At 38.8% G+C, this 144,179-nt stretch overlaps 1 protein-coding gene across 3 annotated transcripts; it reads left to right on the top strand.

The window, feature by feature from the left end:
* The first annotated feature begins 46,464 nt into the window (after positions 1–46,464).
* Positions 46,465–127,877, top strand: MSR1 (macrophage scavenger receptor 1). Of its 3 annotated transcripts, none has more exons than XM_088832616.1 (10): positions 46,465–46,584; positions 56,306–56,412; positions 57,636–57,749; positions 63,739–64,148; positions 70,158–70,344; positions 76,167–76,247; positions 78,957–79,046; positions 85,827–85,880; positions 113,323–113,511; positions 126,866–127,877. In XM_088832616.1, the coding sequence occupies exons 2-10, from the start codon at positions 56,310–56,312 to the stop codon at positions 126,997–126,999; spliced, it is 1,362 nt and encodes a 453-aa protein (XP_088688742.1). In that variant the 5' UTR covers positions 46,465–46,584; positions 56,306–56,309; the 3' UTR covers positions 127,000–127,877. The 3 variants fall into 3 exon arrangements, with proteins under 3 accessions (XP_088688742.1, XP_088688743.1, XP_088688741.1); XM_088832617.1 differs by having other exon boundaries at positions 46,561–46,584; positions 56,309–56,412; XM_088832615.1 differs by lacking the exon at positions 46,465–46,584 and adding an exon at positions 53,221–53,239.
* The last annotated feature ends 16,302 nt before the right edge of the window (positions 127,878–144,179 follow it).

Raw genomic sequence — 144,179 nt, 5'->3', positions numbered from 1 at the left:
CAGATCGTCTGCATCCATTCGGTGTGGGTGCTTATGCAAGCTGACGCTGCATCTTGCCCTGTAGCCTGCTGGGCCCATTTCTGGCCCTGTTTCTTTCGCCCATCCTGTCGAAAGCAATTTCATTTTACCTGTAATACAGCAGCTGTTTGTGTACCCTTTTGTCATCCATCCGCCACACATTAACACAGGTTTTATATTTCAAAGGAATAAAAAAGTGACTTTACTGCTAATAGAAAGGCTGTATTCCAGGAATTCATTTGTAGACAATCTACCTGAAATTTACAAATTGTCAGAACCTTGCTTAAAGCTTACAAAATACTCCCTGTTATCCTAAATTTTTGCTATCAGCATCCACATCATAAACATATAATGGAGCAGTTACTTTTTTGGACAACACTGAACAAAGGGATTTACCAGAATCATCTCATGCAATTTTCTTCCTCATAAAAATAACATAAACGTTGAGAGAGAAATAAAGAGAAAAATCATCAGTAGAACATATAAGTAACTCTCTCCTAGAGTCATAAAAATTAGTGAACATGGGGGACAAAGTTCTGCAGACTACTCGGTCACCTTTTAGAGTTATTAGAAATACCAATGAAATGCCTAATGAAACCAAATATTTCAGTTTTTTGTACCTCAGTTTTCTCTTCTCTAAAATGCATGTAATAGTAATTCTAGACTATCTTACCTGTCTCCTGAAAAACCTGTATGCAGGTCAAGAAGCAACATTTAGAACCCTTTATGTAACAACTGATTGTTTCAGGATTGAGAAAGGAGTACAGCAGGGCTGTCTGCAGTCACCCTGTTTGTTTAATCCATATGCTGAACACATCTTGAGAAATGCCGGGCTGGATAAATTACAAGCTGGAATAAGTGTAAGGTGGGAGAAATATTAATGACCTTAGATGTGCAGATGATACCGCTCGAATGGCAGAAAGCAAAGAGGAACTAAAGGGCCTCTTGATGAGGGTGAAGGAGGAGAATGAAAGAGCTGGCTTAAAACTATTTAATAAAACTAAGATCATGGCATCTTGTACCATTACTTCATGACAAATTGAGGGAGAAAACGTGTAAGTAGTGACAGATTTCATTTTCTTGGGCTCTAAGATCATTGCGGATGGTGGTTGCAGCCATGAAATCAGAAGACAATTGCTTCTTGGCAGGAAGGCTATAACAAACCTAGACAGTGTGTTGAACAGCAGAGACATTGCTTTGCCAACAAAGGTCTATATAGTCAAGGCTATGGTCTTCCCAGTGGTCATGGGCTGTTGTGAGCGCTGGACTGTGAAGAAGACAGAGTGCTGAAGGATGGATGCCTTTGAACTGTGATGTTGGAACTGCTCAGAGTCCCTTGACAGCAAGGAGATCAAACCAGTCAATCTTAAGGGAAATCAACCCTGAATACTCATTGGAAGGACTGATGCTGATGCTGAAACTCCAGTATTTTGGTCATCTGATGTAAACAGATGACTCATTGGAAAAGTCCCTGATGCTGAGAAAGATTGAGGGCAGAGGGAGAATAGGGCTGTCAGAGGATGAGATGGCTGGATAGTATCACCAATTCAATGGACATGAACTTGGGCAAACTTCAAGAGATGGTGAGGGACAGAGAGGCCTAGCGTGCTGCAGTCCATGGGGTTGCAGAGTTGGACACAACTGGGCAACTGAACAACAAAACCAATAACATGTTGAAATATTCTAAGCTTACATTATTATAATTTATTTTGTTGGAAACAAAGAATGAACCAGATGTGAATGAAGCTGAATAGAGAATTGCTTTAAGAAATATCAGAATATAGTAGAGCTTTTGAGTTTGCTTACAAATCCCGGCTCTGCTGATGGTATCAAACATTTTGGTAACTCTTAAAGAATAAGAAAAAGAATAAAAATGTGAATATTTATGTGGGAAAAAGAAACAATAACACAAAGAGAAAGAGAAAGAGAAATTATCAAACATAGAAAACATTTTTAATGAGTAAGATGAATGCTGTATAGTGAACAAAAAGCCATTCTAACAATTTACTGTGACATATACATTTTCTTTATAGCAATAAAAATAGTGTTAGGTATTCATTTCTATGGAATCATTTCTATTCAAATTAATGTAAAAGTATTCTTTAAAGAACTCACTGTAATATTCCTTACTAAGCACCATTTATTTTCAAACTACTTATATATTATTAATCTTCATGATTTGGAAAAATCATTATTGGAGATAACAAGGATGCTGCCATACATAGATTGATGCATAATCTTTTAAGTTTTCTTTTTTGTGTATGTTTTACCCAGTAGATTTGGGTTTCAGATTTTGAAATGAAATTAGTTTAAACAAGATGATTAAGAGAAATTTCAGTAATTTTGGAAAACCTCAATCATTTTCTCTTCAATATTGCCTCTTTTGTCTGAAGTTCCAGTAAAGGAGATATTAGACATTTGAATTCCCAATGTCTATTGACATAGTCTCCTTTCCCCCACCCTATACTGAATTTTTTTTCCTTCCTTCAGATCAGTATTTCTGTTCAGCGATTCCATGTTCAGCCATTTCTTATCTTGTGTTTAACCCGTCTATTGAATCTTCATTTTTCAATCTCAAAAATTACAGTTTTCTGGAAGTTAAAATTGCATTTCTGGAAGTTCTATTTGACTTTTTTCCTATGTTCCTGTTCTTTCTTGGTAATCTAATTGCTGCCTCATATGCTACCTTGGGGTTCCCTGGTGGCTGAGATGGTAAAGAATCCGCCTGCAATGTGGGAGACCTGGGTTCGATCCCTGGTTTGGGAAAATCCCCTGGAAGAGGGCTTGGCAACCCACTCCAGTATTCTTGCCTGAAGAATCCCCATGTACAGAGGAGCCTGGTGGGCTACAGTCCATGGGGTTGCAAAGAGTTGAACACCTCTGAGTGACTAAGCACATGCTAACTTACATTTCTTTAGTCATTTTATACGTGGTTATTCTACTTGGCAGTTGTGTGTTCTCTGACACTTTCATCCTCAGAATTCCTTTGCGGGACTGGTCAATTGTTTACTGTTTATGCTGGTGCTCCCTTTTAGTGCCTTTCCCACTGTGTTCTTGCTGATACCTGTGTGAAGTCATATCTCCATCTCCATCTGCATGACCAACAAGTAGTTATATTGGAAATGTTTTCTGCCAGAACATTTTGCATCTGCTTTTGCTAGAAGTTGATATACTTCATTCAAATTGAAATATTTGAAGGAGGAAAGTGGCAGCACTTTCTCCTTCTTTGAGTGCCTCAGCACAGTCTGGGCACCCAGGTACAGTTCCCAGGCCTAGCTGCTGGGCCAGGGCTCCATGTTTGGGTTAGAACATTGTCAGGAGCATTCACTGTCAAACGAGGTTGGTTCTCTAGCTTCCTGTCGCTGACCACTACCAAATCCAGTTTACACTCATGGTTTGTTTCCTGTTTTATTTTTCTTTAGAAAAGGTGAAGGATGGGAAACTGGCATGCTGCAATCCATGGGATCGCAAAGAGTCAGGCGTGACTTAGAGACTGAACAACGACAGAGAAGGTTCATGTAAGTTTCACTGCGAATTATCTGTTTCTAACAATGAGGGTCAGTTGAGGATTTTCTGATTTTCATTTGTTGGACAGCAGGATCCTTGCATATTACCTACTCATTGGTTAAGATCCTTAAGTGAACCAATGGACACTGCGCCCTCCATGAATGACTGCATTGGCAAGGAGTGTCCTTCTGCAGGACCGGCTTCTTCATGCCTTTCTTGCCTTCTTCTCTCTTTCTCCCTGTCCCGTCCATCCATGTTTTTCGTGACCAGGACTCTGTAAGTGATAAAATCAGTGTGGAATAGTAGCAACCTACTCTTGTAATAATCATAATAAAGCAGCAGTTCTATTTGGCCCTATTCCACTGGCTCACCTTTCCTTGTAATTAACTTTTCAAGAGGGCTATGGCATAAATTCGATGTGCTGACATTGGCATAATATTACAATATCATCTTGTACTTCACACAAGCCAAGTTACCTACCCTAGAATGCATAGGCTATTTATGTTTGGAGTAGAGAAACACCTGAACTTTCCTTTGAATTATGCTCTGTTTCAGTCCAGAGAGAAGGAACAGCATAGATAAGGCAAAGATTAAGGAATGTTTCTAGATTTCTCACATACCCGTTTGGGAAATTGAACTTAAATTTAATAAGAATGTCATATTGATTTTATGTTCAATCATATACATACTGATTTTATTTTTCTATTTTTTTCATTTATTTTTGGCCTTATGACAGTAAAAACAGCCAATAAAATGAAAAAGCAGCCTCACTGAAGATTGCCTAAGAGAAAAGCAATTATTTATAGGCCTCTGTAGAGATTTTCAGAATCCTCCTTCCTCTTTTTAATTTTTCAAAAATTCTAAAGACATTCATTTTGCAACATGCATCGCATCTTGATAAAAATAAATAGTTTAATAAAAAGATACATAATATATTTCTCTGAGGAATGGTAACAAATGGGATATAAGTTCAATCTAAGTATAAAATAAATAATGAAATGCCTCTCAGAACATGAAGAAAATAAAAAAGAGTATGTATTTTAGTAGTGATTCATAATACAGTGTTGAGTTAGCAAAAAAGTAGAGAGCTAGCATTGAATAAATGTGTTCTTTGAAAACAAAATCCATGATACAGAAAGAACATATCCTATGTCTTTTCTCAAATAGTCTTCCTGTATCTAAATTCTACAGGTGCATCTTTTTAGACATATCCATATTCCCACTGGAAATCAGTCCTGAATATTCATTAGAAGGACTGATGGTAAAGCTGAAACTCCAATACTTTGGCCACCTGATGGGAAGAACTGACTCATTTGAAAAGACCCTGATGCTGGGAAAGATTGAAGGCAGGAGGAGAAGGGGATGACAGAGGATGAGATGGTTGGATGGCTTCACCGACTCAATGGACATGAGTTTGAGTAAGCTCCGGGAGTTGGTGATGGATAGGGAGGCCTGGAGTGCTGCAGTCCATGGGGTTGCAAAGAGTCCGACATGACTGAGTGACTGAACTCAACTGATATCCCCACTGGACATTTGTCATCATTAGTAACAGGATTTCATATTAATGTCTATAAGACTGAAAGGTACAACCGGGCAAATGTTGTTCAGTCACTAAGTCATGTCCCAATTCTTTGCACCATCATGGACTGCAGCACATCAGGCTTCCCTGTCTTTCACTTTCTCCCAGAGTTTCCTCGACCTCATGTCTACTGAGTCAGTGATGCCAACCAACCATCTCACCCTCTGTATCCCCTTTCTCCTCCTGCCCTCAGTCTTTCCCAGCATCAGGATCTTTTCCAGTGAGCTGCCTCAGGTGGCTAAAGTACTGGAGCTTCAGCTTCAGCATCAGTCCTTCCAGTGAATATTCAGGGTTGATTTCCTTTAAGGATGGACTGGTTTGCTCTCCTTGCAGTTCAAGGGACATATAGCTTAATTTCTTTCCCTGGAAAATTTTGTGCTTTCCATCAAGTTTGAATGTCTTCTTCTGTGTAATACAATGTACTGTGACATTCCAGAGGAATGGTAAATCCCATGGGGAGACTGAAACAAATATGGTGCTGCTAAAATCAGCAATACTATAGTCCATTTTTATCCGTTTATCTCCGAGGAGTTTACAGCTTGCAGATGTACATATACATTTTATCCTATGGGTAGAATTTAATGCTATTGAAATGGATTCTATAAAGTTAGAAAATTAAAAAAAGCAGGGACTTGAGAAACTTGAAATTGAGATATTAGATAAAGGATGAACTGGCAAAGGAGTTCAGTAAAAGGGGGCTGAGATTGTTGATGAAACCATGGACAACGTAGAATCACAGAAGTCAGTGATCATGTTAAAAGTGGTAAACTGTGTGAAATATTCTAAATTACAAGTCTAATAATGATTGGAACTTTTGGATAGGATTGGTGGTAGGTAGGCCATTGGTGACACTGACAAGAAGTGCTTTGCTGAACTTTGAGAACAAAATCAGACTGAAGTGGGCTGCAGAGTGAGTTGTAGGTAAGAAGGTAGACGGTGTGCGTGTGCCTTCAACTCTTTTGAGTAGAGTCTCAATTGAAGCAGAAAGCAGGAGCATGACAATAAAGAATGCAGAGTTAAGAAGAGCTTCTAATTTCATTACAACAGTCAACAAACATGACTTAAGTGATTCTGTGGTCCAGGTCCTCTTCCAAGTAATGGGACCACAACACTGCCCAAGACTAAGAACACCTGTCTTCTCACGGAACTAACATCCCAGTGGTAGAAGATAGAAAATATTCTCGATAATTAAGTATAATGTATGATATATTACCTGGTGATAAACACTAATGAGAAAAATAAAGTGAAAAATCAGAGAAGGGCTATATAAAATGACGGGTGAAATTGGAGACAGGTCTCACTGAGAAACAGGGCTTTTGAGTAAAGACCTGAAGGGAACGAGAGAGCTACCTTGTGACTTTTCAAGAAGAGCATCTCAGTGCGAAGGAAATTCAAGTACAAAGTCTCGGAAGTGAGAACGAGTCTGAAGCAAAAGCTGCTGTAGCCAAATGAGGAAGAATAAAACTAGAGAAAATCAGACAGATGCACGGAACACATACATTCTAGCATCCCAGGGAGTCACTGTGGAGAATGTGTGTCTTACTCTGAGACAGGCAGACACTGGGGAAAGGACAGGCCCAGACTCATGTTTTTACAGGTTCCCAGTGACTGTGGTGCTGTGAACACTCTCTGGAGCCTAGGCAGAAGTCAGAAGATCGGTCGGGAGCCTATTTCAATAACTGAAGAGAGAATATGGTGCCAAGATCAGCGTGGCACCTGCTGGGTTCGTCCTGACTTGTGATCAAATTCCGTGTTTCTTTTTAAGGAAGAGCAGGTAGGATTTGCTGATGGAGCAGATGAGGCTTTAGCTGGAAAAAGGAGGAGTGGAAGGTGGGCAGAAGTTTTAAACATCAGCAAGGAAAAGAATTGATTGCTATTAGATGAGATGTGGATGATAGCTGAAAGTGGCAGAAGTTCTGGAAGAGAACAGGGAAAGAATGTCCCCTAGACGTGCATGTGGGGACACCAGTTAGGCTGATACAGGACATGCAGACCTGAAGCCCAGGGGAGACATAGAGTTGCAGGTGTGAATGGAGGAGTTATCAAGTTATAGATGTGAAGCAGTGAGATTGGATGAAATCTCTTAGGGGGTCACCGTACATCGGAAAGGAAAGAGGTCAGTTACTGAGACTGGGGTTACAGATTTAGAGGTTAACATGAGAAGGAAATAGGAAAGGAGTCAATAGGAATAACCAAAAAAGTAAGAAGAGACCTAGGTGATAAGATACCCTGTGAAGGAGGTATGTCAAAAGAGCCAGAAGGTCAACCTTTCCAAATGTTGCCGCATTAGGTAAGATAGAGACCCTGAAAAGTTCAATCAGTGTTAAGTGCAGCAGAAAAAAGTCATCATGGCAAGGAGATGAAGAGAGCCTGAGAAGTCAAGTCTGGGAAGACCTCTTCTAGAGCGACTGTCAGAGAGTCCTCATGTGGAGTGAAACCTGAGTGAGGAAAGGAACCAGACCTGCAGAGATGCAGGAGAAATGCAACTTGGACAGAGGGTGTGAAGAAAGGTGGCCAGAATTAGCTTGGCAAACTCAAGGAATGGTAAAAAGACATATGGCTAGAGCAGTCTTAGTGGCAACAGCCAGCGTATGGGAGACACCACCAGAATGGATTGTATGGGTATTATTGACCTGATTTATAATTAGGAATATGTCTCCCCTGCAGCGAGAGGCCACTGAAGACTTTTAAGTAGGGAAATAACATGCGCAGCAGAGACTTTAAGGGCAAAAAATGAAGGGAAAGAGTTCTATAGTTACATTTTTAGAAAGGAGCATTGGTTAGTGACAACAAACCCTGGTTTGTAAGGAATTTTCCTGGTTTATCCACGTTGACCCAGAAAAAGTACTGATATTTTCCACATTGGATAGTAAATTTTCTGGTCTTTCTAGTATCAGTTCATATAGTAGCAAAATTTTCTAAAATATTTGCTAAAACATTGCGACATGAAGTATTTTCTTTTCCTTATATTTTGCAAATGATAGAGAATAATTCTGATGAGAATGACCAAGGCATCACTCCACCCAAATAGCACACGATGCTTCGTATTGGACTCCTTTCTCATTTCCACTCCAGGATTTGATGAATTATATTATTTCACATTAGGCTGAGAATTATGATCCAGTTCTAAACCTGCTTCAAGAAATTATCCAAATGGATTGTAAATCATCTTTTTATTATCCCCCCAGTTGCTGCTGAATTGTTTAGATAGGAAAGAGGTTATCAAGCTCTTTTATTAACTTGGACAAAAGTGGAAAAGCAATAAAACGCCCAGAAAATTGCCACACAGGGGCAATAAAGTTGTGATAAAAGTGACTAGGATTTTGTTATTCATATTTGCTGTTTGGCATCCAGTGCTTAGAAACAGAGAAGGGGGCCTTATTTTATGGTCAATAAATTATTCAAAACCTTTGGGTTGTAAAGTTAAAGCAGTGAAATACTAAGTATTCTTTCTGGTCTGTTCTTTCCCACTTTCCTTCATTACTATGTAGCTAGGCTTTATTTAAAATGGAATCTGAGAAGGAAAAGCAAAGCAGGAGGCAGCTTACTTCCTCCAGAACAATGAAAGGCAACAAAACTGTAGCATTAAAATCTAAAGTATTTAAAAACCTCAGAAATCCAATCCAACTGAAGTTTTCTAGGAACCAAGCCACACGCTCTCTCTTGGCAGTTTTAGATATTTTGCTACTGCAGTCAATGCGACATAACTTTGCTTCTGAGTTTTTAATATTTTATTTTTATTGTTGCAAAGGGTCTAAAGTATAAACCTCATTGATGTAGGGTCTAAAACACAAGTTATGAGGAAATAAACTGTGAACATAATTGTAAACAAAAGGAAAACAATGTAAATATCCCAGTTTACACATTCAGCAACTAACTCTTGGGTTTCCTTGGAAATGTTTTATTCCCACTTTTGATCCATAGGCACCACCATTTGGCTCCTTCCCGGTAGGTTTTGTGGTACCTTTAGCATTAAGAAAATGACTGATGATTCACAGTTCTTTTTGGAGATGTCAGTGTGAAGTAGAAATTACTTTCCTGAAACTTTTTTATTTCAATCAGGTCGTTGCCCTCATTAAACAAACAGACAAACAAGCAAGCAAACAATCTCAATAATACACAGTTATCCACAATGTAAAACCTCTCAGTACACTGTGTATGGTACACATGTTATTTCACTGACCAATCATTGTCTTTAGCTTCTACCACAAGCCCCACAGTCAACTCCCAGTTCAGAGTCAGGCATTGTGCACACTTCATACTTCTGCTCATTTTCTTTCTCTTCTGATGCTTTGTTTTTAAGACCGTGTTAAGTGCCTTCCTTTCTTTGAACCTTTCTGTGACCCTCTGGGAAGAAGAATCTCTCTCCCTGCCATTTCCCGTTGCACCCAGTTTCAGGGTGGTGGCGCTAAACTGTTTTGAGCACTGTTCCTGGGTGGGTGGCTTCAGCCTTGTGACAGTATTAATCCTCAGGGCCTCACTGCGTGGAGTAGATGTTGTTTCTGCCTCCCTGCGCTTAAAACCACTGAGACTCAGAAAGACAGACAGGGAGCACTCGTGAAGTGAAACAGCCATTGGGAGGGACACCCATCATTCACTGCCCGTTTTGAATGGTCCCACACCCATGCCATTCCCTACCTTATAGGGATCGCATGATAGTAGTCCTACCCTATCATCTTTGATTATGGTTATTTTTCCAGTCACTTCGGTAGGCTCACTTGATGTTTGTGAGTGTAAAGAAGGAGGCTCATGTATTTATTCTGTAATGTTTAAAGTTCTAATACTGCCAACGTCCAGCCTCAGTTTCACCCCAGGGCCTGGCAGCCAGCTCAGCTGGAGTAGCCCTCATCTCCTGCAGCCTAAAGCTGAAGAGCTGAGTTCCACCTCCCCTGCCCTCCTCCAGCTTGTGACCTCTAAGCCTCTGAGGAGGGCTGGCCAAAGGTGAGCCTGGCCCAGGACCCGAGCTGCCTGAACCACCATGGGGACCTGAGTGATGGGTGGCTTTCTCTCCCTAAGACTTCCCTTCTTAAACCAGTTTTCCAGCAGTTCTAAATGCCTCCATTTGGGCAGAGGGGAAGGTAGGTGCATGGTCATCTGCAGAACTGGTCTGCTTAGATGCTGTGCTGGGTGATTTGGAGAGACTAGCCACGGAAAGCACAGCCACGCCATCCCCGGGCCATGAGCCCCGCAGTGTTCCCTCTTTTTCTCATGGCTGTATCCTCTTGCCTGGGGGACGCACTTCTGCCTCTGCAGTTTCCCTTGGTTCACTGTGCTGCTGAACTTCCACATCACTTGTTCATAAGACCAAATCAAGGGAAAAAATAAAATCCATGGGTTTCAAGGTTTGAGGAAGATGTGACTGGGCCTGAGCGTGGCACTGTCCTCAGCTGGACACTAGTTGTAAGGACTGGGCTTTAGTCGTCTTTTTATAGTCCTCGGAAAAATTAGGAGATGCGTGATTGCTTGCTAAATGAATTTTAATGAGATAAAATATGTTTTCTATTGGATTATCATTAATGAAGAAGCTGTATTATCCTTGGGGACCCATAACATAGCAGATGTATAATTTCAGAGAAGCGTACTAGTCAATTAAAAATTCACATGCTGCTATTTCTGATTCATAGGCTCTGGAAATTCACGGTGTATTGGGGTCAGTTTCTGCCTGATTTTTCTATTTCTTTCCTTTTGTGTATTTTACCAATTAGTGTTCACGGATGCTGCTCAAACCACGATTCCATATCTCCATAGATATTAGTCCTCGTGCAAGCCAGAGACATATGTAAGACTGCTGTGCCTTTAAAAACTGTTTGTTTTTAAACATACAGTTCCATGGACTTGTCACTCTTTCCCTTGTAACCTGGAAATTCATTCATTTCTTCTGAGCACTTGTGAGTTAGCCAGTGAGGGCACAGTAGTGCACAGGTTTTTGAGCTGATCTCCACCATTACATTTTCCCCATTTACAATCCATTCTTCTCAGAGCAGCCAAAATGGGGTTTTAAAAATGTAAATCAGAAAATGCCATTTCTATAGTTAAACCCTCAAGTAGGTTTCGAATGCACTAGTCCAGGCTCTGGGCCAACATTTGCCAGGGTCCTTCCTGATCTCTGGTCCTTTTAAGGCTCTGCTACGTAGGTTACCATTTGATCACCACTCTCCAGACACCCAGTAGAGTAGTGTATTTCTACTCTAATTCACCACGTCTGTGCCTACCACAGGGCCTTTTCATGTGAGGCTCTCCATGTCAGCCGTAAAGTCATCTCCTCAGAGACACAATAATGGATCCACCTTTCAAAAGTTTCTCTCTGCCCACGCCTTGGTACCTTCAGTATCTGGTGGCATGGCCTATATTCTGCACAGCAACTATTGATGTGTGACAGTATCTTACTTATTTACAGATAATTTTATGTGAGTGCCTAGAAGTTTCTTCTACACCTACCTTATTTCTAATTCCAGGGACTCCGTAGCCATGAAACCTTGGAATCTGCCATTGCACTTGCTTAATAAATCAATGCTGGGTTATTGTCTTCACATGGAAATGATGTGAAGGATCCTTCTACACTGACATCATTTCAGAAAATGACATTTTATTTTATGACTAAAATGTTAATCATAACATGATTAAATGTTGCATGATATCAGTTCTTTTTTCAGCTAAGTAACTTGCAATCTTTTTTCCCCCTTGTACTTCCTTTTGTTTGCTGTCTTTGTCTTGAGATGTTAAATGCTTCTTTAGTTATTTATTGAGGAGATTACATGTATATGTTTTAAAAATTATTTTAGGTATAACTAAATGTATGTTTGAAATATCATTACTTTAGAAAATGCAAAACAGCCTGCTGGAGATCTTTAGTATACATTTAGTGTTATCTGTTATGGCTTATTAAGAATATATTTCCTGAGGGAAGGTGGCAGGAATACTCAAAGACACATTACGTGCCTAGATTATAAAAGCAAAAATAATTTTACTGGTTTCCTCAGGAGGATGTTGCATTTTGAACTGAGTTGCCCTTGGTTATGTACTTTTTTTCTTTATATTGTCTTTAATTTATAGAACATTATTTTTTCTTCCTCCAAATTCTTTAAATATTTGTAAAGAATTACTCATGAGTAACCCATATCTTCCAATCTAAACATGTTTCTGAATTTCTTTTTGAATACTGGCCTTCATATTTTAGAGAAATACATCAAAAGTAAAATATTTTAAAAGCATTGAAATACTTTGTAACTTTATCTTTAAAAACTGTGTCTGTGAACTGATGAAAAAAATTTCTAAACAATAAGCAATGTATCATTTCAACCCTCCAGGTAAATTTTCATATGGGCTGTGATATTAGTTGGCTAAGGTTGCGGCACAAGATACCACAAATGAGGTGGTTTAAACAAGAGACTGGTTGTCTCACGGTGCTGGAAGGGACAAGCCCCAAATCAAGACAGTGCAGTGTTGGTTCCCCCTGAGGACTGTGAGGGAAGGGTCAGTTGCAAATCTTTGGCTTGTAAATAGCTGTCCCTTACTCCTATCTTGCTACATTATCTTCCCTGTACCTATTTTCAATTCCAAATTTCCCCTTTTACTAAAGATACCAGCTCAGACGGTAAAGAAGCAGCCTGCAATGCCAGAGACCCAGGTTCAGTCCCTGGGTCAGGAAGTTCTCCTGGAGAAGGAAATGGCAACCCTCTCCAGTATTCTTGCCTAGACAGTTTCATGGACAGAGGAGCCTGGTGGGCTACAGTCCATGGGGTCACAAAGAGTCGGACATGGCTGAGTGACTAACACAGACACCAGTCATACTGGACTGGAGCCTGCCTGAAGAACCTTGTGTTAACTTGATTAACTCTGTAAATACATATCTCCAAGTAAGGTCACATTCTAAGTTACTGGGCATTAGGACTTACATGTGAATTTGGGGCTAAACAAACTGTGGCTGAATTCCGCACAGAAGACTCCTGTGGCCTTTGAACAATCCTTCCAAAGGCAAATGTCGATCTTCCATGGGAATGATGGTGGTCTGTTTTTCTGTGCACTTTCAGAGAACTGCTATATAATTTATGCTTAACATTGGCTGGGGATAACTTGGTGGAAATAAACTCTGCTTCTGAAATGCTTGGGTCAAGTCATTTTTATTTTTCATGACTGTGGCCATTTCCACTATTCCTAAAACATCAAAATCCTTCAGTGACAACTTAGATATGGATCAGCTCAACAGTTTTTTGGCAATTAAAAGGAAAAAAAAAAGATGTGATTTTAGAAAATACTTTAGGAATGAGAATGTTGCTATATATTTTGCGGAGAAGGCAATGTCCAGCCACTCCAGTACTGTTGCCTAGAAAATCCCATGGACAGAGGAGCCTGGTAGCCTGCAGTCCATGGGGTCGCTAAGAGTCAGATGACTGAGCGACTTCACTTTCACTTTTTACTCTCATGCATTGGAGAAGGAAATGGCAACCCATTCCAGTGTTCTTGCTTGGAGAATCCCAGGGATGGGGGAGCCTGGTGGGCTGCCGTCTCTGGGGTCACACAGAGTCAGACACGACTGAAGTGACTTAGCAGTAGCAGTAGCAGTAAGTCAACCCATATCATTAGCCTGTTACAAAGTTCTATTTTTTAACATCAACTGACTTTCTTTATATTTCTCACATGATTAAGCTATTGGGTTCACCAAAAGTTTCGTGTGAGTTTTTCCATTAGATGTTACAGAAAATCCTGAGTGAACGTTTTGGCCAACGCAAAATTTTAAAAATATCTCAAATTGATTTATACTTTATGTCTTATATAGATTCAGTGTGAAAATAGAAACAAAATTCCTGCTAACACACTGACTTCCTCTATTCGTTCTGCACAAAAATAACCTTTGTTGAAATAAGAAGCAATTGGACATGAAGGGTTCAGTTAGTGAGAAGCTGTCCTCTTCATTCCCCAGGTCGTCCCACTCCATCGCCCTCTCTCTGATCCTGTGTTATCTTGTCGGTTTTAATGTAGCATCTTTCCTACTTACACGAACTATGAAAATCCATTTGCTAACTAAATCTTGCAAAATTCCATTATCAGTGACATAGTACATGTGTGAAGATTTGGCCTCAGAATCCTTTAAAAATCAGTTCACAGGGATATTTTTTGTTTGATTTTGTTGGGTTTTTTGGCTGCTATGCACGATATGCAGGGTCTTAGTTCCCTGCATGGTCAGTGCATGCTCAGTCCCTTTAGTCGTTCAACTTTTTGCAACCGCATGGCGTGTAACCTGCCAGGCAAGAAGACTGGAGTGGGTTGTCATTTCCTCCTCCAGGAAATCGAACCTACGACTTCCGGACCCAGAAATCAAATCTACTTCTCTGTATCTCCTGCATTGCAGGTGGATTCTTTACCACTGAGCCACCAGGGAAGCCCTTGCTGCTGCTGCTAAGTCACTTCAGTTGTGTCCGACTCTGTGCGACCCCATAGACGGCAGCCCACCAGGCTCCCCCGTCCCTGGGATTCTCCAGGCAAGAACACTGGAGTGGGTTGCCATTGCCTTCTCCAGGGAAGTCCTTGACCCCTTAAACTCTTGTCCCCTGCAGTGGAAGTTTGGAGATTTAACCACTGGATTGTCAGGGAAGTGGTGGGTTTTGTTTGGTTTTGTTTTTCAATCAAAAATTGAAAAGTTAAATTTATTAGAAGGTAGAGTCAAGAGCAATTGCTGTTGACCAAAAGTCATTTGACTTGTCTTTTCAGGTTTTAACTCTTTCACAGAAGGACTTATTGAAAACGATTTGATTTAACTTAATTCAGTTAAGTTCAGTCGCTCAGTCATGTCCGGCTCTTTGTGACCCCATGAATCGCAGCACGCCAGGCCTCCCTGTCCATCACCAACTCCCAGAGTTCACCCAAACTCATGTGCATTGAGCCAGTGATGCCAAACTTGATTAGCATTGTATTATTTTATGTATTGTAGATTACATATGTTAGTTTATATATAAAATTTTTTTCTATAGATTTCATCCTCCTTTAACATTTTACAATCAATTTACACTTTAAGGGCATTATTTTGGTCTCCATTCTCTGTCAGGGAAGCCTGGCATGCTATAGTCCATGGGGTTGCAGAGTTGGACACGAATGAGCAACCGAACAACAACAATTTTCTAAGAACCTTCTATGCTTTTTTTTTCTGAATTTAAGATTTATATTTCCATACTCTAATACAAGTGACTTAAATTTTATTTCAAAATGAAAGGGATGATATTAATGATGAAAGTTCATCCTACAAATAAAAGGTTCACCCTACAAATACATTAGTTCAGTTCAGTTCAGTCGCTCAGTCCTGTCCAACTCTTTGCTACCCCATTGACTGCAGCATGCCAGGCCTTCCTGTCCATCACCAACTCCCAGAGTTTACTCAAAGTCATGTCCATTGAGTTGTGATGCCATCCAATGATCTCATCCTGTCATCCCCTTCTCCTCCCGCCTTGAATCTCTCCCAGCATCAGGGTCTTTTCTAATGAGTCAGTTCTTTGCATCAGATGGTGAAGTTTCAGCTTCAGCATCAGTCCTTCCAATGAATATTCAGGACTGATTTCCTTTAGGATGGAGTAGCTGGATCTCCTTGCAGTCCAAGGGACTCTCAAGAATCTTCTCCAACACAACAGTTCAAAAATATGTTCTTCAGCACTCAGCTTTCTTTATAGTTCAACTCTCACATCCATACATGACTACTGGGAAAACCATAGCTTTGACTAGATGGACCTTTGTTGGTAAAGTAATGTCTCTGCTTTTTAATATGCTATCTAGGTTGATTATAACTTTTCTTCCAAGGAGCAAGCCTCTTTTAATTTCATGGCTGCAGTCACAATCTGAAGTGATTTTGGAGACCCAAAAAATAAAATCTGCCACTGTTTCCACTGTTTCTCCATCCGTAAGTGATGGGACTGGATACCATGGTCTTAGTTTTCTGAATGTTGAGTTTTAAGCCAACATTTTCACTCTCCTCTTTCACATTCATCAAGAGGCTCTTTAGTTCCTCTTCACTGTCTGCCATAAGGGTGGTGTCATATGCATATCTGAGGTTATTGATATTTCTCTTGGCTGTCTTGATTTCATCTTCATCCAGCCCAGTGTTTCCCATGATGTACTCTGCATATAAGTTAAATAAGTAGGGTGACAATATACAGCCTTGATGTACTCCTTTTCCTATTTGGAATCAGTCTGTTGTTCCATGTCCAGTTCTAACTGTTGCTTCCTGACCTGCATACAGATTTCTCAAGAGGCAGATGAGGTGGTCTGGTATTCCCATCTCTTTCAGAATTTTCCACATTTTATTGTGATCCACACAATCAAAGGCTTTGGCATAGTCAATAAAGCAGAAATAGATGTTTTTCTGGAACTCTCTTGCCTTTTAGATGATCCAACAGATGTTGGCAATTTGATCTCTGGTTCCTCTGCCTTTTCTAAATCCAGCTTAAACATCTGGAAATTCACTGTTCGTGTACTGTTGAAGCCTGGCTTGGAGGATTTTGAGCATTACTTTGCTAGTGTGTGAGATGAGTGCAACTGTGTGCTAGTTTGAACATTCTTTGGCATTGCCTTTCTTTGGGATTGGAATGAAAACTAACCTTTTCCAGTCCTGTGGCCACTGCTGAGTTTTCCAAATTTGCTGGCATATGGAGGGCAGCACTTTCACAGCATCATCTTTTAGGATTTGAAATAGCTTAACCTGAATTCCATCACCTCCACTAGCTTTGTTCATAGTGATGCTTCCTAAGGCCCAACTTGACTTCACATTCCAGAATGTCTGTCTCTAGGTGAATGATCACACCATCGTGATTATCTGGGTTGTGAAGATCTTTTTTGTACAGTTCTTCTGTGTATTCTTGCCACCTCTTCATAATATCTTCTGCTTCTATTATGTCCATACCATATCTGTCCTTTATTGAGCCCATCTTTGCATGAAATGTTCCCTTGGTATCTCCAATTTTCCTGAAGAGATCTCTAGTCTTTCCCATTGTATTGTTTTCCTCTATTTCTTTGAATTGATCGCTGAGGAAGGCTTTCTTATCTCTCCTTGCTATTCTTTGGAACTCTGTATTCAGATGGGTATATCTTTCCTTTTCTCCTTTGCCTTTTGCTTCTCTTCTATTCACAGCCATCTGTGAGGCCTCCTCAGGCAACCATTTTGCCTTTTTGCGTTTCTTTTTCTTGGGTATGGTCTTGATCCCTGCCTCCTGTACAATGTCAGGAACCTCCTTCCATTGTTTTTCAGGAACTCTGTCTAACAGATCTTATCCCTTGAATCTATTTCTCACTTCCACTGTCTAATCATAAGGGATTTGAATCAGGTCATACCTGAATGATCTAGTGGTTTTCCCTACGTTCTTCAATTTAAGTCTGAATTTGGCAATAAGGAGTACATGATCTGAGCCACAGTCAGCTCCAGGTCTTGTTTTAGCTGAGTGTATAGAACTTCTCCATCTTTGGCTGCAAAAGTATAATCAATCTGATTTTGGTGTTGACCATCTGGTGATGTCCATGTGTTAAGTCTTCTCTTGTGTTGTTCAAAGAGGGTGTTTGCTATGACCAGTGCGTTCTCTTGGCAAAACTGTATTAGCCTTTGCCCCGCTTCATTGTGTACTCCAAGGCCTAATTTGCCTGTTACTCCAAGTATTTCTTCTTCAACTCAGAGGCAAATACTGTAAATATTTGGATGAACATAATTTCAGATATTATCTACTTATCCAAATCTCTCTCTAGCTATTCATCTAGAAAATAATAATCTCTAAGAATACACTTTAACAATCAGGCTTTTTTCCCTAGTAAAATGCCGTGAAAAAGTTTGGATGTCAATAAATATAGAAACATACATATAGATATCTATATAGATATATATCTTTTATTTTAGTAATTGCTACATATTTATATAGGTACATATATGTAGGCATGTGTACTCGAGGCATATGTCATAATATTAACAATTGAATAATTTAGTTTTTTATATGTCACTCATGAAATGTATAATAAAAATGCAATAAAATATATGATAAAATGTAAGTAAGAGTACTAACATATTTCTATGCCCCACACACACTTTAAAAATAGATTATTTATAATTGCCAAAGCTTGGAAGCAACCAAGTATCCTTCAATACATAAGTGAAAAAACAACTGTGGTACATTCATGCAATGGAATATTATTTCAATGATAAAAATAAATGAGTTCTTAGGTCTCAAGAAAATGCAGAGGAACTTTAAAGGCATATTGCTAAGCAAATGACGCCAATCTGAAAAGGCTTTGTTTTGTGTGATTCTAACTGTATGACATTCTGGAAAAGGCAAAACTAAGGAGACAGTAAAAAGAGCAATGTTTGCCAGAAGTTGTGGGAAGGAGGAGGGATGAATAGGTGGAACAGAGGGGATTTTTAGGGCATTGAAACTATTGTGTTCATGCAGTGTGTGACACTGTAATGATGGCTACATATCTGTGTCCATTGTTAAAACTTCCAGAATGTGAGACACAAAAGACTGAACCTTAATGTAAACTGTGAACTTTGATCCAACCAGTCCATTCTAAAGGAGATCAACCCTGGGTGTTCATTGGAAGGACTGATGCTAAAGCTGGAACTCCAATACTTTGGCCACCTCATGCGACGAGTTGACTCACTGGAAAAGACTCTGATGCTGGGAGGAATTGGGGGCGGGAGGAGAAGGGGATGACAGAGAATGAGATGGCTGGATGGCATCACCGACTCGATGGACATGAGTTTGAGTGAACTCCGGGAGTTGGTGATGGACAGGGAGGCCTGGCATGCTGTGATTCATGGGGTTGCAAAGAGTCGGACACGACTGAGCGACTGAATTGAACTGAACTTTAGTTAATAATAATGTATCGATATTGGCTAGTCAGTTCTAACAAATATACCACACTAATGTAAGATGTTAATAATCGGAAAAATCTGGGGGAGAGGTGAAGGGTCGGGACTCATAGGAAATCTCAGTACTTCCTGCTTAGTATTTATGAACGAAGACGCTGTTCTAAATGATAAATCTATGAATGAAAAAAAGTCAAGTGTATCACCCCTATTTCTGAAACTCTCTGATCCGCTAGATTGCAGGTTGAAATTTACCCATTCATGAGTCTGGATTTTGAGTTAATAATTCATCTGTTTTCCTTCATGTTTTTTCCAGTATCCTCCAAAATAAAATATTTATTTTTTCCAGTTTTAAAATTTTCATAAATGTAACCTGATTATATATATTCATCTAGATTTAGTATTTTTTCCTCAGCATGTTCCTGAAATTCATTTATGCTAATTAGCTCTTATTTATTCAATTTCTTTTCTTATAGTAAACATTTGAATCAATAGATCTAATTTGGTTGTTCATCCTACTGTAGTGGATATTTGGATCTTTATTTGAATATTTTGTTTGTTATTTTCTGCTACAATACACAATGCTGTTATTGATACCTGTAATGCCAGCTTCTTCCTTGTCTGTATGTTGTCAAGTTTTGCATGATTACAAGCAAGTTAGGGTTAGAATATTTGGAAATGGAAATGGTTCTTTGAAACAATATATTTCATTGAAGGGTACAAGTAATTAGCATTTTTGTTCTTTGCTTTTTCTGTTTTATAAATGGCACAAAAGTTATAGAAATGTGATAATTAACAGTTTATAATTATAAAGATGTGAACATGAGTCAGAAGTGGCGCGTGTATGAGGTGGTTATCCTACACTGGATTGGGGAAGTTCTCTGCTTATCTTTGGAGACACTTAGAATTCTGGCACTGCTTCCTAGACAAAATTAGGATGAGATGCTCTGATTAGTGATTGATGATGTGCTGTGTAAAGTTCAAATCTGTCCTTCAGACACTAGGGGCAAGCCTTTTTGCATTATTTCAGGATATATGGAATGATGCCTTAGACCTGATTTTACCAGTTTCACAGCCTGGCTTGGCTATGTGACCAGTGCGTCAGAAAAGATCTCTTGGGAAACTTGCCTCACTGCAGCTGAGATTCCCAAGGCTTGTCTCGGAAGAGGAACCACCTCCTGGGTTCCCAAGACAGGTCTCTGGGGGCTGCACCTGAAAATCCCTCTGATCCAGCACTGCCTGTGCTCACGTTCTCCTCTCCTCTATCTCTGTGCCTTTATTAAGAGCTGCATGACTCTGTGTGCACTGAGAAGTCCATGTTTGTTCCCAAGTAGTGTCAATGACACATTTCAATTTTATCTCTAGGAAATCTGTGTTTTTACTACAGACAAATCTATCAGTGCTTTTCTGGTTTCCGATTTGGCTAATATTAATAATAACTAACACTGAATACTTATTATTTGTCAGACACTGTTCTAGATACTTCTAAAAGTATTAATTCATTACTCCTCAAAATAAACTTGCATGCAGGTTTTAAAAAAATGGTTTATTATTTCCAGTTTTCACAAAAGGAAGCTGAAGTGATGAAATCCAAGGAATTGATTTTTCCAGGTCATTTTTATTAGTTAAGATATGAACCACTGCAGTCAGGTCTGAAAGTCTATGTAGTGTCCTTCCATTCTCTGCCGCCTGATATACTTTCAGGTTAGAAAGCTGTTTCTCAACCCAGATTATAAAACTATTGGTATATATAGTTTTTGTCCTGTCCTCATTTCTTCCATACTCAGTTATTTGTAGTTTCTTAAAGATTTTATATTTTCTACCATCACCTTAGTTTGTTTAAGTCTATCTCTCTATTCAGAAAACCTTTCTCTGTTCCACAATCCCCTTTCATTTAATTCCCCTTGTTAGGACTCTCCCTTCCCCACAGCAGTCTGAGCTCAGTGTTTCTATGAAATGTTCCAGTGCCAAACTCTACACTCTTGTGCTATAAGGATTCTTCATGCTAGGATTTTCATCTTTGTTTCCTAACATGCATTTGTTTTCCTGGTGTGTATTTTAACCTCAAAATGGAAGCTTTGACATCAGAATTATTCCTTAATGTTTGCATCTTCAGGGTTCAACAGAATTTCTGAGACACAGTAGTTGTTGAAGGAATATGTGTTAACTAAATAAATATGCCAAAGCTTATATTTTTGTTTAAAATAATTCTGCCTTTTGACAAGTTTTTGCTGTCTGCCTTTATCATTTGGTCGTTTACTTTCTCTGCCTTCAAATCAAATACCACTAGTTTACTTAGGTTTTTCTTTATGGGAATATCAAGCACTGAACCGTCAACACTTGCTTTACTTTTTCGTGAAACAAATGGAGTATGCAATAATATATAAAACTAATTATGCTAGGAACCTCCCAGGCAATCCAGTGGTTAAGACTTCACCTTCCAATGCAGGTTGCTTGGGTGCGATTCCTGGTTGAGGAGCTAAAAGCCCAGATGCCTTGTGGCCAAAAAACCAAACCATGAAAGAGAAGCAGTGTTGTGACAAATTCAATAAAAACTTTAAAAATTATCCTAAAACATGAGGTAAAATATAGCAGAATTTAAATTGATGTTTAATATGTATTAAAGCTATAACTTTTTGAATCTACTTTGGAGGGAAAGCTGAGTTTCCTGTTCTTTTCTGTACTCTCAAATGTATCTTTTTTAGCTCATTCCGAGAATATGCACTATGAATTTCCTAAAGAATATTGTCAATTTTCTCTTCTTTAAGAAAGGTGAAATGAGAATTTCAGTGAATTTAATTAGGTTCATTTATTTAGTATGCTTGAGTTAGAATGCTAGGTCTTGAATTAATGAGTTGAAGACAACTTTGGACTAGTTTTAATCCATCAGAAAGCCAAAGCAATTTTAATCTGGTTTAAGAGTCAATAAAGCAGCAGTGAGATTTTAGACCCGGCATCTTATATAACGTCCTTATGGTAGATGGTCCATTAAACATGGAGCAGTACCAGTTTGGGTAGGACTGCAGTTCTTAGCTTACAACATTTCATTTTGTCTGGATATGACCCAGTCCTACTCTACTTCTAATGGAAGCCACAAATTGGCCAAGAGAGCACAACCAAGTCATATCCATGAGGAGCCATTAGCAGCACATTTATTGCCATTCTTATTGGGTCAATAGGAGGAAATACTTAGATTATAACAGCTTCCTGCTGTACTCCTGGTGGGAGAGTAGTGCCATCTCTTATTCTTTGTACTCACAGGAGACCCCTCTGCTTTTTATTTCTACTTATTTATTTTTTAATCTTGATATTTTTCTTATTAAGTATTTAACTCCTATAGGAACCATTCTTAGCCATTGGTAACTTCACTTGAAAAACATTTTTCACTTCTTATAATCCCTTTATTCTCTTTTCCTAAGACTCAGTGTCTGTCCTGACATTGATGAGACTTCCCTGGAGGTACACATCTGAGTTTTTCTAGCTGTGTCGGGATGCCTGTTATCTCTTTTGGGATGGAGACAGTCACATCCTTAAATATCCCTGTTCATGGTCTCTAGCAGCAATGGAACTGTTTCCCTCAATAAATACAGGATCCCATGACACAGCTTAACTAGCACCTGCAAAACTTCTATGTTTGAATTGGGTTTCTTTCCTCCTATGATCCCATGTGCTTTCGTCGTTATTCCCTTCTTCTGAAATATTTCTAAAGTTTGGAACTCTGCTGGTTTCACTTTACACTCTTTTCCTCCCATCTGTCAGTGAATCACTATTCCAAGAGCACTTCCTCTCCCTGCCAGAGGTCCAGGTCTTTGACTCTTGGTCTCTCTCTGCAACTCAGCCACCCGAGTTGTCTCCTGGCACCGTGATCAAAACAATGTGGTTACACTCATATCCAGAGCTAACGAAATTCTCCTTGTAAGCTGCTTCCCATTATTCCTCCGCTTTCTGCGCTCCTCTGGCCTCATACAGCAGTCGCATGACTTTCTGGAGTGGCTCAGGATGCTCCCTGGACTCACGCACTTCTGGATAGAGGAATTGTAAGAAGTCTTCTTCTCTGGTCGGGTGCCCCTCAAGGGGTATCTCAAAGTGTGGGTCTAGGGGAAATGCCGTTACTTAGGAAAGGGTTTTACTGAGTTTCACACCAGCTGAGAGTTGAATTTAATTGTTCAAATATGTTTCTCTGTGACTTTACCAGCCTTTGGCCTCATGTATAAGCCGAGAGCTTCATTCTTCATTGCATTTTGGATCTAAGATGTGAATACCAGGGAAGCTTCTCTAAAATCCCCACAGCAATTCAGAATGTAATGACTTGTAGTAAGGTTCCTGAGCCACCAGTCCCTGTTTGTTACAAATTCCACAACTTTTAAAGATTCTTCCACTTTGGGTTACACCATCTGTGTTTCGCTCTGCACTTCAGCCAGACAACTAGCCGAGGCACAGGGCGGCTCATCGTGTATCCTGTCTCTCATCCTTCGCTGTCTTGTGTGCCATCCTAGGTCTATTATCTGAAAATTGTTTTCGTTTTTATCTAGTTTTACAGTTATCTGGGGCAAGAGGAGAAATGTAGTCCCTGTTACTCCATCATGACTGGAAGCAGAAGTTCTGTTTGTTTTCCATCTTAGTAAAAGAAGAAACAAGAGAAACTTAACATTTACATCTGTATTTAATATTCATATTGAAACTAGCAGTTTCATTTAGTTCTTCTGTCACATGCTGCATCAGGAGTTATCTGAGATAAAACTGTTTCTTATTGCAAGGGAGTTGGTAGGGGCTTATTTCCTTTGCAGAGTATTGAAATTAATGTTTATAATTAAGCATATGGGGAGTTGCTGTTATCTAGTTTTAATGACAATGCATGGCCAAGTATCTAAAATATTCACCAAGACAAATTGTATGTTGAAGATTTTTAAGGACAAAAGAATAATAAGAAAATCGTTTTGTTGTCATGTCTACACTAAATATGAACTCTTTATCAGCTCCATTATGAGGCTGAAACCTTGATGACCTAACCTAAAATGATAAGTTACCAAAAAAGAAATTAAATTAATGAGTGTTCTGAAGTATAAAATCGCACTTATTATTGTGAAAAAATAAATTGGATTGTGAATGGATTCCATGTTTGCGATATTAGCTAATAATACAGTGAAAACTTCTTGATTAGCTAGATATTTAAAAGACTACAACAGAAAGACCAATGAAACAGAACAAGAGCCCAGTAGCAAAGCCGTTATACATAGAGGGTCATTTGATCTGTGACATAGATTGTAATATGATACTGTTGGGAAAAGAATATCTTTTAAATAAATGCTACTAGGTTAATTAGATATCTGCATGGAAATGGCCAAATCAGATCAGTTCAGTTAAGTCACTCAGTCATGTCCAATTCTCTGTGACCCCATGGACTGCAGCACGCCAGGCTTCCTTTTCCATTACCAACTCCTGAAGCTTGCTCAAACTCATGTCCATTGAGTCGGTGATGCCATCCAACTATCTCATCCTCTGTAGTTCCCCTTCTCCTCCTGCCTTCAATCTTTCCCAGCATCAGGGTCTTTTCCAGTGAGTCAGTTCTTTGCATCAGGTGGCCAAATCAGATCTCTATTACACAAAACACAACAATCAGTTCCAGCTGTATTATGGAGCTAATATTGAAATAAATGGGCTTCCCTGGTGGCTCAGAGGTTAAAGCATCTGCCTCCAATGAGGGAGACCTGGGTTCGATCCCTGGGTTGGGAAGATCCCCTGGAGAAGGAAACGGTAACCCACTCCAGTATTCTTGCCTGGAGAATCCCATGGACAGAGAAGCCTGGTAGGCTACAGTCCACGGGGTCGCAAAGAGTCGGACACGACTGAGAGACGGAACGGAACGGATTGAAATAAATAATAAAGCTTTTAGGAGAAAGCAGAAGAGAATACCTTGAAGACCTCGATAAAGGCAAAGAGATTTCTTCAAAAAACTACAAAGAAGAGTTAAAAGAAAGAAAAGCTAACTACTATCCTCAAAGAAGATATTTTCTATATATGTTTGACAAAGTACTTATATAAAACACAGAAAATTTCCTATAGGTCAAAAAGTATCAACCCAGTAGAAAAATGGACCAAAACCTCAAACAGCATTTCATAAATGAGGATATCCAAAAGCTGATAAACATATAAAATGATGCTCAAATTGATTAGTCATCAGAGAAAGGCAAACTAAAGTCACATATATAACAGAGTGGCTAATACGAAAAAGGAAGAAAATACCAAATTTAATAAGAAAGGAAAGCATCTGAAAACTAATTTCTTGATAGCATGGGTATAAATTGGTATAAATACTTTGAAAAAATTGCTCATCATTATCTATTAAATCTGAATATTTGCATACTCTGTTATCTATAAATTTCACTTTTGTATTCATGAAAAAGTATTAATGTTAAAAGATATTTTTATATAGCGGGAACATACTGAAATACACATATAATAATCTTTATAGCAATATTGTTTATATTGACCCTAAATCAAAGTCTAAAAGTAAATTTAAAGAAAAATGTACAATTCAAATGATTCATAAAGAACTTATTTAATAGAAATGCTAAAGATAAGTTAAATTACGCCACAAATGTACAATCTGTTAGCTTCAACAAGAAAGCCAATAAAAATATCTGTAGTAAGAAATTCATAAAAATTAAACTATTAATTTTGAATTCTAGCATTCTTTTGAAAGTCTTTGATGCATTTTATTTTCTTGCTTTCTTCAAGTCAAGAGCTGAATAAACATTTATAAAACTTATCCCAATAAATGAACAAAACAGTAACTGTTTACATCGAAGCTATTTCAATAGTAAGAAAGGAAATAGAGAATTGTTTCTTACCCAAATTATTGGGCCATTCTAGATATGGCAGAGTAAAACCCAACCCCAAGTTCAATTTAAGTTCTAAAGGCCTCAGGATGAATCTGTACAAATGTAGACTATGAATAGAGTACATATTTGTATCTACCATTTAGAAATTTCAAGCATATGTATACTTTTTGTTCTATTTCCTACTGAGTTATGAAAATAATGTATTTAAGGACCGCATTTCATCCACTTACTGAGTCTCCAACTTTTTAATGTATTCAACTGTGGTGCAGTCTGTGAAATGGATATAGGTATATGTTCTTAGTAAGAAGTGCATAGATTGGAAATGGAAAGCTATTGATATTATTGAATTTGGTGTTCAAATAGCCAAGGGAATCTTTCCAAATTCTTGGAATCTTTCCAAGAATTAGAGATTGATCATGAATACAAAAGTTATTTTCTTTGCTTATCCATTTCTTGTATATACGAAGCCATAAAGACTTGGTGTGAGCATTAATATATACTTGCTTCGTAGTAAGGTAAGTAAAAACAATTGTCTTGGGAATAAAATCTCGGTGTAGATAAGACATAGGTTTTGTGTGATTTAGAATAAAATTTTTATGTTTTTTATTTTTTCTTTTCTATTATGGTTTATTACAGGATGTTGAATATAGTTCCCTGTGCTATACAGTATTGCCTTGTTATTTATGCATTCTGCATGTAATAGTTTGCATCTGCTAGTCTCAATCCAGCCCTCTAACTTGGCAGCCACATGTCTATTCTCTGTGGTGAAAGTGAAAGAGAGTGTTGATCAGTCGACACTTTGCGACCCCATGAACTATAGCCCACCAGGATCCTCTGTCCATGGAATTCTCCAGGTTAGAATACTGGAGTGGGTAGCTTTCCCTTTACCAGGGCATCTTCCTATCCCAGGGGTTGCACATTGCAGGCAGCTTCTTTACCGTCTGAGCTTCCTTTACCCTGTATTCTCTATGTTCGTGAATGTTTTTCTGTTTTGTAGATAAGTTCATTTGTGTCAGTTCAGATTCCACATATAAGTCATATCACATATTTGTCTTCCTGACTTACTTCACCTAGTATGATAATCTTTAAGTGCAAAGTAAATTTTTATTTTTAACTTTTAAATTGTCACATTCAAATTCAGTTGTGGTGCTTTCAAAATACTGATCCATGAAAAGCTACAAATAAGTCAAGTGTTTTACTTCCATCCCAAATTCTTATATAGACTTGGCCTCATTGTTTATTTTGAGATTCAAGATCCATCCTGGTACGTACACATATATATTTATATAAGGCTCTATGTGAGTATGCATAAACACTTTAATATGGTGACTAATTATTCATAAAGTTAAAACTTTTTTAAACTTTTCATGTAGTAATTCTTATTCATGATGTAATTCTCATTCTTCATCAAGGTGGAAACTTTCTTATTTATACCTTGCAGTTGCCATGTAAGAATTCTAAATTTAATATTATAGTTTAGTTTGTACCAATATTTCAAGATACAGTTTCTTAATTGGTACAATATATTGCTGTCACATTTCTAGACTGACACTTAGTCCCACACCGTTATGACCAATTACAATAAAACCCATTGAACCTCATCTTGCAATCTTCCATAAAGAAGGGGGATAATGAGGGAAGAAGACACCCTGTCCTCTGGTTCTTTGAGATTTTCTTTCCATCTAGATTATCATTTGGTGGAAGAAGAATTAGCTTGTTGCTACCTGAGTGACCACCTAATATTGAGTTCAGTTATTTTTTGATCCATTCTTTCAAACATTTATCATTAACATTTACTGTGGATTGTGCATAAAAAAGGTGAAAGATTAGAAAGATACGGGGAGGATAGCTGATGGTCTGCTGTGCACCTAGAGACAGAGGACTTCCCTAGCTCAGCAGGAGAGGAGCCAGTTGACACAGGCCAGATAAAAGTACACAGAGGATTTGAAGCAGTTGGAGAGGATGGCATGGTAGGTGTTGTCTTCTGAGGAACAATTTCTTCTTGATAGATGGCTTGTGATTGTTCTTATTCAGTCTTTAATTTACTTCAGGCAGAGGATTAAAATGTGCACATACAGGGAACAATTTAATGGCATTTACTTCCTTTTAGTTGTCCTCTTCCACTTCCCATGTTCAAGAAACATCTGATACAAACACTCATGTGCAAGCAGTTTTTTGTTTGCATTTGTTTTAGTTTTAATTTTTGACTGATCCTGGGAAGAGACCTAGAAAGATGAAAAAAATGGAAGGAGTTAAGATAGCACAAGGATCTTTTATCAGGTTGGCCAATAATATAGGTGACTTGTGCTCAAGTCCAGACCTGAAGAGACTTAATTAAACATGACTCAGAGTAGCCTACCTGAAAATAGGAAGAAAAGCATTATCCTCCAGTTTCTGCCCCATTGGTCAAGGATAACCCTGCTTCTTCAAACGACAACCTGATATCAGAGTGACATTGTCAGCAAAAACTCTGGGATAGAAAACAAGAGGTATGTGGTAAAAGCTTTGGGCACACCTGTGGCATGCCCAGTGTGTGGGTGAAGCCCACCATGAACTGTATGCTTCAGTAGCAACCAGAGCAAAAACTGGAGCTCAGACTGTGCACTGGCACACAAGAGGTGTCTAATAACTTAGATGCTGCACAATAAAGCATTATCCTTAACAGTGCACCTCTCTTGTGAAGAGAAGCCTGCTAGACTATTGTTTGAGCTTAATATGATTTTGTCAATGTGTACATTGCGGTGGAGGAAGCAATGGGGAGGGAACAAGCCCTGTTTCTACCTCATGGCTTTCCAAAAATGTGCCTTGTTATTTTCCAGAATGATTTTGAGACTAATTTAAATTTCCAAACTGGGGTTTAGAATGTTGAATAAATAAGAAAGTGGCACGTGCCTTTGTTTTTCTAGAAATGTAGACATAATGCTGCATGCTAATGTTTAGAAATTATAATAAATTTCAAAACAAATGTTAAGCCAGTTATAATTTTAAAAAGCCTCATATCTAGTCTATCAGAATTTATTTTCAAATTTTAATAAGGGTATAAGGAATGTGCAGTGAACCAGAGACTCAGATTACAGAAATGCTAAGAAGAGCATTTACAGTTCTGTGACATAAAAGCAGGCTAGGGACAAAGCAGTCTCTGAATCTAGGGAATTAAATCTTGACTTGTCTTTTAATCTTTGTGCACACAACCACAAAATGCAGGGCAAATGCTATCCTGGTACCATGGGAAACTGTCAATATTGATATTGCTTATAGATAAACGGAACTTACAATGTGAAAACAGACTAAGCAAACCAACTTAACTGTGTCAAAGAATTCCAATTAAATCATTTTTGAGAACTACTCTATTTGAATATTCACCATGCCTTTGATTAAATGTGTCATTAAATGTATATCAGTTTAATTTAATTATAAGTTATTTGATTTTTAAAATGATGTGTTTGTATTTAGTTTCGTGATCACCCTCTTTCAGATCACAACTTATAAAATGGCATTAGCTAACTTATAAGCCAGGCTTCAACAGTATGTGAACCAAGAACTTCAGATGTTCAAGCTGGATTTAGAAAAGGCAGAGGAACCAGAGATCAAATTGTCAACATCCATTGGATCATAGAAAAAGCAAAGGAATTCCAGAAAAACATCTACTTGTGCTCATAGACTATGCTAAAACCTTTGACTGTGTGGATCACAGCAGACAGTGGAAATTTTAAAGAGACGGGAATCCCAGACCACCTTACCTGCCTCCTGAGAAATCTGTATGCAGGTCAAGACCCAACAGTTAGAACTGATGTGGAACAACAGACTGGTTCCAAATTGGGAAGGGGTACATCAAGGTTGTATATTGTCACCCTGATTATTTAACTTACATGCACAGTACATCATGTGAAATGCTGGGCTGAATGAAGCACAAGCTGGAATCAAGATTGCAGGAAGAAATATCAACAACCTCAGATATACAGATGACACCACCCTTATGGCAGAAAGCAAAGAGGAAGTAAAGAGCCTCTTGATGAAAGTGAAAGAGGAGAGTGAAAAAGATGGCTTAAAACTTAACATTCAAAAACCAAAGATCATGGCATCCAATCCCATCTCTTCATGGCAAATAGATGGGGAAACAATGGAAACTGTGAGAGACTTTATTTACTTGAGCTCCAAAATCATTGCAGATGGTGACTGCAGCCATGAAATTAAAAGACGCTTGCTCCTTGGAAGAAAAATTATGACCAACCCAGACAGTCTCAACTATTAAAAAGCAACGACATTGCTTTGCTGACAAAGGTCTGTCTAGTCAAAGCTATGTTTTTTCCAGTAGTCATGTAAGTATATGAGAGTTGGACCATAAAGAAAGCTGAGTGCTGAAGAATTCATGCTTTTGAACTGTCATGTTGGAGAAGATTCTTGAGAGTCCCTTGAACTGCAAGGAGATCAAACCAGTTCATCCTAAAGGAAATTGGTCCTGAGTATTCATTGGAACAACTGATGCTGAAGCTCCAATACTTTGGCCACCTGATGCAAAGAGCTGGCTCATTTGTAAAGACTCTGATGCTGGGAAAGATTGAAGGGAGGAGGAGAAGGGGACGACAGAGGACAAGATGGTTGGATGGCATCACCGACTCAATGGACCTGAGTTTGAGCAAGCTTCAGGAGATGGTGAAGGACAGGAAAGCCTGACATACTGCAGTCCATGGGGTCGCAAAGAGTCGGAGACGACTGAGCGACTGAACAACTTAAAACAGATCCTCAGTAAACATATTTTTGAAATATTGATGGCGTCAAAGAAGTTGACATCTTCAAAAAATTACAGCAAGTATACATTTTATGGGTCCAAAAATTAAATACAATGACATCATAGCAAGAATTATTGTAATAATACTGATCATCATTGATATTATAGCAGTACCAATGAATACTTAAGATTATTTGCTTTGTGAAAGCACAGCTATAAATGTAATCAATTTTCACAACAAATGTAAGAGATAAATTTTTCTTTCATCCATTTTTCTAGGTGAGGAAGACTGAGGTTAACTTGCCCACAGTCACGTAGGTAGTAAGAGGAGATCCAGAATTAGAAGCTAGGAAGTGTTGCTCCAGAATCTGTGATTTTTTTCCCCATAATGTTAAAATGCTAGACTTTATAAGCCAATCAACCATTATGTAATACATACCGAGAATCTTTCCAGTCACTTTAAGGTTTAAATCTTTCATTTAAATTGCTGAATTATCAAGGGCAAAAATAATTCTGTCAGGAGAGAAGAAATAAAAGAACAGAAAATGTAACATTCCATATTGTTTACAACAAAATATATCTCAGTTGAATTTACTGGGTGAAAAAGCATGCCAATATTAAAAATGAGTTAGAGATACAAAATTTTGTGAATCAGTTAATATTTTCTTAGAGATTACTCTTTTAAACATAAGTATTATAATATTAAGAAGATTTGATGTTGGCTTCACATTTTCCAATTTTAACATTTTAATTTACTATAAGCAATATGCTTACAGGGGACATACCACATGTGAAACACTATTATGTTACAAATATGAACTTACTCAGTTCTAAAGGATCTTTTTGAAAATCAGCTTACTGATGAAAAACTGAGATAAAATGACTTGCCTCATGTCATGGTTAACAAGTTTAGAGGCAGGATTCAAAATCTTGGAAGGCTTTCTTCGTGTCCATACTTTATTGCCCATATTCTTTAAATAAGGATCTTGTATATAATGACAAATAAATCATAAAAAATAAAATATTGAGTTCCTGTTTCTAGGAACAATGAAAATTCTATCATGTCTTTCTTAAATAAATAGTGCCATGCTTCTTTACTGAATAGCATTTTATAGCATTTATATTCTATCTTTGAAGGCCTCATTTTACTCATTTTTTTGTTTTTTTCCTATGTTGTATGAATACAGCAAGTTATTGGGATGCAAAGAGCTTATTTTGAGACATAAATAAAATAATTCCAGTAACCAGTTTTCTAGCAATTCTCCTTAATCTGCCTCAGCTAATAAATATTTTAAAATGTAAGAAATACAATTCTTTTGGTATAGGTTTTGGAGATAGGCTGGAATATTTGCTATGCCAGTATGTACCACAGTAAAAACAAAATGAAATGAACGAGTAAACAAACAGAATCTCTTCAATATGATGTGAAAACAGCCAGGGAAGACTGTTACCTTTGGTTAAATCAGTGCAGTGTGAAGTCTGTGTAAATTTGTTGTAAGCATTATGACAGATGGGAAAAAACTCATTTAAATTTCAAAAACTCTTGCCTTGCAAAGGAATTTTCTTAGGATAATTTGTATTCATATCTAAATAGCAGGTGCCTCAAGACTAAGCATTGCAGTTGCCATTTATATTGCAGGTTACGGGAGCTCCTTTTCTTCATTTTTCTGAATCATCCTCTTCTTCGAACTATTATTCAGAAGATGGTGTTGCTTTTTGTCCTTTGTGGGGTTTCTTCGCTTTGGCTAATGATAAAAAGTTGCCAATTCCTTTCATACTTATTATCACGTTCATTTTTCTTGTGTGTGCTTAGTCACTCAGTCATGTCTGTATCTCTGCCACTCCATGGACTACAGCCCGCCAGGCTCCTCTGTCAATGGGGATTCTCCAGGCGAGAACGCTGGAGTGGGTTGCCATGCCCTCCTCCAGGGGATCTTCCCAACCCAGAGACTGAACCCAGGTCTCCCGTATTACAGGTGGATTCTCTACTGACGTGGGTGCTTTTTGGATGATGTACTGTCCTGTAGAGAGCTGCGAACTCTGTCATATCTGTTCAGGTAGTTGAGCCATATAAACAATGTTCTAGATCAATCCTGGGTGTTCATTGGAAGGACTGATGCTGAAGCTTAAACTCCAATACTTTGGCCACCTCATGCGTTGAGTTGACTCACTGGAAAAGAGTCTAATGCTAGGAGGAATTGGGGGTGGGAGGAGACAGGGACGACAGAGAATGAGATGGCTGGATGGCATCACCGACTCGATGGACATGAGTTTGAGTGAACTCCGGGAGTTGGTGATGGACAGCGAGGCCTGGCGTGCTGTGATTCATGGGGTCGCAAAGAGTCAGACATGACTGAGCGACTGAACTGAACAATGTTCTAACGATTGTTTTCATTGTAGATGTGGTAAATTAGATCAGATGTAATGAGAGAGACCCGAATTCAGTCCCGAATTCAGGAAGATCCCCTGGAGGAGGAAATGGCAACCCACTCCAGTATTCTTGCCTGGAGAATTCCATGGACACAAGAGGCTGGCGGGCTACAGTCCATAGGGTCGCAAAGAGTTAGACACGACTGGGAGACAAATACACATGGTAAATTAAAGAGTTTACCTTTAAGTCACCAAGGATTGAGTACATATTTTTAAATAGATCATTACTACAGATCACAAAGCCTGTCTTCTATTCGTGTTACATATCCCTACTACAAATTTGAATGATAAATAGACACTAAGGGAGTGGGAGAAGGAAATGGCAACCCACTCCAGTGTTTTTGCCTGGATAATCCCAGGGATGGGGGAGCCTGGTGGGCTGCCGTCTCTGGGTTCACACAGAGTCGGACACGACTGAAGCGACTTAGCAGCAGCAGCAGGGGAGTGTGAGCAGCAAGGGATAACCACGTAAAGAAGCAAGAGGGCAGTCATGTGCAAGTCAAGAAGAGAGGCCTCAGGGAAAGCCAGACTTGCTAACACCCTGAGCTGGGGCTTCAGCTTCCAGAACTGTAAAACTAAATTTCTGTTGTTTGAGCCTCCCAGTCCATTCAGTGTGGTGTTTTAATATGGCACCTCTAATCACTGGAACTGTTAGTGATTAACAGTTAGAACTGGACATGGAACAACAGTCTGGTGCAAATAGGAAAAGGAGTACGTCAAGGTTGTATATTGTCACCCTGCTTATTTAACTTATATGCAGAGTATATCATGAGGAACGCTGGGCTGGAAGAAGCACAAGCTGGAGTCAAGATTGCCGGGAGAAATATCAATAACCTCAGATATGCAGATGACACCACCCTTATGGCAGAAAATGAAGAGGAGCTAAAAAGCCTCTTGATGAAAGTGAAAAGGAGAGTGAAAAGGTTGGCTTGAAGCTCAACATTCAGAAAACTAAGATCATGGCATCTGGTCCCATCACTTAATGGGAAATAGATGCGGAAACAGTGGAAACAGTGTCAGACTTTATTTTGGGGGGCTCCAAAATCACTGCGGATGCTGATTGCAGCCAGGAAATTAAAAGACGCTTACTCCTTGGAAGGAAAGTTATGACCAACCTAGATAGCATATTAAAAAGCAGAGACATTACTTTGCCAACCAAGGTCCATCTAGTCAAGGCTATGGTTTTTCCCATGGTCATGTATGGATGTGAGAGTTGGACTGTGAAGAAAGCTGATTGTCGAAGAATTGGTGCTTTTGAACTGTGGTGCTGGAGAAGACTCTTGAGAGTCCCTTGGACTGCAAGGAGATCCAACCAGTCCATTCTAGAGGAGATCAATCCTGGGTATTCATCAAAAGGACTGATTCTAAAGCTGAAACTCCATACTTTGGCCACCTCATGCAACGAGTTGACTCATTGGAAAAGACTCTGATGCTAGGAGTGATTGGGCGTGGGAGGAGACGGGGACGACAGAGAATGAGATAGCTGGATGGCATCGCTGCCTCGATGGACATGAGTTTGAGTGCACTCCAGGGTTTGGTGATGGACAGGGAGGCCTGGCGTGCTGTAATTCATGGGGTCGCAAAGAGTTGGACACGACTTGAGCGACTGAATGTAACAGAATCACTGGAAAAGACTCTGATGCTGGGAGGGATTGGGGACAGGAGGAGAAGGGGATGACAGAGAATGAGATGGCTGGATGGCATCACTGACTCGATGGATATGAGTTTGAGTGCACTCCAGGGGTTGGTGATGGACAGGGAGGCTTGGCGTGCTGTGATTCAAGGGGTCTCAAAGAGTCGGACACGACTGAGCAACTGAAGTGAACAAACAGAGAGCCCTGAGTTAGTTTTCTACTGCTGCACTAACATATTAACACAAATTCAGTGGCTTTAAAAGAATGTCTTTTTTTTTTTTACAGTTCTCTAGGTTACACAGATCTTGCTGTTCTAACTATAAGTTGTCAATCAGCTGCCTTACTTCCTCAACATTTTAAGGGGAAAATCTATGTTCTTGCCTTTCACAGCCTCTAGAAGGCACTCACAAGCTTTAGCCTATGGCCTTTTTCCCTTCATCAAAACCGAAAACTGTATCTCTTTGGCCTTTCTTCCATCATTGCTTCCTCTGACCTTCTGCCTTCCTCCTCTACTTTTATGGATCCTGGTTATTACCTTGGATCCACTCAGATAAATCCAGAATAATCTCCTTATTTTGTCAGCTGATGAGCAACCTTAAATCCACTTGCAGACTTAATTCTCCTTTGCCTTGAAACATAACATTCTTCTGGGAATTAGGATGTGGATAGCTTTCTGGGGGAGAGGATTTTCTGCTGACCATAGTCTTATCACCAGGCCTTGTTTAGTAAGTAGTTTTGCTTCTTTTTACTATCACTGTTCTGGAAATGGTATGGTATTGAAATCTCCACAGTAGTGAGGGTTAGGTTTCTGCCTAGCAGACCCAGATATTTTCTGCTTAATAGGTCAAATAGCTCTTTAAGAGGCTACTCAACATTCCCAAGTCATAAGTATTTATTTCATTTCTAGACATTTAGCATGAAGAACTAACTCTCTTTCCTTTCACAAATATCCTGCTGGGCTGCCCATTTGTCACACCTCATCAGAAGCCTTCCCTGGTAGATCAGATGGTAAAGCATCTGCCTACAATGTGGAAGACTCAGGTTTGATCCCTGGGTTGGGAAAATGCTCTGGAGAAGGAAAAGGCAACCCACTCCAGTACTCTTGCCTGGAAAATCCCATGGATGGAGGAGCGTGGTAGGCTACAGTCCTTGGGGTCACAAAGAGTCAGACACGACTGAGCGACTTCACATCAGAAGCCAGAGATCAAGAGAGTTATGTGTTTCATTACTCTCAGACCAAAAAGCCAGTGGTGGGAAAGTAGAAGGGTAGAGAAAGTGGAGAGTGGATCTGGAGTAGTAAATAAGAAAAAGCTAAGCTCACTAACTCTCACCATCAAATCTATCATCAACTCCCGCTAAATTTGCTTTTTAATATCTCTCCCCACTCAGTGGTAAAGGGGAGCCTTTACCACTGACATCCTCCAAGCCAGATGGTTTCATCAGTTTTCCCTGACACCACTGTAATCATCTCCTAACCAGTCTGCTTGTGCTCAGCCACACTTCCCACCTCCATATGGCAGTCAACTTTTAAAATCGAGATGTGTCTCATTCATCCCACTTCCAAATCATTGTCTTTCTGCTGCTCTGAAGATAAACTCCTCAATCCGTGGCTCCCTACCTAACACTCGGCTTTAGCTGAAACCTTGCTTCCCACATCTGGAATTTTGTACCCCAGCCACGTTGTCCTCACTCTGGTCGTTGATGTTCTCGTGTTCCTGTCTTTTTTCAGGCATTTGGATGCATTGTTATCTCCACCCCAGCTCCCTTTTCAGCAATTCAATTTCCATTCCCTCTTTGGATGGTACGTGTTCCTTTCTGAGCTGTCAGACTGTGTAGGCGTCCACTATTGCTTTTTGCCTCTCTACACTCTTTACTGTCTTTTCTATGTCCCACAGGAGGTGCCAGGAGCTACATTGCTCAGAATCACCTTTCCCGTGTGATTCTTGGTGAGAGCTGGCTAAGGAGTAGTGCTTTCAAGAGAGTTGGAAGTCAAAAAAGAGGGCTCTTTATTCTCTGAAAGTGAATGCAGGGAGATCAAACAGCAAAGACAGAGCTCGGCTTTGATGCCTCTTGGAAACTATCAGTAGCTTCTGAAGACATTATGGGAGAGAATGAAGATGTATGCTGCTGCTGCTAAGTCACTTCAGTCGTGTCCAACTCTGTGCGACCCCATAGACGGCAGTCCACCAGGCTCCCCCATCCCTGGGACTCTCCAGGCAAGAACACTGGAGTGGGTTGCCATTTCCTTCTCCAATGCATGAAAGTGAAAAGTGAAAGTGAAGTCGCTTAGTCATGTCTGACCCTTAGCGACCCCATGGACTGCAGCCTACCAGGCTCCTCCGTCCATGGGATTTTCCAGGCAAGAGTACTGGAGTGGGTTGCCATTGCCTTCTCCAATGAAGATGTATAGATGAGTAATTATGTGTGTCATGGAAGCTAAGGGTCCAAGTGGAAAGAGCATCATAGAATATAGGTTCTAGAGCATACTCTGTCACTGACCAAGTGACCCTAGATAAATATTTGAAGAGTTTTTATTCTCTCATTTTCAAAGAGGTTTTTTTTTTTTTTTTTTTTTTTTTTTTTTTAGCCATGAGTAGGAAAAACTATGGCACATGTGAAGTTGCTATAAGGTGAGTGATACTCAGTTTACCTCAGTTCCCTTAGCTGTGGTGGAAAGGTCCATTCTGGTTTTGAGCCCCTAGGCTGACATCTCGTAATGATTCCAGGAGATTTCTGGATAAGAGTTTATTTAATGAGGTAATTCCCTAGTGGTCCAGTAGTTATGACTCTATGGTGTCACTGCTTAGGGTCTAGGTTTGATACCTGGTCAGGAACTGAATTCCTGCTTAATAAAGTTTGTTCAGGCTTAAATAAATTCACATTTTTACCACTTTAAGGCTTATTTAAACTAGATGAGTCTGTCACTCTAGTTTTGAAACCAAGCTTCCCTAAATTCAGGGCATGCATGTTTTAAAAATATCACTTAAAAATGAGCTCACATTCATTTTTTTCTTAACTGGCATTTTGTGTCTCCTTAATAAGACATGAGTCATGAGGAAGGGGTGATTTGTTAATACTGCTTGAGGTTAACTGGTCACTAGAATTTTGTGCATACTCTACCCGCCCCCAACCTCCCTAACTATCCTAGGAATCCATGACTTTTAGGGCCTGGCACATACTTTGTTGATTTTTAGCATGTCTTTTGTTGAAAACTGGAGTTGGTCAAGACAGGGTTAGGAACTGAGGTAAACAGGCATATTGGTATGAAATTTTATGATTACCTGGCTAGGAGTTGGGCTGTGTTTAATACTTGCTGGAGCTGAGCTGTCAGAAGCTAAAATTTCTTCTAGTGTCCTTGTTTTTGTCTCCTCTAGTTTAGGGATTTCCCTACAAACTTCCCTGAAAAAAAGAACTTTTCAGGGTCGGTCAGCTGTGAAAGTAACAAAGTAAAAGTGTTAGTCGCTCAGTCGTGTCCGACTCTGTGAGACTCCATGTACTGTAGCCCACCAAGCTCCTCTGTCCGCGGGATTTCCCAGGCAAGAATACTGGACTGCGTTGTCATTCCCTTCTCCAGGGGATCTTCCGACCCCTGGAAGCCACCAGGGAAGCCCTTTGCCATGGAGAGGAAGCCTTTATTATGGAGAATGCTCTGGGGGCATTCTAAAATGGTTTCTTTCCCCTCCCTCTGCCACAGGCACCAGGTGCTTTTTCTTGGCTCTTCCCTGTGAGAGCCTGGTGGGGTTCCTGAGGATAAAGCCCCCTAAGACTGAAGCCCCAGGAGTTTCACTCTCACACTGGCCCTCCCTCAGCTCTCCAGTCATTTGTTCAAATTACCATTTACAGGTTCTTGCTAATTTCTGATTCTAACAGCTTCTGCCCCAGGTAAGCTAAACCCAGCTGTGAGTTCTTTGGGTTCCCTCTCTAAAGTTTGTCCTGAGACCTCAAGGCTCGGCTGTCTCCGGGAAACATTGATTTTTAGTTTGTTCGGTTGTTTTTATTATTGTAGGGACATCTGAGCTCTTTAGATATCTGCCCTTTCTTTTAAAAACTGTATGGTTTTTAAAACAGTATGGTAAAAGTGCATTGTTTCTCCAAGTATTTTAGTCCCTTTATCTCACTGAGTGTCGATATTTTAATTATATGTTAAAACATAGAAACATAAATTTAGACCTAAATTCCATAGGTCTATCGATGGACATGAGTTTGAGTGAACTCCGGGAGTTGGTGATGGACGGGGAAGCCTGGTGTGCTGTGATTCATGGGGTCGCAAAGAGTCGGTCACGACTGAGCGACTGAACTGAACTGAACTGATAGTTCTTAACCAATTTTTGGTTACAAATATATTTTATAGATATAATGCATTTGTAAATTACATTAAACCCTACAAAAATACTAAAACTTTAATCAGCTGTATCACTTTAGGATCATGTGATTGAACCAGAACAGTTTTGATAGGCTTCACAGAAGAAAGATACAGTTAGTTCTGATGCTGTACTTGTCTGTTTATGTATTTGAACTTCAATAGTACTTCTGCAGAAAAGTTCTGTTCAGTATAGAGTTGTATAAAATGATACAGTTGCCATAAAAATTCTTCCTTTTTCCTTTTTATGATCATCAAACAAAAGCTTTGCTAGGATGTAATTTTTCAATATTGATTTTGATGAGGTTCTTTTGATAATTCTTTAAGGCATTATATTCACATGGAGAGATGTGTCCAATATACTGTTATTAAAACTTTTAATTATTAAAAGAATATATAGATAGTAAACATTACTATCTAATTATTGTTTTGAGTCAAGAATAGGAAAAATGTTATCTTTGTGCAAATTTATCACATAAATATATGGTATCATGTACCTTATAACTAATGACCTGTTACAGTTTTAGACATTCAAATGTATCACTTTATGAATATAAAATATGTCTTCCTTTGAATTCAGCTTGCATTCCTCTAACACAACGAATTCTATGAGACTCAAGTAAGTTCTTTCAACCCATTTATTTAATTTTTAAACTTTATTTGAACATTAGGCATAATGTTAGAATAGTCTTTGTGCTAAACACATATATCATAAGCAACAAAAATGAAGTCAAAGAATCCCATGGCCGTAACTGATGAGAAGGCAGCTATTCTGATGATCTGGGATTTGTCCATGTTTGTAGTTTGTTTTCAAAATAACATTTGTCATAAAGGTGACTGATAATACATAAACTGATCTAAGACTGAGAAAAATGTATATTTTTGCTGAGTTTTGAAATCAGGTTAATTGGGTGTGACTACCAGCTCTGATGACTCATATCTCTATGATCTTGACAAGTTTACTCAATGTCTAAGCCTCAATTTCTTAATCAGGAAAATGACCTGACAAAATGGCTGTGAATTCAAATGACTCAGTGGATGTAAAGATCCATTCCCTCTCCTCTTTTCTTTCAGTGACCCATTAGTTTGACCTAAACATTTTCTCCATGTTCCCCGGTAAGGTATCTTACAAATATTAAGCCCTAATAGATAATATCATGGAATATAATATATTATATGATATCCTGTACACACTTGCAGAGATTTTTTTGTTTTAAATGAATGACTAGATTGACTGAAGAATATAGAAATATCAAATAGAAAAGTGGTTACTATTGTTAAAGTAAAGATGTATACCAAACAATATTAGTAGAGACATCCTAGAAATATAGCCCGCTTCAAAAGAAATGAATCTTATTAGGAAGAATTTTAGAAAGTTGGTGTCTTAGATTGTTTTTTACTGAGTCTGACTTCTCTGATCACATAGTACTGACAGGGGTATCCAAATTTAGCAAGAGACTAAGGAATTCTTAAACTATAGACTTTTTTAAAGACCTCAAAAGGACCATAGTCTATAATAAGATGTATATAGAAGCAGTCCCTTCATGGGTCACAGCCTTGTGGCTAAGGGGCTTACTCAAAGAATCTATGAGCCATGCAACACAGGGCTGGACACTCACAGGCAAGTCTGGCTTTGTCTCTTGTGGGGCCACTTCTCCTTTCTTCTTGGTCCTGGTGTGGACAGGGGTTTGTTTGTTTCAAGTAGGGACAGGCCAACAAGATCACCTTTCACCCATCAGAGACACTCTGTCCCGACCCCTTGTGTAGGAGTCTCATCTCACACTCTAGCACTCATCTCACAAGCTAGCAAAATAATGCTCAAAATTCTCCAAGTTAGGCTTCAGCAGTACGTGAACTGAGAACTTCCAGGTGTTCAAGCTGGATTTAGGAAAGATGGAGGAACCAGATTTCAAATTGCCAACACCCATGGGATCATAGAAAAAGCAAGAGAATTCCAAAAAAACATTGGCATTATTGACTGTGCTAAAACCTTTGACTGTGTGGCTCACAACAGAGTGGAAAATTCTTGAAGAATTCTGTGTGGAAAATTCTTGAAGAGATGGGAATACCAGATCACCTTACCTACCTCCTGAGAAATCTGTATGCAGGTCAAGAAGCAATAGTCAGAACCGGACATGGAACAATGGACTAGTTCAAAATTGGGAAAGAAGTATATCAAGGCTGTATATTGTCACCTTACTTATTTAACTTAAGTGTAGAGTACATCATGCAAAATGCTGGATTGGATGAAGCACAAGCTGGAATCAAGAAAAATTATCAATAACCTCAGATATGCAGATGGCACCACCTTTATGGCAGAAAGTGAAGAGGAAATAATGAGCTTCTTGATAAAAGTGAAAGAGGAGAGTGAAAAAGCTGGCTTAAAACTCAACATTCAAAAAACAAAGTTCATGGCATCTGGTCCTATCACTTCATGGCAAATAGATGGAGAAACAAAGGCAACAGTGACAGAATTTATTTTCTTGGGCTCCAAAATCACTACAGATGGTGACTGCAGCCATGAAATTAAAAGACACTTGCTCCTTGAAGAAAAGCTATGACCAACCTAGACAGCATATTAAAAAGCAGAGACATTACTTTGCCAACAAAAGTCTGTCTAGTCAAGGCTATGGTTTTTCCAATAGTCACGTATGGATGTGATAATCGGACCATAAAGAAACCTGAGCGCCAAAGAATTGATGTTTTTGAACTGTGGTGTTGGAGAAGACTCTTGAGAGTCCCTTGGATTGCAAGATCAAACCAGTTGATCCTAAAGGAAATCAGTCCTGAATATTCATTGGAAGGACTGATGCTGAAGCTAAAGCTCCAGTACTTTGGCCACCTGATGTGAAGAAATGACTCATTGGAAAAGACCAAGATGCTGGGAAAGATTGAGGGCAGGAGGAAAACAGGAAGACAAGAGAGAGATGGTTGGATGGCATCACCAACTCAATGGACATGAGTTTGAGTAAGCTCCTGGAGTTGGTGATGGACAAGGAAGCCTGGCATGCTGCAGTCAATGGGGTCTCAAAGAGTTGGACACAACTAAGTGACTGATCTGACACAGGGCTACTTAAAATGATGGGTCCTGGTGAAGAGTCCTAACAAAACATGGTCCACAGAAGGAGGACATGGCAACCCACTCCAGTATTCCCTAGAGAACCCCGTGGATGAACAGTGTGAAGAGACACAAAGATATGACTACAGAAGATGAAGCACCCAGGTTGGAAGGTGTCCAATATGCTATGGGTAAGGGTGGAGGGCAATTACTGATCGCTTCAGATAGAATGAAGCAGCTGGGCCAAAGGAGAAATGACACTCAATTGTGAATGTTTCTAGTGGTGAAAGTAAAATCTGGTGCTGTCAAGAACAGTATTGTATAAGAACCTGGAGTGTTAGGTCCTTGAATCAAGGTAAATTTGATGTGGTCAAGCAGGAGATGGCAAGATTGAGCATTGACATCTTAGGAATCAGTGAACTAAAATGGATAGAATGGATGAATTTAACTCAGATGACCATTATATCCACTACTGTGGACAAGAATTTCTTAGAAGAAATGGAGTAGCCCTCATAGTCTACAAGAGAGTCCAAAATGCAGTGCTTGGGTGCAGTCTCAAAAATGACAAAATGATCTTGGTTCATTTCCAAGGCAAACCTTTCAACATCACAGTAATCCAAGTCAACGCCCCAACCACTAAGACCAAAGAAACTGAAGTTGACTGGTTCTTTGAAGATCTACAAGACCTTCTAGAACTAACACCAAAAAAAGATGTCATTTTTCATCATAGAAATTAGAATGCAAAAGCAGGAAGTCAAGAGATACCTAGAATAACAGGCAAATTTGGCCTTCAAGTACAAAATGAAACAGGGCAAAGGCTAACAGAGTTTTGTCAAGGGAAAACACTGGTCATAGCAAACAGCCTTTTCCAACGAAACAAGAAATGACTCAACATTTTGGCATCACCAAATGGTCAATACCAAAATCAGATTTATTATGTTCTTTGCAGCCAACTATGGATAAGCTCTATACAGTAACCAGAAACAAGACCTGGAGCTGACTGTGGCTCAGATAATCAGCTCCTTATTGCAAAAATCAGGCTTAAATGGAAGAAAGTGGGGAAAACCACTAGGCCATTCAGGTATGACCTAAATCAAATCCCCCATGATTATACAGTGAAGGTGATGAATAGCTTCAAGGGATTATACCTGGTAGACAGAGTGCTTGAACAGAAGTTTGTAACACTGTACAGGAGGCAGTGACCAAAACCATCCCAAGGAAAAGAAATGCAAGAAGACAAAGCTGTTGTCTGAGAAAGCTTTATAAATAGCTGAGGAAAGAAGAGAAGTGAAAAGCAAGAGAGAAAGAGAAAAATAAACCCAACTGAATGCCGAGTTCCAGAAAACAGCAAGGAGAGATAAGAAGGCCTTCTTAAATGAACAATGCAAAGAAATAGAGGAAAACAATAGAATGAGAAAGACCAGAGAGCTCTTTAAAAAAAATTGGAGATACCAAAGGCATATTTCATGCAAAGATGGGCATGATGAAGGAGAGAAACAGTAAGGACCTAACAGAAAAAAGAAGTTAGCAAGAATACACAGAAGAAATAAGCAAAAAAGTCTTAATGACTTGGACAATCACAATGGTGTTGTCACTAACCTAGAGCCAGACATCCTGGAGTGTAAAGTCAAGTGGACCTTAGGAAGCATTACTATGAACAAAACTGGTGAGAGTGTTAGAATTCCAGCTGAGCTATTTCAAATACTCAAAGATGATGCTGTTAAAGTACTGCTCTCAATATGCCAGCAACTTTGGAAACTCGGCAGTGGGCACAGGACTGGAAGAGATCAGTTCTCATTCTAATTCCAAAGAAGGGCAATGTCAAAGAATTTACAAACTACACTGCAATTGTGCTCATTTCACATGCTAGCAAAGTTTTGGTCAGAATCCTTCAAGCTAGGCTTCAGCAGTACATGAACTGAGAAATTCCAGATGTACAAGCTGGATTTAGTAAAGGATGAAGAACCAGTGATCAAATTGCCAGCATCTGAAATTTATAGAGAGATTATAGAGAAAGCAAGAAAATTCTAGAAAAACATCTGCTTCATTTACTTCACTAAACCTTTGGCTGTGTGGATCACAACAAACTATGATCTTGAAATTCTTAGAGATGGGAATACCAGACCACCTTACCTGTCTCCTGAGTAACCTGTATGCAGGTTAAGAAAGCAACAGTTAGAACTGGATATGGAACAATGGACTTGTTGAAAATTGGGAAAGGAGTATGTCAATGCTGTATGTTGTCACCATACTTATTTAACATATTCTGTTTACATCATGTGAAATGCCAGACTAGATGAATCACATGCTGGAATCAAGATTGCTAGGAGAAATATCAACAACTTCAGATACACAGATAATACCACCCTTATGGCAGAAAGTGAAGAGGAACTAAAGAGCCTCTGGAGGGTGAAAGAAGAGGGTGAAAAGGCTGACTTGAAACTCAGCATTCAAAAAACTAAGATCACGACATCCGGTCCTACCACTTCATGGAAGATAGAAAAGGAAAAGGTGGAAACATGACAGCTTTTATTTTCTTGGGCTCCAAAATCACTGTGCACAGTGACTGAAACCATGAAATTAAAAGACACTTGCTCCTCGGAAGGAAAGCTTTGGCAAACTGAAACAACATACTAAAAAGGAGAGACATCAGTTTGCCAACAAAGGTTAGTATAGTGAAAGCTATGATTTTTCCAGTAGTCCTGTACAAATGTGAGAGTTGGACCATAAAGAAAGCTGAGCACCAAAGAATTGATGCTTTCAAACTACGGTGCTGGAGCAGACTCTTGAGCGTCATTGGACAGCAAGGAGATCCAACCAGTCCTTCCTAAAGGAAATCAACCCTGAATATTCATTGGAAGAACTAATGCTGAAGCTGAAACTCTAATCCTTTGGCTGAAACTCCAATATTTTCCAATGAGTTTGGAAAATACCTTGATGCTGGGAAAGATTGAAGACAAAAGGAGAAGGGGGTGGCAGAGGATGAGATGGTTAGATAGCATCACTGACTTAATGGGCATGAATTTGAGCGAAGTCCAGGAGATAGTGGAGGAAAGAACAGCCTGGTTTGCTTCAGTCCATGGGATTGCAAGGAGTTGGATGTGACTTAACGACTGGACAACAAAATCATATAGAAGCAGATAAAAAGAAAATATAGTGAGTTCTGATGTTAGTCTCCAGTTCTTCTCCTAGAATCTGGTTGACCTAGTGTGGTCACAGAGTAGCCTTCATGTTGGTCTAGCCTGGGTTAACGTCTGCCATCCTATTCTTGGCTCAAGCTGCCTGGCCAGCATTTGTGTTGCCAGCTTCACTGCCTGCTACTATTGCTGTTACACTGCTACTTTCTTTTCTGCTTTCTTTTTTCAGGCACTATGAGAAGTGCAATGGCACCCCACTCCAGTACTCTTGCCTGGAGAATCCCATAGACAGAGGAGCCTGGTAGGCTGCAGTCCATGGGGTCGCGAAGAGTCGGACACAACAGAGCGACTTCCCTTTCACTTTTCACTTTCATGCATTGGAAAAGGAAATGGCAACCCACTCCAGTGTTCTTGCCTGGAGAATTCCAGGGACGGCAGAGCCTGGTTGGCTGCCGTCTATGGGGTCACACAGAGTCGGACACGACTGAAGCGACTTAGCAGCTGCAGCACTATTCCTGAGTCCTCTCTACCAGGGGTTAGTGTTGTGTGATGCCAATGGGCATGGCAAGGACATTTTGACCATCTCTTGATAGAAAGTAGGATCCCTCCCTCTTTGAGCACCATGAAGTGCCCATGAAATATAAACACTTTTCCCCAAAAGAATCAGATCTAAAAATTAGCTCATTAGTGTATTTTTTTTTACATGTCCTATTGGAACTGGAATGTGATTAAATAAATGAGATTTTAAAAAATGTAAAACTCTGTCAGGTGTGGAAGATGAAGTCATTCCTTTGTTCTGATCCCATGCCCGAGACCTCTTTCCTCTATTATACTTCTCAGGAAATAAATAACTTTTTAGATGCTCAAAGGGATCTACAGAAATTGCTAACATCAATATAGACAGAACTGAAGTGAGCAGTAAGGGATTGCTTCTTTTACTTGGTGGGTATCCTTTCCTCCTCTGCTTTGTGTTTGAAGTTAGAGATAAGGGATCTAGGGAAAAGGATTAAGAAAAACAAATCACTTAGAGTCTTCCCTCAAGGTTATACAGTATGAAAAAGATCATGAGTATTAGTGGAAGATATTGAGATTAATAGAAGATTAATAATAATGAGAACATTATAGAAAGCAGACTTATCTTACAAAAAGGAAAAGATTAATCTTCCATATGTTATGTATGCTGTTACAATAACCCCATTTGTTTTTCATTTGACTTCTCTTTTTCTTTTGTAATGTCCTAGATGGAAAGAGGAATGAGTTATCTGACAAATTTAGATTCTGCAAACTTGTGCACTGAGGAGAGTACTATTGAAATACACTATTAAGAAAGATTTTCAACATACAAATGTGTCATTTCCTTTCTTCTTGTGCTGTGCTGAAATATGTGATAAAGGTTTTAGGTTTCAATTGTTACAAGAGGGAAGTGGATGAATCAGTGCTGCCGTCTTTAGGACATATGGTAAAAGAAGTTTTACTTGTGTTTTCTCCCAAATTGCTTCTGTTGAATATATGGATCTACTCTGTGTATTTTTGTGTGTCTACATGTGTGTGTGTATGTGATATGAGAGAGCTATTTACATATGTGATCAGTAATTTTTGGTACAATTTTTTACCTTATCACTAATAACTTGTTTTGATTGTTTCAATGATAAACAGAGATTTCTGATAGGTTTTCTGTGCGTGAAAAATGTATATATGTGCACAGCTATATATGAAATATATATATATATAATATATATTTTGTAAGTTGAACTAGCAAGAAATTTTGGGCATATAAATGTGCATATTTTGTTGCAAATTATTGGCTTTACCCAATGTGATTAAATATATCTTAGTCTAACCTTAGTTTTTACATAATACTTTTGACTTTAATCTAATACTTTTATTACCTCTATTGCTCATGTAACAAATATTGGTTGGGCATCTACTGTGTGCACTTTCTTGAACTAGACGTAAGGAAGGGATATAAAATATGAAAGTCTCTGTCTTTAGGAAGATCAAGATCTAAGGCAAATTGGTATAATATAATTTGAGCACCACAAAAGTGGTGTGCAAGTGGCCATATATAATTGCTATGAGAATACAGGAGAGGCCAAAATTACTTCAAGACGAGAAAGAAGAATTTACATTCAACTCAAAGAATGGTTAAGATTTACACGGCATAAAATGCGATTAGCATTCTCATTAGCCATGTGAAAACAGTGATAGAAAAGTCATAAAACTGAGATTATAAATGTTTTATACAGGGGTTAGGAGCTGTTTTTCTGATCATACACTGCCTACCTTCAGGTCCCTACTCCCCTGCTCCCTAGTTGTGTAACATTAACTAGATACTTAAATGCTTTAGGTCTTGGTTTCCCAACTTCTAAAATTGAGAACATATCTCATGGTGCTGTTGTAAGGATAAAATAAGAAAACTTCATATTACAAAAAAAAAGTGATGGTTTAAAATAATGGTGATTCATTTATTTGTGGTTGTCTATGTATCAGATAATTTATAAAATTTATTTTTAATCCTCTTAATAATTTTTAAATTCATATCATAACCATATATATCTGTGTGTATATAAATATACATCTGAGGTATCATTTAACTCTCACTAAAATCTAAATGATTCTAAAATAAACATTGTTACTGAACAGTGGTGAATTTGGTTTAAAACATAAGTGACCAGAATCTCTGTAAATGTGTACAATATTTTTTAAAGAGAAGTCAGACAGTGGATACTAAGAAGTTTGAGATAGTATTCCTGTTATCTGATAGTTCAACATATAATGAATTAGCCTAAAGAAACATTTAGGCTAAAAAAAAGAAACCTAAGTTATGCAAATATTTCCAGCAGCAGCATCAGTAAAACATTGCCCTTCAAAGAACAGGGAAGATATCTTTTTTTGAAGAATTATAAGAAAATGGCTGCATAAATAAGGTACATATATTCAATGAATTATTACATGGCCCATCATTTTAAACTTGAAAAAATAATTTCAAGTATAGAGATACTGATATGAATTTAAGGGAAATACATAAAACCAGATGATAAAGTACATTATAGTATCAATTTGTAACATGGAAACACTCAAATTTTTTCTTATATTGGGGTGATGGAATGATAGAAATTTTGTCTCAACTTGTCTTCAAAATGTTACAATATTTTTATAATAAAATAGGAATAAAGAAAAGTATGTTTCCAAACAGAAAAATACTGAATTTCGTTCATTAAGGTTTCCCTGTTGTAGCTTCCATAAACTTTTCACCCTCTTCATGAAGAGCTGATACTGCAGAGAGGCGTTTCACTTCTCATGAGAACGTGCTTTTAATAGATTACATACACTCAGAAGATTTCGCAGTTCTTTGTCAGTGCATTGACATTTGATAGGAAGACGTAACATTATGTGAGGTTACTTTTTCTTTTAACTTTGGAAAAAGCAGTTAAAGGCTCATTTGGACTGTGTGAATTGTCCGCTGGCTTCTAACAAAGCCTCACATGTGTATGTTTTCCAACATTCCTAAACAAACAGCACTGATAGAGTAAGGAACTGAAGGAATCCGATAAGTCTAACAAATCCCCCTGAGGAAAAAGTGGGAACCTCGAGGGTGAAATTTTTTTTGTTTCAGTTTCTTGTTGACACAGGATTCAAAGAAAAACCTTTCATTTCCCAAGAGATAGCAGAACAGTTTTTTACATTTCTGCATTTCACTAATGAAAACCTTCCTTGAAGCATGACTCCAGGTATAAAATCCAATCATCTTGCAAACTATTTTGTCTTTCATTTATTTGTGCAATTTCTCCTAATGTTCTTATGTACATGATGAACACCTACTAAGTGACAGGAACTCTATTCATTGAACCAAAGAGATAAAAACCCCTGAATCATGACTCTAATTTGTGTGAGAAGAGACAAACAACAGACAAGATAAATAAGGGAAACGAATTTCATGTTGGATGGTGATAAGTTGGGGGTGGGGGGCGGATCAAGGCAAGAAGGAGAAGAGGAAGTGAAAGAGGTAGGAGGCCATTTCGGATCTGATGCTGGAGAAAAGTCTGTCTGAGTGAGTGAGATGAGAAGGTGTTTATAGGATTTGAGCAGAGTGATACAATCTGACTTACTTTTTAAAAAATTAATTAATTTGTTTTAATAGGAGGCTAATTACTTTATAATATTGGAGTGGTTTTTGCCATATAGTGACATGATCAGCCATGGGTGTACATGTGTTCCTCATCCTGAACTCCCCTCCCTACTCCGTCCCCATCCCATCCCTCAGGGTCATCCCGGTACACCAGCCCTGAGCACCCTGTCTCATGCATTGAACCTGGACTGTCGATCTATTTCACGTATGGTAATACACATGTCTCAATGCTATTCTCTCAAATCATGCCACCCTCGCCTTCTCCCACAGAGTCCAAAAGTCTGTTCTTGACATCTGGTTCTCTTTTGCTGTCTTGCATATAGGGTCATTGTTACCATCTTTCTAAATTCCATATATATGCATTAATATACTGTATTGGTGTTTTTCTTTCTGACTTACTTCACTCTGTATAATAGGCTCCAGTTTCTTCCACCTCATTAGAACTGATTCAAATGCATTCTTTTTAATAGCTGAGTAATATTCTGTTGGGGATATGTACCACAGCTTTTTTATCCATTTGTCTGCCGATGGACATATAGGTTGCTTCTATGTCCTAACTATTGTAAACAGTGCTGCGATGAACATTGGGGTGCACGTGTCTCTTTCAATTCTGATTTCCTTGGTGTGTATGCCCAGCAGTGTGATTGCTGGGTCATATGGCAGTTCTATTTCCAGTTTTTTAAGAAATTTCCACAATGTTCTCCATAGTAGCTGTACTAGTTTGCATTCCCACCACCAGTGTAAGAGGGTTCACTTTTTCCATACCTTCTCCAGCATTTATTGTTTGTAGACTTTTTGATAGCAGCCATTCTGATTGGCATAAGATGGTAACTCATTGTGGTTTTGATGTGCATTTTTCTGATAATGAGAGATGTTGAGTGTCTTTTCATGTGTTTGTTAGCCATCTGTATGTCTTCTTTGGAGAAATGTCTGTTTAGTTCTTTGGCCCATTTTTTGATTGGGTTGTTTATTTCTCTGGAATTGAGCTGCATGAGCTGCTTGTATATTTTTGAGATTAATTCTTTGTCAGTTGCTTTGTTTGCTATTATTTTCTCCCATTCTGAAGGCTTTTTCACCTTGCTTATAGTTCCCTTTGTTGTGCAAAAGCTTTTAAGTTTAATTAGGTCCCACTTGTTTATTTTTGCTTTTATTTCCACTACTCTGGGAGGTGGGTCATAGAGGATCCTGCTGTGATTTATGTCAGAGAGTGTTTTGCCTATGTTCTCCTCTAGGAGTTTTATAGTTTCTGGTCTTACATTTAGATCTTTAATCCATTTAGTTTATTTTTGTGTGTGGTGTTAGAAAGTGTTCTAGTTTCATTCTTTTACAAGTGATTGACCAGTTTTCCCAGTACTGCTTGTTAAAGAGATTGTCTTTTCTCCATTGTATGTTCTTGCCTCCTTTATCAGAGATAAGGTGTCCATAGGTGTACAGATTTATCTCTAGGCTTTCTATTTTGTTCCATTGATCTATATTTCTGTCTTTGTGCCAGTACCATACTGTTTTGATGACTGTAGCTTTGTAGTATAGTCTGAAGTCAGGTTGATTCCTCTGGTTACATTCTTGAATCTCAAGATTGCTTTGGCTATTCAAGGCTTTTTTGTATTTCCATACAAATTGTGAAATTATTTGTTCTAGTTCTCTGAAAAATACCATTGGTAGCTTGATATGGATTGCATTGAATCTATAAATTGCTTTGGATAGTAAACTCATTTTCACTATATTGATTCTTCCAATCCATGAACATGGTATATTTCTCCATCTATTTGCGTCATTTTTTATTTCTTTCATCAGTGTTTTATAGTTTTCTATATATAGGTCTTTTGTTTCTTTAGGTAGATATATTCCTAAGTATTTTATTCTTTTCATTGCAATGGTGAATGGACTTGTTTCCTTAATTTCTCTGTTTTCTCATTGTTAGTGTATAGGATTGCAAGGGATTTCTGTATGTTAATTTTATATCCTGCAACTTTACTATATTCATTGATTAGCTCCAGTAATTTTCTGGTCCCATCACTTCATGGGAAATAGATGGAAAAACAGTGGAAACAGTGTCAGACTTTGTTTTTTTGGGCTCCAAAATCACTGCAGATGCTGATTGCAGCCATGAAATTAAAAGACGCTTGCTCCTTGGAAGGAAAGTTATGACCAACCTTGATAGTATATTAAAAAGCAGAGACATTACTTTGCCAACCAAGGTCCGTCTAGTCAAGGCTATGGTTTTTCCCGTGGTCATGTATGGATGTGAGAGTTGGACTGTGAAGAAGGCTGATCGCCGAAGAATCGATGCTTTTGAACTGTGGTGTTGGAGAAGACTCTTGAGAGTCCCTTATACTGCAAGGAGATCCAACCAGTCCATTCTAAAGGAGATCAATCCTGGATGTTCATTGGAGGGACTGATGCTAAAGCTGAAACTCCAATACTTTGGCCACCTCATGCGACGAGTTGACTCACTGGAAAAGACTCTGATGCTGGGAAACGTTGGGGGCGGGAGGAGAAGGGGACGACGGAGAATGAGATGGCTGGATGGCATCACCGACTCTGTGGACATGAGTTTGAGTGTACTCCGGGAGTTGGTGATGGACAGGGAGGCCTGGCGTGCTGTGATTCATGGGGTCGCGGAGAGTCGGACACAACTGAGCGACTGAACTGAACTGAACTGACTGAACTGAATTTTCTGGTGGTGTCTTTAGGGTTTTCTATGTAGAAGAGGATTGTGTCATCTGCAAACAGTGAGAGTTTTACTTCTTCTTTTCCAATCAGGATTCCTTTTATTTCTTTTTCTCCTCTGATTGCTGTGGCTAATACTTCCAAAACTATGTTGAATAGTAGTGGTGAGAGTGGGCACCCTTGTCTTGTTCCTGACTTTAGGGGGAATGCTTTCAATTTTCCACCATTAAGGATAATGTTTGCTGTGAGTTTATCCTATATGGCTTTTATTATGTTGAGGTGTGTTCCTTCCATGCCTGTCTTCTGGAGGATTTTTATCATAAATGGATGTTAAATTTTGTCAAAGGCTTTCTCTGCCTCTATTGAGATTATCATATGGTTTTTATCTTTCAATTTGTTAATGTGGTGTATCACATTTGATTGATTTACAAATATTGAAGAATCCTTGCATCCCTGGGATAAAGCCTACTTGGTCATGATGTGAATCTGACTTACTTTTGAAGAGGACCATTCTAGAAGCTGTGTGGAAAATAAAATGGAAGGATTAACATGAAGCTGAGAGACCTATGAAAAAGTGAAAGTGAAAGTCACTAAGTTGTGTCTGACTCTTTGTGACCCCATAGACTATACAGTCCATGGAATTCTCCAAGCCAGGATACTGGAGTGGGTAGCCTTTCCCTTCTCCAGGGGATCTTCCCAACCCAGGCATCAAACCCAGGTCTCCCGCATTGTAGGCGGATTCTTTACCAGTTGAGCCACCAGGGAAGCCCAAGAATACTGGATCTTCCCAACCTAGGAATTGAACTAGAGTCTCCTGCATTGCAGGTGGGTTCTTTACCAACTGAGCTATCAGGGAAGCTGGAAAGACCTATGGGGAGCTATTAAATTAGCCCAGGATTGTAGTAACAAACAGATGATATAAATGGGTGGCATGCCAACATCAGAAACCCTGGAAGAATAAAAGTTAGGTTGATGTGGAAAGTACCCCATTGTAGCTAGCTGTATTATATATATAAATCTGATTCTGAGACATGAGATTTGAGCTGGGTATATTGGCTTAGTCAGCATGTAGGTAGTAGTTCATGCCATTCAAGCCATGGAAATAAATGAGCTTCTCAGGACAATTTTGGAGACTGAGAACAAAATTAAGTAGTAATAGAAAATGCCAGCAATCTTATGGCAGCATCATGTATGATTAATTTCATACTTTTTTCTTTTTTTCAATGCAAAAAAGTATACTTCATGGTTAACCAACCCTTGTTATAAACCACCCCAGAGAACAAACAGAACTCATGGTTCACCAGAGTAACCAGAGGTGATTATTTTCATTCATCACTCCACTCAACAGACTTTAGTGTTCATCTCACTTTCAGCTCTCTGTACCTCTGCAGTCCACATGTGGTCATTCAGTCTAACCCACTTGTAGACATTTATTAGAGGGTTTTCTTTTTAAAAGATTTTAAATCTACCCAAAGAAATCATAGTTTGAAATCCAGTAATCTAAAACATGTATATTATCATCTAAAGCCCATAAAAGATAGATCAAAGTGTAGAGGCCTAAGGAAAAACATAATTGAACTTAGTCTCTGCTGCTGCTGCTGCTGCTAAGTCGCTCCAGTCGTGTCCGACTCTGTGCGACCCCACAGACGGAAGCCCACCAGGGTCCCCCATCCCTGGGATTCTCCAGGCAAGAACACTGGAGTGGGTTGCCTTTTCCTTCTCCATTAGTCTCTGCAGTAGTGCCCAAATAGTCAACAAGTATATATTAAGTGTGGTCTATATTCCAGATTGCTTTAGGCTCTGGCAATATAATATTGAACAAAACTAGACATGGTCCCACCTCTTCTGTAGCTCACAGTCTAACTGTATTTATCAGATTTAAAATTTTCAAAATTTTGCAAAAATATTTTTTACAAAGATATTCCCATCTAGAAGACTGAGTAATATAAGGATGTTTCCTTTGTATGTAAGTGAAAATGGAGCCATAATATCTCAGCTGTTGGGACCAGGACCAGAGTCAAACACATTGAGAAGGGACCTGTGAGCAGACTGACAGGAAAATATTTCTAGGTGCATAGCTGCTGCTGCTGCTGCTGCTAAGTCACTTCAGTCATGTCCGACTCTGTGTGACCCCATAGATGGAAGCCCACCAGGCTCCCGCAACCCTGGGATTCTCCAGGCAAGAACACTGGAGTGGGTTGCCATTTCCTTCTCCAATGTGTGAAAGTGAAAAGTGAAAGTGAAGTCACTCAGTCGTGTCCGACCCTTAGCGACCCCATGGACTGCAGCCTACCAGGCTCCTCCATCCATGGGATTTTCTAGGCAAGAGTACTGGAGTGGCTTGCATTGCCTTCTCCGTGCATAGCAGGGGTACCTAAATGTAATACTTGGCTGTTGAGTTGTTAAGACTCTGGACTTCTAATGCAGGGAACGTAGGCTTGTTCCTTAGTCAGAGAGCTAAGATCTTGCATGCCATGGGATGCAGCAAAAAAAAAAAAAAAAAATAATAGACTTTGTGGGCCCATCCTTTATAAACTGAGTTCAAATGTTAAAAGCTTTGCCAGAGTCCCAGTGCTTTGAACTGTAGTTTTAAAAAGAATTTAGCTGTTTCATTGTCATCTCATTTTTGAAAGTCATGTTTTTTATTTCTTTCCCATGGCAAGTAAAAAACTGTCATCCAAATCAAATAACAGAGTGAATTAAAAAGGGGGGAAATGGCAGGAGAGTCTGGGTCTGAATTAATCAGTTTGGTTTCCTGTAATAGTCAGTGTTCCCTGATAATTGTTTATTTAGTTTCACCTCTGCCTAAGAAAAGGGGATGTCATTCTAACTTCCCCCTCTGCCAGCTTCCTCCACAGTGACTGAAGCGTTTAAAGAATACACTCCTTGGTTAGATAGACTGGACTTACAAAAAACTAAAACCGATTTACAGAATGATGTACGTACAAACTGCAAAATAAAATAACTCCTTGGAAATATATATATTTTTAAATATATTGACAGGAGTTGCTACATCCTTATTTGCAGTACCTCTTTCCAAAGCAGGGTGAACATTTGCATATGAATATTGCCCATTTTCTGAAGGAGATAAGAGTTCAGTGTCCTGAAGCTGCCAGGGTACGCAGTTGCAACTTCAGCTCTGTTAAATCCATAACTCAGCATTAGAGAAAATAAACAGTGATCAGAAGATGCTGGCTTTATGCTAAACTTATCAATCAAATGAACTGAATTGTTTCCAAGAAAAAGTCATACAGTTTCTTTTGACAAATGTTCTTAAAGTTGTGGTCCTCAGACTGGCAGCAGCAGCATCACTAGAAAACTTGTCTGAATTGCAGATTGTTGTTGTTTAGTCTCTTAAGTCATGTCCAACTCTTCTGAGACCCCATGGACTGTAACCTGCCAGGCTCCTCTGTCCATGGGATTTCCCAAGCAGGAAGACTAGAGTGGGTTGCCATTTCCTTCTCCAGGGGATCTTCCCTGATTGGGGATTGAACCCCATGTCTCTTGCCTTGGCAGGCAGATTCTTTACCACTGAACCACCAGGGAAGTCTGCAAGTTGTTGATCCCTACCCTAAATATCAGAAATTTTGCAGGTAGGGACCATCAGTCTGTTTTAAAGTAAGCCTTTTAAATGATTCTGATGCATCTTAAAGAGACATAGGTATAGATTGGGTCATAAAATATATGTGTGTATGCTCAGTTGTGTCCAGTTCTTTGCAATTGTTTTAAAAGGTACAAGCACGTATTTGAGGTGCTGCCTATGTATATAGTGAGGGAAGCCTTGATAGGAAAATATATAAGAAAATTTTTTTTTTTTTTAAAAAGGGAAAGAAGGGAAAGGAAAGGAAAATAAATACTAAGTTTTTCCTGTGGCTCCTTGTGACAAGACTTTGTTTTCTGTTTCTAAAGGGATAAACAGATGCCTTGGCAGAAGAAAATTTGGCTCATAAAGTTCTGATAAAAGATCATGGGAAATATTTGTTTCAAATTTTCAGCTACTACTTGTTCTAAGGGAAATTTTTTTTTAACTTTTTAGCTGAACAATTGTTTTCTGCCAGTTGGAAATTTTTCCTTTTTTAGCTAGACAGCAAAGTTACGCTCACTCTAAAAAATCCCACATATCTACAATCACAAGTGTACATTTGTACATGAAAAAACCCATGAGTGGGCTCCATGTAAGTCTGTCTTTTAATGTTGAAATGAAAATTCATGGGTAGTTATAATATGTTGGCATATATATGACAGAGACGTAAATTTAATTAATTATACTTGTTCCCTGTCTAAAATTGGATTTTAACTGTAAATTTCAATGTGAAACATGATGCCAAAGGGCCCTAGCAATTCCGGGTGTAATTAACATGTCTTTCCATGTGTTTGATAGAAGCATGGCACAGTGGGATGACTTTCCTGATCAGCGGGAGGACACTGACAGCTGTACAGAGTCTGTGAAGTTCGATGCTCGCTCAATGACAGCTTTGCTTCCTCCCCGTAAGTAGAATAAGGGAGGGTGCTCGTGGACACTGTCCGTGGAGTTAGTGAGACTGTGCAAAATTATGGGCATGAGACTTACTCTCTCTGCCTGGCTGGATCTCAGTCACCTGACAGATGGAATATCCCATCTTATTGTATTATGGCTGCTCCTTCTCTTTTTCCCTTCATTTCCCCCCTTTTCCTTATTTTTTTTCTTTACCTAATTTTTTTCCATATATATATTTTTTAATGGAGGATAATTTGTTTACAATGTTATGTTGGTTTCTGCTGTACAAAAACATGAATCGGCTATAAGTATACATATTTCCCCTTCTTGAGCCTCCCTCCCATCGCTGTTCAATTCCTCATAGAACATTATTGAACAATACCTAAAATTTCATTTCAATTTGCAACCTGAAAACAACATTTCCTTCTTTTTTGCCAAACAACAAAAGCAATGGCCATAGGAAAGAATGTTTTAATGGATGTTTTATTCACTTAACCAGAGAAACGTCTTCTTCTGCTAGTAAGATTCCCTCTATATCGAGTTAACTTTTCTACAATTAGCATCTCAACATATGAACTGCTGGTTCGTATAAAGAAATAATACTAAAATATTAGTATATTCTGAAATATTCAGAGGATGGGCTTTACTGATCCGTTCCAACATTTAATCAAAGTGTGAATTTTGTTATTTCTTTTTTTTCAACTTGTGTTCAAATCACAAGAGGCATCCAAATAAAAACTATTGAGGTAGAATGAGAAAAGGAAATTTGCATAATTACCATCAAAAGTAATGTTTTTCTTATTCCACTTAAAATCTGAAAATGTATATATAATTATTAATATATAGATGCTTGAGGAACTTTATTTTCATCCAGAATGTTCATATTCCCATGTGAAACAGAAGAATAAAATTTCTGTTTGCGTGTGTGTTGGTATGGTATCAGTATTAAAATTTATCAATGAATGCATTCAGTGAGACAAGTACAGCTTGGAGAAGATAGTAACTTTGTCCTGGATGTTTAGTTAGTGAATAGATCAAATGTCCACAACAATTTCTGTACTGACTTCTCCTTTGACTGTCCCTTTTACTTCCTGCTGAATAAATGAGAACCTATTTCTTGGTTCCTTTTTATTCCAGTAGGTTTGAACTAACCATATAATTGGAGATTTTAAAAAGTTTTAATTAAGTAAGATGAGTAAGTTCTCTAATAGGAGGTTGGACTTTTGTTTTTTAGATCCTAAAAATGGCCCAACTCTTCAAGAGAGGATGAAGTCATATAAAGCTGCACTGATCACCCTTTATCTCATTGTGTTTGTAGTTCTCGTGCCCATCATTGGCATAGTGGCAGGTACAGTACTCTAGTTCTGAAACTCAGCAACTCATCTAGTAAATTATCCACTGCAGAAGCAGAAAGAAGCATTCAGCCTTTGGTACATGGCAAATTCATAAGAATTTGAACTTCAGATCAAAAAATGTTCCTCAAATTTATTTCATGAAAAAAACAGATTCTGCAAAGTTATGGCATAAAAAAACTTTAAATAGCCTAGAAAATGGAACTTTAAGATAAAAATATGAATATGTAAAGGTAAGATGGAAAGAATTGACTGTTTCAGCAATGCTATCATCTTAAGTCCTATGAAGTTCTAATGATGCATCATAAATTTCATGGTTAGCATTCTAGTTGCAAATGTGAAGATATAAACATGATTGTTTATATTAGCTATGCCTAAAATATAAAAACAAGCCAGTTGTTCTGGAAAAATACTTTTATTCCTAGTATTGAGAGCAGAAGGAAATATCCCTACAAGTCTTCAGAGAAAACCCCAGAAACTAATGACCTATCCCTCAGCACTATTTGTCCTTTATATGGTCACATATTTTATAAGGGTTTTATTTAAAACCTCTCTAAAAATAAACTGATAACATCCTTTCAAACAAACAAACAAAAATTTAGAACACTTTGCTTGGGTCCTACATGATGTTTTTCAGGTATATGTTTGTTTTGAAGAGTTTGGCTTGAATTGGGGATACATTTAAATGGTTTATACAGGAATGGATAGCTTGCATGTAACTTAAGCAAATTTATAAACATTATTTCCCTCAGGACCATTTTGAGGGATTTGATTGACATTTGAATTTATTTGCCTTGTAGCTCCCTTTTTCTCTGAGAGTGACAAAATGTCTAGACATATGCTTGAACAAGAGATAGGCTGGGAGGAAGATGTGTTTTTATGTGCATACTAATCAGCTTAACAAGGAAACACCCTAATATAAGGCCATACCTCCTCTGCCAAAAAGATATTCCAAGACAGAACCAAAAGTTTACTAAGGAAGAAATGATAATGAAAGCAACAATGACTAATATTTTTGTAACATTTTTGAGCATTTACTATGTTAAGGCCCTGGGCTATACATTTTCCACAGATTATCTTAAGACACCTCACAGTTTCCCTTGGACAGACATATGCTTACCCTCATCATCCACAAAAGAAAACTGCTCAGTGATGGAATTGAAGTTCCTACCTTGACTCCTGACTCCTAGCCTCTGTGGTCTACTATCTCCCAGAACAATCAGGTGTTGAGAACAAAATATGATTAGCCACTAAAAAATTAACTTGTTGTAACATTAGCCAGGAAAATATTTTCCATATGTAAAAGTCAAATACTGTTTTGGATGTCAAAAACAAAAGCCAACCACAGCCAATCAACCAATCAAACCAAACACAGCCATTTAAATAAAAGAACCTGATGTGTCTGTCATTAAACAACAACTTCCTGATAAACTGGGTTATCTATGTGTTGTTTATATTTATGCTTATCAGTTTGAAGTGCTTAACTGAAAGATGCATCATTGTTTGGAAACATTAGCTGTCAGCCAGTTAGAATTTGCATAATTTCATCACTTTTATGGGGCTTCCCTGGTGGTTCAGCTGGTAAAGTATCCACCTTCAATGAAGGACACCTTGGTTTGATCGCTGGGTTGGGAAGATCCATTGGAGAAGGAATAGGCTACCCACTCCAGTATTCTTGGGCTTCCCTGGTGGTTCAGCAGGTAAAGAATCTGCCTGCAATGTGGAAGGCCTGGGTTCGATCCTGGGTACAGTCTTCTGAGAATTCCATGGATTGTATATAGTCCATGGGGTCGCAAAGAGTTGGGGACGACTGAGTGACTCACTTTCATCACTTAACCGTGGCCTGCAGAACCAACCTCGGGGAATGCAACTTCTTTTTACTTGGCCCATGCACAATATAAACTGAAGTTTGAAAATATCAGGGTTCTAAACAGGTTCAAAATCTCTGGGCTGTTAGAAAATTCTACCAAGTCAACTCAGTTGTTCTAGGGTTGACAGTGATTGACCTAAAGTAGTTTTGTTTCCTTAAAACTATAACATGTGCTATTAAGACTGACAAAAAGCTAAAAGTGTTTAAATCTTGCAAGTTCACATTAGCACCCCAGTTCACCAGAATTTAGATCTCTTGTGTTTATCATACTTGAATAATAAACAATTGACTATCCATTTACAGCTGTAAGTTTTAGATCAGAATTTTTCCAAAAGAAAGCTAAAGTGCAATACATTAACTCTAGATAATATAAAAAATTTCAAATGCAGACAAAATATATCCCTGGAAATAGAAATTATTCTGTTTTGGCAAATTTAAATCAGTAGATGAAATAAAATGTTGTGCCTGAAAGCTAAAGTGTCTTATGTATTGAACAATATTTCTTAATTATAGTCTTCTCCACAAGCTACCTTTTTTCCAAGAAGCTACTACATTACTATTACAGTATAACAACATATAATAATGTCTCTGAAGAATAAGATAAGGTTAAGCCTGCTGCTACTGCTAAGTCACTTCAGTCATGTCCGACTCAGTGCGACCCCATAGACAGAAGCCCACCAGGCTTCCCCGTCCCTGGGATTCTCCTGGCAAGAACACTGGAGTGGGTTGCCATTTCCTTCTCCAATGTGTGAAAGTGAAAAGTGGAAGTGAACTCGCTCAGTCGTGTCCGACCCTTAGCGACCCCACGGACCGCAGCCTACCAGGCTCCCCCATCCATGGGATTTTTAAAGTTGATGTATATAAATTGCTGACAAACTGAAGATCCTTGAGCTCAAAATAATACAAATTTTTGGTAGAAGAAGATATTGCCAACGTGGAGGAGTGTATGTGATCTGTAAGGTCAAATATAACCCTCTCCCTATTGTACAAGTCACAAAATTTGTCTCCTTTCAAATGTAAGATAGAAAAGTCACAAAATGCCATCTCTTTGATGATAATGAAAGAAATGAACATTTGAAAATATGAACTCTAGCATTCCATACCTAGATTTGTGATACTCGTATCTATATCATCTGTATCACAATTAAATGCTTTTAAAGAAAGTAAGGATTAAATTAGGTTTCATTCAAGATTTGGGAAAACAAGCAATATTGCGTTTTTAAATCTGTAAGCAAAATATAGCCTTTATTATCAGCTCATGTTGAACTCGATATTGAAGAAAAATCTTTGGTCACATGACATTTTATCAAATCAAATCTTCCCTTTCTACACTATGAAGAGGTTTTGCCTTATCCCTGTGAAATAAAAAGCATTTCTAGTGAAAGTAAAAATTATATGGTTGAGTAATTAAATCAATATGCCTATTAAAATAAAATACAGATACTATCTTTCTCATGGAGCACCCAACTTCCTCCCAATTTTTTATATTACATAATATTAACTCCCCCTTGTATCAATATTGGGCATGCAGATATTGAATCCAAAATATTAATAATAATTAAAAAATGATAAGTATCAAATGTGCATTATATGCCAGGGAAAGATCTGAGGACTTTACATATATCAGCTCATTTAATTATTTAAACACTGCTAGTAGTATCCCATTTATAAGGTAGTGAAATGATAGCCTGATTAATTTGCTCAAGGGCACAGTTTATGAAGGAAAGAGCAAGAATGGCTAATGCAGGCAGTTCCTGTCTAGAGCCTGTATTATTAACTGCTACCTGAAAAAGCAGTAATCATCATAAAAGAAAAAATGTAAGGGCTAACTTAGAGATAATTTTGCAAATATTATTAGTTAGGGTTTCTGATTGTTAAAGTCAAATTCCATTCCCAGTCAGTTTTCTATTCCCAGAGTTGCTCGAGCAGTGCTTTATATACAGTAGGTACTCAATAAATAAATCATGGAACTGGCAAATGCATAAATGAAGCTGTCAATCCAAAACTTGCTCTCTACACTTAATTTAATAAATGTGATGAGATCCAACTAAGAAATATACTATTTTGTCCAAATTATCGATAAAATAAAGTACACTCAATATGGCCTCTGTTGCGGATTGTATCAAAATGTAGCCACATATTTTATTAAATCAAATAAGCTAATTTTAAAGAGAATATAACTAGGAACAAATAATATAATATGTTTTTTAAAATTGTGATTTAATTGAATATATAGTTTAATGCTTAATAAGAGCTACAATGACAGCCATCATCAAACACCTTCTTCAAGTGACGGTGGTGAAGACTCTGTAACTAAGATAATAACTTTCAAAGATACTGCACTTTAATTTGAGTAGTTTTCATATGTGCTATCTGTGTGCTATGGGATTTACGTGCCTTATCTCATTTATTCTCAGCACCACTGTAAGACAGTTATTACTTTTAGGTCTTTGGGGAAGCCTAATTAAGGGGAAGAAATATACCTTGCTCAGAGTAGCCTAGCTAGTAACTAAGGAGTGGGGCTAGATTCCAGAATTGGGCAACTTGTTCCTATGTAAATACCAAGTTCTCATTTGTATAACAGGTACCCTGAGCTCAGAGTGGAATTCAGGGCTTTTCATGAGTTACTTCAGTTAAGTCTCAAAAACCTGTAAAACTAATAACTATTGTCATATTAAAGAAAATTGACAGGTCACTTATTGCTGTTTATATAGATATACTTTTAAACCATATGAAGTTACTCTTTACTGCTCAATAATGGCCAAATATGTAAAGTCTTATGTATTCAAATTAATATAGATAAGAGACTGATGTGTAGATAAAAGGTATAAATCATATAGATATATATAGAGAGAGATGAAACAATAAAATCTTAACCATCATTAACTAGAATAAAATGGTGCTTAACATTTTCTTCATGGTGTACAATTATGTATTATTTTTATCTGCAAAAGTAATGTTTATACTGTTCATTTTTGAAACTGTAAACATATTGCTCTAGATCCTTTCAGAAGGATAGTTAGCTTGTTTAGAGAACATGTGCCCATTTGGAAATATATATCAGCAGCTCTCTATGCTCCAAACATCATTTAATAGAATTTTTATATTCAGGAAATAATTGCTCATAAGATGGTTCATCGAACGGTTAAATATATTAGTAGAAATAGAAGGAAACTGAATATAGTGGTTTTGCTAAATCTGGCAGAACCACACATAGAATACAATGTAGTTATCCAAATTACTTTTGTAAAACAATATTAAATAATATGCAAGGGTCTTTGGGATAGATGCTAATTGAAAGCTAGTTTCCAAATTATATATAAACTCTTGATTGTATAATAATAATAATATGATAGTGGAATCAGAAATCTGATATGCATATACTGTTAGGACTTAATTCTGCACCATGAGATTAATGGTAAATTATTTTTATTACTCATATTTTCTAAATTTTCCTCTACAAGTATATATTTTATAATAAGTAAAGAGGAGTCTTGAAAGAACAGTATTTTTTAAAGTTAAAACACTTTTTTATCCAATTTCCTGCTCTACCAATAATAAGTTAGATCTGCAGAAACTGAAAGTGATAACTCTCTCGTAGCTTAGTGATAGCATAAGGAAGATGAGCCAACAATTTATTCATGCAATGGATAACACTAATATTTCTACTTTTACTACATATTGTTTTTGTCACATCATCATTAATCTTCATAATAGCTAACATATTCAACATGTTTACTTCAGACACTGTGTTAAGCATTATCTCATCTTATCCTAACAGCACACCTGAGGACCAGGATACAGTATACTTCATAATCTGTAGCTTTTACTCTTGCTCTCATAGCCAAATGCAGCGACCCAGAAGATTCATCTAAGCAGCAAGTCAGAAAGAATCACTTAACTGTGGAATATAGTCTAATGTAAAATGGGAAAAGGAGACTGTTCCCCTTTCAGCACTCTGCCTACCTTGGTTCATACTTTGTATGTTTAAAATAAACACCTGATTTAGGCTAGCATTCAGAATGTTAGAATGGGATGAAATGATGTGGAATGAAACGGTGGATGCATTTAAGGATATAGGGCATGACTCTGTTTATTTTTACTTAAATATGCAGCTCAGCTCCTGAAATGGGAAACGAAGAATTGCACAGTTGGTTCAGTTAATGCAGATATATCTTCAAGTCTGGAAGGCAAAGGAAATGGCAGTGAAGATGAAATGAGATTTCGAGAAGCTGTGATGGAACGCATGAGCAACATGGAAAAGAGAATCCAGTATCTTTCAGATAATGAAGCCAATCTCCGAGATTCTAAGAATTTCCAAAATTTCAGCATAACAACTGATCAAAGATTTAACGATGTTCTTTTCCAGCTAAATTCCTTACTTTCCTCCATCCAGGGACATGAGAATATCATAGGTGATATCTCCACATCATTAGAAGGTCTGAACACCACATTACTTGATTTGCAGCTCAGTTTTGAAACACTGAATGGCAGAGTCCAAGAGAATGAATTTAAACAACAAGAGGTAAGAGTTTTTGTACTGGAAAGTCATATGCTGGGAGTGAATCCATCTGTAACCTATCTCCTCAGATAGTCCAGGGCAGAGAAAAAGATGCAAAACCTGTTTTAACATCATTCTACTTACCCTGATTTCCCTTGTAGTCTCACCAGAAAGTTCCAAATGGATTTACCTACTGCCTCTTCCAAATTCCCAGCTGAAGGGGGAGTTTGTTTGTTTTTCATCAAATATAGACTCTCTTAGCATGTTTTAATTTTATAAATACTTTCAGAATGCCTCTTGAGATTCTCTAGACCAATTACAGTTGGTAGATTATCTTAGCATATTTGGACAGATAGACACAGTTTTAGGAAATTTTAAAAGAAACCCAGAATTTCTTCATCATGAAAAGAATGAAAACCTTATTTACATGGGTAAATTGTAAAATCTAAATTTTAAAATAGTTTGTCACTCACAAGAAGTATTGCTAAATCTTTATGTGTAGAGATAACTCTAAGTAAAGAAAATTTGCATAATGCATCAACATCTTGTTACCATCACAGGATCAAACACAAGAGAGCAAGACATCTTCTAGACCACTTCCCAGCCAAAGTTTTTTTGCGAAGGCCCAGATGTAACTCTTAGGCTTTGGGAACCACACGGTCTCTTTTGCAACTTCTCAACTCTACCACTAAAGCAGTCCTAGACAGTAGGTAGACAAATGAGTGAAAATATGATCCAATAAGTCTTTCTTTACAAAAATAAGACTTTGACCCATGGATCATCACTTTTCTCAGCTTTTCTCTAAACTACTCTGTGGCCAACTTTCTAGGTTACTTTGTATTGAAGAGAAGGAAATTAAGAAGCAAGTTGTTTAGTTCAGAATTGGACTATTTTTGTTGTTAGGTAATGATAATTGTTCCACTTGTGAAAAAAAATGAGCTCATGGATAAAGCTTTTATTACTTGGGTGAAAAAATTAATCTTCATATTACATGGTATCTAAGCCCTAAGATCATAAGGTGAAATGTGTAAACGTTCCACCGTTAGCTCAGTAAGGCTGCCATCTTTGTACTATATTTTACTTGAATAGACCTGGTCTTAATTAATGAGGTTGTTTTCTATATAGATACAGTGTTATGCAGTGGTGATTTTTTTTAATGGATGTACCTTATAGAGAGCAAAGAGAAGCCTCTAAAGTTTTAACATCATGTGAAAACTAATTAAATTATTGACTAGAGAATAGACTAAACAGGTTAAGAAAGCACATTTTAATACTTATTTATTGTAAGATGCAATCACTGAGGGGACAATGACATTGCTGTTTAAATATAGAAACCATTGGTGAACCTCATCCCAATGCCAGCCTTGATAGTCAGTGTTGTATCCTTATCACATCTTCCAAATACTGACTGCTACTCTCTCTCCCATGTTAATAAGTATCTAAACATATACAAATGTTATTGGAATATCAATGACTCAGGCTATGGAGGGCTTAGAAAGTGTGCACAAAGAAGAAACTGTCCACAGGGCTGAGGACCTTTAGAGACAGAGGAAAATAAAATATCAGCTGTGGGAATAGAAACTGATTAAATACGAGGGAAAGAGGACAGGAGAAGAAATATTACTTTGTGTGAAAACAAGATTCACTACTCTAAAATCTGACCGTGTGGATCACAACAAGCTGTGGAAAATTCTTTAAGAGATGGGAACACCAGACCACCTTACCTGCCTCCTGAGAAATCTGTATGCAGGTCAAGAAGCAACAGTTAGAACTGGACATGGAACAACAGACTGGTTCCAAATTGGGAAAGGAGCACATCAAAGCTGTATATTGTCACCCTGCTTATTTAACTTATACACAGAGAACATCATGAGACATGCTGGGCTGGATGAAGCACGAGCTGGAATCGAGATTTCTGGGAGAAATACCAATAACCACAAAATATGCAGATTACACCAGCCTTACGGCAGAAAGCTAAGAGGAACTAAAGAGCCTCTTGATGAAAGTGAAAGAGGAGAAATAAAAAGCTGGCTTAAAAAACTCAACACTCAGAAAACTAAGATCATGGCATCTGGTCCCATCACTTCATGCCAAATAGATGGGGAAACAATGGAAACAGTGACAGAATTTATTTTCTTGGGCTCCAAAATCACTGCAGGTGGTGACTTCAGCCATGAAATTAAAAGACTCTTGCTCCTTGGAAGAAAAGCTATGGCCAATCTAGACAGCATATTAAAAAGCAGAGACATTACTTTGCCGACAAAGGTCCGTCTAGTCAAAGTTATGATTTTTCCAGTAATCATGTATGGATGTGAGAGTTGAACCATAAAGAAAGCTGAGAACTGAAGAATTGTTGCTTTTGAACTGGTGGTGTTGGAGAAGACTCTTGAGAGTCCCTTGGACTGCAAAGAGATCCAACCAGTCCATCCTAAAGGAAATCAGTCCTGAATATTCATTGGAAGGACAGATGCTGAAGCTGAACCTCCAATACTCTGGCCAACTGATGTGAAGAGCCAACTCACTGGAAAAGACCCTGATGCTGGGACAGATTGAAGGCAGGAGGAGAAGGGGACGACAGTGGATGAGATGGTTGCATGGCATCACCCACTCGGGAGTTGGTGATAGACAGTGAAGCACTGGCGTTCTGAAGTTCATGGGGTCACAAGTAGTTGGATACAACTGAGCAACTGAACTAAACTGAAGATCAGAGGGGCAGTGAGACAGGGTGAGAAGAAAAAGAAGAAGGACACAATGAAAGAAAAAGAATTTACTTGATATTGGTAATGTCCCCAAGTCCTCAGAGATTATAGATTATCTATAAACTGGCTCAGCTGGTAAAGAATCCACCTGCAAAGCAGGAGACCTGGGTTTGATCCCTGGGTTGGGAATATCCCCTGGAGAAGGGAACGTTTGCCCACTCCAGTATTCGACTGGAGACTCCAGTCCATGGAATCACAAAGAGTCGAACACACCTGAGCGACTTCCATTTTCATCACTTTCATGAACCCACATAAATAAAGAGTTAAAACCAAATTGGAAACCGTTTGGAAGATAGTAGAAGTGCTGAACATGTTTGAAGTGATACAAATGTGTGCGTTTAGTTGCTCAGTCGTGTCTGGCTCTTTGCAACCCCATGGATTGTAGCCCTCCAGGCTCCTCTGTCCATGGGGATTCTCCAGGCAAGAATACTGGAGTAGGTTGCCATGCCCTTCTCCAGGGGATCTTCCCAACCCAGGGATTGAACCGAGGTCTCCCACATTGCAGGCAGATTCTTTACTGTCTGAACCACCAGGGAGCATGGAAATGATATATAATAGAAACAGTCAGAATCTGGTAATAATCGATCATTGAGTTGGAATAGATTGCACTTTCGTTTTGGAAGCAGTCCCAGCATTAGAGATGGAGGTACAAGGGAAAGGAGGAACTTGCAATGTTAATTTTTTTAAAGCTCTTTTTTGTAAGACAGTAATCATTTGTAGAGATTTGAAATCTAGGTCAGTGCTAGCGTGTGTGTGTGTGCATGCATGCTTGCTCACTGAAAATAGTATTTAGAATCTTGCTCCCATCGCTTAAAACAATTGGATTCATCTTTGAATCTTTAGCCCAATGCAGGAATAAGTAAATTAAATAAATGCCTCAATCAGTAATTGTTTGAATAAAAGGCTTATAAGTAATACCAGCATATGTTTATCAAGGACAGACCAGGCATTAATTTGAAAGAAAGAAGAATACTGACTAAATAAAAGAGAGAGGTGGGATTTATCATCTCTGTTTTACATAGAAAGGACTGTAAGAACGCAAAATTAAATGCTTATTTCTAGCAGAGCTGCTGGTGGTAGATGGACAATGTGTTTGGTTACTGTAAGAGCGGCAGTCCCCAGCTTTTTTGGCTCCAGGGACGGTTTCATGGAAAACAATGTTCCCTCGGATGGGGGTGGTGGGAATTGGTTTCAGGATGATTCTTCTATTGTGCACTTTATTTCTATTATTATTACATCAGTTCCACCTCAGATCATCAGACATTAGATCCTGTTAGCTGGGGACCCTTGCTATACAGAACTTTTAAAGATATATCAAATGAACTTCCTCTCCTCCCAATAAAATCTATTTCAAGTAAAGTGTGGTTAATATGAGCACTATAGAGAGTTTTCAAAGAAGGGGAAAGAAGGCAGCCTCAGCTTTAGGTATGAAAAACATGGGTGACTCCTAAGGTTTAGGGAGCAAAATCACCAACTACTCCCTTGACCTTTTCTCTGTGGATATCAGGAGCTGAGAAGAGGATATCACAGGATATCTGTAGATATCCTGACACTTGGAGCAATCTGCAGCCACACCAGTGATGTCGAGCATATTTATCATGTTCTTATGCTCTGTAAAACATGTTCATTATTTCATGTACATATGTACCATATTGTACAGAAAAGACTAAATGGGGAGGGAGGCAGCAGAAGGTAGAGACATCCTAATATAGAGCAAGATTTTGGATGGGGGAAGGCACAGAGTGGTAAAAACTGGCGTCTCTCTGTGTGAGTGCAGTGCTCTTGTACAGGCAGATCTGGGTATACTTGCATTTCTTTCCAAAGGTTTTAGTTGACACTTTGGACCTTCTCACTTCAACTTGTCCAGTCAAGGGAGGTGAAATTTTCTTTTCATACCTGGATTAAGGAACAGTACACCACTGATTTATTTCTTTGTGCACTTGGGAAATGAGAATCTATCAGCAATTAAACATAGAAGCCATTAGAAAAGTATCAATCATACCATGAAGACAGAGGACACAGGTAAGTAGAACAGAGAAATAGAAAATGCTCCCAAGATAGATAAGGAAGTTAGGTACCCTGGAAAGAGAAAGCCTAGCTCCCAAAGGAAAACCCAGGAAGTGGCTTGAAAGGAAAAGTAATAAAAAAAAATATTGTCAAAAACTTTACAACTGGATACTTAACCTCATCACAATTTGAAAAGCAAATTGAACAAGATTTTATTATGTCTACTCTTACTCTGAAAAATTAAATGCATTGATGATACCCAGGGTTTGAGTCCAAAAAGTAGGCACTCAGATATATTAAGTAAGATTTTGTTTTAAAAAATGGTCCTGTGTATTTATAGGGTGGTATGAACAAAAATTTTTATATTTAGTCCCTTTGATCAGATCCACTTCCAGGAAACTGTCCTATAAAAGTACCTGTATAAATATGTAGATATATATAAAATTGTGTTCATTGCAGCATTATTTATGTGCAGCTCAAAACTCTTTATCAATAGGAATCAAATTATGAAACATACAATATAATTCTACTAAATTATAGCAAATAAAGCAGTTTCTAAATATTTTAATAGGTAAATATTCTTAATATATTATTGAATGAAAAATAAAGTCATAATCCAGAACATGATGCCATCTCTCTTGTTCGTAGTCTTCAGATATGTGTGCATGTATATAAATGCCCACAATCTATATGTGCATTTGAAAACATAAACTAATGAAATCTCAAATACAGAGGCAAAAAACCTGAACATAAGATACTGTTAATATGCTAGTTGAGATTTTATCGAATCTTCCTTAATGTTCATTACCACTGAGAATTATGACATTAAGCTTTGCTATTGCTGTAAAATAGTTTAATATACCAATCTATTGAGTCTTTAGAATTGGAATTACTCAAGTACAGTATAAAGAGTTTAACTTCAGATGATTTAAAACCATATGCCAAGTTAAATTTGATTTTAGTTTTAGCATTTTGACATGTAGATATTTTGGAATAGAAGCATGTCTAAGATATATATATATATACATATAAAACCATTTTTTTTCTGGCAGAGTGTGGAAATAAACCATTCAGTTAAAAGAGGAAATGCTTCAAAACCAAAGAATTACTGTTTTAAAGTTATTCTCTAATTTCCATATTCTTATTCCATAATATTACTGTAATATTATCCATTTTAAAAAAATCTGACTTGTAGGGCTTCTTAAACTTATATATTTGATAATTGTGTGTGTAACAGAAATTGCAGATGTTGGCTTGTGTTTCACAGGAGATGCGTAAATTAGAGGAGCGTATGTACAATGCATCAGCAGAAATTAAGTCTCTAGATGAAAAACAAGTGCATTTGGAACAGGAAATAAAAGGGGAAGTGAAACTGTTGAATAATATCACTAATGATCTGAGACTGAAGGATTGGGAACATTCTCAGACATTGAAAAATATCACTTTATTCCAAGGTAAAGTATCTTTTCATTCCTCCAGAAAATGATATACTAAGATGTACTGGTATTTGTAGAAATTCGGTATTGGAAATTCTATAGTTTTCAAACAGTTTTGGAGCATATATTTACTACAAATATCCAGAGGAAGGAGTCTTGAGATCTTTTCAAGATGTGTTAAGGTAACTGTCTTCTGCTATATTTAAAATTGATAACCAATAGGGACCTACTTTATAGCACAGGGAACTCTGCTCAGTGTTATGTGGCAGCTTGGATGGAGGGGAGTTTGGGAGAGAATGTATACACGTATATGTGTGGCTGAGTCCCCTCACTGTTCCCCTGAAACTATCACAACATTGTTAATCGTCTATCAGTTCAGTTGTGTCTGACTCTTTGCAACCCCATGGACAGCTTCCCTGTCTATCACCAACTCCCTGAGCTTACTCGAATTCATGTCCATCGAGTTGGTGATGTCATCCAACCATCTCATCCTCTGTCGTTCCCTTCTCCTCCCACTTTCAATCTTTCCCAGCATCAGGGTCTTTTCCAATGAGTCAGTTCTTCGCATCAGGTGGCCAAAGATTTGGGAGTTTCAGCGTCAGCATCAGTCCTTCCAATGAATACTCAGGACTGATTTCCTTCAGGATTGACTGGTTTGATCTCCTTGCAGTAGGCCAAGGGACTCTCAAGAGTCTTCTCCAACACCACAGTTCAAAATCATCAGTTCTTCAGTTCTCAGCTTTCTTTATAGTCCAACTCTCACATCCATACATGACTATTGGAAAAACCATAATTTTGACTAGATGGGCTTTTGTTGGCATACTAATGTCTCTTCTTTTTAAAATGCTGTCTAGGTTGGTCATAGCTTTTCTTCCAAGGGGCAAGCATCTTTTAATTTCATGGCTGCAGTCACCATCTGCAGTGATTTCTGGAGCCCAAGAAAATAAATTCTATCACTATTTCCATTGTTTCCCATCTGTTTGCCATGAAGTGATGGGACTGGGTACCATGATCTTGGTTTTTTGAATATTGGGTTATTAAAGAAATGGTGAAAAATCTTAGCATCAGAGGCTGAGCGTCCACAGCTAGTTTGTGTCCCTTGTTTCTTGTCTCACACCGTATAGTTTTTCCTGAGATGTCTGTCTTGGTTTAGGGCCTTAATCACTGAATCAAAGTCTTTGCGTATGCACCCTTGTTTCCAAAATTCATCCTGGAGTGCTGTAGATTTGCTTCCCTTCAATTTGCTTAGCAAAATTCAAGCTGCACACTGAGTCTTCCTGGCCTGCTTTCCTGCTCTGTTGTCACTGTGGAGAGATGAATGATCTATAGCCATGTTCACAGTTGTGGGGTTAAAACCCCTTTGTTGGGAAAAAGTACTTGCTGCAGGAATTGGAGATGCATGGATTCCCATTGATATAGAACCATGACATCACTTGTGGACACCTAAATATATGTCTCCTATAGTTTAGGAGAACTTGCTAGTTGTTAGTACAGCTATTTAATGCCCAGGGGTATGTAATTTACATGATGATTATAATTTAAAAAAAAAAGGCAAAAAATAACACAAATAGAAAATATAAATGTTAGTGGTTATTCTCTTAAAATGATAGAATTATGAATTAAATTTTCCTCATTTTGTCTAGGCTTTTACCCTTCCTATAATACGTAGAGTTATTATTGTAATGAAAATGCAGTAAAACATTACAGCCCAGTGATGTATATGAAGGGAAATGGAAAATGTGCCATTGAAATGGAAAATGTGCCATGGATAGTTGGAAAATTAAGTTATCAGGGAAGGAAGGTCCTAAAACCCAATTTGAACCTTGCAAAATCAGAAGCAGTTCAGGAAAATGGAGAAAAGCAGGGACAAGTATTTCAAAAGAAGCAAAGAAAATGGACAGAATATACTTACTCATGAGATTATCTTTATTTATGTAGCCCCTTCTTAGAATTTTTCAGGCCTTACATCTTCCCACCTGGTTACAATTTGTAAACGAGTGCTGTTTAACCAGTGATGCTAACTATGACTGTGTATTGTCCTTGGGTTACGTGGCTGAACCATGGAAGTTGAAAAATGCTTCTTTCAAAAACATTGCTATGTAATTATTCTGTAGTATATCCAGGTTCATTTCTTTCTCTTGGAATTAAAAAAAAAACACAAACATTTGCTAAGTGTTCTGCTTTAAAGGAAGAGATTAATACTTGTCCTGTGGCACTGTATGAAGAAGAGGGACACAGTGCCATCTGTTTCTTGGACACAGAAAATTCAAGTGACTTAATCAGTGTTGATCAGACTCAGTACTGGGGGACACTGTGATATTAATAATTGCCATGCCAAGTAGTCAAAATTTCCCCTGTAACCTCCATCTTATTTTATAACATCTATATCCATCTTGGGATTCTTCTTAATATTATACTCAAAAAGTTATTTTACTCATTTTCACTTTACTGTCTTTCCCACATCTCTCCCACTTTTCCAGAATTCTCTTTCTTCTCAATCTACCCATTCTTCAAAGTCCACTCCAATCCTACCTCCTCAATCAAGTCTTTTCGACCACTGCTCCTCGTGCTGATGAGCATCTTTCTAACAAATACCCAAGGGTATAATTTTCAACAGTATGGTTTTTGGTTATCTACTTTGTATGGACTTCTGTTTCCTTTGACGGTACCACACATGACTCTACTTGTACATTTTCCACAGAACGTCTAACTTAATATAGTGAAATTCTGCCTGGTGGTGAGGTAACAGGGAGATGTTCCCAGAAACTTAATCATCAACCTTCTGGTTCCAGTGAATCTGGGGTCTCCGTGCTAGTGGTCTGCACATAGTCACCATCCTCCACCTCCACGAGCGGCTTGGTGTCTGCAGATCAACTCAGACATGTGTCAGATCGTTATATATTGTTGGAGAGGAACTAGAACTCTGAACTTGAAGCTTCCTTGCTGGACTACTGCTTTCTGTCTGCACCCCCTCACTTCTCTCATTGTTAACCGCTTGTGCCTGCTCACTGGGGCTCAAGGAAGGCCTAGGAAAACTAAAGACTTTTCTCTACAAACAAGAAACAGGGGACCTGGAGAGCCTTGGACTGGGGAGGTCCCGAAGATCCTGCTTGATTTAAATCACGCTTTTCTTTGATGCTCCTCAGTCCTGAGGGGAGCATGGGTAAGACAAGCAGGGGAATAAAATATTGGATAGAGAGGTTAGTCATAAACTCGGCAAGGGAACTCAGTGTTAGGGGCGCTGAGTTTCACTCCCAGCAGGTACACAATACTAAGGTGGACTTGTCCTCTCATTGACTCAGTGTCTCCCTCTGCCGCCAGGTTCTGAGAACGCAGAACGGTGCTCAGCACAGTTCAGTCAGTCAGTCAGTCAGTTCAGTCGCTCAGTCGTGTCCGACTCTCCGCGACCCCATGAATCACAGCACGCCAGGCCTCCCTGTCCATCACCAACTCCCGGGGTTCACTCAAACTCATGTCCACAGAGTCAGTGATGCCATCCAGCCATCTCATTCTCTGTCGTCCCCTTCTCCTCACGCCCCCAACCTTTCCCAGCATCAGAGTCTTTTCCAGGGAGTCAACTCGTCGCATGAGGTGGCCAAATTATTGCAGTTTCAGCTTTAGCATCAGTCCCTCCAATGAACATCCAGGATTGATCTCCTTTAGAATGGACTGGTTGGATCTCATTGCAGTATAAGGGACTCTCAAGAGTCTTCTCCAACACCACAGTTCAAAAGCATCGACTCTTCGGCGATCAGCCTTCTTCACAGTCCAACTCTCACATCCATACATGACCACGGGAAAAACCATTGCCTTCAGTAGACGGACCTTGGTTGGCAAAGTAATGTCTCTGCTTCTTAATATACTATCAAGGTTGGTCATAACTTTCCTTCCAAGGAGCAAGCGTCTTTTAATTTCATGGCTGCAATCAGCATCTGCAGTGATTTTGGAGCCCAAAAAAATAAAGTCTGACACTGTTTCCACTGCTTCCCCATCTATTTCCCATGAAGTGTTGGGACCAGATGCCATGATCTTTGTTTTCTGAATGTTGAGCTTCAAGCCAAGCTTTTCACTCTCCTCTTTCACTTTCAAGAGGCTTTTGAGTTCCTCTTCACTTTCTGCCATAAGGCTGGTGTCATCTGCATATCTGAGGTTATTGATATTTCTCCCAGCAATCTTGATTCCAGCTTGTGCTTCTTCCAGCCCAGCGTTCCTCATGATGTACTCTGCATATAAGTTAAATAAGCAAGGTGACAATATACAACCTTGACATACACCTTTTCCTATTTGGAACCAGTCTGTTGTTCCATGTCCAGTTCTAACAGTTGCTTCCTGACCTGCATACAGGTTTCTCAAGAGACAGGTCAGGTGGTCTGGGATTCCCATCTCTTTCAGAATGTTCCACAGTTTATTGTGATCCACACAGTCAAAGGCTTTGGCATAGTCAATGAAGCAGAAATAGATGTTTTTCTGAAACTCTCTTGCTTTCTCCATGATCCAGGGGATGTTGGCAATTTGATCTCTGGTGCCTCTGCCTTTTCTAAAACCTGCTTGAACATCTGGGAGTTCACGGTTCACATACTGCTGAAGCCTGGCTTGGAGAATTTTGAGCATGACTTTACTAGCATGTGAGATGAGTGCAATTGTGCGGTAGTTTGAGCATTCTTTGGCATTGCCTTTCTTTGGGATTGGAATGAAGACTGACCTCTTCCAGTCCTGTGGCCACTGCTGAGTTTTTCAAATCTGCTGGCATATTGAGTACAGCACTTTCACAGCATCATCTTTCAAGACTTGAAATAGCTCAACTGGAATTCCATCACCTCCACTAGCTTTGTTCGTAGTGATGCTTTCTAAGGCCCACTTGACTTCACATTCCAAGATGTCTGGCTCTAGGTCAGTGATCACGTTATCGTGACTATCTTGGTCGTGAAGATCTTTTTTGTACAGTTCTTCTGTGTATTCCTGCCACCTCTTCTTAATATCTTCTGCTTCTGTTAGGTCCATACCATTTCTGTCCTTTATCGAGCCCATCTTTGCATGAAATGTTCCCTTGGAATCTCTAATTTTCTTGAAGAGGTCTCTTGTTTTTCCTATTCTGTTGTTTTCCTCTATTTCTTTGCATTGATCACTGAGGAAGTCTTTCTTATCTCTCCTTGCTATTCTTTGGAACTCTGCATTCAGATGCTTATATCTTTCCTTTTCTCCTTTGCCTTTCGCCTCTCTTCTTTTCACAGCTATTTGTAAGGTCTCCTCAGACAGCCATTTTGCTCTTTTGCATTTCTTTTCCATGGGGATGGTCTTGGTCCCTGTCTCCTTCCTGTACAATGTCACGAACCTCCGTCCAGAGTTCATCAGGCACTCTATCAATCAGATCTAGTCCCTTAAATCTATTTCTCACTTCCACTGTATAATCATAAGGGATTTGATTGAGGTCATATCTGAATGGTCTAGTGGTTTTCCCTACTTTCTTCAATTTAAGTCTGAACTTCGCAATAAGGAGTTCATGATCTGAGCCACAGTCAGCTCCTGGTCTTGTTTTTGCTAACTGTATACAGCTTCTCCATCTTTGGTTGCAAAGAATATAATCAATCTGATTTCGGTGTTGACCATCAGATAAGTATTTAATCCGTAATCAGGCAGGCTAATTTAGGGCTATCTCTTTGTAGTACTCAGTGGCTGGCTACACTGCTTCCATCCAGGAAGGTCAGTCTCGTTCGTTCTGTATAACTGTGCAACAAACAAAAGCCTTTGGATTTACCTATGTAACTGTCTTGACAGGTGACAAATTTATTTTACCTTTGCTTTAAGACTATGATCAGTAATTGTCATTTATTTTTTTAAAGGTCCTCCTGGACCTCCAGGTGAAAAAGGAGATAGAGGCTCTGATGGACTAAATGGTATGCCAGGCTTTCCAGGTCCAAAAGGTATGGTAACAGTAACTACTCCATTATGTATCACAGAGATGAGTAGTATACAGCCATGTATGAGGAAGGAAGGTTGAGATATTTGATTGGTTCTCTGTGGGGTGTGTGTGTGTGTGTGTGTGCGTGTATGTGTATGTGTGTATTGAGGGCATATTAAGTGTTCGGGTAGCCTCATCACCTCTGTGTTCAGAATGGTAAGCACTGATTCTTCATTTTCGAAGAACATTAACAGCATGAGGTTGCTTCTTAATTCTAGGGAGGGCTGTCTATATCATTGACTGCAAACAGTATTTGGCAGAACCAGTTTGAAGTCACAGGTGAAGGAATATGAAAACTGTCTTCACGTTGAATATATTTACAAGTTATCTGGTTTTAAAGATACACACAAAAAAAATAACATGAGTCAAAGACAAATTGGATCATATTCCTTATATAGTCCTTAACTGAACATACCTGCTTAAACCTCTGCAGTTTCAATATAAATATTGACTAGAAAAGGATGAGTTTTATCTTTGCTGTCAGTTACTCTCTGTATCTTACTTGGAGCAAAATGTTTCAAATTACTTTCTTCAGTCTATTTTGTAATCTTGAAAGCAATATTTTGAAAGAAGATAATAGAAGACAGAAAAAGAGAAAGATCACAAACTTTCTTTGCTCTCAAAAAAATAAAGAACATGATCACCATGTTATTCATGGCTCAGAATCAAATACCTGTATGATTTTAGAAGGTGGGGAGTACATTGTACAGTCTAATTACAACTAGAATGGTTTGTTCTGCCCTCTCCAAAAATACCTAAATACTAAGGATTTCATCTTATTTTTCTGTCTTTTGATTATATAAAAAGTCCTTCTTTCTGATCAATGTATCGACCAGCCCAGCTTAAATCAGAAAAAGTTTTTAAAAATGAAAAGCATGAATTTGACACAAGCCTGCCCTTTATATCATAGAGCTTAAAAAGCCAATGTATAATGTTTACATTTAAATTTTTTTTTTAAATTCCCTTAAAGAAAAAAAAAATATGTATATAGGGTGAATTGTTGCTGTGCCTTTGAAAGTAATACCGGGTAAGATCCTTTATTCAGAAAAGTCTTTCCACTTGACTAGCACCTGGCAGATCTTAGCAATGGTGTGTTAATGTCATGAGCAGGGGAAGTAACCAGTGTTATATTATCTGCCAGAGTGGCTATTGTCAAAGGTCTGTCAGCTCCTCCATTACAAATTGCAATTGTCAAAGCTTTATAACTCAACCATAAAAGTTCAGTCTGGGCTACAACTTGCTGTCCAAAGCTTCATCTTGGGAACATCTTTTGCAGCTGTTTCGGAACTATGGATGTATGAAATAGAAAGAGGGATTTAAAAGTTTCAGCTTTTGTTAATACCATAAACAGATACCGTTGCAAAGCTGCTTTGATTCTTTAAGTGAAGCTTTAGTCTGTGGCTATTGGTACTGCTTGTGTACACAAACAAGCATTACCTGGCCCCTCTAAAGAGAAGCAGATTTCACTGTGGGAGTGATAAACTGACTCTCTTAGATTATTAGGTTGCCATTTGGTTTGGTGCACTGCAGCAAAAATATTCACGTTTAAGGCATCTCTCCTGCCTACTTGCTGCATCCTGTTTTGTTCTTTGCCACATTGCCCATTTGCCTCGTGTAGAACTGGAATCAGGTTCTTAAAAGTATATAATGGACTGTCTTGATAATTCCACTTTCTGATTTAAGCAGGTTTATTAAAATCCCACATATGCATGCAGTTAAGCCCACTAAACGCAGCTTGACACTCAACCACGATATGAAAGTCTGAGAAAAATAAGTGTTTATCCTAATGTTCAGTTGCTAAGTTGTGTCCAGCTCTTTGCAACCCCATGGACTGCAGCCCCCTAGGCTCCTCTATCTGTGGCATTTCCCAGGCAAGGATATTGGAGTCCATTATTTATCTTAGTAGTTTTAAATAATCAATACAGTAAATATATTATAATTGTTACTTAGTGTACTGGGGTGGATATTATGTTGAACTGTGCTTTATCGCAAATAATATAATAAATAATCATTTCACATGCTACTTCCTTGGCAGCATGTCAAAGAGAATGACCTATGACCTTTTACTTTAAAATTTATTTTAAAAGTTTTTACTGAATGCTTTCCCTGTGCCTCAGAGACACATGCACACACACAGTTACATTATTGTTTGGGATTACAATGGAGTAGGTATAAACAAGAGCATGCGAGATAGGGTAATATATTTCTTCACTAGTACCTAGGTATTTTTAAAATAAATATTCTTTTATATTTCCAGTTGCTTGAGTTGTGATTTTTCTGGGACAAATCTTAAAAATCCAATTTTTAGCTTACATTTCAAAGTTATTACTTCAGCCACAGCAAAATCCTGCCATGTGAAGATTCCTGATTAGACTACATAAACCTTCTAATTAAAACTTTAAGATTTGTTTCCTCATGTGTTTTTATTTCTATTAACAATATGTTACCTATTGAATATCTGCTGTGTATGCACTAATGTTTTTCCACTTACTGTTGATGTTATCTATCAATTTCAACACATGAAATTTTAGGAAAGACATTATTCCTCCATTGGGAGATTCACCTCTTTCATATTCATTAGTGAAATTAGATTGCTTCAGTATTTTCTCAAATTGTTATGAAAAATGAATTATTACTACTGTGTTTTTTTTCCCCTTCATTTACCATGTAGGTTCTCCAGGACCTAAAGGTGATCGGGGGGTCTCTGGTTTTCCTGGAAGTCGAGGATTCCCAGGACCAATGGGGAAGACGGGGAAGCCAGGTATTCTGATAATGCATATTCTCTCTATAGAACATGAAAATAAATACCAGTTCTTTTCCTTTCAACTTCTTAGATAACAAAAACAATTGTCATCATGGTATGAATAGTAGCAGTTACATGCAGTTTATTTTGTGATCTGAAACATTTTGAAACCGATTTCTGTCCATGTGAGCAAGGCTTCTATTTACTAAAGGAAAACAGTTTAATATAAAACCACAACATCTGCTGCTGCTGCTGCTAAGTCACTTCAGTTGTGTCCGACTCTGTGTGACCCCACAGACGGAAGCCCACCAGGCTCCCCCGTCCCTGGGATTCTCCAGGCAAGAACACTGGAGTGGGTTGCCATTTCCTTCTCCAATGTGTGAAAGTGAAAAGTGAAAGTGAAGTCGCTCAGTCATGTCCAACCCTCAGCGACCCCACAGACTGCAGCCTACCAGGCTCCTCCGTCCATGGGATTTTCTAGGCAAGAGTACTGGAGTGGCTTGCCATTGCCTTCTCCAAAACCACAACAGAGGATCTATCAAATTCACACCACTGTAAATCGCCATCTATTATAGAATAAAAAGAGTGGAAGACTGGCAAAGAAAACAAAAAAGCAAAATACTAACCCAATAACCAATATTAATAAACAATATTAACCCCCCCTTAAACAAAACCTTCAAATCCTCTTAAGTTATAATTAGCAAAACACAGGTAGACCTGAAATCCTGTCCTTTGTAAGATAATTTGCCTCCTACTGTATCAGTTCAGTTCATTCTCTCAGTCCTGTCCGACTCTCGCAACTCCATGAACCACAGCATGCCAGGCCTCCCTGTCCATCACCAACTCCCGGAGTTTACCCATACCCATGTCCACTGAATTGGTGATGCCATCCAACCCGCTCATCCTATGTCGTCCCCTTCTCCTCCTGCCCTCAATCTTTCCCAGCATCAGGGACTTTTCCAATGAGTCCACTCTTCGCATCAGGTGGCCAAATACTGGAGTTTCAATTTGAACATCAGTCTTTCCAATGAACACCCAGGCCTGATCTCCTTTAGGATGGACTGGTTGGATCTCCTTGCAGTCCAAGGGATTCTCAAGAGTCTTCGCCAACACCACAGTTCAAAAGCATTAATTCTTTGGTGCTCAGCTTTCTTTATAGTCCAACTCTCACATCCATACATGACCACGGGAAAAACCATAGCCTTGACTAGACGGACCTTTGTTGGCAAAGTAATGTCTCCGCTTTTCAATATACTATCTAGGTTGGTCATAACTTTCCTTCCAAGGAGTAAGCATCTTTTAATTTCATGGCTGCAGTTACCATCTGCAGTGATTTTGGAGCCCAGAAAAATAAAGTCAGCCACTGTTTCCACTGTTTCCCCAACTATTTGCCATGAAGTGATGGGACCGGATGCCACGATCTTAGTTTTCTGAATGTTGAGCTTTAAGACAACTTTTTCACTCTCCTCTTTCACTTTCATCAAGAGGCTCTTTAGTTCTTCTTCACTTTCTGCCATAAGGGTAGTGTCATCTGCATATCTGAGGTTATTGATATTTCTCCTGGCAATCTTGATTCCAGCTTGTGCTTCTTCCAGCCCAGCATTCCTCATGATGTACTCTGCATATAAGTTAAATAAGCAGGGTGACAATATACAACCTTGATGTACTCCTTTTCCTATTTGGAACCAGTCCTTTGTTCCATGTCCAGTTCTAACTGTTGCTTCCTGACCTGCATACAGGTTTCTCAAGAGGCAGTTCAGGTGGTCTGGTATTCCCATCTCTTTTAAAATTTTCCACAGTTTGTTGTGATCCACACAGTCAAAGGCTTTGGCATAGTCAATAAAGCAGAAATAGATGTTTTTCTGTAACTCTCTTGCTTTTTCGATAATGTTGTTTTATTAGTACTTAATAATCAACATGCTCGGTCCCGTTACAATTTGCATACATGATGATATTTTTTCTACTCCTTATGCCAGTAGCCTAAGCTTGAATTGTGAACTTTGCACAGAAATTTTAGAAGGGAGCAGGGGCAGAAAAATGAAGAAGCAACTAGCTATATTGCCAAGTGGTAAGTAATAAACGTTCGTACGGTAGGACATAAGTAATGGGAGCTGGAAGCTGTGGAGGTAGGAAGTAGAGCGATTAATTCCATACAGCAGGACAAGGTGTTAAAGAAAGTCCTATGGAAACTGGCCTAAAGATGCATAGAATTCCATTTTTATCTATGGTTTTCAGGCTTCAGCAAGCATTAGAATCACCTGTAGGGCCCTGTTAAAACAACTTACTGGGCTCCAACTCCAGAGTTTCTAATACAGTAGGTTAAGAATTGGGCTCCCCCAAGAATGTTTACTCTTCACAAGTTTCCAGGTAATAGTGATAGTGCTGATCCAGGGATCACAGTTTGAGAGCCACATTTCCAGAAAAGAAATGTGGAGAAACAGTAACTCTGTACAGAGGTAATAAAGCCTTTGACCAAAGATATTCTCAGGATGTCCCTTCCTTATTAAAAGATTCAAATTTGCTAGAAATGTGAGCAGCAGTGCCTGGTACTAGTTTAGTTATACTTCAGATTAAAACAGTAAATGAGTCCTTCCATACAAGAGTCCAGAGTAATAAAACTAGAAATAAAATCTACTAATTGTCGTCTTCTAAATAATGACAGCCTGGACTATCTGAGTGATGTCAAAGCATTAACAGATTTCAAAGCAAAAAGTTTTTTAAAAAAGCAACCCTGGGGGCTATGCTGGGACTGCCCTAGTCCTGTACCTCCAAGAAGAAAGTCTCTAAGTCTCTTTTGCGACCCCATGGACTGTAGTCTTCCAGGCTCCTCTGTCCATGGGACTTCCCAGACAAGAATACTGGAGCGCGTCGTCGTTTCCTCCTCTGTGGGATCTTCCCGATACAGGGATTGAACTTGCATCTCTTGCGTCTCCAGCATTGGCAGGTGTGACCTCTGAGGAATGACAGAAGAGAGTGGCTGTTCAAGCTGAGAAAAATTTATTCAAACTCCATGCAGTGTGCCAAAGCTCGTTTTTTTGTTGTTAGCTCTGTCTTCACTCCAAGAATGTCTTCTTTGTCAAAAAAAAAAAAAAAAAGCAACCCTATTTATTTTCTCCTGTTTTCTCTCCTGCTCTCCTTTTCTTCCCCACCCTACCCTCTTGCTATCATGTGTATTAAGTTCCCACCCATATATATAAATACATGCACACACACACAAGGGACAGTGCTTGGTACAAGGGAATGAGAAGGAAATGACACGGTCCTTAACTGATAAAATATAAACATATAAGCAGAAAAAGGGAAGACTTCCTTCTTGATCCATCTCAGATTTATAGAGCATTTATCATCCCAACAGGTTTACTGAGGAGAGTTTGGAAGATTTAATTGATGTGTAACCTTACATATATTTAAAATCCCTAAAGGACTCTGAATAGAACCTGTTTAAATGAACTATATTTTCCAGCAATGTAAATAATTTACTTCTTTGGAATCCATTCAAAGTCTGATTCTAAGAATGAGTTATGGTCTTTCTTGGGAGTATCTAAAGCTATAGGCCATAACAAATTCATTTATTTATTTGACAAACAATTATGAAACACTTTCTCTGTGCCATTCATGGAGATATTTATAGATAGTCAAATATATGGATTTGAAACTCAGAGTAGAAGCCAGAGGTAAAAAGATAAAGTTGTAGTCAAGCTCATTTAAATGTTCACTGAGGTCAATGAATTTTAATAATTGTTTATTTTAATAGTATTTCATAGGTAGGCAGTAAGAAAAGAAGGGGCCTAGGATAAAGGCTGAAGTGGTTCCAGAAGTACAGACAGAGCAGAAAGAGCAAAGGAGCCTGAGTGAGGAGGAGAGCCCAGACGAGGTGATGTTGAAAAGGCAGACAGTTGTACAAGTTGGTCAAGTAAAATGCAGCCCACAGAAAGCTCTTGGCATTTGTTGCCATGAGGACTTTGCCTTTATTGAGAGCAGTTTTGGTGGGGTTGGGTGGAAGCCAGATTAGGGAAGGCCCAGAGGTAGCTGGTGGTGGGGACTGTAGATGGGGGTAGAGAGGTCCGGCTTTTCCGAGGGAGAGAAGGAGCTCAGTTCTTTCATTTGATGATGTGTTTTCTTTGGAAGTTAATTTGAATACTATTTAAAGGCTGATGGCCAGATGAAATAGAGGAGTTGCTGAAGATACAGAGGAAAGAAAGGTGAAAAAGGCTGTGACAAGTTAGGAAGAAGGTTGAAGGTGAAGAGTCTAGGAGACAGGAAGAAGCACTAGGCCGAGGAGGGAGGGCATCATATCTGAATTGATGCGGAAAGACTCTGGTGAGCTGAGTGTGCCTGCGTGTGAAAACGGGAACCCAGTCCCTGGATCGTGGCAGGGGCTCTGAAAATGCCTGACGTCGTAATGATGGCGGTGAAAATAGCTCCTCTGATCTTAGAATTTAGAGTGGCAGTATGTTACATACCATCTACTTCTTATTTTTCAGTGACTGTCAGAAATATTAGCTCTTTATTTTTGATGGAAGAGTGACATATCTGACAGGAGGTGATTAACTCCAGATTTTGACAAAGTTGTTGGGCTCATTTTTAGTCTAAGGCATCGCTTCATAAAGGAGGGAAGAACCCCTGTTCTCTAGAAAGGATGCTTTTCACATGTTTAGGTGTGAAGAAAGATTTCCAAATGCCGTCTGTGAGAAAATCTCTGAATCATGCTAAAATGACATAAAAATTTGTTTTTATTTATAAGAAGAAAAGTGGGTCATTTGCTCAGATCTTTGGTTTAAACCATTCTGTTGCTTAAATACGGAAGACAAATTGCAGTATAAAAAGACTTCCAAGAATAATTTTACAACTATTTTCTAATTGTGAAAATAGTGCTAGAATGATAAAATTGTTTATTATCTTCTCTGAAAAGAATTAGAACTGACCAGTTACACTATTTTAAACCCCTATCCCCAATTTTTGTTTAATGTCTTAGATTTTTTCCTCTTGAGGAAATCTAAAACTTTGTTTTTATATCTCATAAAAGCCTACCATCCAAAAAAAAAAAGTAGCAATGGTTTTGGGTACTTTGTGCAAGATTAATGATTCTTGTCAATTTAATATTACCTGAAATGACTGAATCATAAGTAAAAAGTAAATTTAATGATGTACATTGTAATCATAGATATAAAACAATTAGAGACTTTCTTTTTATCATACTCTGATAAAGAATGGTCAGTATTTCATGAAATTGTCACAATAAAGTTTTAATTTGAAATTTTAATTTTTAATAAAATCACACATTATTTTGTATTTTCTAAAATGTAGTAAATTGGGGATTAAAAAAAATTTTCTCTAAAAGTCAAATAAGGACAAATGTTCAAAAAGAAAGCATAGATGAAGCAAAGTAAACTAGAGGAAAAAACAGACAAAAAAAAATCCAAAATAAAGAGTAAAACTGAAAACTAAAGTTTAAAATAATTATACCATAAAAAAGTGAACTGAAATGAAAATATCCTCTCTGATTCACTGAGAATAAAATCGTGGAAACCATTCTAGCTAAGTGATGTTGTACAACAAAATGAGAGATACCATCTCTCACATGCATCTCTTATGGACAAGGCCTTTTATAAACATAGTTGCTTCAGTTCAAGGCAACTCTGCAATAGAAAGTATTGTTTGTTTTTTTTTTTTCATTTGAAAGAAGAATAAACTTTAGCTCAGAAAGGTTTAAAGACCTGTTCTGAGCCACATAGTGGCCAAGCAAAATAATTCAACACAAGAGATTTTAAAATGATTGTTATTATCCCAAAGCTCATGAGTTTTTGAACTCTGCTTTCTGAGTTCTTGGATGAAAAGAGAGCAGTCCTTGGTGTTATTGGAGGAAATCAAGAATGTTAATAAAGATTTTGGCTTAGAGCTAGATGGCACTGTGATCAGTCATGCATTTTATACCAGGAAGGTTATTATTTGCAAGACAGCCAACTGAGGACCCTTGGAAGGAGAATCCATAAGCAAGAGCAGCACCCCTCTCATGAGACGGGATTGTCCCTCGTGAAGTCTTTTGTTGGTGCTAAGGACTGATCCTCTGGACCTACCTTTCCGAATGGAACCATGGGTGAAACAGCAACCCATTAGCAAAGAGCAGGGTCTTAGCAATGTTTCCCTAAGTATCTGAAGCCCTAAACCTTATTAGAATACCTTTTGTACCACACCTCTAACTATGTGAATGAAATTTCACAAAGCCAAAATTTCTCAAAGCCTAGAGGTTTAGACACCCCCTCAAACCTTCCCAGCTTTCCCCAGGACTGAGGTAATCAGGATCTCAGCACTCCCAGTTCTTTCACAGCTCAGTCTTTGCGAGGCTCCACACAAAAGAAAAAAAGAAATAGAAAGTAAGATAGAAAAATTGTAATGGGAATGGGAAATCGAGGTTTGGGATGAGATGGAGGACACTAGACTTTCTGGGGAAGGGAGGAAGACACAGAGAAAAAGGGCTAAAAGGAGCATGCATAAGCCCCAAACAAGCTGCTTACTCCTCAGCTTTGCTGACTTTAGGAAGATGGAACATTTAAACGCCCTGGTAAGGAATCTGAGATAATGTATGTAAAGGACCTACCCATAAAATGCCAAGTTCATAATAGCCTTCTAAAATGATAGCTATCGTCATCATCATCATCATCAACATTATTATGTCTGAGCATCTGTAGGTTGTTATACATTGATGTTCTAGATGACCTTGCCATACTCTGTCTCCTTTTAGGGCAAGCATTGTGAATTGCCTAAATTAATTTTTTTTCCTTTTTTTTTTTTTTTAAGGACTTAATGGACAAAAAGGCCAGAAGGGAGAAAAAGGGAGTGGAAGCTTGCAAAGTAAGTTTATAATTTCTTGGTTTTTTTCCTGTGTGCCTTTGTAATAAACAAGCTTGTGACAGTGGTGGGCTGCTCTTGAGGTAGAGGTTCAGAACTTCAGTGTTGATCCACAGATGCTCTGAAAGTTGGCCATGGTTTTCTACAAGTAAACTGTGCTAATTGGAATAAAGCAGATAGATTAAATTACACAACTCTAAATCTCATTACCCATTTGTATTTAGTTTTTGTGATAAGCGTAATTTTCTAAAAATTTCACACAGAAAATTGCTCAATTTTCAAGCCAATTTCAATCTGCTGAAGGAAAATCAAACTTATGAATAGAAACAATTATAGCCTCCTTACCTACTAACTGAAATAACCGAAATGTTACATATAGGAATTTGCACAATCTAAGAACCCTGACAGACTAATTCTGTGACAGCTGGGTTTTTTTGTGTTTTGTTTTGATAAAAACTTGACAAGTGATATTCAATATCCCAGACCTTCAAAACTGCAATAGCATAGATTTCACAACAGGACTCTCTGTGAATGGAATGGTGATTTTATATGTAGAGAATCTGTAAATTGGACCTTGAAAACTAAATATTAGATGACTTATTTTTATAAGTCAACACTTGTATGTCTAGTCTGAATCTATCAGATATAATGAAAAGGTTTTGAAAGGGAAAGAGGAATTCACATTTGACTTCTCAGAAACCAATGTGTTCCTCCTCTGTGTTCACACTAGGCACTGCATATAATGTGTATGTGAGTGTCTGCCTGCGAGAATAGGTGACACACACAGAGATGATCATAATCTTAACCCATCAGGAATCTGACTGAGACAGATTTTGGCAAATCCTTTCATGGAACCATAAAAATCTAGCAGTTCTCCATTGTAATTATTGTTTTAAAAATGCAGTACTAATTTTTATGTCTTATTAAAAACAATTATTTTAACCTAATAGTGTGTGAGGTGCCACATTTAGGCAACTTAGGGTCACCATTGTGAATGCCAGCCATTTAAGTTTGGTATAACCACATGATGCTTTCTACAATCGTTTCCATAATTTCTTCATTGTTGAACTGTGTGTGCCCTTAAATTGAACAATACTGAGTATTGTTTATCCTCAAAGTGCTTTAGTGGGAGTCAGTGATTATTAGATTATTAGTGTTGTTATTGTATTGGGGGCTTCTCAGGTGGTTCAGTGGTAAAGAATACACCTGCCAATGCAGGAGATTCAGGAGACACAGGTTTAATCCCTGAGTCAGGAAGATACCCTGGAGAAGGAAATGGCAACCCACTCCAGTATTCTTGCCAAGAAAATCCCGTGGACAGAGGAGCCTGACAGGCTACAGTTCATGGATAGGAAAAAGTCTCCTTTGTGTCCATTTATTATTTGATGTGATCACTTTGATCAGCTGTTTACTTTTTATTCCATTTCTTCCCCCATCACCCACTTATTTTCATTGAGCTCCTGTGTAATTCTTCTCTATCTGCATGTTTATCTCAAAATGTATCTCTTCCTTTGGCGGTGGTTTAGTCACGAAGTCGTGTCTGACTCTTGTGACTCCAAGGACTGTAGCCTGTCAGGCTCCTCTGTTTGTGGGAATCTCCATCTTTGGTTCTTTATCTCCTTCTTGTCTTTTCTTAAGACCTTCTCTGAGTTTCTTAACCTCGACTCTGGCCAAGCTTGGCAAGTAAGGGAAACCTTTATTTTGCACACTTTCTTTTGTTACCTGAGGCTTTCAAATGCTTTGAACATTTTTTGTTTCCAGATGTGTTCAGAAATGTTTTCAGTTACAGGTATTTTCATGGCTGTTTTGAAGTTTATGTGCTTGCTTTCTTTGAAGAAGTGTTAAGAGGAATTTCCATGTATAAATGTGTGAATATAGCCTCCAGATTCCGCTCCATGTATCCTCCCATGGAGAGTATGTAATTCCATAATGTTTCAGAAACACGGAAAGAATCATATCCAGAAACATCTACACAGTGTATTCTGTCTTATTTCATTGAGCATACCAATGTTCTGCCATGGCAATACTTAATGGTACTTTTTTCTCTCTCAGTGGCTCCACATTATTCTATTAATATACTGCTGCCCTAATTAGCATAATATATCATTCAATTCCCTAATGATGAACACTTGATGATTTTTGTTTGCTTTAGCTTGGCTTTAAGAAACAATGCTACTTTCAGCACTCTCTTACATGATCTTTTGGGAATGTTTTTTAATAGAGAATTTGCTAGAAGTAGAATCAATAATTCAAAGGTGACATGCATTTTACAATTTGGTGAATTCTTGCAAATGGTTCCTAAAAAGTTGCACCAATTTTTTCTGTATGAAAGTGCCTTATTCCCCACATCTTCAATTAATTCTGATATATGAAAATTGATGTTGAATTATTTTGCTATAATTTTTAAAAATATTTTTCAAGTGTGATTTAAATACAATGAAAATAATCATTGACTTCCTATTTTCTTTGGAGGGGGGGTTCAGCTTGTTTTAAATTAAGTTTTATTTGAATATAGTTGATTTGGTTTCCCAGGTGGCACTAATGGTGAAGAACCCACCTGCCAATGTAGGACACATAAGAGACTCGGGTTCAATCCCTAGATCAGGAAGATCCCCTGGAGGAGGGCATGGCAACCCACTGCAGTATTCTTGCCTGGAGAATCCCATGGACAGAGGAGCCTGGCCAGCTACGGTCTATAGGGTTGCAGAGTTGGACACAACTGAAGCGACTTAGCGCACACACATAGTCGATTTATAGTGTTGTGTTAATTTTTGCTATACAGCACAGTGAATCAGTTATGCATATACATAGATCCACTATTTTTTAGATTCTATTCCTTTATAGATCAGTACAGAGTATTAAGTAGAATTCCTTGTGCTATACAGTAGGACCTTGTTAGTTATCTATTTTACATATAGTGGAGTATATATAAAAATCCCAATCTCCCAAGTTATCCCTCCCTCCTTCCTCCTTGGTAACTGTTTGTTTTTTTTTTTAATATCTTTTTTCTTTTCTGTATCCATGACTCTGTTTCCATTTTGCATTTAGGTTCATTTGTACCATTCTTTTAGATTCCACATATAATCAGTATCTTATATTTGTCTTTCTGGGTCTGACTCACTTCATTCAATATGACAGTTTCTAGGTCCAACCATGTTGCTGCAAACAGCATTACTTTATTCTTTTTTATGGCTGAGTAATTTTCCACACCACATCTTCTTTATCCGTTCCTCTGTTGATGGACATTTAGGTTGCTTCCATGTCCTGGCTATTGTAAATAGTACTGCAATCAGCACTGTGGTACATGTGCTTTCTCTGGATATATGCCCAGGAGTGCAAATGCTGAATCATATGGTAGTTCCATTTTTAATTTTTTAAGGAACCTCCATACTGTTCTTAGTAGTGGCTATACCAATTTATAGTCTCACCAACAGTGTAGGAGGGTTCTCTTTTCTCCGCACCCTTGCAAGCATTTATCATTTGTAGATTTTTAAATGATGGCCATTCTGACCTGTGTGAGGTGGTACTTCACTGTAGTTTTGATTTGCATTACTCTGGTAATTAGTGATGTTGAGCATCTTTTCATGTGCCTCTTGGCCATGTGTGTATCTTCTTTGAAGAAATGTTTATTTAGATCTTCTGCCCATTTATTGATTGGGATATTTGCTTGGTATTGAGCCCCATGAGCTGTTTGTATATTTTGGAAATGAATCCCTTGTCGGTCACTTTGCAAATATTTTATCCCATTATGTGTGTTGTCTTTTCATTTTGTTAATGATTTTCTTTACTATGCCAAAGTTTATAAGTTTATTTAGGTCCTATTTGCTTATTTTTGTTTTTATTCTCATTACTTTAGGAGGTAGGTCAAAAAAGATCTTGCTGTGATATTTGTCAGAGAGCAGTCTATGTTTTCCTCTAAGATTTTGATAGTATCTGGTTTTACATTTAGGCCTTTAATCCATTTTGCATTTATTTTTGTGTATGGTGCTAGAGCATGTTCTAATTTCATTCTTATTTCCTCTTTCATATATGTGTCAGGAGCAGCGTAACTCCCTGATCGTATTAGGGCAGGCCCCTTTGAAGATCAGGTGGGTTGGGCGGGACACCCTGTGCTACCATCTCATTAAAAGGCCCTTCATCTCTGGACAAGTCATCAGCACAACTGTCTCCAGGATCCCCTTGTGGCTCCTCCAAACGACCTTGGTTCCCACGTGGTGTCAGCTTCAGCACGCCTTCCTCTCCTGGTCCTTTGGTGCTGTTGGGGCCTCTGCTCCCCTGCTCATACCTGTCCACTCTCCAGCACCTCTCCATGACCACTGTCCCTGAGCTGGGATTCCTCCATGTATTGACTTGGAGACTGCTCTCTCCTACCCTCCTCAGAGCCAGGCCAGGATCACTCTGCCATCCACTCATCTAGTGTCTCCTGAATTCGTTGGCTCCCAGGAGAAATTTCATGGTACAGATTATATGTGAGTTCTTTACCCTCAAACGTATCAGTCTCAGCCAGAAATAGCGATGCCATAAAGGAATCCATTTGTTTGTTCAGCGTATGTTTACCATATACCTCCTGGAGCTAGACTTAACAGCTAATAAGACAGCTGATATCTCTGGTCTTCCAGAACTAATTGTCCCTGTAAAACATAGACATGGACACAAGCAGTTATACATTAGAACAGGGCTAGATGGGGGAAGGAACTGGGCTCCGTGGGTGTTCAGAGGGGATCAAGAGTCTTCAATTCCTTAGAATTTTAAAATGGTAAATTGACTTTGATTTGCTTAGTTTACCTTCTTGTCTTCTTATTCTCCAGTTTATGGCATATATTTTTCAAGTTTTATTATGAAGTCAAGTGGAGCTGGGGCAGTTCCTTCAACATTTTTTAGCCAAAAAAAAAAAAATCAAAATTTGTTGCCTTAAATTACCTGGCTCTTTCAAGCAAGAATATTTTGATCATAAAAAAATAATGCTGAAAAAAATGCTGAAATTTTTTTATTCTATAAAGCTCTTTTCACCAGCCTGCTGCATTTAATATCCTTGGTAAAAGCACATGTAAAAACAAAGTTTCTAAGTGTGTTAGTTATGTTACTCAATAAAAACTATAAAGAAAAATATTTTTTAAGCAATTCTTTGTGCTTTAAATATCCTGTATAGATCCTGGAGAAAAAGAAATATTTCAGTAGAACTGGAGATATTTTTAGCTAAAAAAGCTAAAAATGAGAAAGAAGAAAAAGTAGGAAAAGACAAACTACAAAAAAAGAAAGCTATGGGATTCCTTGTTCATTTTGAGTGTCTATCTCTTTCTATTAATCAACAGATGGAATTTCCTCACCTTTCCTTCCCTTCAAGTTTTAACACATATAGTCCCAGGATTCAGGATATGAAGGTTCTAGGAGAATTCTCAGTAGTGTCCCTGTGTGTCTCCCCACTTTCATTTCCTCGCCTGTGAAATGGGCATTGTATCACTCACCTCACAGGGTTGTCGTGAGGGTCACATAAGATACTCTGTGTGTGTAGATGCTCTATAAAATCATGAAGTGCTTAACCCGGTGGGTCTCTCTAACCCGGAGCTATTCTTTCTCACTGGTTTAATGCAGACATTTAAATCCATAATCAGAACACGAGTGTGTGCCAGATGAAAATGCAAGAAGCCAAATAAATGCCATGGACAAAAAGAGAGATGCTGGAGACTTCGGATAAGATTTTACATTAGATAGAGCAACGCAAGTGTGACCAGATCACAAATCAATGAGTTTGTCTGAGCTGAGGAAAAGAGCGTAAGTTATAAATAAAAGGAGCGACTAAACAGAGTGCCCACCAGAGGCCAGAAGCTGTCAACACAGGTCAGAACAAAATGTCAGGCTAATAAAACAGGAGTTCCAGGCTCTGAGGAACGAAGTACGAGCCCACAACGCTGCTGATGAGAAAGCTCCAGGAAAGGTTGAAACAAATTAGAGTTGTCAGTGGACTCTGGGTTTGTGCCGGCTCGACACTAAGGTCTCCAGGAGAAGGGGGGCAGGGAGCAATCAGACCACCCATCCTAAATGCTAGCAAACTAGCAACGTTGAGGAGCCAATTATTGCAGACGTCTGAAGATCTCTTTGCCTGTGGTTTCATTGGATGTCCTACCTTGTTCTGTGCTGGGGGCCAGGCGACAGCTGGGAGCCATCTTTCCTTCCAGCAGGACTTGGTCTACATTGGCCTCAGGATGACCCCTGAACCCAGACACCCTGGGACACCATGCTAGGGGATTCAGTTCACAAGCTATCTGGCTCCCCAGACTGCAAAGAACTTCTAAGTGTGTGAAATACTAACCCAAACTTTCCACATGAGGGCAGAAGGGCTTTTTCTGTAGACAAAAGTAGATGCTGAATGCCCAGTTCAAATGCACACATGACACCCGATTTAATAACATATACCAAAAAGAAAATAAGTCTGCATCAAGTTCTTACGCTTGTCCTAATAGTTTGCTGTGTTCTCACCCTAACTTCAAAGTGTATGTGTTTCAGGCAAATGGAATTCCTGCTGTACAATTAAATACTTTGTGTGATTCTCTGTCCTAAATGAACCAAGTACAATGTCCGTGTTTTCTACTGTGCTTTTTGCCCAATAAGACTACATACAGTGAAACTCATACCACGATATGAAATATCAATGTCTTTCATTTGATTACTGCTGAGGACTCAGCACACCCTTGAATGAATCCCGGTCTTTCTCAAAGCAATCAGCTGACCAAAGTCAAGGCTTCTTCTCCAACCATAAAATAATTATAATCATGAGTGTTTGGAGAACATTTGCTCAGCACCAGGGGCTTTAATGCATTATCTCATCTGATCTTCAGAAGAGCCTTTGAGGTAAGTCTTATCATCATTCTCATTTTACAGATTAGAAACTGAAGCTCACCTCTAATAAGTAGTAGAACAGAAAAGCAAAACCTGGTGTGTTGATCTGCAAAGTTCCTGTTTGTTTCTATGACTCCATCCAACACTCCGACACTAGTTTTCTATATTTTTATATATAAATACCACGAATATATCACATGGAGGGTGTGGCGAGAGGGAGAAGGAAGGGAGAGAAAGAGATTTGTAATGAGCACTTTGATTATCTAGGATGGGCCTAATCATTTGAAGACCTTAAGGAAGAAAAAGTTCTTAGAACCTGAATTCCACTAGGTCAGATTCCAAGAAAGCATTCTCCTTTAATCTCTGTTTATGTTTCTTCCTTCATATCCCATTTCAGCCACTGCCTCCAGGCTCCCCCTAGAGTATATTAACTCAGAAACATAGTCTTTTTGGAATATTCACCAAACTTCCATTACCTTGCTGAGAGGTACTCATGTGTGCCACGGGAATAAGCTACCTGTTAATATTCTATCTTTGTTTCAGTAACTGGCTTAATTTGAACACTTTTTTTTCCAATTATGTTGCTGCTCAGATGTCCCATTTCTTTCGTCATGTTTCTTGTTTAACTGCTCACTGTTCTTTCCTCAGTGGCCCAACTGGGCTTCAGCAGAGCAGTGTCCCTAAGCAGTGATGGCTCCATGTAACTTACATAAACACTGATCATTCTCAACAGTTATGTGGTGTTTTCAACTTTATATGATTCCACAAATGGTTGCTAAAAACACAGTGTCCTATTAAGAAGCAATAGATGTGTTCCTTAATAGTCTGTATAACTAATATGTCTTGTAAATGGAAATAGAGATTTAAAACCGTAATGAGTCTAGGTCTTAGCACTGGTCCTCTTTAGGACCTATCCCAGCTGTCTCACAGCTTGACTCTCAGCAGAGATAATGAGAAAGAAAAAAAAAATCATTACAGTTCCAGCCAGGTCTTTTGCATCAGCACAATTTACAATTCACCCAGGTATGTGCCAGAGTTCAGATGGAGCAGAGAGACCCGACACGCCACTTCCCATGTCTCCACAAGCTTGGAGGCCCCAGTGGCTTTCCTTCCTTCCCCAGAGAACCGGGTCCTGGCTTCCTGTTCTGCAGAAAACATCATCTTACACTAATACAAGACTGTTTCTTTTGTGAGTGCACAGAGTCCTAACCACTGGACCACCAGGGAATTCCCAGGTCACAACGGATCATTTGTCCCCTTAACCTGGTTCTCTGGCCACTGTGCGCTCTACAGTGTGAATCTCAAGGTCAGATTCCCTAGAAGAGCCAGCAGAGTTACTTGCTTGCACATGAAGTGAAGTGAAGTGAAGTTGTTCAGTCGTGTCCGACTCTTTGCGACCCCATGGACTATAGCCTACAATGCTCCTCAGTCCATGGGGTTTTCCAGGCAAAAGTACTGGAGTGGGTTGCCATTTCCTTCTCCAGAGGATCTTCCTGACCCAGGGATCAAACCCAGGTCTCCCGCACTGTAGGCAGACGCTTTACCGTCTGAGTCACAAGTGTCCCATAAATATCTCCCACTGTGGCTTACCCTCCAGGACCCTTCCTGGGTGCTCCGGTTACCCTCACCCCCTGCTTCTGCTGTGTTCTCACTCACATCCTGCTTAATCCACTGCAAAGTAAGAACATTTAAGTTGTAACAGATTTACTCAGTATCATCTGAGTTTACTACCGTTTATTTTGAGGCAACACATTCTCAATCTTTTGGTTATTGAACTATGGGTGTTCACTATCATCATGGTTAATTTTGCTAAGTCACTCATTTCCAGTGCAACCAAATGTCTACTACCCAGCTATTCCTCAGTCCTGAAATCTGGGACGGGGTGGGGGTGGGGGTCAGTCCTTGAATCCTGAAATAAAATTGTAATAAATTGTTTGAGCACCACCCTCATATTCTAAGGCAATTCCAATGCCTCCTGTCTAAAGCAGTTTGATGAAAATATGAAAAAATTATATTCCCTTCATCTCCTCTTTCAAATCCCCGTGACAGCTGTGATAGTGGGTTTAATAGGGTTTCTAGCAATTCCTTTTCTCCTGAAACCTTAGAATGTGCCTTTATTAGGAAGTAGGGTCTTTGCAGGTGTAGTTAAGCTGAGGTCATGCTGGATTCTGATGGGCCCTGAAGCCAGTGATGGACATCTTGATAAGAAGAGAAGGCCATAGAGACACAGTGAAGACCACATGGAGAGAGAGACAAGGATTACAGTGATCTGGTTACAAGCCAAAGAATGTTAAGACTTGGTGGAGCCATGAGAAACTTAAGACAAAGAAGGATTTCTCCCCAGAGGCTTCAAAGAAAACAAGGCTCTGCCACCATCTTGATTTCAGACTTCTGCCCTCCAGTACTGCAGGAATAAAGTTCTGTTGTTTTAAGCTGCACAGTTTGTGGCCATTTACTATAGTTCAGTTCAGTTCAGTTGCTCAGTCGTGTCTGACTCTTTGTGACCCCATGAACCACAGCATGACAGGCCTCCCTGTCCATCACCAACTCCCGGAGATTACCCAAGCCCATGTCTATCGAGTTGGTGATGCCATCCAACCATCTCATCCTCTGTCGTCCCCTTCTCCTCCTGCCCTCAATCTTTCCCAGCATCAGGGTCTTTTCAAATAGGTCAGCTCTTCACATGAAACTGAACCTTCAATTTGACTCTGTTGAAAACCAACTAGATTCGACACCAAATTTTCCTCACTGGCCGCTATCCTCAGACTCTTCCCTGAAGCCAAAAAACTTTACACACCTCTGCTCAGCTAGGATCTTCTCCCTCCTGTTTCTCCTCTTTACTTTGTTTTGGGATTTCCAGAATACTTATTTCCTTCAATTTCCAGATTAAGATTCAAAATCTGTCAAATTATTTTTCCAAGAAATTCAGCATATTTCTGCAGACATCTGATATCCATTGTAAAAGAAAAATTAATCCATCAATCGAAGGAAGAAATGGAAAATTTCATTTGAGCCAAATTTGAGGATGATAGCTTAGGAAGAGCATCTCAGACAGCTCCATTAGAAGTCAAGGCCCAGTTACGTAAGTTTTTGAGACAGAGGGATGTACATCAAATAATGTTATTATTGGAGTTTACATAATCCAGATCTTCAGGTCATCATGCTAGGTCATGTGACCCCTTACCAGCTCTAGAGGGAACGTTATCTTTAAGGAGTTGTCTTGATGCTAAGACACTGTTGCTGTTTATGGCTGAGCAGGTATTTCTGCTAATGGGTGAGGTCTGGTTGACGCATAATGCAGATATACAATGAACAGTGCAGGGAGAAGAGGCCAAAGGGCAGAAAAAAATTTATGTTTAAATTTGTTAATCTTGCCATAAAATATAAATTCTATTTCACACCAGATTGTGTCTTTCATAGCTAAATACATCACAAGACTAATTATCTTAAACAAAGAAAATCAGGTCCCTTTCCGGAGGAATTTTGTTATATTACAAGAACTTCTGGGTCAACTTGCAAGTAGACTTTTACAAAAATTTTTTTGTTACATTTGGGACTCAAATACAATAATTACCACTGAGTAATAAATTTAACCCTAAATCATAATTCCAATAAATGATTTAAAATAAATAAAGCATGACAATAAGGCAAGCAATATGATAACTGAAATGAAATAACTACACTCCTCAAGTCATTTTAACCTCCGTTCTTTTCATCCACTCAAGTAGCAGTGCTGGACACACGCAGAGATGCCTCAGAGTTCACATTCTTCTTGACTTTTCTTTTCAAAATTAAAATTTTGAAAGCTGGAGCTTGTTGCAGGAAAGAAAGTGGGGTGCAAAGGATGGTCACGTCTTGGGTCTCAGGAGAGTCCCTGGGACGGTGCCTAGTGTGGGTTCTTGGCTTCCCACAGGAAAGAATTCAAGAGTCATAGTAAAGTAAAAGACGGCTAATTTGGGAAGATACACACTCCATAGATAGAGTCTGGGCCATCTCAGAAGGTAAGAGGCACTAAAATGTGGGGTGGTTAGTTTTTATAAGCTAATGAGTGGGAGGATTATTCCAATTATTTGGGGGATGGGGTGGAGATTTCCAGGAACTGGGTCACCGCTCACTTTTGGCTTTTTATGGCTGGGCTTAGAACTGTCCTGGTGTCTCTGTGAGTTTAGCTTTCTGATGTATTATAATAAGTGTATAATGTGGCTGAAGCTCTAGGAAGTTCACTTGTCCACCATTCTGGACCTAGCTGGTGCTAACCAGTTTATGCGGTGTCTGCAGCATCTCTGTCTTTCTTTTGAAGGTTGTGCCCTCCTGCCTTCCTGTTCTATGCTTGGCACATTCATATATTTTTTCCTAACTTTCAAGAAATGACTTACATATGAAGCACTTCTATAATTTATTTTGGGCTCATGGATGGCTCAATCTGCAGCCCCATGAACATGAGACTTAAAATAGATTTCAAATATAAAGACAGGAAGAAAGAGCATTTACAACAAATAGCTGATACATAATCATGTATACACCACCTGCATTTTAGAAGTGTTGTCCTTCTACCATAATGACTGCACATATTTACTTTTTTTTAAAGAAATCTGTTAACTTGCACAGTTGAAGTCCCATTTATGCTTGCCTGCCTTGTTTTTCTAGGTTAAACTTCCATCATGGAGTTTACATATTTGTTTCCATTCATGCTTCTGTATATTTACTACATATGTATGTTTGCATAAATGGTAGATGGTATTATTTTCTGTTTTATATAAATAACATTATACAAGATCTCTCATTCTAAGCTTTTTCTTTTCCTCAGTTTTATAAATTTAGGCTTTATTTGAGTAATAGACCCTTTAAAACAGTAAAGACATTAGTGAATATCTGGCCACCACTTATTTTGATTAATCCTAATATTAAAAATATTATAATTTCAGAAAATAAGAAAAAGATTTTATATTCAATTCCTGTCTCTTATACAGAATTACTATCATTTTTCTTGGATACTTCCTTCTTGTCTTTTTAAATATCAACTTTTTGGCATAGTAAAATGAAATATTAATATGGTCACTTAATTTTATATTACCATTTTTTTCATTTTCTACATGATTCCTTTGACAATTATGTTTAATGCCTCTAAAACTATCCACCTAATATATATACTATAATTAATTTAGCTATTCCTTTATTCCAGATATTTAATGTAGTTGTTTTACTTCTTCCTTTAAAAATAAGCCTACAGTAAACAAACAAACAAGCAAACAAAGAAACCAATAATGGCCACTGAACTTGTTAACTTGGACTAATTTGAAGTTATTTTCTCAGATTAAAAAACCTTCTTCTGTAAATTACCCACTCATTATTTTTTGTTTGATACCTTATGATTATAGACATATGAATGAGCTATTTGTATAAGTATTTCACATATTGTTTTTATCTTTCTTGTAGACTTTTAAAAATATATAAAAATTATCAGTACTCTACTCTTCCTTCCAACCCTAGGAAATAAGTATAGTAAGACTGTCTTTAGAAAATTAAACCACAGTGAATCAGAGCAGAGATATGTAAAATCCCCTAACCTGATGAAATATATTAACATATAGAAAGAAAAATGTGTTAAGCAAAAGAGCACGGGCCAATCCCAGAGGCAAAATCTCACTGCTATGCCTCATTGTAAATTAATAAATTAATTAAACGAATAATTCACTGATTGTGATTTGACTTCTTGCACAGATTGCCCACAGAGAGAAAATGGCCTTGTCAAGTAGTTAAAAATATTCCTGTTTTTTTGAGGCAATTACATTTCTGGTTGTAAATTGAATTGACATTTAGTCCCAAGATTCTGTTCAACATTAGTCTGCCACTAAGAGATAAATCCGCTAAACCTATAAAATCAGGCTTTGGAATTTGTGAGGCTTCTGATCAAACCCTCCCACCAGACTATTCCACATTAGAGGGCTCTTAGTGGACAACCATGTATTTTTTTTTTCCTGTAATAGGACTCTTTTTTAAATCAACCTTCCCTGCACAATTTCCTTTACTGCTTCTGCACATTCTCTCTAGAGACGGATGACATACTAAATACTATTCCTTTCAGTGTTTGGTATTTTAAACATTTGCCAATTTAATCCAGTCAGGTAATAGAGATCACATATCAAGAAGAGCTCAAAATTCATTCATTCATTTATACCATCACGCTTCATCAAGTATCTTTGGTCAGGTATTGAAAAGATAACTGGAAGGATTTCAGTATGGGGGCAAAAATAAGCCAGTTTCCAGTGCTTTGTAGGTCAGTAGTGCTGTGCTCCCAGGTAGCTCAAACAGTAAAGACTCTGCCTGCAATATGAGAGACCTGGGTTCAATCCATGGGTGGGGAAGACCCCATGGAGAGGGAAATGGCAACCAACTCCAGTGTTCATGTCTGGAGAATCCCATGGACAAAGGAGCCTGGTGGTCTACAGTCCATGGGTGGCAAAGAGTCAGACAAGATGAGTGACTAACACTTTCAGTGCTGTGAGAGCTTGAGAAGAGTACCTATCAAAACTGGGCGCTGAGATGAAGAAATGGGAGGTGCTGGTGGAGTCTGGGAGGAGGAGAGGGTGTGGGGGATCAAGGCACCAAAGCCCCAGGAATAAAGGAGGGAAGGCTTATTTGGAAATGTGAGTAATTATGTAACTGAAGTAAAGGGAGCAAGAAAGGAGCAGCAAAGAGGTTTTCAAAGCATTAAACTGGAAAAGTAAGTAGAGATTAATTATAGCCTTATTGGTTCCAGGGGTCACATGGCAGGTTCTTCCCTACTGATATCCGCTGTCATACTAGTCTTGTGTTTTCAGTTATATCAGGGGTTGCCAAGCTTTTTCAGAAAATAACCAGCTAGTAAATATTTTTGGTTTGCATACCAGAAGGTCTCTGTCAGACTATTTAACTCTGCTGTGTAGCCTGAAAGCAAATCTACATCATATGTAAACTAATAGGCATGGATGCATTCCACTAAAGCTTTCAGTTGAGTTGAGTTAGGTCACACAGTCATGTTTTTTTCTTTGCAACCCCATGGACTGCAGCACGTCAGGCTTTCCTGTCCATCACCAACTCACTGAACTTGCTCAAACTCCTGTCTATCGATTCAGTGATGCCATCCAACCAACTCACCTCTGTCATCCCCTTCTCCTTCTACATTCAATCTTTCCTAGCATCAGGGTCTTTTCCAATGAGTCAGTTCTTAGCATCAGGTGGCCAGAGTATTGCAGTTTCAGCTTCATAATCAGTCCTTCCAATGAATATTCAGGATAGATTTCATTTAGGATGGACTGCTTGGATCTCCTTGGAGTCCAAAAGGCTCTCAAGAGTCTTCTCCAACAACACAGTTCAAAAGCATCAGTTCTTCAGCGATCAGCTTTCTTTATAGTCCAACTCTCACATCCATACACGACTACTGGAAAAACCATAGCTTTGAATAGATGGACCGTTGCTGGCAAAGTAATATCTTTGTTTTTTAATATGCTGTCTAAGTTGGTCATACCTTTTCTTCCAAGGCGCAAGTGTCTTTTAATTATAGGGTAGGACTGCAGTCACCATCCATAGTGATTTTGGAGCCCAAGAAAATAAAGTCTGACACTGTTTCCATTGTTTCCCCATCTATTTCCCATGAAGTGACCAGATGCCATGATCTCAGTTTTCTGAATGTTGAGTTTTAAGCCAACTTTTTAACTCTCCTCTTTCACTTTTATCAAGAGGCTCTTTAGTTCTTCTTCACTTTCTGCCATAAAGGTGGTGCCATCTGCATATCTGAGGTTATTGATATTTCTCCCGGCAATCTTGATTCCAGCTTGTGCTTCTTCCAGCCCAGAATTTCGCTTGATGTGCTCTGCATATACATTAAATAAGCAAGGTGACAATAAACAGCCTTGACATACTCCTTTCCCAATTTGGAGCCAGTCTGTTTTTCCATGTCTGGTTCTAACTGTTGGTTCTTGACCTGCATACCAATTTCTCAGAAGGCAGGTAAGGTGGTCTGGTATTCCAGTCTCTGGAATTTTCCACAGTTTGTTATGATCCACACAGTCAAAGGCTTTGGTGTAGTCAATAAAACAGAAGTAGGTATTTTTCTGGAACTCTCTCCTTTTTTCTATGATCCAAGGGATGGATGTTGGCAATTTGATCTCTGGTCCCTCTGCCTTTTCTAAATCCAGCTTGAACACCTGGAAGTTCTTGATTCACATATTATTGAAGCCTTGCTTGGCGAATTTTGAGGTTTATTTAGTAAATAAACTAAAGCTTTATTTACAAAATAAACAGAAACCTAGGATTGGCTTAAAGGCCATATTTTACTCATTACTGGTCTCCATGAGCCTTTTCAAGATCCATCATGTTTGGAAATAACAAAAGTCAAATGTATTCCTTCTGAAACCATAAGGTAGGTTTTGTCTGTCTGCAGAAGTTCAACCTATTGGGCTGAAAGCTCCTCTTTGAGAGGTTAAGTATTAAATAGGAAAGTAGTTTAAAAATTAATAAGTAAGGTGTTTAATAGTATGATAATATATTCAAGTACTCTCACCTAAAAATGTAAATCTCAAAATTTTCAAAACTCGTAAAAGTAAAAACTTTAGATTTATATTTCATTTTGAGAAATAAACTCAAACTGTGTACCTCAGATTGGAACTTGAACCCATGTGCTGGGATTTGAACCCTGCCCAAACCCATGGTACCTGGTTTCAGGACCTAATGAAGCTCAGGTTCTTGATGTATCATTGCAGAAAGAATTTAGTGAGTGGCAAAGTGATAGGTGAGAAGTGGATTTACTCAGACTCAGAGATAAGCACCCTCCACAGAGAGAGTGTGGGCCATCACAGAGGGCAAGTTCCTGTATGAAATGTGGCGTGTTTAGTTTTTATAGGATGGGCAATTTCATATGCTAATGAGTGGGAAGATTAGTTGGTGGTCTCTGAGCAGAAAAAAACATTGCAATCATTTAGGTCTTTTGCATATTTTTCTGGGTATGTTCAGCATTTTGGCCATATCCTATTTTTAAAACCTGAGTAAGCCAATTGGAGCAAATGACTCACTGGAGTCTGATCCCAACAGTTGCTTTCTGAATTTTGTGCCTGATGTCTGGGGCAGACTGCACTATGAAATACATAGCCAAGGGGGCCTGTCCCTCAGGGGAGGAGGGATTCATATTTGTATACTTCCTAAAAGTCTCCAATACTTTGGCCACCTGATGTGAAGAACTGACTCATTGGAAAAGACCCTGATGCTTGGAAAGATTGAAGGTGGGAGGAGAAGGGGATGACAGAGGATGAGATGGTTGGATGGCATCACCAACTCAATGGACTTGAGTCTGAGGAAGATTCAGGAGCTGGTGATGGACAGGGAAGCCTGGTGTGCTGCAGTCCAAGGGGTCGCAAACAGTTGGACACAACTGAGCGACTGAACTGAGCTGAACTGAACTAAAAGTCTCCTAAAAGTGGAGAGTTCTGACAAAACGTGGTCCACTGGAGAAGGAAATGGTAAACCACTTCAGTATTTTTGCCTTGAGAACCCCATAAACAGTATGATAGGGAAAAAAAAAAATAGGACACTGAAAGATGAACTCCCCAGGTTGGTAGGTGCCCAATATGCTACTGGAGAACAGTGGAAAAATAACTCCAGAAAGAATGAAGAGAGGGAGCCAAAGCAAAAACCACACCCAGCAGCAGGTGTGACTGGTGGTGGAAGTAAGTCCCTTGTGGTAAAGAAGAATATTGCACAGGAACCTGGAGTGTTAGGTCCATGAATCAAGGCAAATTGGAAGTGGTCAAACAGGAGATGACAAGAGTGAACATCGACATTCTAGGAATCAGCGAACTAAAATGGACTGGAATGGGTGAATTTAACTCAGATGACCATTATATCTACTTCTGTGGGCAGGAATCCCTTAGAAGAAATGGAGTAGCCATCATAGTCAACAAAAAAGTCTGAAATGCAGTTCTTGGATGCAATCTCAAAAACAACAAAATGATCTCTGTTCATTTCCAAAGCAAGCCATTCAATATCATAGTAATCCAAGTCTACGCCCCAAACAGTAATGCTGAAGAAGCTCAAGTTCTATGAACACCTACAAGACCTTCTAGAACTAACACCCAAAAAAGATGTTCTTTTCATTATAGGGGACTGGATTGAAAAGTAGTAAGTAAAGAGATACCGAGAGTAACAGACAAATTTGGCCTTGGAGTACAAAATGAGGCAGGGCAAAGGCTAATAGAGTTTTGCCAAGAGAACAGAGTGGTCACGGCAAATACTCTCTTCCAACAACACAAGAAAAGACTCTACACATGGACATCACTCAATGCTCAATACTAAAATCAGATTGACTATATTCTTTGCAGTCGAAGATGGAGAAGCTCCTTAAAGTCAGAAAACAAGACCAGGAGATGACTGTGGCTCAGATTGTGAACTCCTTATTGCCAAATTCAGACTTAAACTGAAGAAAGTAGGTAAAATGACTAGACCATTCAGGTATGATCTAAATCCAATCCCTTATGATTATTCACTGGAAGTGACTAATAGATTCAAGGAATTAGATCTGATAGAGTGCCTGAAGAACTATGGACAGAGGTTCATGATACTGTGCAGGGGCACTGATCAAGACCATTCCCAGAAAAAGAAATGCAAAAAGGCAAAATTGTTGTCTGAGGAACCTTGCAAATAGTTGAGAAAAGAAGAGAAGGAAAAGGCAAAGGAGAAAAGGAAAGATATACCCATTTGAATACAGAGTTCCAAAGAATAGCAAGGAGAGATAAGAAAGCCTTGCTTAGCAATCAGTGAAAAGAAATAGAGGAAAACAATAGAATGGGAAAGACTAGAGATCTCTTCAGGAAAATTAGAGATACCAAGGGAATGTTTCATGCAAAGATGGGCTCAATAAAGGAAAGAAACAGTATGGACCTAACAGAAGCAAAAGATATTAAGAATAGGTGGCAAGAATACACAGAAGAACTGTACAAAAAAGATCTTCATGACTTAGATAACCACAATGGTGTGATCACTCACCTAGAGCCAGACATCCTGGAATGTGAAGTCAAATGGGCATGAGGAAGCATCACTATGATCAAAGTGAGTAGAGGTGATGGAATTCCAGTTGAGCTATTTCAAATCCTGAAAGATGATGCTGTGAAAGTGCTGCACTCAATATGCCAGCAAATTTGAAAACTCAGTGGCCACAGGACTGGAAAAGGTCAGTTTTCACTCCAATCCCAAAGAAAGGCAATCCCAAAGAATCTTCAAACTAGCACACAATTTCACTCATCTCACACACTAGCAGAGTAATGCCTAAAAATCTCCAAGTCAGACTTCAACAGTACATAAACCGTGAACTTCCAGATATTCAAGCTGGTTTTAGAAAAGGCAGAGGAACCAGAAATCAAATTGCAAACATCTGTTGGATCAACAAAAAAGCAAGAGAATTCCAGCAAAACATCTACTTCTGCTTTATTGACTATGCCAAAGCCTTTGACTGTGTGGATCACAACAAACTGTGGAATATTCTGAAAGAGATGGGAATACCAGACCACCTGACCTGCCTCTTGAGAAACCTGTATGCAGGTCAGGAAAAAACAGTTAGAACTGGACATGGAATAACAGACTGATTCCAAACAGGAAAAGAAGTACGTCAAGGCTGTATATTGTCAACCTGCTTATTTAACTTATATGCAGAGTACATCATGAGAAACGCTGGGCTGGAGGAAACACAAGTTGGAATCAAGATTGTCAGGAGAAATATCAATAACCTCAGATATGCAGATGATACCACCCTTATGGCAGAAAGTGAAGAGGAACTAAAGAGCCTCTTGATAAAAGTTAAAGAGGAGAGTGAAAAAGTTGGCTTGAAGCTCAGCATTCAGAAAACTAAGATCGTGGCATCTGGTCCCATCACTTCATGGCCAATAGATGGGGAAACAGTGGCAACAGTGTCAGACTTTGTTTTGGGGGGCTCCAAAATCACTGCAGATGCTGATTGCAGCCATGAAATTTAAAGACTCTTACTCCTTGGAAGGAAAGTTATGACCAACTTAGACAGCATATTAAAAAGCAGAGACATTACTTTGTCCACAAAGGTCCATCTGGTCAAGGCTATGGTTTTTCCAGTAGTCATGCATGGATGTGAGAGTTGGACTGTGAAGAAAGCTGATTGCAGAAGAATAGATGCTTTTGAACTGTGGTGTTGGAGAAGACTCTTGAGAGTCCCTTATACTGCAAGGAGATCCAACCAGTCCATCCTAAAGGAGATCAGGCCTGGGTGTTCACTGGAAGGACTGATGCTAAAGCTGAAACTCCTATACTTTGGCCACCTCATGCGACAAGTTGACTCACTGGAAAAGAGTCTGATGTTGGGAGGGATTGGGGGTGGGAGGAGACAGGGACGACAGAGAATGAGATGGCTGGATGGCATCACCGACTTGATGGACATGGGTTTGGGTGAACTCTGGGAGTTGGTGATGGACAGGGAGGCCTGGCGTGCTGTGGTTCATGGGGTCGCAAAGAGTCAGACACGACTGAGCGACTGAACTGACTGACTGACTGAAGGCATTATTACAACCACATTCATGGAAAATTCTGATCTACGATCTTATAAGAAACATGCTGTGGTTGAGCCTCTTCAAAATGATAAAATGAACTTTTTTCCAAAACAGAGTAGTTGCATGTGTGATACTGACACTTGAATGAATCTATTGACCTGCTTCGTTTCATTCTGTTAGTTCAGAGATGATCAGGGATCATCAAAGTGTGATCAGCTACCAGCAATTCATTTATAACTCAAAATATTTAAGTGAGAGATAAACATAGGCACGTCCAGATGTATTTGGCACTAAGGAATTAAATCTCCCTTAAAATCCTACAAGCACAGGGAATTTGGAAGAAATCTACAAGCCATTCTTTTTGAAATAAATGAGGTCAACGGGTTGAATACAAGCATCTATAGTTGTTTCTTATATAACATGCTTTCTCTTTAAAATGTGTAATATGATCTTTAGGTTAATGGTTCTTGAAGTATGGAACATAATAGCATCAGCATCACTTGGGAACTTGTATTTTTTTATTTTTTTAAATGTGGACCACTTGTTTAAGACTTTATTGCATTGTTACAATATTACTTCTGTATTATGGTTTTGTTTGGTTTGGTTTATTTTTTTGGACCACCAGGTATGTGGGATCTGAGCTCCCCAACCACAGATTGAACCCACACCCCCTGCATGGGAAAAGGAAGTCTTAACCACTGGACCACCAGGGAAGTCCTTAGGAACTTGTGAAAAGCACAGATTCTCGGGTTCTACTCAAAACCTACTGCATCAGAAACTCTGGGTGTGAGACCAACAGTCTTTGAGCCTCCCTCTTCATATTAATATACGGAAACCCTAATGTGATGGTATTTGGAGGTAGACTTTTAAGGAGCTAATTAGGTTTTAGTGAGGTCAGGAGTAGGGTCCCTGTCATGGGATTCAGTTCAGTTCAGTTCAGTTGCTCAGTCATGTCTGACTCTTTGCAGTTCCATGGACTGCAGCACTCCAGGCTTCCCTGTCCATCACCAACTCCCAGAGCTTGCTCAAACTCATATCCATTGAGTTGGTGATGCCATCCAACCATCTCATCCTCTGTCGTCCCCTTCTTCTCCCAACTTCAATCTTTCCCATCATCAAGGTCTTTTCAAATGAGTCAGTTCTTCACATCAGATGGCCAAAGTATTGGAGCTTCAGCATCAGTCCTTCCAATGAATATTCAGGACTGAGATCCTTTAGGATTGACTGGTTGGATCTCCTTGCAGTCCAAGGGACTCTCAAGAGTCTTCTCCAAACTACAGTTGAAAAGCATCAATTATTTGGCACTCAGCTTTCTTTATGGTCCAACTCTCACATTCACACATGACTACTAGAAAAACCATAACTTTGATTAGATGGACCTTTGTTGGCCAAGTAATGTCCCTGCTTTTTAGTATGCTGACTAGGTTTGTCATAGCTTTCCTTCCAAGGACAAGCTGCTTCTAATTTCATGGCTGCAGTCACCATCCACAGTGATTTTGGAGCCCAAGAAAATAAAGTCTATCACCGTTTCCATTGCTTCCCCATCTTTTTGCCATGAAGTGATGGGACCGGATGCCATGATCTTAGTTTTCTGAATGTTGAGTTTTAAGCCAGCTTTTTAATTCTCCTCTTTCACTTTCATCAAGAGGCTCTTTCGTTCCTCTTTGCTTTCTGCCATACGGGTGGTGTCATCTGCATATCTGAGGTTATTGATATTTCTCCTGGCCATCTTGATTCCAGCTTGTGCTTCATCTGGCCCGGCATTTCACATGATGTACTCTGCATATAAGTTAAATAAGCAGGGTGACAATATATAGCCTTAACATACTCCTTTCCCAATTTGGAACCAGTCTCTTGTTCCATGTCTGGTTCTAACCGTTGCTTCTTGACCTGCATACAGATTTCTCAGGAGGCAGGTTAAGTAGTCTGGCATTCCTGTCTCTTGAAGAATTTTCCACAGTTTGTTGTGATCCACATAGTCAAAGGCTTTAGCATAGCGAAGCAGATCTTTTTCTGGAACTCTCTTGCTTTTTCAATGATCCAACAGATGTTGGCAATTTGATCTCTGGTTCCTCTGCCTTTTCTCAATCCAGCTTGAACATCTGGAAGTTCTTGGTTCATGTACAGTTGAAGCCTGGCTTAGAGAATTTTAAGCATTGCTTTGCTAGCATGTGAGATGAGTGAAGTTGGTGGTAGTTTGAACCTTCTTTGGCATTGCCCTTCATTGTGACTAGAATGTAAATTGACCTTTTCCAGTCCTGTGGCCACTGATGAATTTTCCAAATTTGCTAGCATACTGAGTGCAGCACTTTCACAACATCATATTTTAGGGTTTGACATAGCTCAACTGGAATTCCATCACCTCCACTAGCTTTGTTCGTAGTGATGCTTCCTAAGGCTCACTTGACTTTGCACACTAGGATGTCTGGCTCTATGCAAATGATCACACCATTGTGGTTATCTGGGTCATTAAGATCTTTTTAGTGTAGTTTTCCCTGTATTCTTGCCACCTTCTTCTTAATATCTTCTGCTTCTGTTAGGTCCATACCATTTCTGTCCTTTATTGAGCCCATATATGCATGAAGTGTTCCCTTGGTATCTATAATTTTCCTGAAGAAATGTTCGTGGTATCTCTAGTCTTTCCCATTCTACTGTTTTCCTCTATTAGTAGTCTTACAAGAAGAGACCAGAGAGCTGTTCTCTACCTCTTTTTTTGCATGAACATACACAGAGGAAAGGCCACCTGAGCACAGCAGACAAGAGGCAGCTGGCTGGAAGAAGTTGGCTAAACCCCATCCTGAATCTGCCAGCACCTTGTTTTTTGGACTTTCCAGCTTCCATAACTGTGAGAAATTAATATTGTTTAACCCATCAGTCCATGGTATATTTGTTGTAGCAGCCTCAGCTAAGACAAAGTAAAGTTTGAGAACCACTGATCCAGGATAAGCCAGGTTCCTTAATGGCATTTTCGGAGATATAAGGGGGAAAGTGATGTATGGGTGTGAGAGTTGGACTATAAAGAAAGCTGATCACCGAAGAATTGATGCTTTTAAACTGTGGTGTTGGAGAAGACTCTTGAGAGTCCCTTGGACTGCAAGGAGATTCAACCAGTCCATCCTAAAGGAGATCAGTTCTGGGTGTTCAACGGAAGGACTGATGTTGAAGCTGAAACTCCAATACTTTGGCCACCTGATGCGAAGAGCTGACTCATTTGAAAAGACCCTGATGCTGGGAAAGATTGAGGGCAGGAGGAGAAGGGGACGACAGAGGATGAGAGGGTTCAATGGCATCACCGACTCAATGGACATGGGTTTGGGTGGACTCCTGGAGTTGGTGATGGACAGGGAGGCCTGGCGTGCTGCAGTTCGTGGGGTCGCAAAGAGTTGGACATGACTGAGCAACTGAACTGACCTCTAGAGGGGAAGAACCCACAATGAGAACAGTTCTGTACACTTATTTGGGCAGTAAGGCAAGCTCATAGAATCAGGTGTTTGAATGTGACATCTATTTTTTCATAGAATCATGGTAAACATGTTTTGCTTAGGTATTTCTGACTTGTGTAAAATGTAAACACTTGGGAGTGGCACTAGTTGCTATTACCTGACTCTAGTATTTTAAAACTTTACACAATCTGCTGCTGGATCATTTCCTATTTTCTTACGCATTTACAGTGAACAATTGGGTTACTCAGTAACTGGAAGTTTGAATACAGCAATAGAAAGCTATTTTCCTGTTTAAAAAATGTTTTTAATGCTTATAACTCATGTTTATTAAGTGAAAAAGGTCTTATGCACCTGGGCATTATTGCATAAATTCATTATTTAGCACTGAATAACATTTTGGAAGAATCAAGAAAATAATTGTAATACTACATTTAATTTGTTTGCTTTTCCTGTTTCTGAGTGGCTCAGTCAGGCTTGTAGGAAATGGCTTATTTTCCTTTACAAATTGTTGGATTATTTTTCCAACAAAATTGACTGAAATTAGAAAAAAAGTTACTCTTTCTTTAGGTAACTGAGTTCTGAAAACCCGTAACCTAAAACTCCATTTTCACATTACAGAGATACTTTTGCTGTAACAGTCACACTGTGCTTTTTTATAATGTGATGTTCTTCAAAATTATATTTCAAAAGATATATTTAAGTAGAATTGTGTTTAATTCATTGGCTTTTTTAATTATTAGAGAATATTGTTATTTTTATTTAGCACTAAATAAATTTTAAAAGTTATTTTCTGTCTTTTCTGTTTTCTCATTTTTAGCCAAATATTAAACAAATACTTTCTAGAATCAGTTCAGTTCAGTTCAGTCGCTCAGTCATGTCCTACTCTTTGCGACCCCATGAATCACAGCACGCCAGACCTCCCTGTCCATCACCAACTCCCAGAGTTCACTCAAACTCATGTCCATCAAGTCGGTGATGCCATCCAGCCATCTCATTCTCTGTCGTCCCCTTCTCCTCCCGCCCCCAAACTTTCCCAGCATCAGAGTCTTTTCCAGTGAGTCAACTCTTCGCATTATGTGGCCAAAGTATTGGAGCTTCAGCTTTAGCATCAATCCTTCTAATGATCACCCAGAACTGATCTCCTTTAGAATGGACTGGTTGGATCTCCTTGCAATCCAAGGGACTCTCAAGAGTCTTCTCCAACACCACAGTTCAAAAGCATCAATTCTTCAGCAATCAGCTTTCTTCACAGTCCAACTCTCACATCCATACATGACCACGGGAAAAACCATAGCCTTGACTAGACAGACCTTAGTTGGCAAAGTAATGTCTCTGCTTTTTAATATGCTATCTAAGTTGGTCATAACTTTTCTTCCAAGGAGTAACCGTCTTTTAATTTTATGGTTGCAATCAGCATCTGCAGTGATTTTGGAGCCCCAAAAAATGAAGTCTGACACTGTTTCCACTGTTTCCCCTTCTATTTCCCATGAAGTGATGGGACCAGTTGCCATGATCTTAGTTTTCTGAATGTTGAGCTTCAAGCCAACTTTTTCACTCTCCTAGAATAGTACAGGTTATTTAAAGAAATTTTCTAACTCTAAGTGAAACTTTTTGTAATTCTAATTACCCACTTTATTTACCTGTTCTTAGGTTTGAAATGTATATGTTGCTTTTAAAGAAGGCAAAGAGACACTTTAATTGCTGCACATGATCAAGATTTTTTTTTTCTCTTCTATAAATTTATTTTTTTTTCATAAATGTTTTTATTTTTATTTTTTTGAATCTTTATTTTTATTTATTTTTTTAAATGAGGCTTTTAATTAATGTTTGACAGAGTTGATTCAAGTTGAACAGACTAAATTTCTTTAAACAAACTTACTTATACTCCAGAGTCCTTTAAAAACTTAATAGCATTTATACATTGAAGGTATTTGATTTTCTTGTAACTAGCACTTCAAATGCAACAAGCATTTGAAGCAACAAGCATTTGACCCAACAAGTAAAACTTTCTACAGTTCATAACTTTTATAAATAAAATAAATTAAATGTACAGTGAATAAGTTCTCTGAAATATTTCAATATTTCTGCAGGTTTAGTAACATCGTAAAATACATTTCAACTAAAATTCACAAATCTAAAAACCTGTTAGGCATTTTTAGGCGTTTTAAGTTGGAAATGAAGGCCAGTGTTACATTGTAATATGCCAATTACAAATAGTACTTCAAATAGCAAATACTACAGTTTGTCCCAAACTTTAAAAACTATTCATGAACTCAACACTGAACTATTGATGACTATGAGAATTGTTTCCTAGCCTTTTTGAAAATTTCAACCCATTTACGTTTAAGGTAATTATTGATAAGTACGATCCCGTAGCCATTTTCTTTATTGCTTTGGGTTCGAGTTTATACACCCTTTCTGTGTTTCCTGTCTAGAGAAGATCCTTTAGCATTTGTTGAAGAGCTGGTTTGGTGATGCTGAATTCCCTCAGCTTTTGCTTGTCTGTAAAGCTTTTGATTTCTCCTTCATATTTGAATGAGATCCTTGCTGGGTATAGTAATCTGGGCTGTAGGGTATTTTCTTTCATCACTTTAAGTATGTCTTGCCACTCCCTCATGGCCTGAAGAGTTTCTGTTGAAAGATCAGCTGTTATCCTTATGGGAATCCCCTTATGTGTTATTTGCTGCTTTTCCCTTGCTGCTTTTAATATTTGTTCTTTGTGTTTGATCTTTGTTAATTTGATTAATATGTGTCTTGGAGTATTTCGCCTTGGGTTTATCCTGTTGGGGACTCTCTGGGTTTCTTGGACTTGGGTGATTATTTCTTTCTCCATTTTAGGGAAGTTTTCAACTATTATCTCCTCAAGTATTCTCTCATGGTCTTTCTTTTTGTCGTCTTCTTCTGGGACTCCTATGATTCGAATGTTGGAGCGTTTAACATTGTCCCAGAGGTCTCTAATATTGTCCTCATTTCTTTTAATTCGTTTTTCTTTTTTCCTCTCTGTTTCATTTATTTCTACAATTCTATCTTCTAGTTCGCTTATCCTGTCTTCTGCCTCTGTTATTCTACTGTTTCTTCCCTCCAGAGTGTTTCTGATCTCATCTATTGCATTATTCATCGTATATTGACTCTTTTTTATTTCTTCTAAGTCCTTATTAAATCTTTCTTCCATCTTCTCAATCCTTTTCTCCAGGTTATTTATCTGTAACTCCATTTTGCTTTCAAGATTTTGAATCATTTTCACCATCAAAATTTGAAATTCTTTATCAGGTAAATTCCCTATATCTTCTTTTGTTTGTGTTGGTGGGCAATTATCTTGTTCCTTTACTTGCTGGGTATTTCTCTGCCTCTTCATCTTGCTTATATTGCTTTGCTTGGGGTGGCTTTTCCCTCTTCTTGCAGTTTGTGGAGTTCTCTTTATTATGTAGTTTCTTTGCTGTGTGTGGGGTTGGACGGGTGACTTGTCCGGGTTCCCTGGTTAGGGAAGCATGTGTCGGTGTTCTGGTGGGTGGAGCTGGATTTCTTCTCTCTCCTTTAGAAGACAATGGGCTGCTTTTCTGGGAGCCTGATGTCCTCTGCCAGCATTCAGAAGTTGTTTTGTGGACTTTACTCCGCGTTCAAATGTTCTTTTGATGAATTTGTGGGGGAGAGAGTGGTCTCGCCGTCTTATCCCTCCGCCATCTTGTTCCTTCCTCCCCAGAACACTGGATTCTTATATTCCACTTGGTCGTGGAGTATCTCTTCCCAGCTGCTCCAGCAAGGCGCAGCCGCTGTACCTTACCTTGGACGAGGGGTATCTCCTCAAGGCCGCCCCTCCTGCTTTGAATGTGGATCAGCTCCTCTCGGCCCTCTGGTGCCCAAGCAGCCACCGCCTCCTGGACGTGGTACAGCTCCTCTCGGCCACCGCCCTAACCCTGGGCGCGGGGTAGCACCTCTCAGCCACGATTCTGCACGTGGTCGGTTGCGCCGGAGCGGGGCGTCTCTCGCGTCTGCGCCGCCGGAGCCGGGCGTCTCTCTCTTCTATCATGATCAAGATTTTATAAAAGTTTACAGCATGTATGGCAATTTTGATTACTTAGGCATTGCAAAGCAAGATTACTTTTACTATTATAGACATGGTATGTTTCTTCCCAAAGTTTACTTCTTTAGCAATTTCTCAAAATAAACAAAAATTCCCTGATTCCTATCGCATTAATCCTTTTACAAAACAAGAAAAACACTGGGATAAAATACAGGGACCTTATAACAAGGAAGAGCCTTGCTGTTTCTAATCAGTGTTGTCACTATAGTTATTTTGTTTATCTTGGTGAAGAATGGGATATATGGTCTATTTTTATGTTTATGATATTATAAAATATCATAAAATCTCTGTGACAGACTTGTAGCTGTTAAATTTTAAAGTTACTGGAAGAGAGTCACAAGAAGAGATTTCTTCTTCAGATTTGACCACTATGTACAATGATTGCAATTAAAGTCTTTACCAATAGGTGGGGCTAGAAAGTTTAGTATTTATTCCAATAATTGAACTTACTGGAAAAATGTGCTTTTTTTCTTTTAAGAAAAAGCATTATAAATTAGTATGTACATATATATATAATTAAACCCTGTTTATTTCTGTTACAGGACCATCTAATACAGTCCGACTGGTGGGTGGCAGCGGCCCTCACCAAGGCAGAGTGGAGATTTTCCACGAAGGCCAATGGGGTACGGTGTGTGACGACCGCTGGGAACTGCGTGGAGGACTGGTCGTCTGCAGGAGCTTGGGATACAAAGGTGTTCAAAGTGTGCATAAGGGAGCTTATTTTGGAAAAGGTAAATTTTTTTAAATGAAATGTAAATATTCTCCGATATGTATAATCAAGTAGAGACAGGAACATATAGAATGGGAAGTAGAATTTTTTTTACAGGCCTTTCCTAGAAAGTAGGAATGAAAGATTTAAGGAAAAGACATATGCTCTCAGACACCTTTTAACGTCTACATTTCCTTTAGACTCAATTGGTTAGTTGGAAAATGTAACACAGCGGAAATGCGGGAAATGATAGGCAAAGCAGAACAACAGGAAGTAGTTATAGACAAGACCTGACTTCCTGGGACACTCACTGACCTCTCTGGGCCTTGTGGGCATCTGGGCAATGCCTTGTGCACCCCCATTCTCTCTTCTGTGGAACTGAGGGGAGGCGGGGTACCGGTTTCTGCGTTGACCTCCCAGGCACGTCGCCTCAGTCATGTCCGACTCTCTGCAAACCCATGGACTGTAGCCCGCCAGGCTCCTCTGTCCATGGAGTTCTCTAGGTAAGAATACTGGAGTGGGTTTCCATTTCCTTCTCCAGAAAGGGCAGTAGAAACTCTGAAAGAAAAAGGAGCAATTATACGGGCTGTCTATGCCTGTCAGTTATGACTTCTCCTCTAAGAAATGTGATGGGAAATAGGGAATGAAAGCTTACTTTCCCCTCTATGTGAAGTTGGATTGAGTAGTTCTTTCAGTTCAGTTCAGTTGCTCAGTCGTGTCCGACTCTCCGCGACCCCATGAATCACAGCACGCCAGGCCTCCCTGTCCATCACCAACTCCCGGAGTACACTCAAACCCATGTCCACAGAGTCGGTGATGCCATCCAGCCATCTCATTCTCCGTCGTCCCCTTCTCCTCCCGCCCCCAACCTTTCCCAGCATCAGAGTCTTTTCCAGTGAGTCAACCCGTCGCATGAGGTGGCCAAAGTATTGCAGTTTCAGCTTTAGCATCAGTCCCTCCAATGAACATCCAGGATTGATGTCCTTTAGAATGGACTGGTTGGATCTCCTTGCAGTATAAGGGATTGAACTGTGGTGTTGGAGTAGTTCTTTAGCTGCATGTAAATTTGTGTATTTTCATCTGATGACTTGGTAACATGTTTTATGAATATATTGAAAGAGCTTGGGAGAAAATTTGCAGGGGACAAAATAGTTGAAAGTTTACCCATGGTATTTTTACTACCTCTTTTTTTCCCCCTACATTGGCATCTTATATTAGGTTTTATGTATAATTAAACATATATTATAAGTGCTTCATTTCTGAAGGACAGATTAGAAGAAAGTAGCCATATATAGATAAACTAGAATTTTAAAGTCAGTATTTCCTCTTTATTCTTCTGTCCATATGTGATAAGTAACTAGAGTCTCTGAAGTTGATGGTGACCAAAAAAGTGAAAGATCTGACCACCTTGATCTTGCATTAGTTATTCTTCTAGAGAGGTATTGGCAATAGAGATTGTATGCAGAATTAGACATACCATAGCAGCATTACCAGGTATGTAATACAGGGATGCCTGGTGTGCTGCAGGTCATGGGTCATAAAGAGTAGGACACAACTGGGCAACTGAACAGTTACCTGATAATCTTATGTGTAATAATAAAATAGTGAAGTATGTCAAATTATTATATCAAAAGACTAAACAAGATAGACTTCTTAAATTCATGAAATATATTCATGAAACATATTGTTAATCCTCCGTCCATGGGAGTCTCCAGGCAAGAAAACTGGAGTGGGTGGCCATTTCCTCCTCCAGGAGATCTTCCTGACCCAGGGAGCGAACCCACGTCTCTTATATCTCCCACATTGGCAGGCAGGTCCTTTACCACTAGCATCACCTGGGAAGCCTGTGTTTAGTACTATTATGCTACAACTTACTGAGCAATAACTCTCTGTCATGCATTGTGCTAAACACATAAGCAGTATTAATAATAGATCACAATTATATCCTTTATTCCTTTACCTAAATGAATTTATTATATCAGATTTAAGAAATGAATTTTAGTGGGAATCTAGATTCTAAAGTCTTTAGAGACCAGAAGGATAATTTAACTTCATAAAGAGGCTAAAGACAAGACAGAAAGAAAGTGGTGATAGTGAAAGTTTCTGTTCTGTTTTGTTCAAGCCCCTGACCACCAGTTTTTAATTTGTGTGTTAAAGCTCTGAATAGAAGAAACAAAGGAAATAGAATCCATAAGTTGACACCACCAAATAGATTTTTGGAATTTCCAAATTTTTCCATTTACACTACACTTTCAGAACTTCCTCAGCTTGAAAATTGTCAGACCAAAATCATTCATGTACCTGTAAAATTTACCTCCACATGAAAAGCTTTAAACATTGATAAGCTAGATTTATTTTTTCCCCCAGAGAGGGAAAAAGAAAAATTCCCCAACTCTTCATCACTAGAAAATCAAATGAATCAGTTAATTGTTTAGGAAGACTAATCTGCCAATCTGAGTTTCCATAATGTTCTTTTCAGAGAGATTTCATTTCTAGGTAACTAAGATCTGTAGTATGAAAGGCCATTTATTTAAAATACATAATTGTATAAAAACATTTCAAATATAAACTGTAGGAGGAAACAGAATAAGACGTTATATCCAGGCTCTATTCCTTTTCTGAATATGGAGCCTTGCTATAGATTTCAAAGTTGTTTTCCCATTGAGGTTCAAGCCTGTACAGTCAATACACAACTGGAGACTATTATCTTAAGATTCCATTAACTTGAAGGCCTAGTTTCACAAGTAAAATACTCTTTCCCCCCAGATTTTATTCATTCTTACTTATACCTCTAGGAAGTTCTAGTCTAAAGCACTATCTCTAGTCTCAAACACTGGTAAGAAAGGAATAAAATAAATATTCTGAAATACTAGCCAAAAAAAAAAAAATCTTATTATTTAAATAGGAAACAATAGAGTTTAGTCTCATGTGAAATGATTCATTTGGCTATATGGAAACAATCATCTCAAGATTTTTCCCAGATAACTGACTACTTCTCTAAAATAAGCATCCCTTTTCAGTGAGGCTATGTATTTACGGTAAAATTAAAAGACGCTTGCTCCTTGGAAGAAAAGCTATGACAAACCTAGACAGCATATTAAAAGCAGAGACATTACTTTGCCAACAAAAGTCCATCTAGTCAAAGCTATGGATTTTCCAGTGGTCATGTATGGTTGTGAGAGTTGGACTATAAAGAAAGCTAAGCACCAAAGAATTGATGCTTTTGAACTGTGGTGTTGGCGAAGACTCTTGAGAGTCCCTTGGACTGCAAGGAGATCCAACCAGTCCATCCTAAAGGAAATCAGTCCTGAATATACATTGGAAGGACTGATGCTGAAGCTGAAACTCCAGTACTTTGGCCACCTGATGCAAAGAACTGACTCATTGGAAAAGACCCTGATGCTGGGAAGGATTGAAGGCGGGAGGAGAAGGGGACAACAGAGGAGGAGATGGTTGAGCACCATCACTGACTCGATGGACATAAGTTTGAGCAAACTCCAGGAGATGGTAAAGGACAGAGGAGCTCAAAGTGCTGCCATCCATGGGGTTGCAAAGAGTAGAACACGATGGAGCAACTGAACAGCAAAGATCTGTTTTGAATCTGAAAAGAAGTGGCATCTAGAAAGTGCCCAGTTTGAAGCCGGACTCACAGCATTGCTCACGAGTGACAAGATCACAGGGAGCAGGACCACTAACTGTATAATTACATATTTACCATCCTCTTTGACAGGTGAAAATCACCAAGTCATGTCCAACTCTTTGTGACCCCGTGGACTGTAGCCTGCCCGGCTCCTCTGTCCATGGAATTCTCCAGGCAAGAATACTGGAGTGGGTACCTGTTCCCTTCTCCAAGGGATCTTCCCGAACCAGGGATCAAACCCAGGTTCCCCGAATTGCAGGCAGATTCTTTACTGTCTGAGCCACTGGGTAAGCTGAAAGTTGAAAGGCAGAGAAGTCAGATTGGTGTTACATTGTGGAGTGACGTTCATGATGTTCCAAGGGTGGAAAAGTTGAATGTGGTTTTCTGCAGTACGGAGGTGTGACTTAAGAACGTTCTGTATAACATTCTCTCATAAGGTCCCCGCTCTGCTGCACACACACCCAGCACTGTTTCAGCTCTCTGTGGAGATTTCAGCCCCAAACAACTGAAGAACGATGCTAAGAATTTTCAAATAGTAAAGCAAGGTGGGCTGGGAGAAAAATAGAACTGAGGTGATTTGTTCTGAAGAAAAAGAATCTGAAAAATGAACTTCATGGTCTGCTTCCGTGTACATTGTATTTTGAGAAACAGGTTTACAACATAAACTGATTCTGGGTTAGTCATGGCAAACCATTATTTCACGTGGAGCTGTTTAAACTCTTCCTTTTTCCATTTTAAATTTACAGTTTTACTCAGGAGGTAAATGATAAAGCAGTTTTGACTGTGAAAGAGAAGCAGGCAGGGAAACTTAGCAGTGTGAGTGGGGCGGTGCAGAGCAGAGCAGAGGAGGAGGGTGCATTAAAGTTTTAATTATATGTCATTCTCATCAGAAAGTTAAGAAGAATCAGATTAATGCTATCCGTTCCGTTCCGTTCAGTCGCTCAGTCGTGTCTGACTCTTTGCGACCCCGTGGACTGTAGCCTACTTACCAGGCTTCTCCGTCCATGGGATTCTCCAGGCAAGAATACTGGAGTGGGTTACCGTTTCCTTCTCCAGGGGATCTTCCCGACCCAGGTATCGAACCCGGGTCTCCTGCATTGGAGGCAGACGCTTTTAACCTCTGAGCCACCAGGGAAGCCCGATTAATGCTATATGGTACATTATTATCAAAATTGAAACAAGAAGACGAAAGTTTAAATTTATCTCCTTTGTATAATTCTCCTGTTAAAGAAAGAATACCCTTTTCTGGACACAGTCTCCCTGTCTCTTTTTTTTTTTTCCCCCTTCTCACTTTAAAATAGCAAACCTGGCTTGTTAGAGATAATCCTTATTAGCTTTAAGAACAATTAGCGTTGCAAGTCAAATGATTCATAGGAACAGAGCTTAAAGCTCACTCCTTTAAATGGGTTCTTTCATCTGGATGCACCTTTTGCCCCAAGTGGAATGTTCTTTCTTTTTCCTGAGGAGACAAAAAGGTTAAATTAAAGAAGCGCTGAGAAGCTTCTGGTGCTTGCTGTTTCGTGGAGCAAGGAGAAGGGAATGAGCCTCTTCTCTCCCAGTGGGCTCCCTGTAGCAAACTTGGATGAGCTTTATCCGCAGACGGTGGCAGTCCAGGAGTTTGTTCCAGGCATGTCTGAGCCTGTAGGCTAATGAAGGAACTAAGAACTGGCTCTGGAGCAGCCATCTCATCTTCCCCTAAATTTAAAGGTGTTGGTGCTGAAGCTCCAAATGTAAAAGCAGAAACAGAAGAAAATTCTAAACATAAATGCTATCTTTTGTACATTACCTCTTTCACTTTCCATATTCAATTTTCTGAGTGGAATTTTAAGAATTATAAAACTAAACTGAAGGAGATCAAAAATAAAACTGTCTCTGAACTATGCCTTAGTGATTGGGAGGAAAAACAATCTCAAAGATAAAATTTATCAATAGGTCAGAACTGCCAAGTCTTACATACTGATCCCTGCACATTGGAAGTTTTCAAATGTAAATGTTTATGTGTTAGATATTATGGAACCTGCTATAGAACCAGGGCTTCCCTGGTAGCTCAGGTGGTAAAGAATGTGCCTGCAATGCAGGAGACTTGGGTTCGATCCCTAGGTCAGGAAGAGCCTCAGGGGAGTGGCTACCCACTCCAGTATTCTTGCCTGAAGAATTCTATGGACAGAGGAGCCTGGCAGATTCAACTGAGCTACTAATACTATCACTTTCACTTTCATAGAGCCTAATAGAGTTCGTAACATGTCTGTTCTATTGCTTATCTAACAAAGAAATACACAGTATGAAATAATATTGTTTATCAAGTGTTTACTATGCAATCACATTTAGCGCTCACAGTGCTTATGAGAAAGGTATTACAGTCCCATTCTTCCTAGAAAGCTAAGATCTGACAGAACTGTCACAAAACACCCAAATTTACATAGCTGTTATGGTGATTGTGAGGCAGGGGTCAACCTTCATCCCTTACCTTGTCTCTCCACTGGACAGAATGTCCTTCTAAGTTCTTTAACCTTAAAAACTTCATTTCTAAAGAGCTTGCTTCTTCAGAATCTTAGAATTGTAAAGGTAAATGACATCTTAGAGCTATTTCAGCCCCACCCCTCTATTCTGCATATATAATAAAACAGAGAGAAAATAAGTGGCTTCTCCAGAACCAAAACCTAGAATCTAGAACTATAAGTTTATCCATTCTCTAGTCTGATTCCCACTTCATTTTTAACATTGGTCCCCCGCCCTCTAAAAAAGAAAACATAATGCTTTTCTCAAAGAAGAAGCTGTTGACAAAGCACTTCCCAACTAGAAGTCTAAAAAGTGGTATAAATGCATGTCACCCAGCCTTGACTGGATGTAATTAAAATTCATTCAGAGGCTTTAACCATTAGTGATTTTTTGCTTCTTCACTTACCTTATTCAGCAGCTAATCTCAAATCGCATCATGTCACTGTGTATCTGGCTACTGTTTGAAATATGATTACTTTTTAAAAATAAGAGCAGTAGTTACGAAAGATTAAAGAAACTCAAGTCCCTCAAAGAAATATCAATATTTGTCTTGTTTTGAAGAGGAATTAAGAGGAAACTGTATCATCTGTCAAGCACACTGTTAAGCATCACAAACCAAGCTCATAAAACTCCAGAAGTCATGGATGACAGTTTTTGTTGTCTGCTTTTGGAAACACAAAATCAGTTTTTCCTTCCTATACAGCTTTCACATTGTAAAGGAAATTGTAGGTATATAGATGTTTAGGTAGATAGAGAAATAGACGATAAACAGGTAGGATTAGAGAATAAAATCATCCCTAAAATATGTATATCAATTTTTCATGGTTTCCACTAGTAGAAAGGATTGCTCAGAGGCAAAATATAACAAGGACAGCAGCAACGACAAAAGTCCTTCAGTAACTGTCGTTACCTACAGAAATAAAAACAGATCTGTTTTTTAATATTTGAAGTGCATATGAAGATAAAATTTTATGAATTTTATTCTACCTTGGCATTAATTTTTAATGCAGAAAACAATTTGGGAGAAGATGGGAAGTAAGTATTAAATAAATTTTCCTTAGTGTTGATAGTCCTGAATATATTAATATAAAAATAAAATAGCAAATACTTGAAAATAATTCTTATAACTCTATTTGGGCTTCTCTATAGTCAATGAATAGCACCAAGTTTTAAATGTCATCATGTTCTGTTGCTTGCCCCTATTTTCTCTGTTATTTTGAGAAAATCATACATCCTTTCTGAGTCTCAATTTATGTATCAGTGAAATGGAAATAATTGCTAGTATTTTACAAAGTTATTAGAAGTAAATTTGTAAAATTATATATGAAAAGACCCAGTATGTTCACTGTGCCTGAGTCTTTTCCGTATAGTGTTAACATCAGAGTTGCTAAATTACACAATATATTTATCACATCTGTGTGTTCTCAGTGGGAAAAGCATTGTAATATGAGGTAAGCGGGAGCTTCCCAGGTGGTGCTAGTGGTAAAGAACCTGCCTACCAGTGAAAAAGTGAAAGTGAAGTTGCTCAGTTGTGTCCAACTCTTTGCAACCCCATGGACTGTCGCCTACCAGGCTCCTCCATCCATGGGATTTTCCAGGCAAAAGTAGTGGAGTGGGTCACCATTTCCTTCTCCAGGAGATCTTCCCAACCCAGGGTTTGAACCCGGGTCTCCTGCACTTCAGGCAGACGCTTACTGTCTGAGCCACCAGTGCAGGAGACTTAAGAGACATGGGTTTGATCCCTGGGTCAGGAAGATCCCCTGGAGGAGAGCATGGCAACCCACTCCAGTATTCTTGCCTGGAGAATCCCATGGACAGAGGAGCCTGCGGGACTATGGTCCACAGGGTTACACAGAGTCAGACACAACTGAAGCAACTTATCATGCATGCACGAGTTAAGCGTTCTAAATACAGGAATCAGCTTTGCACTAATTATCTATGTGACCTCAGTTGCTGCATTCACCTAAAACAAAGGTCTTCACTAGAAAATCAGTCCAGGAGAGGATGGATTCTGATTTTGTTCACTCATATAGGCTCTGCAAGGAGATTTGTTAAATAACAGAATCTAATAATGCAAGGGAGATTTCCCAGGTGGTGCAGTGGTAAAGAATCCGTCTGCCAGTACAGGAGATATAAGAGATGCGAGTTTGATCCTCGGGTCGGGAAGATCCCCTAGAGGAGGGCATGGCAACCGACTCCTGTATTCATGCCTGGGGAATCCCATGGTCAGAGAAGCCTGGAGGGCCACAGTCCATGGGGCTGCAAAGAGTTGGGCACGACTGAGCACACAAACACAACACAGTGACGCAAGGGATTGCAGTAAATCTCTGATGAAAGGCCCTGGCACTAGGCAGACCCAGGGTAGGAATACTGGCTCCATCATGCACTAGCTATGTGACCTAGGGCAGAGTGACTTCTCTCTGATTTTCGCTTTCCGTAACAGTATCATGACCCCAAAATAGCATTTATTAACTTTTTAAGATGGAGAATTAAGCAAGGTAACAGCTCAAAAGTACTTTGAATATTTTCTGCCACACAATAAATCCTTTAAACAGTGGGCTTACATGTTCATTTTTATTTTTTACTGCACCTTTGTCATTCTAATATTCATGAATTTCCCTACCATGGTTTCTAGGAACTTAGACTCATATGGCAGCACATTGACTGAATAATATCTGTCTTGAGTTGCCCCTGTGGGGATGGCTCTTCTGGACGCTTCAGCTATTGAGAGGATCCTCATACTTAATTCTCTTTTCCTGGATTGTGAAAATTCTGCACTGCTGAGATATAAATCTGGTGACAAGATCTACAAATTGTAGAATGAAAGCATCACAGTCCCCAGGGTGCAGAGACCATGGAATCATGCTGTTCTTGTGCTCTCAATCACTGCAAAATCAAAAGTTTCACTTATGCTTATTTATATGTTATAATAAATAACAACCCTTTCAAAAAAGATCTTCACAACCCAGATAATCACGATGGTATGATCACTCACCTAGAGCCAGACGTCCTGGAATGCGAAATCAAGTGGGCCTTAGGAAGCAACACTATGAACAAAGGTAGTGGAGGTGATGGAATTCCAGTTGAACTATTTCAAATCCTAAAAGATGATGCTGTGAAAGTGCTGCACTCAATATGCCAGAAAATTTAAAAAGCTTAGCAGTGGCCACAGGACAAGAAAAGGTCTGTTTTCATTCCAATCCCAAAGAAAGGCAATGCCAAAGAATGCTCAAACTATTGCACAATGCTAGTAAAGTAAAGCTCAAAATTCTCCAAGCCAGGCTTCAACAGTACATGAACTGTGAACTTCCAACTTCCAAATATTCAAGCTGGATTTAGAAAAGGCAGAGGAACCAGAGATCAAATTGCCAACATTGGTTGGATCATCAAAAAAGCAAGAGTTCCAGAAAAACATCTATTTCTCCTCTTTAACTATGCCAAAGCCTTTGGCTGTGTGGATTAAAACAAACTCTAGAAAATCCTTAAAGATGGGAATACCAGACCACCTGACCTGCCTCTTGAGAAGTCTGTATGCAGGTCAGGAAGCAATAGTTAGAACTGGACATGGAACAACAGACTGGTTCCAAATTGGGAAAGGAGTACGTCAAGGCTGTATATTGTCACCCTGCTTCTTTAACTTATATACAGAGAACATCATGAGAAACGCTGGGCTGGATGAAGTACAAGCTGGAATCAAGATTACTGGGAGAAATATCAGTAACCTCAGATAGGCAGATGACACCACCCTTATGGCAGAAAGTGAAGAAGAACTAAAGAGCCTCTTGATGAAAGTGAAAAAGGAGAGTGAAAAATTTGGCTTAAAGCGCAACGTTCAGAAAACTAAGATCGTGGTATCTGGTCCCATCACTTCATGGCAAATAGGTGGGGAAACAATGGAAACAGTGACAGACTTTAATTTTTTGGGCTCCAAAATTACTGTGGATGGTGACTGCAGCCATGAAATTGAAAGATGCTTGCTCTTTGGAAGGAAAGTTATGACCAACCTAGACAGCATATTTGGAGAAGGCAATGGCAACCCACTCCAGTGTTCTTGCCTGGAGAATCCCAGGGACGGGGGAGCCTGGCTGGCTGCCATCATGGGGTCACACAGAGTCAGACATGACTGAAGCGACTTAGCAGCAGCAGCAGCAGATAGCATATTACAAAGCAGAGATATTACTTTGCGTCAAAGCTATGGTTTTTCACATAGTCATGTATGTAAGTGAGGGTTGGACTGTAAAGAAAGCTGAGCACTGAAGAATTGATGCTTTTGAACTGTGGTGTTGGAGAAGACTCTTCAGAGTCCCTTGGACTGCAAGGAGATCCCACCAGTCCATCCTAAAAGAAATCAGTCCTGAGTATTCATTGGAGGGACTGATGCTGAAGTTGAAACTCCAATACTTTGGCCACCTGATGCAAAGAACTCATTCATTGGAAAAGACCCTGATGCTGGGAAAGATTGAAGATGGAAGGCAAAATGGACGACAGAGGATAAGATGGTTGGATGGCATCACCAACTCAATGGATGTGAGTTTGAGTAAACTCTGGGAGTTGGTGATGGACAGGGAGGCCTGGAGTGCTGCAGTCCATAGGGTCACAAAAAGCCGGACATGACTGAGCGACTGAACTAAACTGAACTGAACTGTAACAAATAAATTTAATAAATACAGTTTAAAAATGCCACACTGTTTTGCTCCCTTCCACATTAGCAGGGAAATAGCTTTATTATTTGTCCAGTTGTTGTCATTTGCCTATCTGGTTGAGTAGCTCTTTGGGTCAGTTTTGCAAAAGTTTAGATAGACTTTATATATTTAAAATAAATGCACACACACACAAACCTGCTCATACACATAATTACTCACAAACACAAAACGGACCACAATATACCTAATAAGAGCAATATGGAAACCAAAGAGTATTACTGGCCAGGCTTCTGATTTTAAGATTATATTCCTCTAATCTTTTCCTTTTTATCTGCCTTAAAAACTCAAATTGAAAAGGCTTATTACTCTTACATACATTTCATAAAATAATTGAGCTCTCCAAGTTGCTACTCTTGTAATTGATCAGCCCACGAAAACCTTTCCTTGTCTAATAGAGACATTATTTGTATACTAATGATTTAGTTACTATTATGTGAAATGACAAATATACTATTCCCAGTTACTTTGATAATGTAAACCTAAATATTATTAATATTTGTCTTTATTTGGACATTTCTAGTGAAGGCACAAATTATTCAAAAATTAAGTAAGTGCACCTATTTATTTTATATATGGAACTTCAATTTCCTAATTCTAAAAGTAAATAAAAACATGAGTCTTTACTGAAAATATCTGTGTAAACATCCTATTAAATGCTCCTTTAGCTTATAGACTTTTTTCCTTCTTCAATCCATCTTCCACATTTCTGCCAGACTTAAAAACAATTCTGAAATATAGTTCTGATGATGTTATTGTTATTTTTTTGGTGACTTATACAATCCAAAAATGTTTATAGCATGGTCCTAGCTTCCTATCCAACCTTCCCAAAGAGTCCTCCTCCCCTCATTAATCTACTCTGTTATAGATGCCAGGAGACCATTCACTGTTTTAATACATCATACATTTCATGCTGCCCCCAATATATGGAATTACATCTTTTCAATATATGGAAAACCTTCATTCATTTTTTAAGCTTTGGTCAAATATTATGCACATCACGATTACAAAATTTCCAATATCTGCTAATTTAGTTGCAATATTATAGGCACATCAGTTCAGTCAGTTCGGTGGCTCTGTCGTGTCTGACTCTTTGCGACCCCATGAACCGCAGCACGCCAGGCCTCCCTGTCCACTATTATGCAATTATGCACATTAGTCATGCACATATTATTAACTTTTATTTAACTGACAGATTATTTGCTGCTGCTAAGTCACTTCAGTCGTGTCCAACTCTGTGTGACCCCATAGACCAGTTAAGAGTAATGGAATTATATGTGCCATTTTATATTCTTCTGTAAAAAAACAAATCTTCATTTAGCTTTTAGAGCTACACAGAGGTATGTTTCTAGGTTTTGAATTTGCTTCTAAACATGCTTTATATAGTTCTTATGACTGAAAGAGAACCCTTTAACATCATATTGATCCAAATGGAAAAAGTGCATTATTGATTATACTTACAGTATTAAGATATCTGTTTACCATCCACAGTTTTGCAAAGGTGTTTATTGGAATTTCACTGCAAAATCATCAGTTTCTTGATGACATGAAATGTTCTTGAAAATTCATCAGGAGGTTTGCAATATTATATGCTTAACAAAACCAAATGGAATCGTTCATTTATAACTTTTTCAAAGAGTATGTTCCCAAGTGTCTTAAGTATGAAAGAAAAAAGTTATACCTGATACACTTAAAAAAATCTTTACAGAATATCAGAAAGACATTGCCAAACATTCATTTTAAAGTTATCTTTTCTTGCCACGAATTCCTTAAAAAAAAAAAGTTGTTTTCTTATTCACTGATAAAATAATGTTCTTATCTTGAAAGTGGCAGTTAAGTTTGTTTAGTTAATTATCTTCCAGGTAGCCTATGCTGACAGCCTGTTTTTCCTTCTAATGTGTCTAAGGAAGATTTCAGACAAAGAGTATAAGTGTTACCTCTGCCATTTTCTTGTTTGCTTATGTTTGCAATTAATAATCTGTAGTCTTCTTGCAGGATAGTTTGTAAGCCCTTTGCTGATCGTGTTAGTCTTAGTTTAATTAAAAATAGATAATATACCTGGTAAACCAGACACATACAACCTGCAACACACAGGAAGCTAAGAAAAGAACTGCAGGATCGCTTATGTTCTAGGTATACCTCCTACCAGATAGGTTTAGATCATTAAGTTATAGCATATATCCATTGTTAGTAAAGCTTATTTCCTTCCTTATTTTTAAAAATAAAATTAATTTATTAAATCCTTGGAGAAAATCAATAATTAATTAATCTATGATTTCATAAAAGTCTGTATGAAGAGCTAAACTTCATGACAGCTCTTATTACTTAGTATTTTTGTCATTTACACACTGACAGAAAATAAAATTTTCTGGGGCAGGGAGTTAATTTTTGAATCTTAATATAGAGCACAGAGCTTGCATGTGGATAATGAGCAACACATTTTTTGTTAAATTAGTGAATAAATTAATGACTCTGTTCCACGCAAACATAAACATTAAACTATACTTATTGATACAGTTGTATCTGATTTTTTGCAGGTACAGGTCCAATATGGCTGAATGAAGTATTTTGTTTTGGGAGAGAATCATCCATTGAAGAGTGCAGAATTAGACAGTGGGGTGTGAGAGCCTGTTCACACGACGAAGATGCTGGGGTCACTTGCACTACATAACGTATCATATTTTCATTCACATTTTTTAAACCGTTACAAAGTGATTTTTTTCCTTTGCTTCACTAAAATCAGCTTAATTAATATTTAAGAAATTAAGAATTTTGTCCACAGAAAAGGAATATTTAAAAATCACTAGATAAACATATAAAATAGCTTCATATGTGCTTCAAATACCTATATCAGAACCATTTCAACTTCTCTAGGTTTTTCAATGGCATTTTCTAATGTAATGACTTACATATTGAATTGCATATATTGAAGTTTAAGGCTTCTGGATTACAAATGCCAGTGATAAAGGAAACACTTCCCAATCACTGGCTACAATTTGTATCTTCACTACAAGATCACAATTTTTGCCTTCTTTGTAATCTATTTAGTTGATTTTAATGTAATTACTTTTTGAATAATGAGAGGATTGAAAAGTTTTCTTTTGTGCCAAGTTGGCAAAATCTCCAACCCATACACATTTCTAAAGGAAGAATCTTAGTCCAAGATTTCTGTGCAATAACTTAGCAGTTAGGTAGTAATGTTCATGATATGTTTTGGCCATGATGAAAAACTCATCAGGTTTTACCTGCTCAAATATTGACAAAGTCATTACTAACATGACTAATCACATGGTCATTAATAATAACATGATTATTTGACATGGTCAAGTGTTGACAGTTTTGTTGTTTTTATATATTTTTTTAATACTTAACCATTAAGTTAGTTGAAAGCAAGACATATGAGAAAAAGCAAAGGCCCACCATCACTCTATGTGTCCATATAATTAGCAGGTCAAAAATGTCATTTTATAACATAGAGCTCAGCTTGCTATACATTTTGAAGGAAGACGAGTAATTACTTTGTTACGATGCTAGGACTGTGTTGAAAAGGTCAGTTTTAATTAATAGCATGCAAATATCCTGCCTGCAGAAGGAAGTATCAGTGACCCATCTCTGTAGTTTTTCATTAAGAGAGTCAATATTTACAACCCAGAGAGAGAGAGAGAGGTAATCTTCACCCCTAAAGGGTTGATGACCCTGAGAAGCCAGAATAGTGCCAAGTTTATCCAATAACTCAGTGAATGTGCCCTGCTGTCTAGATGTACCGGTAGAAAGACAAGCAATTTCTGTTGAAATTCAGCTTAATCTCAGTCCTCAGAAACATAATTTTCAAGTTTCATAAGCCCAACTCAGAGAAACATGTGATTAGAAAACCACTTAGTATAGGATGGCCCTACTATTCTTTCTTTAATGATGATAAACAAAAGCATGGCCTTAAGCATTTTTTCATATCCTGAAGCCTTCACAAATAGTACCCAGATGATAGACTCAGTGCCCTCTCACTTGCAAAGGCAAAAATGTGATGTTGGAATTGGAACTACTGGAAATGGTCTGCTGAAAATGCGCTTTATCACAGTCCACTCTTCTAATTGTACATAGGTGGTTTACTCCAGCAGTGTAGTTTTGGAATTAAGTGTTGAAGGAGCCCCTCAGCATAGAACCAATCTGCAGATACTAAAAGAGGTGGGTTTTGCTGTTATTGTTGCTTTTCTTTGGGTATGTTTGGGGTTTTTTGGAGAGGTTTATTGCTTTAGCTCCTAGCATTCAAAAACACTAGTTGAACACAAGCAAAGGAACAGAGGCTTTAGTGACTACCCACAGGGAACAGGTTTTGCAAAATTGTTCAGGGAAGTAACAAGAAAAACAGACTTCTACAGTCTTAAACAAACAAAAAACCCAGCAAATCACTGGGAACGGGGAGAATCTACTTTTCAGAGGTACCATATTATAATATTCAAATGTCCAGTGTTCAACAACAACAGCAAAAAAAAAAAAATCACAAGGTGTATAAGAAACAGAAAAGTATGATTTAGTGAAAGGAACAGTATGACCTTTGACAGAAAAGGTCACTGAGGAAGTTTCAGTGTTGTGATATTTGACAAAAACTTTAAAACAACTGTCTAAATATGCTTTAAAAAAAGAATTAAAACTAAAAACAGTGTACTAACAAAATCAGAATGTCAGTAAAAAGAGTTAAAAAAAGGACAGAAATTTTGGATTTGAAAAGTACAACTATTAAAGTGAAAAATTCACTCAAGGGATTTAATAGTGCATTTAAATAAAATGAAGAATTAGCTAAAGCAAAGTAAAAGTATGGTGTCGGGTGCATGTAAGTACATGGAGGATGTCCAAAACATGCATTATGGGAGTCTCAGAAATAGCAGAGAATGAGGGAGAGAGAGAGAAAGGGAGGAAGGGAGAAAGAAAAGCAGAAGGATGTCTGAAGAAATAGTGTGCAAAAGCTCTCAGATTTGATGGAAGAGTTGGACATGTATATACGTAATCATGCACCCAAGGAACTCAACAGTATCCAAGCAGGATGGATTCAAAGATACCCGTGCAAAGACACATCATAATAAACTGTTGGAAGATAAAAGAGAATCCTGAAAACAGCAAGGGGGTAGCAAGTTGTCATATACAAAGGATCCTCAATAATATTAACAGCCAATTTCTCATCAGAAACCATGAGGTCAGAAGACATGGCTTAAAGTGCTGAAAAGAAAAAACAGAACAAAGCAAAACTGTTAACCAAGAACTGTCATCTAGCAAAACTGTCTCTTCAAAAAATGGGGGAGAAAGGAAGACATTCCCAGATAAACAAAAACTAAGGTAGTTTCTTACTATTGGACCTGACCTGTAAGAAATACTGAAGAGGGGTCCTTCAGGTTGAAAAGAAAGAACACTAGAAATTAACTCAAAGCCATAAGAAGAAATAAAACATTAGGGGCAGGAAAGTAGTTCCTTCTTTTAAGAAAAGAAAAAAAAAAAAGGAGAAATTCTGCTAATCACTGACAGTTTTACTACAACTTTGAATTTCTTACAATAATAAACATGCATTATTTATATAGCCAGATTTAAATTGAAAAATAATAATTTTAGAAATTATCTAGTGCATTTCTTTCCTTTTTTTTCCCCAGATAATACAATTGCAGCACAGTAATAGAGGGTAATTGTCACATTACCGAGCTCTTTAGAGAGAAGTCACACCAAGTGAGTCAGCTGGACATATACACTCATCCTCTCCTTTTCGGATTTCCTTCCCATTTAGGTCACCATAGAGCGTTGAGTTTAGGGTTCCCTTTGCTATGATACAGTAGGTTCTCATTAGTTATCTATTTTATACATTCTAGTGTATATGTGTCAATCCCAATCTCCCAATTCATTCCACCCCCTCATTTCCTCCTTGGTATCCGTACGTTTGTTCTCTATTTCTGAGTCTCTCTTCCTGCTTTGCAAATAAGTTCATCTATATCATTTTTCTAGATTTCACATATATGAGTTAACATATGATATATGTTTTTCTCTTTCTGACTTACTTTGCTGTATATGACAGTCTCTAGATCCATCCATGTCTCTGCAAATGGCACAATTTTGTCCCTTTTCATGACTGAGTAATATTTCACTGTATATAAGTATATATGTACCACGTCTTCTTTATCCATTTCTCTGTTGATGGCTGTTAAGGTTGCTTCCATGGCCTGACTATTGTAAATAGTGCTGTAATGAACATTGGGGTGCATGTATCTTTTTGAATTATGATTTTCTCCAGGTATATGCCCAGGAATTGATTGCTAGGTCATATGGTAGTTCTATTTTTAGTTTATAAGGAACCTTCTTACTGTTCTCCATAGTGATTGTACCAAGTTACATTCCCACCAACAGTATAAGAGGGTTCCCTTTTCTCCACACCCTCTCCAGCATTTATTATTTGTAGATTTTTAGATGATGTCCTTTCTGACTGGTATGAGGTGATACCTCATTGTAGTTTTGATTTGCATTTCTCTAAAAATTGGAGATGTTAAGGATCTTTCATGTGTTTGTTGGCCATCTGTATGTTTTTAGGGAAATACTTGCTTGTTTAGGTCTTCCACCCATTTTTTTTTTTAATTGAGCTGCATGAGCCGTTTGTATATTTTGGAGATTAATCCTTTGTCAGTTGCTTCATTTGCAAATATTTTCTCCCATTTTAAGGGTTGTCTTTCCATCCTGCTTATGGTTTCCTTTGCTGTGTACCAAGGGCATTTTTGCGTGGGGTTGAGAAACTGAGAGTTCAGCAGCAGCATGGTCCTTTTTATGCTCAGAAAGTTGCAGAGCGGGCAGCAGGGCACTGTCAGAGCTCCACGGATGGTCTGCATGGCTGCTGGCCGGCCAGATTTAAAGGACAGTGGAGTCAGTAGCTCCTGCACTTGCCCCTGGAGCCGTGTTCAATTTTTCTTCTGCTTGAGCCAGGTACACATTGAGCTCTGCGCTGAATTTACCACTTTGTCCTGCTCACTGCCTGGCTTATCAGAGCTGAAGGAGAGAAATGAATGCAGCTTCCAGCTCATCTCTGCGAGTTCCATTTTGTCCTTGCTCACTCTCTCTCCCAGTTCATGTCCATCCTCTCTCCTAAAGAGCCCCCTCCTGACTTCAGACCCAGGACCAGACAGGAACACAGCAGACTTGCCTGGAAAACTTTGTCAGAAGCCACAGTCCATAGTTACATGAGACTGAATCTCCTGAAGGGTACAAAGGAACAGTTACTCCGGATTCAGAGACTGTGGCTTTATGCAGAAAAGGGAACAGGAAAATACAGGACATTGAATAATTGCAACTGTGGACTCCATATTTAGATTCTCTTCTAGTTTATAAAGCTTACAGGTAAAACAAGGAATTATTTTGAGCTGCTTTGGCTGTGGAACATGTTTTCTGAAGGCAGTACGGTTTTGAGCCTGAAACTCATGGGTCCAGGTTTTAAAAGTGTTACATAATTTATGAAACTATTGTGCCATAGGTTTTTCTACAGAAATGTCAAGTACACAGAGAATTGTTAAAAGGGAAATTACTATATTATTTTTAATAACTCTAGAATTGAATGTAACCAGAAAGCTCTTTTGGGTTCCCTGAATGAAAAACTTTATAGAGTTACATGCCTAGGGTAATTTTAGGGAGAAAAGAAAAAAAAAAGATTGAAATACATTTGTTAATCATCCATTAAGAACCTCCCTAGGGCCAAGTAAGTTCAGTCAAACCTACTGGAAAACATTTCAATTTTTTTCAAAAAATGTCTTTGATATTTCATGCTTACATCATTTCCCTGAAAAGACTGATAAAATTAACGACATAAATTGCTCATTTATTTTCTTTTACTTAATTGCATAAAATTGTCCTCCTCTAAAAATTCAGCTGGAGAAGGCAGTGGCACCCCACTCCAGTACTCTTGCCTGGAAAATCCATGTACAGAGGAGCCTGGTAGGCTACAGTCCATGATGTCGCTAAGAGTCGGACACGACTGAGCGACTTCACTTTGACTTTTCACTTTTCATGCATTGGAGAAGGAAATGGCAACCTACTCCAGTATTCTTGCCTGGAGAATCCCAGGGATGGGGGAGCTTGGTGGGCTGCCGTCTATGGGGTTGCACAGAGTCGGACACGACTGAAGCAACTTCCCAACCCAACCAACCAACCAAAAGTTCAGCAGCAGAAGAAAGTGAAAACACAGCTGTTCTGAATTAGGGCCTATTAAAGAAGTCTAGGCCTACTGACTTCAAGAACTAATAAGACATATCCAAGTCAGCTAGCAGGGTGACTACGGGGTCAAAGGGATAAGCTGACAGCTGGGTGTAAAAAGAAAGGGAGCCCGGAAGGGAGGGGGCCGGGTGGATGGATGGGTGGGTAGGAAGAGAAGAAGGAAAGAAGAGAAACCCCAGGAAGCAAGTCTGCTCATCACCGCTTCATCATACACCGAACCTTCTGAGTTAGAAGGTAAGTTGCTTTATGATATTTTTACAGATTTTGCGCTGAAGAAATGAGGTAGCAATAATTATTTTTATCTCAATATTCAGATTCTAAAGTCAACTTGATACCTAAAAACAGAGCTTCACTCCACATTGCAAGTAGTAAGGAAATCAAGAAATTCAAGGGAGCATGTTCTTGTATCAAAACTCCCCACCAGTGGCTATGCACTCCAGTTATCACGGCGGGGAGTGGGGGAATCATCTGTCAACTTAGGTTCATGACATGACAACAAAACAAGCACTTCCTATGCTAGAACACCATTTGTTGTATTTTTCATTTTTAAAATAGAATTACAGTATATCATCCTTTACTCCTTAACACTGAGAAGCCATATCACATTAAGATGAAGGAGAAATGAATAACATTCTCTGTGGATTATGCGCTTCTCATAGGGATGAAAAACTTGAGCAATTCGTTATTATTTATCAAGTGCTTTCTCCACCAACAAGGCCTTTCATTTTCTCGGTTTCACGAAAAAGCTAGTGTGGATGGGGAAGCCTTGTGATGTGGTCCTGGACCTGGAAGGGAAAGCCTCAGTTTCTCCTCTCACTTTGCCCTCTGCAGGCTGCACGTCTTTTGGAAATTCGTTTAACTTCTAAATCCTCACACCCCAGCATGGGAAATGGGAGTGATTGCACGTGATTTTTCTGACTTGGGGTGTGCTTGTGAGTTGATGTGAACGTGAGTTATGGACAGAAGTGATCTAGGTACAGTGAATAGTCACCAGCCCTCGCTTGTTTGATGGTGTCAATACTAGTAAAGAGCTGGAATGATTTTGAAGTTGCTCTTGTGTTTTTAGACTGTGGCTTTTGTCCTTTCAGTTGGACATGACCCTTAGACCCTCACACATCACAGTGTTGTTGGGGTTCATGATGTGACAGTGTTCGGTAAATTCAAATACAAAGGTTACTGTGTATCTAGAACTTTGAATTTACTCAGATCTTTCAGGAGAAATGCTGTGGGAATAAGTTGAGTCTAACTTGGAAAAATAATTATCTGGAAAACTGAAAAACATAAATAATAAGGGGTACATTTGCAAGGCTTGCCCCATGTAGAAGCTGCTCTAGGCCTGCATAGGAATCCAGAGAAAGATGAGAGAGACAAATTTTCAGATACTGGTCTGGAGTCACAGCAGAAATCTCAGCTGGAGAAGCCAGAACACTCCCCAGTGAATCTCCTTCCTTCTGCCTTCCAAAATGCCAGTCCCTTCACTGAGTGGTTTGCTTTCTTGACATCAGTTTTCACTTATCTCCACTGTTTCTTTCCTTTCTTCTCTCACCCTCGAAAAGGCCTGGGGCTTCACTGAAAAGCTATTAGATGAACACAGGCCTGTCCTAGAGAAGGCCTGCCAAGGTCTTCATCCAAACCACTTACTCATTAAATGAGTCAGCCAGCATCTGACACAGCACAGAACCATCCGAGTCAGGCTGTGGAAAGTTACAGAGACAGAGGAAAACAGGAAAGAAAGGAGGAAGAAACTCGGGCCCTTCTCAAAAAGTGGCTATATTCTAAAGAAGGAAAATGTGGTTTGGCACGGAGGAGGTTCTTAAAAGCAGGGCCATAAACGGGTTAGAACTTTAACAACCGGAGTAGAATGCTAAGAACCGAAAACAAATGAGTTCCTAGAGGAACTTCAACTCAGGAGTCTAACTGGATTTAAGAGGCACGTGGGACCCACTGTAAAACTGTAGAAAGGCAAGCTGTCCTATCGAATGATGATGGTGGCTAGAGAGAAGCTGGTTGTCTATAGGCTTGATGAGCTGATGATGCAAAATACCAAGCATCTGTTTAGCTCAATAATGGGCTCCTTCAAACTGAAAGCAAAACTGCTGTCTGCTACTCCAAGCCAGAGAGTAGCTCCCAAAATCTGGACTGGAGTTGCGGAAACCTCTAGCAAGTAGTGTGAAATTAAACTGAGCAATGACACTTTTTATGCTTAATATTCATTCATCTTTAAGCTATGTACACCTCAATTCCTACTTTATAGAGCTACTGTTGTAATAGTATTAGACTCTGATATGAAAATCTAGATATGCTGTGTAAATGTTTTAATAACATTTAAATCAGCATTATTACTATTGCTGTCTAGGGAGAGAAGGTAAGAGAGGCAGAGAAAAGTTGTTTCTATTTTATTCCTAGGGATTGATTTTGGCTTGGTATAACTCTGAGTATAAAATTATACATGTGTGTAGGGTGAATATTTAATATATGATATACGTTTCTTAGTAGTTCAGGCATTTTGGCTTAATTGCCTTGCTTTATTGTATAACTCATGTTATGACATTGCCAGGTGCCATCATCATTAGTAATAGAGATTCTGCTTTATTTTCCATATTTGTTTAATAAATGCCTTAATCTAGACCCACCTTTGGCATATAAAAGGCACAGTGCTGTGTGTCAAGTTTTAGGGAAAGAATTTTTGGCACAGACCTTGATGGCCGGGTTCCTACCTCACTTATATATCCCTCCTGTTCTTTAGGTTTGATGATCAAATGTGAGTTTGGAGCTGGTTCCCACCTGCAAGTTTAAACTCTGCAAACATCAATCCATGACTGTTGATTTTCTCATGTGTGTATGGAGATAATAAAAGTATTTACATGCTTGTGTTAAAAATCATTAAAATAATATGAGAAGCAACTGAGAGTAGTTTTAAAAGATGGATATTATATAGGTCATTATAAAAGAAGGATTTCTCGACATCAAAAGACAGTACTGAAGGGGACTTTATTAAAAGCTTGAATAACAGGAACAAGGGACAGAGTTCTATATATCTACTATCGTTCTTGGGTGTCGAAACTAGCTTCCCAGACTTTTAGGGTATGAAAGAAAACAGTATGATGCTAATTTGAAAAATTCATTATTGAAGGATTATAATTAGTATCTGTTAATAGTATCAGAAGCTCTTTTAGATTAAAATATATGTATTTTCTGAATATATGTATTTCTAAATGCCAAATGCATACTGAATTACAAACTAGGAGGATAAGATGAGTAGAGAATTTCCTCTTGCTTTTGTTGTCTGAAACTGAAAACTCCAGTAAAATTAAATCCAAACATTAAACAAATTGATTTCCCTCCCCACCAGCAGAGGGAAGAGATGGGTCCCTCCCAGGTTTATTAGAGGGAACCAATCAGAACTGATACCTCACCTGGTCAACCTGGAATTCCCGTTTTTGCTTCTTCTGAGTTAAATTTAGTGTTCATCTTAGTGTTTCAGGGGTACATTTCTTTTTAAATATTTATTTATTTTTATTTGGCTGTGCACGTGGGGTCTTCTATCTTCGTTGCTGCAGGAGAACTCTTAGTTGTGGCATATGGGATCTAGTCCCCTGACCAGGGATAAATCCCAGGGCCCGTGTTTTGGGAGTGCAGAGTCCCCTGGACCACCAGGGAAGTCCCAAGAGTATGTTTCTTTTTCTGCATTGCCTCATTATGGACACCATTCTAATTCTTTTATGCCCAAAATAACGGAGAAGGCCTGAGGATTCAATGAAGCAGATACAATTTCCAATACTATTAACAATTCAGAACCAATAAGTTAAGTGCCTCTGTTGTGGAACCCCCGCCACTGAGAACGTCTCATTTTACAGTTACTTCCTCTTTGTTCCTTAGAAACCTACCTCTTTCCTCAACTCTCTCTCCTTCTTCTTAGTCTCCAACCCAGCATCCAGTGCCCATTACTTGCTTGTGCATCACAGATCTTCATTTTACTTTTTTGAGATATGTATGTCCCTGACTAAAGCATCTTATTTTCCTCCCATAGATCTACCTACAAACATTGACCTAGCAGAGCTATTCTTCTAAGAATCTTACATGCTGCTAAAACAATTATTTTCCCTCATCTTTTAGGTCAGTTTCAAAGCGAGAATAGCACTACACATTTTCTAAGAACTCAAACTAGGCAAGCATTTATCTAGGTTCTATGGGGCAAAGTGAATAAAATACAGTCAATAAATAAGAAGTGGACAGGAAGAATCACCACAGTTATAGATGGATTGAGCTTATTATTTTTAATCTGTGGAAGGCTTTTGCAAACCATGCCTATTACATAATGACTCAGCCTGATTGGCTATTAAAGTAAGACCCAACACATTAGAAACCCAATTCCCAACAGCTGGTGTGATCTCAAATAACAAGTATAGCCATAATCCTGGTATCCCCCTTGTTTCCTGAGAATGCTGGGTTTCCTTGTGCTTCCAATAAGAGGCTTTTTTGTTGCTTCTGTTATCAATACATAAGCTGGCCAAATGACCGGATGTCTTCCTCAGTGCCCAGTTATCACAGGGGTTCCCTGCTAGCCTGGAGGACTAAAAGGACCCTGCCCTGCTTGGACCACTGTGGTCTTACCATCCCATTTGGTCCATGTCAGCTGACTCTCCCTTTCAGTCCAGCCTGGTCTTCTAGTTCATTAAATTCTATTGTATCCCTCCTTATATCAATATAAGTAATATAAGAGAGTCCAAGAAAATGACAACCCCACCCATCCTCATTTCTGGTTCTGTGGCGTACTATTTGCACCCAACCAAAACATCAGCCCTCTACATATCATAGTCGGCATTCGGAAAAGACAGAGCTCCCCACCCATTCCCTGTTTCTTGTATACCAAACTCATTGATCCTTAGTATCGCTCCAGCTATCATTTGAAAACAACTCAACTCTTGTATCACTTTATTCTACCGGCAACATCATTTATAATATCACAGTCCAGTGCTTCTCAACAATGCTCCATTTAGAAGCTAATGGGAGTAACTACTAGTTCAAGCACAGAATTCTTAACAGACCATAAAAAGATATTTATTCATGTAAAGTATCATTCATCGCTTCCCCATCATATTCTTTATGTAAGCACTGTGTTGATGTCTCTGTGCAGTAATAATTTCATTTTTGAACTTTGAAATAAGCCTTTAAACGACTTAAGCATCTCCTTAGCTGAGGCATAACCTTCCCAGAGTGTTGATGCCAGCACATATTCAACATTTTCTGACTTCTCATAGCTTATTTTCATAAATTAAAGCTAACGGAAAGCAATTTACAACCTAAATAGCAGACAGAAAATGTAATAAATTAGATTAAACATTTTCTATAGCTGAGTATTCTCTCAGCTGATTCTTTACTGTCTGAGTCACCAGGAAAGCCAGCTATTTTTATTATTTAATAATAAATCTGCATTCTCAGTGGTAAAGTATCTACCTGTCAGTGCAGGAGACACAGGAGGCATGGGTTGGATCCTTGGGTCGGGAAGATCCCCTGGAGGAGGAAATGGCAACCCACTCCAGTATTCTTGCCTGGAGAATTCCTCGGATGAAGGAGCCTGGCGGGCTACAGTCGACGAGGTCACAAAGACTCAAACACGCCTGACCGACTGAGCACACATTATTTAATAATAAATCTGGCATCTCAGAATCAGTAGATTCTATAGAATAGAAATAGAAGGAATTAGAAATAAAGAGAAATGTTATCAAAGAAAAAAAAACACACATGATTTCTCGGTCTTTGTAATTTCTGAGGATTTACCAGTAGAGCACAGTAAATAGGGATAGCATCCCACTCTCCCCAGGATATAGTGAGACCAAGGGGAGCCTGACTCAGAGTTGTCAAGGTTTAGTTACACATTTTGCATGGAGGCATCTACAAAGATGCAATAAGATGACCCAGCCTGGAGGTGGAGCAGAAATAGGGTACTGTAGTACATAGCAGGTAGGTGAAAATGCACATGGAAAAGGTACAGAGTCTGAAGTCCCAGAAACCTGGGTTCAAATCCTAACTACATTTTACATGTTGACGAGCGTGTAACTTTAGGCAAAGCACTCAATCTTCCTTAGACTCAGTGTCTTATCTCTGTCATGAGAATTATCATAAAGAACCACAGTCATCTTCTAGCTCAATGGAAGTTGCACTGAATGTTATGCACTATAGTCTGATTTAGTCTTTGGAAGAGCAGACCAACAATTTGCTCATAAATAACAGGATTGAGGCTTCTGGCCCAAAGGGGAAGCAGGGAGGAGACGAGAAAAGGATTGAGTCTGTTGAAGCTCAACCTGATATTAACAATGAAATGAAAACAGATGACTCTGGACCTCCCAGAAGCCTGCAAAGCTGGGGCAGAATCCAAGTGGGATGAGCTTAAACACCCCAAGGAGGGCACACGATTTGAAGTCTTAGCATTCAGCCCCAGAACACAATGAGCCACTGAGCTCTGCAGCCAGGGGCACTGGAATCACGGTGCTCACAGCAGCCAAGAGTTTGGCACTGCTGTGTCCCAGCCGCAACTCATAGAGGAGCAACTGAATTCTAAGAGACTTTTCTATTCTGCCTGGAGGTTGTTTCGGAACATCCTGCCTCAAGGTTAGATTGGTTCTCAAGCTAACAGCTCTTTTGTCAGCAGAAAGAGGAGATGACTCATTCTTGCCTTCCCTCCTAGCTTTATAAATACACTCCTCCACTCTTTCTCCACCAAGCCCTTAGCAAATGGTTTTCATTACTGAAGGGTCAGTTGTTAGGAGGCCTCCTGGGCTTTCTGGCAATGGTTTCGTGTCTAGGTAGCTGTGTATTGTTGAAGTACCATCTCCCTTCCAAGTCTGAGAAGAAGCCATAGGACCCGTCTCACTGTAACAGCAGCCCCAGAGACTGAGAGGCTGAGAAGCCCAGGCTGGATCTGGGACTCTGTTTTTTCAGTTCTGGGTGTGAAGAACCAGGATCATATGTCATCCCTGAGCTCAGCTGCTTAGCGATTCCACTTACCTTGTTCCTTAGTCTCTTTCTGCAGTCAGGGGTCAGGAAGCCTCCTATTTTTCCCTTTATTATCCCTGCAGCCTCAGTATTAGCTATAAGAGGGTGGTAGAAGATGGTCATGGAGAAGGATATGGCAACCCACTCCAGTGTTTTGCCTGGAGAATCCCAGGGACGGGGGAGCCAGGTGGGCTTCCGTCTATGGGGTCACACAGAGTCGGACACGACTCAAGTGACTTAGCAGCAGCAGCAGAAGATGGTCAATGTGGTTCCATAGGAAGTTAAACATGGTTATAGAAGGCACTCTTCCTGTTTCTTCTCCTGCATCTTTTAGATAGGGAATAGCAGAGAAGGAAATGGCAACCCACTCCAGTGTTCTTGCCTGGAGAACACCAGGGATGGGGGAGCCTGGTGGGCTTCCGTCTATGGGGTCACACAGAGTCGGACACGACTGAAGTGACTTAGCAGCAGCAGCAGCAGCATGAATTAGGCAAGTCCTCAAAGATATATGCCCGTCCCTATGGTCAGTGTCTCTACCACAATAGCAATCAAAATGTATGATTTTAAAATATTAACTGTTCATTTAAAGTCTCATAAATATCTGGAAATAACTTTGGAAGAAAATTATAAAATTCTTTGAAAGTCATTGACTGTGGTGATTTTGGGTGCTCTAAGAGGCCAGCAAATTTGGAAAACTCAGCAGTGGCCACAGGACTGGAAAAGGTCAGTCTTCATTCCAATCCCAAAGAAAGGCAATGCCAAAGAATGCTCAATTGCACTCATCTCACACGCTAGTAAAGTCATGCTCAAAATTCTCCAAGCCAGTCTTCAGCAATATGTGAACCGAGAACTTCCAGATGCTCAAGCAGATTTTAGAAGAGGCAGAGGCACCAGAGATCAAATTGCCAACATCCGCTGGATCATGGAGAAAGCAAGAGAGTTTCAGAAAAACATCTATTTCTGCTTCATTGACTATGCCAAAGCCTTTGACTGTGTCGATCACAATAAACTGTGGAAAATTCTGAAAGAGATGGGAATACCAGACCACCTGACCTGCCTCTTGAGAAACCTGTATGCAGGTCAGGAAGCAACAGTCAGAACTGTACATGGAACAACAGACTGGTTCCAAATAGGGAAAGGAGTATGTCAAGGCTGTATATTGTCACTCTGCTTATTTAACTTATATGCAGAGTACATCATGAGGAACGCTGGGCTGGAAGAAGCACAGCTGGAATCCAGATTGCTGGGAGAAATATCAATAATCTCAGATATGCAGTTGACACTACCCTTATGGCAGAAAGTGAAGAGGAACTCAAAAGCCTCTTGATGAAGGTGAAAGAGGAGAGTGAAAAGGTTGGCTTGAAGCTCAACATTCAGAAAACAAAGATCATGGCATCTGGTCCCATCACTTCGTGGCAAATAGATGGAGAAACAGTGGAAACAGTGTCAGACTTTATTTTTTTGGGCTCCAAAATCACTGTGGATGCTGATTGCAGCCATGAAATTAAAAGATGCTTACTCCTTGGAAGGAAAGTTATGACCAACCTTGATAGTATATTAAAAAGCAGAGACATTACTTTGCCAACCAAGGTCCGTCTAGTCAAGGCTATGGTTTTTCCCGTGGTCATGTATGGATGTGAGAGTTGGACTGTGAAGAAAGCTGATCGCCGAAGAATTGATGCTTTTGAACTGTGGTGTTGGAGAAGACTCTTGAGAGTCCCTTGGACTGCAAGGAGATCCAATCAGTCCATTCTAAAGGAGATCAACCCTGGGTGTTCATTGGAAGGACTGATGCTAAAGCTGAAACTACAGTACTTTGGCCACCTCATGCGACGAGTTGACTCACTGGAAAAGACTCTGATGCTGGGAAAGGTTGGGGGTGGGAGGAGAAGGGGACGACAGAGAATGAGATGGCTGGATGGCATCACTGACTCTGTGGACATGAGTTTGAGTGAACTCCGGGAGTTGGTGATGGACAGGGAGGCCTGGCGTGCTGTGATTCATGGGGTCGCGGAGAGTCGGACACGACTGAGCAACTGAACTGAACTGAACTGAACTGAAGAGGCAGGTAGTAACGAGTAACTGTCAATAAAAATAAATTTATTAGGGAAAACATCTGGAGGATAAAAGGGAAAGTGAGTAGGAGAGCCTTAGACTGTGGTGAAGCTTCGCTACTTGGGTGAGAAATGAGTGGAGGAAGGAGAGCTGGGTAGGACAGTCTAAGACCACAAAGCAGTTCTGCCAAGTCAATGGGGAGGCCCCGAGTCAGAGGAAATGTGAATTAAGCAGGACTGGGCCTGCATTAGTATCCTATATGCTCCATCATCAGCTGGGAGCAACCTTGAACAAGTTCAACCTGCCTGAACTTGGTGGCAGATCCAGAGATATGGCAACCAGGATTTTCATCCACACTCTATGCCGTCTACAGTAAGAAATGGGAGAAGTGCACTTCCTGGGTCGCTACAACATGAAGAAAGTTGCAAATAAGGAGTAAAAGATTCTGTCTTCATGAATATGAAGTTTGGATTTTATTAAAATATCCCAATTGTTCCCCAATTGACTGAGAGTCAACGCAACTCCAATTAAAATGGCAAGGAATTTTAAGATTTGTTGGTTGTTTTTCAATAGAACTTGACAGGAAAATTACATGGAGGAAATAAAGTGGGGGAAAAGACACCCTTGGAGAAAAAAGAACTGGGCAGGAAATTTTGCTTCCCCAAGTGTCAGGTATCCTCATAATATACACTAAGAAATGATGGTGTTGGTTCTGGAATAGACAAAATAGCACAATGGGGTAGAATTTAGAGCCCAGAGTACACTAACACATATCTGGAAGTGTGGTATGTGATAGAAAGTTGGAAAAGATATTCTCTGTTACACTATGAAAATGAGTCATCCATGTACAGTAAAAAATGAAATTCATTACTGACTTACACCAACTACAAAAGTTAATTCCCAGTTAACTCAGGATCTAAATGTTTAGTCATTAATGACTTCATAGAAAGGAAATAGCTCTTAAATGGTCAAAAAATATGGGCTATCATGGAAAGACTGATAAATTGTACTACATTAAAAACTTCATAGATATCTAAATATATAAAACAGAGAAAGAAAAGCCAAAAACTGAGATAAAATATTTGTAATGCACATAGTCATAAAAATGGTTTCCATGAAACTTTAGAGCATCTAAAATAAAATTTAGAAAAATATACTCTCAGTAGAAAAGTGGACCAAAAATAGAAACAGCAACTAACAAAGCAAAGTGAACCATGACAAGATATCATTTAACTTTTGGGGAAATTTTAGAGGCTGAACAGTTTCAAGTACTGGTCAGAGTGCAGACAAAGAATTCTCATAAGGTTCTAATGGGAATTGAAGTTAAAAGTCTATCTGTAGAGCAAATTTTCATTGTCTAGTAAATTTTAGAATATGCATTCCTTATAATCATCTATTATACTTTAGGTTTTTAAATATTAAAAAAGGTATTATAGCATTATTCATAGTAACATTGAAAACAGTTGATATAGAAAATGTTTTTTTTTAAATTGTGGGCAGAATTTAAACACAATTCCATGATCCTGTGTTAAACAATCCTTTCCTGCCCCAGAGTTAAATAAAACTGAGCCATGTAACCATGGTCCTATGTTAAGCAATACTGAGAAAAAAGCAAAATAAGTTAGCTTGCTGCAAGAAATACTTGCTTCTAGAGATAAACCTATGAACCATCTGAAATAGCCTTCATTACAAACTAATAATTCTCCTATCATCTCAAGACTATCAGATCCACCAAGATTCTCTTCAAAACCCTTGCTCCAAAGATAATGCCATATATCCTGCTCAATCTCAAACTGTTTCCTTTCTTGTAAGGCCCACCTTAAAATCACCCAGTCCAGTTCCTAAAACTTCATAAATATTCTCCCTGGTTTTTTCACTTCTGAAACACTTTTAAAATTGTCAATATTGTTTCTGCTTTACTGCAGTAAGTCTAATAAGCTTTACTTGATTAGCAAATTTTTCTGGTGATCTTTTGGGCAGTCAACAGTAGTAGATTTAAACAATGGATATACTATAAAAAGAGATCTATAACTATACATACCAGTATGAATAGATCTCACAAACATTGAACTTAAAAGCAGTAACAATAAAATAAAAACCTATAGATACAGTTTTTAGCTCTGTCTAAACAAAATTTAAATAAATGCAAATCAAGTTAAATCATTTAAGGATACATACAAATGTGATCAAAGTTGAGAATTATAGACAATAGGACCAAATTCAGAGTGTGGAGAATGGAGAGAGGGAGAGAGACAGGCTTGCAGTCTGAAAATGTTTGAACTGTATTTGTTATGTTTTAGCTCACTTGAATTAAAGTGGCGGCCTCACAGGTATTCATCACAGTGTCATTTAAACTTTTTTTCAATTTTCATTATTTCACTATTTTAAAGGAGAAACAATTGTAGGGCATAATACTTCATGGAAATTGTTTTCAGAAAGAGGGAATGGTAGCATCAAATGCTGCAGAGTATTCAGAAATGAGAATTAACAAGTGTCCTCTGGATTCAAGGACTGGCAAATTCTCATTGACTCGGGGTCAGGAGAGTGGGTGGTAGCTATGGAGATTGAGAA

Source organism: Moschus berezovskii, chromosome 26, assembly GCF_049115385.1.
Source record: "Moschus berezovskii isolate FMDL1 chromosome 26, NW_MosBer_1.0, whole genome shotgun sequence".
Lineage (NCBI taxonomy): Eukaryota > Metazoa > Chordata > Mammalia > Artiodactyla > Moschidae > Moschus > Moschus berezovskii.
This window is presented reverse-complemented; position numbering and strand designations above follow the sequence as displayed.

Excerpts from the sequence above, each read along its gene's own strand:
- MSR1 (XM_088832616.1), top strand. The coding sequence starts at position 56,310 with ATGGCACAGTGGGATGACTTTCCTGATCAGCGGGAGGACACTGACAGC. Across the intron at positions 56,413-57,635 it reads GACAGCTTTGCTTCCTCCCC|ATCCTAAAAATGGCCCAACT; the intron begins GTAAGTAGAATA and ends TTTGTTTTTTAG. Across the intron at positions 113,512-126,865 it reads GGGAGCTTATTTTGGAAAAG|GTACAGGTCCAATATGGCTG; the intron begins GTAAATTTTTTT and ends GATTTTTTGCAG.